This window comes from Podarcis vaucheri, assembly GCF_965113315.1.
Source record: "Podarcis vaucheri genome assembly, chromosome: 9".
Classification (NCBI taxonomy): Eukaryota; Metazoa; Chordata; class Lepidosauria; order Squamata; family Lacertidae; genus Podarcis; species Podarcis vaucheri.
The window spans coordinates 55,535,420-55,644,408 of NC_138767.1; the positions used below are offsets into that span (position 1 = coordinate 55,535,420).

General features: G+C 44.2%; 1 protein-coding gene and 1 pseudogene across 5 annotated transcripts; both read left to right on the forward strand.

Moving 5' to 3' along the window:
• Positions 1-5,258: 5,258 nt before the first annotated feature.
• Positions 5,259-64,945, forward strand: PDGFRA (platelet derived growth factor receptor alpha). 4 transcript variants are annotated; one of them, XM_082238084.1, is made up of 23 exons: positions 5,259-5,442; positions 22,384-22,444; positions 23,196-23,510; positions 30,985-31,251; positions 32,694-32,824; positions 34,821-34,992; positions 35,085-35,274; positions 36,672-36,787; positions 39,971-40,094; positions 41,821-42,014; positions 43,591-43,685; positions 43,781-43,913; positions 46,905-47,009; positions 49,431-49,541; positions 50,244-50,397; positions 51,461-51,627; positions 54,350-54,465; positions 54,740-54,862; positions 55,780-55,891; positions 56,620-56,719; positions 57,909-58,014; positions 58,594-58,829; positions 60,258-64,945. In XM_082238084.1, exons 2-23 carry the CDS (start codon positions 22,387-22,389, stop codon positions 60,403-60,405), a joined length of 3,273 nt encoding a protein of 1,090 aa, XP_082094210.1. In that variant the 5' UTR covers positions 5,259-5,442; positions 22,384-22,386; the 3' UTR covers positions 60,406-64,945. The 4 variants fall into 4 exon arrangements, with proteins under 4 accessions (XP_082094210.1, XP_082094211.1, XP_082094213.1 ...); XM_082238085.1 differs by lacking the exon at positions 5,259-5,442 and adding an exon at positions 6,314-6,491; XM_082238087.1 differs by lacking the exon at positions 5,259-5,442 and adding an exon at positions 7,979-8,000.
• Positions 64,946-105,556: 40,611 nt separating this feature from the next.
• On the forward strand, positions 105,557-106,084 carry LOC309540920 (ferritin heavy chain B pseudogene; annotated as a pseudogene). The gene has a single exon. The product of its transcript is annotated as a ferritin heavy chain B pseudogene (transcript).
• The last annotated feature ends 2,905 nt before the right edge of the window (positions 106,085-108,989 follow it).

Below are 108,989 nucleotides of genomic sequence, written 5' to 3' on the forward strand. Positions count from 1 at the left end.
GATTGATGTATTGATTAACCGATTGGAATCCAGAGGTGTAAAAAAAGGCAACAGACTGAGGCACTTCCTTTATCTGTGTTAAATACGACGCTTATGGGAAAGTATTTTTTATGGGAACATAAAAACATATGCATATCAGAAATATATATATATATATATATATATATATATATATATAGAGAGAGAGAGAGAGAGAGAGAGAGAGAGAGAGAGAGAGGCTGTTTAGACAATACTAGCATAAGTACACTACCTTCCATCAAGGAACAGGACTGATTGAGATATATTCAGCATTAGATTCTTTAATTAATTCATCAATCAATCATCACAAAGAATGTATCAATCCTAACTTAATGGCAGTCAGACAAAGAGGGATTAAAGAAGGGCAGTTTCAAATATAACGAAATACATTCCCTCAGGGAAAGGTGCAGGGATTTAATGCAGGATGTGCACATATGTTTTACACACTGATGCCCCATCACCTTGATGACTGCATCAATGCTTACACGTGTGAATCAGCCATCCTGTGAATGAGCCATTTGCAGACCCAACACACCACAGCAATGATTTTCTTCCAGACATCAGCCCGCCCCCATACACTAATAGTCTCCCTTGAAGTCAGGCCACCAATGTGACAAGCATGCACGTGTGAAACAGCCCTCAGGTGTAACGATCCTGCATTCCTGTAATCCACTATCTATACACTCTTCAGGAAGCTGTGGAAGGGACTCTTCCGCTGGATTTCACAAAGTGTGGCAATTAATCCCGACAACAACAGTGGTTCCCAATCAGTGGTCCATAGACCCCAGGGGGTCCGCATAACCCACAAAACGAGTCCGTGCACCATTCACACACAACAAAAACTACCATAAAGATAATTCAAATTTCATGGCTTGGCTTTTGAACAACGGTTCTTAGCTAATTGGGAACCACTGGACCATAACATTCATGAAAACTACACTGGTGCTGCATTCATAGACACATTTATCTGGGAGTAAGTCCCATTGATATTCACTTTTGCGCAGCTACCTATGGAATGCGCTGTAAGGCTAACTTTCTGGTAAGAGTCTAGTTCCCTGTTAGGATCTGATAGCTTCCCAAAAAAGGATAACTGAAGCAGGACAGACACTCTTCTTCACAGATTGATGCCTAACGGAGGAATACACATTCGCCCCTCCTCTGACACGCCGGCTCCAATTTGTTCTGCATATATATATGAAGAATGTGGTGCTTAAAGGAGACGTTGCAAATCGCACGAAGCTTAAAATGGACTAGCTCAGTGAAAAACAAATGTCCTTCAGACTACTTTGGGGGAAAGAGGGAGATGATGGTTCTGAAAACCCCCAACACGCACACACATGCGCACGAACAGATTCTGATCCGATGCGCGCGAAGCTCATTTCCGCCTCCCCCACTGCCCCCCTCAAGGCAATGGTCCCATCCCTCTTCCCTGGAGCATCCTGGCTTCCCAGTGGCCACACAGTGCCACACAGTCGACCCGCAGGATGGAAAGGGCGCCGGTGGCACTTTCCCTTTTGGGCCAAGATAGCCACAGTTCATCGATCACAGCACACCCCTGCCATTAACGAGAGCTGGCTGGCTCCTGAGCACAATAGGATAGAGAAGGAGGCGAAGGATGAGAGAGAAGTGGGGGGGCGGCGGTTGACTTCAGCCCAGCGGGGCTCCCTTCCCAGCAAATGGCGAGGAGACAGCCGAGGGCTGGTGGGAGGGGCCAGGGCAACAGTCTGCTTACCCAAGGGCACATATGGTGTGAATATTCTCTGCTTTCTATCAACCCCCAGCTACTTAGATAAGGGGAAAAAAATAAACACCCAGGCTTTAGAGGAAGGGGGTTGGAGGCGGGGAAAGCTAGGATTTCTCGCCCTGTTCCCAAGCGCAGGAGGACCACACAGGGATGGCACCTCTGCTCCTCTCCGTCCAACTATCTTGTAGGATCTTAGAATAACATCGCGGGATCAAAGGCCTCTCTTGGCCTCTCTTTAGCGCTCGCTCCCTGCAAAGTCGAAGAAAGGGTGCTGCTCCGTGTGTGTGTGTGTGTGTGTGTGTGTAATACCTCCCCCTCTCCTATTATTGATAGATGATCTGCCTTCATATTAAGCTGGCCAAAGTCAGTCCGTCATCCATCCATAGATCTGCCCATCTATGAACTGTCGCATCAGAAGAAGGGACGTGTGATGATGCCCTCTGTCCCGATCTCACTTGCAAACCCTCCGTTTCTCCGGGCTTACAATCCTAACAAAGGCATTATTCAAATCAGGCACCTAATTACAAACAGAATGTGCTTTCCTCTTCCCTTCTCCCCCGCTCGCTCTCCCCGGCTCCCGCCCCCCCCTTATCTTTCTTCCTTTCTTTTCTGTTTTCCAGAGCAGTAGCTCCGTCTTCACATCTGGCCCGGACTATACGTCCTGCAACAAAAGTACCCATTATCAGTTCTCCAGGCTTTTTATCTGCACGGAGAAACCCCAACCCCCGCTTTCCCGCCCTCTCCTCTCCTTCCCTGCGCGCTGGCGACGCACGGGCGGACTCGGTTAGACTGTAGCAACTTGGATAGAAGCAGACGCAAGCCCACCGACAACAATGAGACCTGATCGGCTTAAATCCAAAGGATTTTACACATCTGGTCGTGTGACCTTCCCACCCCATGCAGGAGGGATATTGCCATAGCTGTCAACTTTTCCCTTTTCTTGCGAGGAATCCTATTCGGAATAAGGGAATTTCCCTTTAAAAAAAAGGGAAACGTTGACAGCTATGGATATTGCCAGTGGAGCATCTTTGCCACTGATCATTGTTATTTACTGTGCACTGTGTTGCTTCACACTCCTTTTCTATTATTAAACTGCTGATTATTATTTCCCTCCCTTCTCTCCACAGAGCTTAGCCGAGGCCTGCAGTCCACAAACCAGGTACACCAAAGCGCTCTTTTTGGAGTCCAAACTGAACCCCCACCCCCGGGGGCCTCTGAAGCAATTGAGTTCTTGCAATCGGTCAGTTTCAAGAGATTTCTCTCCCCCACCCCCCATCTCCCCAATCCATAACATAAACCTGTATTTCCTGTATTAGCTTTTCAGCCATAATCAACTCCGAGAAGGTAAGTTACACACATAGGATTTTTCTTCCCTGGCGCTGAGCTGCAGATTGCAGAGTGCCGTTCCTCTCCAGGCAATACGGTATCCTGTTAGCATTCCGAACAAGGGGCTGTTCATAGGTTTGCCTCCAATGATTTCCTGAAGGAACATGTGGAAGCAATAGGCCAGGGCTGCGCATTCACCCCAGTTGACGATGCAGTGGTGGAAAGAGAGTCGTGCTAAGGGGGCTGCAGGCAATATGAGCCCAGAGAAACGCAAGCTGGAAACACAACCAGAGGGGATCCGTGACATGAGCAAGGCAGCCAGTTCCTCTGCCTCCACAAAGTCCCATTTCGCCCTTAGAATTGCCAGATCCCTTCAGCCAGCTGCTCCTGATTTCAGCCCCAGAAACAAACATACGGTGGATGGACACGTGTCATGGACGGAGAGCCCGGAGGGGAAATAGCCTTTCCCAGTCAACTTATAGCCCGAGCGATCATTTCTCTGGACGATAGCTCTTCTTCCAAGCAGCGTCTGGGATGGTCATGACCCACCACAGCTCTACAGGATAAGGGATGGCAGCAACCCGCTCCCTATAGAGATAGAGGCAGTGCGTTTTCAAGGATGGCCAGAGAGCAACAGGCAATATCTGGCAACCGAGTGATGAACTGAGCTGAAAAAACCCTGCAGGAATTTTCCATTGGGAGGAAGGGAGAAAGAGAGCAAAAGCAGTTTGCGGGGGAAAGGAAAAGAGTTTACGCCAGAGGACCCTCGGTTTTTTTGTTGTTGTTGCTGCTGCTGCTGCTTTTTTTCTTTCCAAATTTATTATTCTAACGCGCGCCTTGAAATGGAGATGATCAGCGCCTCCCCGCACCCTCCTCCTCCCCGCGCTCTTTCCTGGAGCTGCACTGCCCCCTAGGCCACCAAAGCGGAACAGCTCCGAAGTTGCAAGAAGCGGCGCGTTCTGATGCTTCATTTCCTACGAGCGAGACGGAAAATAAATATAGCAGCCTGTTCTAACTCCCACGATGATAGCGCCCAGATCTCCTGGTCCCACCAACATTTCTCCCCCCCCCTCTCTCTCTCTCACACACACACCCAACACGCCTGAGTAAGCTCACAGCATCTCTTCCTTATCCAGTCACCAATCTGACTGGGCTATTCTGGCACTCCAGTTCAAAACAGTCTTTCGAGTGACACTTGATACGCTTCGGATCGTTGTAAATTCACAGAATTGGAGGGTCATCTATGGCCCAACCTCCTGGATACCTTTTGCCCAGGTGAGGCTCGAACCAACGACCCTTAGCTTAAGAGTCTCATAGCTCTACCAACTGAGCTATTCACAGATCATTGTAGCCCTCCTGCAGTTTCACGCGGGATATCTTCCCGGATAAAAACTTAACTCCCTGGTTATCTACCTTGGGATGAAGAAGACCTTTGCCTGGTTCTTGTGACTGTACGCTCAGCAAAAAAATCACGAAGCAATAGAATGCCACCATTGTGGAAAAGGGATGGATGGGCATATTCCCTCCCCCCTTCCTCTCCAAACCTCCCATTCTCCTTTTTCCGTTTCATTCACAAATCCTCCGTAAGCAACAGAGGCTTCACTAGCGCTCCCGGAGCCGCGTTCTGATCAGTCCGCAACAACCCATCTCAGCTTTCCCTCCACACAGACTGGCTGCAGGGCTGGGGCCAGTCCGTGAAACGACAGTATCATAAATAAACTAGCAAGTCAGGACGACCACAATTGCGCCTCCATCAACTTACATGGCGAGCGTGAACCCAAGTCTACGCAGCTGGCCGACCTACCGTCCCTGGGACTGTGTGAGGAGGGGAAACTTCTGTTCGTTCATGAAATTGGGACCATTTGGGAAGAAGGGGAAATAAAGTCGTCCCCCCCCGTCGTGCAAATGTCCCCCTCCCGCCTCCAGCCTCTACCATATGGTCAAGCTCTCCCCATCGCCAACACACACACACACACACACACACACAGAGGCACGCACGCGCTTCTCCGCCCCCGTCCCAAATGAAGCCCGAAAGCCAGGGCTGACCCCCCTTCCCGCCCCCCTCCAGCGTAAGAGGCGGGCAGAGGAGCTCAGGCGCCCAACAAACCAGGGAGGCTCTTATTATGAAGCAGCGCGGGGGGGGGCTTCATTTCCTGACAGCTATTTACTTGAAGCAAATGATTAGTTTGGGCAGGATGGTCTCTAGCATTGAATCAATTACAGGACTCTGTTTCTGAGGCCATCAGAGAAAGGGAAATAGCAGCAGGGAGACTGGGACCTTACTTGGGGGCAAAAACAAAAACAAAGTTTTCGTTCTCCTCGTACTATTTTTTATGGATTATTAACACAAGAAGGTAAGGGAAGGGATTTCTTCCTTCTCCTTCTCTTTCTCTCTCTCTTTCTCTCTCGGGACGTTTTCGAGGTCGGATTCTAGCAAACGGAGAGCTCGGTGTGTCTGGGTGGGATAAGAAAGCGCCTTTGGGGACACAGGCGCGCGGTGGGGGGGGGAGACTTTGCCACGCGATTCTATGTGCGCAGAAGTAAAGTAACCGAGCCCCCCTCCCCGTCGATCAAGCAGGGAACTGAATCCCGAGGCAGTGTGTCCAAGAGCGCAGCTTTCTCCTGAAACAACGGGGAGCTGCAGGAAAGTTTTTGGATTTGCGGGGCAGCTTATCGCAAAGAGAGGGGGGGCGGTGGTGGAAACGGAGCTTTCGCCTCCTGCCAAGGTGAGACGCTCTCTTTCTTCCTGGCGCGCAGCGAGAAAGAGGCAGCGCTCTGGAGCAGAGGGGAAGATGGAGAGGTGGGGAATCTCCGAGGATCGGGTCTGGGGATGAGCTGGATGGGATGTTGGGGGAAGATACAGGAGTGGACAGAGAAACACCTCAATTCGGAGTCAAGCTCCAATTCGGATTCCTGCCCGTAAGGCAAGTGTCCCCAGCCAGTCGCCAAGGGATCTCCGCGATCGGGTGTTGCTCTCCAGGGAGCTGTGAACTCGGGTCTGAAGGGAGGCTGCGGCGCTGGCGGAAAGAAAAAACTCTGCCTGCTTCTTGGCAGCGTTAATGACAACCAGATTCGGCGGAGCGCGCAGGGGCCACCGCGCCGCATTCCTGCAGCTGGGCTGGGAGGAAGGACTGGGGAAGGGGGGCAGCAGCAGAAGGGGGGCTCCTGGAGGGGAGGGGAAAGAGGGGCGCGAGTGTGTGTGTGTGTGCGCGCGCGCCTGCCCCAAACTGGAGTGAAGCCCCTTTTGAGCGTATGCGTGTTTAAACAGCGGGGATAATCTGCAGATGAATCCCGGAGCAGGAAGAGGACTGGGGAGTTAGCCATGCAGCCTTGGCTTCTCCGCCCTGCCTGTGCTCAGCAGATGCAGGGAGGTCGGGGGACAGCTTAGAGCCTGTTGCGGAAGGTAAGAGGCAAGAAATCGTGGCAGTCCTAAAATCCAGGTCTCTCTCATTCTCTCTCTCTCTTCTCTCTTTCCAATAACTACTAGAACTCTTCCTTCCTTGTCCTTTCCTTTCCCCTCTAAACCGAAGCCACTCCGAATCTGGTGATCCCAGTGTATCAGACCCAGAGGGAGATCCACCCCCCGTCCCTGTTTATCTGCCCTCTTAATTCGAAGAGCGCCCACTCTAAACGTGGCTAGAATATCCTTTCAAAAGCAGATACTTTCGCCCTTTGGGGTGACTGGCTGCCACTAAACCCCCTCCCTGCCCTCCCCATCGCGTCCCTAAAGACGCGCATTTAATTCGACTCATCCTAGCCTTGCGCGCAAGCTGGACCCGAGGAACCAGGCGAGGAAGAGGAAACTTTTGGTTCGGGGATTGCAGACGCTGCTTATGGAAAACCCGACGGGGCTGTTTGTCTGGCGCTGCCAACGCTGCAAGGCGAGCCGAGTCGCCTTGGAAAAAAAGTTCTTGGGCGGGCGCACCAGGAAATGGCTCTCTCCTCGCTCGCTTGCTCAACGTTTTCTTTGGACCGGGATCGTCCATCCAGCAGCTCGTGGGCGATCCAAGGAACACGGCCGGCCGGGACAACCCGCTGGAGAGGACAGAAACGGATCTGGGACCGGGCGGAGGTGGGGAAGGACGAGCGCACAACCCCCAAAGCGGGAGTTTATTCTGGATTAGCCTCCACAAACACACTCCTGCGGAGAGGTTTTTTCTTCCTTGCTTGCTTTGAGGGAAAAAAGTCCCTGAAGACCTTTGCAACTCCGCTTCAGATCGCTTTGGCTCCGAAAGGGCCACAGAACTGGGATGTATCTCTCGTTGGAGCCTAAGAATTTGTCTTCTCCATTTGTCTCCTCCATTTCTATGGACATTTCATCCCCCCTCCCCCCAAAAGGTGAAGCGACTTGGAGCGCCTTGATTTTGTTATTGAAGCGGACGACCCTGACGCTCTCTTTTTGCCTCGTTTCTTGACCCAACGGGGCGGACCCGGAGTTCCACTTGCAGCACTTTGTTCCGAGGTGAGACACCATTTGTGAAATCTGGAGTTTCCCGGAGAAGGCAACCAAAGCTCAGCACCCGCGCGTCCTTCTGCCAGCTCCCCCTATTTTCCCCATCACAGCCCCGTCTAACTGGAATCGCTTCCATAGGCCACCGTTGATTCGAGGGGCTTTTATACTGATTTTTTTCCCCCTTCCTGACGCTTTGACCGAGGGGACTTTTGGCAGACGCGGGTCTATTCTTGCCTTCCGATCCTAAAGGGCTGCGTCACAAGGATTAACTTATTTTCATCTACTGAAAGGGTGCCATCCCAATACCCACATAAATCAACTCTGAAACACCGCTTGGCTGAAACACCCTGGAATCTACTTCACACAAAGAATCCGGAGCAGGAGCCGGGAGTCCCTTTCATCTTCGACAGTCACTACGGCCCGGATCTCCCTGAAACCTGGAGGGATCCTTTTCACTAGGTGATCTGATAGCAAATCCTCCCGGAAGACCATAACCCCTCTCGGCCAAGAACTCACGGGAGGCGGGCACAGAATAATAGGCTCCCCTTTCGCTCCCCCCCTCCCAAATTTTTGTTTCTTGAATTTGGTCCAGACAATCCTATTGTGTTCTCGCAAGGAAGGAGTAAAAGCGTAAGGAAGATCTTCTCTTAGTCTAAGCTTTTCTTTCTCCGCTCTCTTTCCTCATTCACTCTTCTTTTTTAAACGAGAGCCCCCATGTGAAGTACTGGTCTCTGCGAGGAAACGGATCCTCGCGCCAGTTAAGCCGCAGCGCTGCTTTCTTCTAAGGCGCCTTCCTTCAATGGACTTTCGAGGCCAGCGACTCCGGCTTAACAAGGTGTGTGGACAGAGAGCCACCAAGTCCTGGCGGGCATTAAACGGGCAGGCTGTGAAAAGCGTGTGAACGTAAGCGGTCTCCAAGCTAAACAATGAGATAACGTCGAGGCGTCTCTTTACAATGCGCAGTTGTTTTGGATTGGAAGCTAGCTCGCGCCGCTTATTCTGGAAAGGATCCCTTAAGTCGAGTCAGGCTGGCTGATGCCTGACTTTTTTCCTTTGCTCCATGGGTCTATCGAATAAGGGTGAAGTCCGAGGGCCCATTCACACGTGCACGGTCATAATCTGATCACAGCGTTGGTGACTCGCAGTTGAACGTGTGAACAGACCGGGGCTGCAAAGCATGGCTTTTGAAGCGGCATGTCTTTATGGTCTGTAATGTCTCATTCACACATGCAGGTCTGTCTTCTGTAAGTGGACGCAAGCCAGCTTCCAGATGTTGTTCTTCAGCGATCATCTCCAAATCTAGGCCTCATGCTAAGACACTGAAACGCGGGTCAGAGTGCATAACAAGGAGATGAGGGAGCAGGATTTGTTGAGGTGCATTGAGGTGGTTAGAATGTCGCTTCATAAGTTACGTTTTGCTCTAGAAATCTTATTGCTAACACGTGAAAAGCGCGCCTGGTAGCAAATCGAAGTTCTTGCGCGCTGCCAGATATTCGGGATTCGAACCCGCGTCTGAATTTCCTTCCCTCTTGCCCAGAAGGCCCACAATGGCTCTCGAATCTATGTCTCAATATTGCCACTTTTAAAAACACGGGGAAAGGAAAGAGGCATCTGTTATGTGCTGGCTTTAGGAAGGGGGGTGGTGACTTTTAAAATACATGGGACCCCCTCAGCAGTGGCGTAGCGTGGGTTGTCAGCACCCGGGGCAAGGCAAGTAATTTGCGCCCCCTAACCCGTGGATTTGCGCACCCTAACCCTAACCCCCAGATGTTGCGCCCGGTGCGGCCGGCCTCCCCTGCACCCCCCACGCTACGCCACTGCCCCTCAGGAGAAGAAGGGAGAGAGGGCGGAGGAATCTAGGAAGACTCCAGCTTGCAAACTTCGCTTTGTTTTGCTTTCCCAAGCAAGGCCTTGGTGATTCCTATACGGATGGAAAACAGCGGTCTCCAAATCGCTGACTGGGGCTGGGGCTGGCGAGAAGTCATGAATGCGGTTTGCTGCTCGGCTACAGAATCACATTCTCCCTCCCTCTAAAACTGTCGAGTCCGCAGGTCACACCTCCCCCCCCCCCGCAAAGACTTCTCGCGATAAAGTTGAGCAAGGGTGGGAGGGAAGACAACTAGCGAGGAGTCACGTACCCCTGATCTTGACGCGCGACGTGCACTGCGAGGGGTTGGTCTGGATGACCCTTGGGTCCCTTCCACCGTTACAATTCTACAATTCCGTGATCGGCCAAGAAGAGCACGGGGTGGTGAACTCATTAATTACCGAGAAATAGCAAAGTCCATGATCAGTACCACACCAGGAGTTGGGGGTGGGGGGAGGCGGGGGATATGAAAGAGAGAAGAAGAAAGTTTAGAATTTAAGACCAGGCACTAAAAACGCTGGACACGTGTGTGTGTGTGTGGAGAGAGAGAGAAGTAGTAGTGGAGGAATCGCGCAGAATTTCTTGAATGCTGCTGTGTTGACTGTGTGATGTGGCGGGGTGGGTCGGCTTGGACCGTGCCAGATCTTCTGATTTCCCAAGGGAAGAGGCAGCAGTAAATTATAGCCGCGAGGTCAGATTCGTCCTCTGCGCCGTTTTGCAACAACGCGCAGCAGCAGCAGCAGCGAGGCGTTGAGGTTGGCGGTGCTCTGCTGCCCTCCAGCGACTGTTTTGGCGAATTGCGAGCGCCTTGTGCCCGAGTGTGAGGGGGATGTGGACAGGAGACCCCATTCATCGCTAGTAGTGAATCTGCTTTTGAGCACTCTCCCTTCCTCACATTAGGGAACTTCCTGCGGGGACGCACGACGGACTGAATGGAAAGCCCTCTTGCTTACAAGATATGTGGCGACCCTCAGCTGCTGCTATTCTAACTCCCGGGCTTTTCTGGCCACGCTGCAAGTAGTACCCTACAATGAGTGAAGCCTTAAGATCCATTCATTCACCAAATAGTTGAGCATGATTTAAGTATGGAGGTTCCTGCGTTGGTTGCTGCCCTTGGTTTCAGAGAAACTTGATCTTGTAGCCAGGAGTTTGGAACAGATGGCTCTTCCAGTGCTCTAATTCAACATTTATACATTATTATAATTTGTTATCTCTCCCTCTAATTTTAACTCATTGTCCCTGAAATGAAGCTGAAGTCTCTGAGAAACAAGTGGGAGTTGTTTGTATGCTTGGGGGAGTTTGCGGAAGCACAAAAACCCCAACCTTAACAAATAAACACAAGACCACAAAGTGGACAAAGAATACCTCTGAACATGTGCAGAGTAGATTTCTTTCAACATTGGAGTGGTCACAGGTCCACAAACAGTCCCAGGTTTTCAGAGCAGGGAGTGTGGCGTCTCAATCCAGACACCTTTTGCTTTAAATATTAAGAACTAGGAGACTACCCTGTCCCTAAAAAGACACCTGATTTACTACCGGTACTTCTTATAGATTCCACATACTCTGGTTGAATCAAATTTTGACCCTAGAGACGTCAATGCGGGCACTGTTGTTTTTGCGTAAAGTGAGAATAACAAGAGCAAGAAATCCTACTTCACCAGTGGTGAGTTCATATGATGTATTTCTTTCAACGTAGTTGATATCTGCGGTCAATTTTGATAGTGTGTGGATATGTGATTCTGGTTTTGTGAGTGGACCATTCTAAAGACATGGTGGGTCAGACTGTATAAGAAGTTCTGAAAGATCTCAAATGTGGTTCTCCAATGAGCTGGACAGAATGGTTGGGGGGGGGAGAGTCTAAGTGAGTCATAAACATATTCTCATGACCATTTCTTCCATGTTGAGTATAAGCAGATGTTTTTGAATCGTTCTGCATGTTCTAATCACCCTGCCTGTGCCTGCTCCAAGTCATTTCCAGGGGAACAGCCCAAATCTTTCTGGTTAAACTTTTTTGTGGGGTGAGGATATTTTCCAGGTTGTGTTGTGTGGCCAGATTCCGAAGTCAAGTCATGTGGATTTAGCTAGTCAAAACAATTGCTGTGACAACCTGCCTGACATTTAGTGAGTGAACGAACTAGCCTGAATGAGGAAAACCTTTTAAAAAGTGGTTGTGCAAATTTATCATCAGACTCCGAACCCTGCGATTCTCAGTTTGCAGAATCTGACGGAAATCAATATTTTGCCCCTTAAAAAATACAATTCCACCATGAGTGAACTGACACACGCATGAAAATGGACTGAAGATAATGCAGGAAAAGTTTGAACCCAGTTTAGATAGCCTGGAGTTCACTTTTCAAGTATTCTGAACAGAACTTCATTTATAGATAATAAAAACCACTCCAATGAGAAGTTAATGTTGAAGTCCCACTTCTCCTGCTAGATCTGTTGTGGCTCCTTGAGAACAGACCTCATGGCATGACCTTGTGACTTTCCCTTGACCCTAATAAAGGCATCGTGTTACTGCTACTACCTCTGAGATCAGTAAGGCATGGTGAATATTAAGCTGGTGTCTAGAAATAATGATTTTTAAAGGCATTGAGACTCCAAGTGACTAGCTCAGTTGGTTAGAGTGTGGTGCTGATAGTGCTCCTTTTCTTACGGGGTTGCTGTTACATGGCTCTTAAGAAATGAGGTGGCTTGCCCCAAAGCACCAAGCAAAAATCCATTTGTGTGTGTGTGTTTGTGTGACATTGTGGGTTTTACTCAGCTTTGTGTTGAACTGAGAGAGACTGGTTCTCCCCAGTTCAGAGTGGATTGTGACTCCAGAATCGCTTTGCTTCACCATATAGCTAGCAAAATAGCAACGGTTTGCTTGCTTAAGCCACCTGGAACTGCTCACCAAACGTGTTCCGTTTCTGGCATGTTGTACCTGTGCTTCTGGCACTCTTTGACTGGAAGGTGTGTACGAAATGTGCAATGGATGATGGGAACTGATGCTCTTGCCTCAACACTGGATTAGTTTACAATACAGTGGTACCTCGGGTTACAGACGCTTCAGGTTACAGACTCCGCCAACGCAGAAATAGCACCTCAGGTTAAGAACTTTGCTTCAGGATGAGAACAGAAATTGCGCGGCAGCTGCGTGGTGGCAGCAGGAGGCCCCATTAGCTAAAGTGGTACCTCAGGTTAAGAACAGTTTCAGGTTAAGAACGGACCTCCAGAATGAATTAAGTTCTTAACCTGAGGTACCAGTGTACTGGAAAAGCTTTATACTGCACAATGAGCATAGAATTCATTTTATATTTTTGCAACCCATTCCTAGGCATGTTTACTACTCCTGAATTCATCGGGGCACATTTTATTTTATTTTATTTCATTTACATTAATACCTCACCTTTCCTCCAAGGAGATCAAGGTGGTGTTCATGGTTCACCCCCTACCTGTTTTATCCTCTCAACAACCCTGTGAAGTCAGCTGGACTGAGAGACAGCAACCGGCCCAAGGCCACCCAGTGAAGTTAATGGCTAAGTGGGGACTTTGAACCCCTGTCTCGCAGGTACATCTCTCTAACCTCTGTAGCAAAAGGGATGGATGGCAGCCTTAAGTGTTCTTCAGCTTCCTCCAGCTGCTTTAAGGGTCAAAAGGATTCCTTAATTCCTTAATATTCCTTAATATAATAATAATTTAATAATTAATTAAAATTAATAGTAAGGCTTACATATGCCCAGCTTCACATTCTCTTGCCTCACTGTGTAAGTATCAAGAAATCTTGGCTGCCCTGACATTAGCGGCCTACAGCTTGGAGTTTATGTTCAGAGAATCTGAAAACCTTTTGAGTTAACACTCCTGCGTTACACCAGTGAGGCACACATACCATCCTAGAATCTCAGTCAAGCAAAAGGCAACAGATGTTATCATGCTAGGATCCAGCAATCCTTTAGTGACATAACATATTAATGTGAAAAGGAAGTCTAGATGCCAAGATAGGAGAGTCGTAAGTGCACATATTAGGGCTTCTTTGGCAGAAAGGGTGGGATAGAATTAGAGTTAGTTTATAGTAGGAGTAGTAGTAGTAATTTATTTATATGCTGCTCATCTGACTGGGTTGCCCCAGCCACTCTGGGCGGCTTCCAGCAAATTAAAAACATTAAGCACAGTGAAACATCAAACATTAAAAACTTCCCTATACAGGGCTGCCTTCAGATGTCTTCTAAAAGTTGTATCATTACTTATCTCCTTGACATCTGATGGGAGGGCGTTCCACAGGGCGGGTGCCACTACCGAGAAGGCCCTCTGCCTGGTTCCCTGTAACTTGGCTTCTCGCAGTGAGGGAACCGCCAGAAGGGCCTTGGCGCTGGACCTCAGTGTCCGGGCTGAACGATGGGGGTGGAGACACTCCTTCAGCTATACTGGGCTGAGGCCATTTAGGGCTTTAAAGGTCAGCACCAACACTTGAATTGGGCTCGGAAATGTACATGGTACAGTGGTACCTTGGGTTAAGTACTTAATTCGTTCCGGAGGTCCGTTCTTAACCTGAAACTGTTCTTAACCCAAAGCACCACTTTAGCTAATGGGGCCTCCTGCTGCCGCCATGCCGCTGGAGCACGATTTCTGTTTTCATCCTGAAGCAAAATTCTTAACCTGAAGCACTATTTCTGGGTTAGTGGAGTCTGTAACCTGAAGCATATGGAACCTGAAGTGTATGTAACCTGAGGTACCACTGTAGTAGTATTTTTACATTGGTAGGGAAACAAAGGAGCAGCTCACACATGCATATTCATCACTCATGGACTGCTGCTCAAGCACGGGCATAGCTGCCCCCCCATCAAGTAAATAAATAAAAATACTAACTGAGCAATTGCATTGAAGATAACTCGGTTCTGCCTCACCCCAGCATAAAGCCTGTCCCCCTAAAATAAATCGTGGCTATGCCCATGGCTTCAGGTAGCAATTTGCATGTGCCAATTACCCGTCACAGATTAGGCACAGCAGACAGAATCTTTTTATCACAGGTTAGCTGAAACTTAAAACCCTTCCCTTTAGTAGGTGAACAAGACTTCTCACTACACAGGTTGATATTTCACTCCAGCCAGTGGCGCTTATCCAAAAATAAGAGACCACACTTAGAGCGAGCAGATTATATGTTAGCTTGTCGCTCCAGAATGCCAACCCTTTTGGGGTGCTGATCCAGCAGACTCCCCATATTCTCGCTTAATCAACAGTTTGCTGCTTTACTGTGTTGCAATGATAACAGCAACACAGGACTCCAAATGCATACATGTTTAGTTAGAGTTTTTTTTAAAGGTGGCGAAACCCTCCACCACATTAAGTTTCAATTTGGGCCAATACGAAGCCCACTGGTGTTTTCAAACTAGGCCAAGCATAGGTAAAGGGACCCCTGATCATTAGGTCCAGTCGCAGACAACTGTGGGGTTGCGGTGCTCATCTTGCTTTACTGGCCAAGGGATCTGGTGTACAGCTTCTGGGTCATGTGGCCAGCATGACTAAGCCACTTCTGGCAAACCAGAGCAGCGCACGGAAATGTCATTTACCTTCCCGCTGGAGTGGTACCTATTTATCTACTTGTACTAGGTGCTTTCGAACTGCTAGGTTGGCAGGAGCAGGGACCGAGCAAAGGGAGCTCACCCCGTCGCGGGGATTCGAACTGCCAACCTTCTGATCGGCAAGCCCTAGGTTCAGTGGTTTAACCAACAGCGCCACCCTATGCCAAGCATACTTTACCACAAATGGGAGGCTGGCACACAATAGTAGACCTGTAACCTAAATGGCCCCGGGTCACATGTGCATCACTCAATGTATTTGATGCAAGGTTGCGGCAAGGTGGTGTTCCTTCCATGGGAGCAGCAAACTAGGGAGGCATTAGGAAAAGACCCTTCTCTTCTTTCTTCTCCTCTGCTCTTTCAGTATTTCCTTGGCTGGGAAACAGTCCAGGAAATGAAATACTTGCAGCGGGTAATGGGCCAAAAGGGGGAAGTGATATCCATCAAACCAAGGAGGAATCGACATTTTTGGAAAGCAATCTTGGATACGGGCCTTGGATGGAGAATTTGATCCTGTAACTCATTCAGGTTTTACGCCTGTGAATTCATCATCTTTAAAATGGATCTAGGAAGCCAATTTTTTTATTGCCTGCTCCTCTCTCCCCTGGAGTCACTGAAAGCTGCAGAATCCCCTGCTATTCCTTGCACTGGGAATTTCTGCTTTCGGTAGAACTTTGCTAGGAAAAAAGCCAGCAACCGTGAAAAGTTGCAGGTGGCCCCATGAACATGTTTCAATGAAGCTTGCAAAATATAAAGCTTTCTTCAAAATGTGTTTCTTTTTATTAGGCTTCCTTGATGCTTTCTTGGAAATGTGCAACATCTCTTTGGGGAGACTATAGGCTGATTAGCATCTGATGACCCTCAAGGAGGTTTTCAATCCTTGCAAATGTTGGACAACCTTGCGATTATGTAACTGGTTCCTTACCTGGTTCTAATAATGCTTGGGCAGTTTCTAGGACTATGGGGTCATGGCATTTAGCAAAAGCAGAGCAGAAATACATATTTTTTTTTCCATTTGAAAATCAAGGTTTTCCAGCAGATGTTATTTAGGTAATCTGGATTCACTCCAAAATTGATCTGTTGCCTCTGAGGCTAAAGTTTGCATCAGTCAAAAGTAATAGAACGTTGCTGTATCAGCGTGAATCAACAGTGCCGCCAACTGGCCTGTTGGAGTAAATGCAGCCAAATCACACCGCAGGAGCTTCATAATGGTGTTTTAGGAGGAGGGTAAGATGGGGGACGCAGGTGGCGCTGTGGGTAAAAGCCTCAGCGCCTAGGGCTTGCCGATCGAAAGGTCGGCGGTTCGAATCCCCGCGGCGGGGTGCGCTCCCGCTGCTCGGTCCCAGCGCCTGCCAACCTAGCAGTTCGAAAGCACCCCCGGGTGCAAGTAGATAAATAGGTACCGCTTACCAGCGGGAAGGTAAACGGCGTTCCGTGTGCTGCGCTGGCTCGCCAGATGCAGCTTTGTCACGCTGGCCACGTGACCCGGAAGTGTCTCCGGACAGCGCTGGCCCCCGGCCTATAGATGTGAGATGGGCGCACAAGCCCCAGAGTCTGTCAAGACTGGCCCGTTCGGGCAGGGGTACCTTTACCTTTTAAGATGGGTGAATTTTCTTTCTCTTGCTCCAATCGCTCTTCTAAAGCTGGTCCCCTGACTTCTGTTTATCCATCACTCACACTTTAACATGGCATTGCTTGAGAGCGGCAGACAGAATTTTGTGAACTGGCTATTTTATGGCAATACAGTGAAAGGCTGTACTTTAGAAGCAAACATTGTGCAGCCCACTCTTATGCATGGTTACTTACAGATAAGCCCCATTCTGTTTAATGTGGCTTCCTCCCAAGCACGTTTGCGTAAGATTTTGCAGCAATAGGCAGCAATTTTATGCACATTTTTGCTGGGAATAAACCATCACGCAAACAGTTTACTTGTATTTTGTATTTTTTAATAAACATGAATACAATTGAGCTGTTACTTTGCTTCCCTTCTGAGGAACTGCAGAATGGCTGGCTTGGTGTTGTTTATTGTAATGCCCACTTACTAGTGTTTTGGAGGGACACGGGTGGTGCTGTGGGTTAAACTACTGAACCTAGGACTTGCCGATCGGAAGGTTGGCAGTTCGAATCCCCGTGATGGGGTGAGCTCCCGTTGCTCGGTCCCTGCTCCTGCCAACCGAGCAGTTTGAAAGCACGTCAAAAGTGCAAGTAGATAAATAGACACCGCTCTGGCGGGAAGGTAAACGGCGTTTCTGTGCGCTGCTCTGGTTCGCCAGAAGCAGCTTAGTCATGCTGGTCACATGACCTGGAAGCTGTACGCCGGCTCCCTCAGCCAATAAAGCGAGATGAGCGCCGCAACCCCAGAGTTGGCCATGACTGGACCTAATGGTCAGGGGGCCCTTTACCTTTACTAGTGTTTTTGGTCTTAACTTTTCTAACAAAGAAGGGAGTAGCTCAAATTTCCATTTGCTCTACAAACCAACATGTCATCTTTTCTCTCTCTGCCCCCCCCCCCCGTATTTTCCAATTTGATGATCACCAAAATCAGGAACTTGTGGAGCAGCTCTCTACCCTGCCCCAAGCTGACTCGAAGCAAACAACAACCTGTGGAAACCCAGAATTTGCTCCAATTGAGTGCTAGAGAGTGGATTTACACTAAGAAACCTCCAGGTCAAAAACAAAGCAAAACTTATTGGACACAGAGCTTTAAATGTGAACCAATGTCAGGAAAGAACAGGGCAAAAGTGTGGATAAGCCCCGAATCCTGATGTGGTTTATTTTAAACATGAAAACTTTATTGTAGAATGTTTCTAAGCACACTGATTTGGAGTATTTTTCACTGAACTCAGTACATTTTCTTTCTCTGTAAATAGATGGGAGTTGGTTGCAAGAATAGACAGCAGAGGCAGCTTGAAGCACGAGAAGTTAGCTAATCAGAGAAGATTATGGGATATATCTTTTTTTAAAAAGATGTATGTACTGTGGATTCTTTATCTAGGAAAAATACAGGCTAGAACTGTGATTAAAAAAAAAAAGATGAGGGGAGAAGAAGGCTGGAAAGGAAGACGACTTTGATGTCCAAGAGCCTCTTATCAGTGGGAGGCACTTTACATAAACACATGGCCATTATTGCTAATTGAAAAACCAAGGCAGATGACTTGTTTCTGCAGGAATGCCATCTGCTGAATTTCTGGAGTTGTTGTGCATGTTCTGGTCATCTGTCAGTCCTGGTGGGGGAATGCAGGCTGCTGCTCATCCCTCTACTTACAGAAGGGCAGCCAGATCGAGGTTGCAGTGGTCAGTAAATCACTCCTTTGGTTTTTCCTTGATATTGGTTTAATGTTCCTCCCTGATATGCTGTTGCAGTTCCAATGCATGTCACAAGTACAGTCTGTACACTGGTACCTCGGGTTACATACGCTTCAGGTTACATACGCTTCAGGTTACAGACTCCGCTAACCCAGAAATAGTACCTCGGGTTAAGAACTTTGCTTCAGGATGAGAACAGAAATCGTGCTCTGGTGGTGCGGCGGCAGCGGGAGGCCCCATTAGCTAAAGTGGTGCTTCAGGTTAAGAACAGTTTCAGGTTAAGAACGGACCTCCGGAATGAATTAAGTTCTTAACCAGAGGTACCACTGTATTTAGGAACAGAGTCAGACAATTGGCCCATCTAGCACAATATTGTCAACTCTGACTGACAGAGGTTCTCCAAGGTTTCAGACTGGAGCTTTTCCTGCCCCTATCTGGAAATGTCAGGGATTAAGCATGCAAGTCCAATGCTGTACGATGGAGCTCTGGTTCTGCCCCAAGGAAGGACCTTATTCATAGAATTATAGAATCTTAAAGTTAGAAGGGTTCCTGAGTATCATATAGTCTCTGCAATGCAGGAATATGCACCTGTCCCACGTGGGGATCAAGCCTGCAACCTTGGTGTTATCAGCACCATGCTCTAACCAGCTGAGCTACCCAGGCTCTAAGCCGATGGCACCCGGTATTCTCAGGTGGTCTCCCATCCAAGTACTAACCAGGCCTGACCCTGCTTAGCTTCCGAGATCAGATGGGATGAGGTGTGCAGTATGGCTGAAAGCTATTAATTTTCTATCATATATGGAAAAGGAGTTTTGGTTGAAGCTGCTTAAAGCTAATTCCCTTATTCTACAGATGGCGACAAATAATAGTTTAGTAGGGATGGATAAGAATGCGACTGGCAATCCTATAGATGGTGTTTTGGGAACACCTATGCTTGTATAGTACCTTTGTCCAGTAGAAGAGGTGGATGCTATAAACGGCAGAATCCTAAATATCTTTATTAAGTCTTTTGAGTAAACATGCTTAGGGTCATGCTGTAAATTTGCTGTTGATAGAACCTGCTTCTTCAGCTGGGCAAAGGGAAGACACAAGATAACATCTGGTATAAAATCAGCATGCGCTGTCACTTGTATTGAACTGTGCATGTTGCGTAAGGAAAGAGGTAGTGAGTTATTTCTTGGCCTGTTGAGGTCTTGCTACTATATTGTTTCAGGATCATCTGTTATGTGAGTTGATCTAGCACAGTGCATCATAGACTGTGGCCAGGATCCAAAAAGCTACTTTTGTACACTCAGGACCATGTGCAGTGGAGTGTTTTGCCACATGGGTGTGTGTGTGTCTGTGAAATTGCTGTTTAACCCCACCCTTAAACTGCTATTCAGAATAGCTGTGTGGGTTTCATGAGTACTGTGTTTGCAAGTTTATATCAACGCTGGTGCAGAATAACCAGTGTGCTACAGAATGCTTTTTTAAAAAGAGAGTTATTATGGTTTTTGCTGTATGTGTCTTTTGCAGTTGTTGTTTGAATTGAAAAAATGATTAAATAAATGAGAGAGAGAGAGAGAGGAGAGAGAGAGAGAGAGAGAAGGGAAGAAACTGTATCTTAGGACCTGGTCCAGAAGCAACACCACTTCCAACACACTACAGCAGGGGTCAGCAAACTTTTTTAGCAGGGGGCTGGTCCACTGTCTCTCAGACCTTGTGGGGGGCCAGACTATATTTTGGAAAAAATTAATGAACGAATTCCTATGCCCCACAAATAACCCAGAGACGCATTTTAAATAAAAGGACACATTCCACTCATGTAAAAACACACTGATTCCCAGACCGTCTGCAGGCTGGATTGAGAAGGCGATTGGGCCGGATCTGACCCCTGGGCCTTAGTTTGCCTACCCATGTACTACAGACACTGCCACTGCAACCATGACAGCATTTATACCTGTGCATTTGTTAAAAACTACCTCAGTTTAAAACAAAAAACATGTAATAGCCAGCCCTGTGTGCAATTTGTAGCAGCGCATGGGGGGGGGAAGGTTTAACCCCCTTATTCTCGCTGAAATTCTGACAAAAATAAAAATGGGATGATGTGAAGTGTTTTGAACACTCTAAATACAAAGGTGTGTGTGTGTGCACACTTTTTAAAAGAACCTCAGCATTTGCAATGCACATATTTTTAGACTTGGGAACATTTCTCAGTTACGCTGATTATGGCTGGTGTCAAATATGAAATCTCCCATGCTGTCAACTGTCAAACATGAAATGTCATTTCTTGTCATCTATTCAACGCTGTCAGTAAATATACTAAAATGAAATGTATTTGGATACCATTTGCAGAGGACTGTTTGGGGGAACAGATATACCAGCTCAGACGATTTGTCTACCTAGTCCATTATTGACTACTCTGATTTGCAGTAACTCTCCAAGGTCTTGGGCAGAGATCTTTGATGTTACCTGCTGCCTGACCCTTTTAGCCAGAGATTCCACACAGGACCTCCTGAATGCAAAACCACAAGAAATTATAATTTCCTCATAAAATGCAAAAATGTTTCTGATCAAGTTTGTTTCAGCCACAGACAATTGCACACCGACATGTATTTTGTGTATGTTACTTAGCACAGATTGAGACCAGCTTGCTAAGCCAAACAGTACCTTAATAGTCCTGCTGAATGTTCCTAATGACCTCACCCATGTTTTCTTTGTAGAGCCTTCACCAAATCACACTGTCAGACAGACAGACCTAATCCCAGAGTCAGTTCCAAGACTTCCATTGGGTTCAAAGGCAATTTCACTTGAAAAGAGAGTTCGGTGTTAGCCTTTTAGATATGAGCAGGTGGGCAGCTTGATTACCCAAGACTGTAAATTACACATGGCACATAGAGAAAAAGCTTGTTAGTTGTTGTCCTGGAGAGATTAGCCATTGATTTACAGCCATTTGCTCAGCCAAACTTAAAAGAGAATGCAATGGTAGTAATAATGTACTGCTTGTCTTGCTCTACAAGAAACAAAATACAACATGAACATGGACCCAGTCATATATCCCTTTTCATGTATAGCAAGAGAGTTTCGTCATACATTTAGAATCTAGGTTTTAAATGAGCAAGGATATTTATTTCACAAGAAAAATACATGTCATATATTTATATAAAATGGAAATCCTGACATACTAAAAGCCCAGCAAACTATGATAACCATTTCCCCCCTCACTGTCAGTGGAGTAATGTGTATCCTGATCTTCTGCATATTTACCTTTGGAGTATGTTCATTGTACTAACTCCCCAGATATGTGTGCAGAGGATTGCAGTCTTGCTTGTTGCGGATGGTGAAGATCTTTGAAATCTGTGTATTCGGCACTGAACAGAGATGGGTCAAAGCGGAGCCTTTGTTTCTCTGGGGCTGTTTTCATAAGAAATTCCTGCAGCTTGAGGATAATGTTTTCAATGAGCCAAAGGAATTTGGAGAAGAGCATAACTAAATGGATGCTGTCTTTGGAATCGGCTAATCAAGATCAGGCTTTCCATTCCTGCTCTCTTCCCCCCAATACTGATGCTTTTGAGAATTGCATATGGTGTTTACTACTCTATCCTCAAGATCTTGCTTCAAACATTGAATGTAAGAGACCAAAATTTTGCAAGATCCACTTGGCATATTTTTGAAGATATCGTGTCTGATTTCAGTAGTTGGAGAAAGAGATAGGGGGGCAAAATTTGCAGCAAGGTTCGAAAGCGTGCTCTTAAATACATCCGAGATTTAAGACTGCACCCTCATGCACACTGGCAAGTCCCACCGCCGTCTGCAGAACTTCTGAGAAAATATGAAATGGATTGTGCCGTGTGCATTTGTTGTGGGTATCTTTTTTCAGTTCGCAATAAACAGAAATGTATGTGCTAATCTGCCAAATGGTACCCCTGGTGAATTTAACATAGATTTGAATGTAGCCGACCAAAATTGGTGCTTCCAGGACTATTTGTCATTTTTGACAGTACAGAATGATTAATGCCATCATTCCACATTTCCAAGGTGCTAATGCACATTGCAGATGTAGCGTTGTCATTTCCTATACCCTCACTAACTAATCATGCCTTGCCTTTGTTTCCTGTTCTTGTTTCAGTTGATGATCGTCATGGGTCCTTCCCGGAGAACGATCCTGATTGTGGGCTGCTTCTTGACAGGTAACCACAGTTGAAATTGTTTGTCGAGCTCAATATTCTTCAGCAGAGAGCTGATAGTTAAATCAAAATTATCTAAGCCTAGACCCAAAGACACAACAGCTGAACAACTTGGAATCTTATATTTTTTTCTGGCCTGGGCTGGAGAGGTATCATCAGAAAGCTTGGAGAAAGGAGAGGCTAATAGCATGAGTTTGGTCTATACAGGTGACCAACAAAATTGCCTGATTTGTGCAATGGATCTTCTCCTTCTCCTTCTCCTTCTCCTTCTCCTTCTCCTTCGCCTTCGCCTTCGCCTTCGCCTTCGCCTTCGCTTCTCCTTCTCCTCCTTCTCCTCCTCCTTCCTCAGTGCACCCACAAATCTGTTCTGGGGCAGAGTTGTCTCTGGAGCAGAGTTGTCAGGGAGAGGGGAGGAAGGGGAAGTTCTGCTACACAAGCAGAAGTCCTTGCATGAATGTGATGACTTCACTGGATATGTGTGTGGCTTCATAAAAAAGGATGGTACAGAAACAATCACCTTAAAATGAATCAATTGTGCTTGAAATACGGTCTCTTCCTGGCCCCCAGCTGGGTTCCCCATCTCTGGTGTTCTGGTATTCTGAACTAAAGATGTAGCCTGCTGTACTAAAGTGAGTGTTCCATGTCCTGCAGAACTATGCCCCCCCCAATAGAAATGGCCATTGTTCAGAAATGAGCAGATTATCATTTCCTCCCCAAATTCCAATGTAAAAATATTATACTTTTATTTTCACAGGGCCATGGCTAACCTCTGGCCAGTCTTTGCTTCCGACTATTCTGCCAAACAACGATGAAATGGTTGTGCAGCTGAATTCCCCCTTCACCCTGAAATGTTCTGGAGACAGTGAAGTCAGCTGGCAACATCCAATACCCGATGGCAACCATACCATAGATCTCAAAAGCGAGGAGAACAACAGCGGCCTGTTTGTGACCGTGCTTGATGTGGCAAATGCTTCTGCTTCTCACACTGGATTGTACACTTGCTACTACAATCATTCTCAAGAGGAAGATGCTGAGGTGGAGGGGAAGGACATCTATGTCTTTGTGCCAGGTGAGCTGATTCCTTTCACTGTATCTATGATAAAGCCTCCATGATAGTGAAACCTCTTTGACAGAGAAGGTTGTGGAGCAACTGAACGTTACAATGCTGGTCATTTCTATTGATCAAAACACACCATTTTATTTTTTTATTTTTTAATATGATATTTATTGAAAATTTTTGAAATTACAAAGAAAAAATAAAGCAAGAAAAAAGAAAAGAAAAAACAAAGAAAAAACAAACCACATCAAACAATACAAATTTAAAAAAACAAAAATACATCGCAAACAAACAAAAATAAGTCCATCATTCTCAAATCCTCAACTCTCATTACCTTCTTTCTTTGACCTCCTCCTCCTCCCTTTTTTGTATCCTGGTTAATAATTATGCAGCAAATCCTTTCCATATTTCATAGTATTCTGTCATTACATTACCTTAATCTATTTTCATCTTAAAAGGGACGCGGGTGGCGCTGTGGGCTAAAGCCTCAGCGCCTAGGGCTTGCCGATCGAAAGGTCGGCGGTTCGAATCCCCGCGGCGGGGTGCGCTCCCGCTGCTCGGTCCCAGCGCCTGCCAACCTAGCAGTTCGAAAGCACCCCCGGGGGCAAGTAGATAAATAGGTACCGCTTACCAGCGGGAAGGTAAACGGCGTTCCGTGTGCGGCTCTGGCTCGCCAGAGCAGCGTTGTCACGCTGACCACGTGACCCGGAAGTGTCTCCGGACAGCGCTGGCCCCCGGCCAATAGATGTGAGATGGGCGCACAAACCCCAGAGTCTGGCAAGACTGGCCCGTTCGGGCAGGGGTACCTTTACCTTTACCTTATTTTCATCTTATCTTATAAAAAACCTTAAAAACCTTAAAACTTAAATCTTATTTTTACCGACTTCTCACAACCATAATATTCTTACCTAATTCTTTAAACATTTTTACTAGAGCCAAGTAATTTCGTTCCAACATTTTTCTAACATTCATCAATTTTATAAAACAATCCTGATAATAAAAAGAGAAATAAAAACAATCCAATCTTCATCCAGCATCCCTTCCTCCTGGTCCCGGGTTTTGTCAGTCCTTTTTATCCCATCGATCTAGCACATTTAACCTGGTAACCTTATATCCGAGGCCCTTAAATCTCTTCCATGTCCCTTCCGCAGCTCTTCTTCATATTCTGCTTTCACTCGTGGGAACTCTAGCTTGGTGATGTTTTTGACCCTTTTCAACAAATCAGCCCCTTTTCCATAGTCCAGACTCAACTCCATGTGGTATTTAAGAAGATGTTTCAGAGTCCCTCCAAAATTGAGAGCCCCCACAGCTCCAGACATCTCATGGCCCATTGCCAGACTCGGAAAGTCCAAACATCCCTGCATAGGGGATCCAGCCCCCCATTTCCAAACCAATCCAAACATTATCTTTCCAAATCTGGCTTTTTCCAAGTTCATTTGTCAAATCCAAAAGCTCTTGTTCCTGCAAGGCCGCAGCTCCCTCCATCTCTGGCGCCCAAGATTCAGCAACATCCTCTTCTCTCATCTGCTCTGTCAGGACACACTCCTGATCTAATTCCTGGGTGGGCTCCACATAGTTTCCCACTGCCTGTTCAAAAATTCTGGCCGCATTAGTCATCAAATCCATCTTCTCACTTAACTGTTCCAATAGGGCACTTGTTTTACAGAGAGCACACAACAAAGCCTCTGAATACATTGTCCTACAAGGTCACAAGTCCATTCCCACGATTGTAATCTGAGACAGCTGCAAGCTCCCTGGAATTAGTTATAGTTTCACAGTCTCCCTCTAGGGGGAGAACAACTATTTGTTCTTGCAACAAAGTATCCTTTTTGAGATATTTTGTCAATATTTGTTCCTTTAAAGTGTGAAAGGAAACAATGGAATCACTATGTTTCTCTTCCTTTAACTATCTGTCAAAAACGTTTGTCTCTGGTCAATGAGCTTCAAAACGTCAGTCGTGACACCCCGCTCCAGGATCAGGACGGTGGAAAGTTACTTTACTTTAAACTCACTTCTGCAGGTTTAAACAGTCCAAAAAAATATCCCCCTTCTTCTCCTGCTGCCGAAGGGGGGTTCAACAATTATAAATGATGAAAGCCAATCCTTTAGAAGCGATTTTCTGAGCTCTAGTTTACGTTGTCTTTGCTTTATTCTGTCTACAAAGAAACGGAAGGCTGACTTCCTGTTTAGACCTTTCCGTTTCAGTACCAAATTAGAGTAAATTTTTAAGTCCAATTCCTTTCTTCTCGCAAGTCCTTATTTAAAGTCCGATTGTTCAAAGTTTAAGTACTCACGGGTGCTTATTTTAGAAGCCAAATTGTCCCAGGAAAAAGGCAGCGCTCTCCGGCAACGGCTATGCGGCTTCGCTCCACAGAAATAGCAGTTGACTCACAGCACCGCGCCACTTCCCCCTCTTCACTTCGGAGCCCGTTAGTGGGTTCCTTTGAGGGTTGGGGGGGGCGCTAAGGATGCCCGCCGAGTCCCATGGTCACAGGCTTCATCCGCCTGTGATTTTTAGCAGGGTCCCTGCTTCGCCGTAGCGGAAAAGACCCGTTTCACGCAGAGCTAGTCCCTCCAGTTCAGAGGGAGTCCGCCATTGCCGATGGCGCCACCCCGGAAGTCCCAAACCACACCATTTTAGAAGCTGCATATAAATCCAATTCAGAGCCTTTCCTATGTTTAGATTTTCAAACCTGACCTGGCCACAGATCACAATCAAAGAACATACCACACTAACCAAATGGAGATGAATTTTGTAGAATTAGTCCAAACTTGACTTGTTCCAATGGAAAGTAGCTTCACACTGTTCTAACAACAGGGAACTCTTTCCATATCAACTTTTCTGCTGGTAATTCCTGCATGCAAATTCCTGTGTGCACTGCAAAAGGAACCGAACAATGCTCAGCTTGCAGTTCCCAGAATTTGCTGGACTTTATTTGTACCCAACAGAATATCCAACAGTCCTCTGTGGCTGTGCATGATGTGTGAAGGTGAATAATGGACAAATGATCTTTCAAGAAAGCTTGATGATATTAGAGTACTACTAACATTCTCATCCATTGAGGAACCTTTGACAAAGCTTCCTAGGAACCCCAGGATTTTCTGGACCACAGTGCAAAAAACATTCCCTTAGATAGATTTAGAATCAGAGAATGCATCTTGAATCTTTTCAAAACTATTTGGGGTATGCGCTTGAAAATATTTAATTTAGTTTCACTTTCTAAAGGCCACAGTTTAGTTTCACTTTCATTTCGCTCACACTCATCTCATTGCACGTTGGTTATTCTCAGTTTTAATTTCACCTTTGTTTTTGCATTGATTTCAGCCAAGATGCATCCTCTGTTCTGCGACCTATGACATTGGTGCATCCGATCTAAATGGCAGAACATTCACAGGCATTCTGCTATGCCACTGCCTACAGCACCATACCTGCTGGATTTGTTACAGATTGGCCAAAGGGGATCCCATTTTATAGGCAACAGAGAGATCCAACTGCTTTTCTCCTGTCTCCCCCCCCCCATGCAAATATCATGACACTTGTGGGCATTCTGTCCCCCAAGCCATCAGACAGAGGACAGTTTGGAAAGGGCATTCTGTTTGATCATTGGAGACTTCTTGTAAGATACGGAACTAATGTTTCTAAGCGTCAGGTTGGAAAGTTGGCATGTCTTTTCAGTTCCACAGTTTTCTCCCTCCTCTTGTTCCTTGTACCAGTTCAGGAATATTTTCATTTTCAATGCAATGCAATGCCTTCTAGGTAAAACTAACACGTGAAACTTTTTTTTTAAGGGTGCTCCTATTAGTTTCTCACATTTAAGTTTTTGCATTGAAAAGTTATTTGGGGTAATTAGTCTCACATTACTTTCTGAACTAAGGCACACCCCAACGATCTATATAAACAGGGGACTTAGTAATAGTTTGAGAACTACAAAGCATAAGCATTGCATTCCAAAGTTTGTCTTCCATGAGCGAAACAACCAATGAATGACTCACGATTGATTGGCCTGACAGACAGAGATAGATACCCAGGGCTTCATCCTGTCGAGTTTAGGGCAGCCTTCTTGCCCTTACAAAATCAACCAGCAATATATGCTGCAGTTTTGCCATTGTTTAATGGGGTAGTTACAGCAGGAATGATTGTGGCATTTCTCCTTGCCCAGAGAAGTGATTCCTGCTTGACTGAGATTTTCCCCATAGACTAAAAAACGAGCTGCCAGTGTTGCAGATCTTAAACTTCTTCTTTCTCTATTATTCAAATTAAAATGTCTCTTTCTATCACGAACAGTATATTTTCTAAGGAACCCATATATTACCCCCCCACACATAAGAATTTTGAAAGCACAGGTGGAAGCCATTTTCTTTATTAGAAGCAGAAAGCATTTAAAGTCTGCGCACTGGATCAATCCCAAGGCAACAAGGGGGGAGCTGTGAGAATCCCATTTGTGGGGAGAAAGCAAATGCACTGCTTTTGTGGAATGCAAGTTTATGTGCTGCTAGGTTTGAATGATTACTAGAAGGTCTCACAGCGCACATTACAAATTCCTTTGTCGGCTGGGTTTGGATTTTCTATATAGTCAACTGCCTGCCCCCTAAAAAACTTGATACAAGACATCCCAGGCTTGAAGTACCATTTTCTTTATTTTTACAAGATAGATTTCAATAAGAACTGGAGTTCTAAGCGTAATACCGTATTATGGTAAAATGTGAAACACTGGGAGGTGTGGTTTCTTTCTCTTTAGACCAAAGGGTGGTTTAAAAGTTAATGGCCTATAAACCGGGCTATACATACTCTGTCCTAAGGGCCAGTTCTGTCACTCCCATTTCTGTGGCAAGAGAAAACTTGATTCTGATTTGCGTAATTTCTCATACATTGCATTCTTCATTCTGAATTTTTTAACTATGTGTTATTTCTGAGAATAGTATGCAGCTATCCAGGGAGGTGTTGAGCTGAAAGTTCTGTGGGAACTTTCAGCTTGTAATTCAGGGCTTCGGGGTGTGTGTGTGTTTGATAAGGCAGCCGAACCCCCTCTTTCCAATTAGAGAGAAGAGAAAATTCGAAGGTGAAACTCATCACTGCCACCCAGAGTTCCTCTTTGCTCCTACCATTTTCTATCCCCCAAAGTCCCCAAGAGTGACCCTATTAAGGCCAAGTTTGCACCTCACACTAAACAATGGTTGGTGCAGCTTTCGTTTTGCACTCCAGACATTTCAGACTACATTTCCCATCATCCAGTGCCTTGGTTATGGTTGTAATGTGATTGGTTTTTGTTTTTTAAAAAATGTTATTAGCTACCTTCAACTCCTTTGGGAGAAAGGTTGGGATTGGAATTTAAATCCTCACCCTGAACAATGACAATGGCAGCTGGGGCTGAAGGAAGTTGAGGTCCAAAACATCTGGAAAGCACCAATTTGGAGAAGACTGGTTTAGCACTATGAGGACAAGCCTCAATGTGCCTGAGCAAAGCATCAGACTCTCACACTCCCCTCTCCATCTAAGATTACCTTCACTTCCAAAGAAAATTGGCTTAGTGTTACATACGGACTAGGGAACTAGCTTTGAAACAAACTCTGCGTAGTTTAACAAGCCAGCTTCATGACTCATGGTTTGAGTTCTTTGTGACCACTATTTTGCTCAGCCTTAATACAGGGCACTACAGCTCCACCCTCTGGCCACTGCAAATCTTATTCAGCAGTTCTCTGGCTTTTGAAGTATTTTCCAACTACTTTCAACCATGCCTCAAAAATAAAAAGAAACCTATTAAAAGCAATTGGCTGGCTGTTATGGAAAACAGGATGCTGGACTAGAAAGACTTTGATCTGATCTAGAAAAACAGTTCCTAATGGCTTCAAGTTCCTTCCTTACAGTTGCTTGCCTCTGTCCGTGACTGACAGAAACTGTATTATTCAAATAGGAAAATGTTTTGCAAAATAAACACTTTGCAAAAGAAAGAAAGAAAGAAAGAAAGAAAGAAAGAAAGAGGAAGGAAGGAAGGAAGGAAGGAAGGAAGGAAGGAAGGAAGGAAGGAAGGAAGGAAACTTTGCACATTAGCAATCAAAAGGGCTAGAAACCTGCTTGTGGAAAAGAAAAGAAATAAAGCTGTGATTCTTTGGAATCTAAATACAGTAACCTCTACCACATCTGCAGTGTTTTTCTGGAATTGCAGCACACACACACACACACACACACACACACACTTTACAATCTGGAACTGAAAACTTTGGCTGCTACTGTATTTGGACGTGTTTAGCAAATGAACACATCCTTTCCCCAATCCTTTCCCGACCTGAAGGGAGGGTTGCACTGCCATGTTATAACATCATAGGCGCCGACTCCATGGGGCCTGAGGGGGCTCGAGCCCCCTCAAAAATTTTTTTGGGGGGGCTCAGCCCCCCCAATAATCTCGGGCGCCCTTCCAGCAGAGCGTCGCCACCGTCCCCCGCCTCCTCCCCACCTGCTCCCTCGCCAGCCAGCCAGCCAGCCGCGCGCCCTAGTCGGAGAGCCCCGGCCGTCCCCCGCGAGATTAGGGAATCCCCGGGGGCGGGGGCTCCTGCCTCACTGCTTCGCAGCACCATCGCCACTGCCAAGGCACTGCCGGGGGGAATTTCCTTCCTCCTGGCGGTTTCAGCGGTTTAGGGCCGGAGCGGAGGGGGCTCGCCCTCTCTTCTCCGGCTAGCCCCACGTTTCCCGCATATCAGCTGTTCCGGAGCTGATTAATAGGCGCAGCACGCTCTCCCCTATTCGCTCACGAGGAGGCGGCGCCACTTTATTTGCATATTCATGAGCTTATTTATTATTCATGAGCTTTCCCGGGCCCCCCCAATATTTTTTATAAGTCCGCGTCCCTGTATAACATGAATGCTTTTGCCCTCTTAACAACTGTTCTGTATGGTAGCAGAGGTCCCATTCACGCTCATGTGCATCTCTGAGACTGCATCAGTTTGCATGAACATGATAATGACGATTTACGGGACCACCTAAGATTGTTGCTGGTGTTGTTGTTTAAGCTGGCATATTTATAGGAGCTATCGCTGGAATTTTAAACCAGCACTTCTCCATGCTATGCGTGCCGTTTCAACCACATTCTGAAGATGACTGAATGACCATAGCTCAGTAGCACAACATCTCCTTTGCATATAGGAGGGGGGCTGGGAGGGCTGCCTCTCTGAAATCCTGGAGAGCCACTGCCAGCCTGTGTATACAGTATGGAGCTAGATGGCCTGATTCCAGCAGAGCAGGAGACTCTTAATCTCAGGGTTGTGGGTTCAAGCCCCATGTTGGGCAAAAGATTCCTGAATTGTAGCTGGTTGGACTAGCTAACCCTTGTGGTCTCTTCCAGCTCTACAATTCTATGGTTCTAGCTTCCTATGTCCCTGTGTCAGCAGCTTGCCAGTGTAAGAGAGGGTTTTAACGGAGACCTGTGGGAGATATTAAAGTCACTTACTCCTCTAGCCTGGTTGATGGTTCAACATATCTCCCTCTTCACAGATCCAGCTGTTCCCTTTGTTCCGACATTCCCAGAAGATGAGTTCATTGTCATCACCGAAGAAGAAGAGTCCTCCACCATCCCTTGCCGGACAAGTGACCCCAACACCCAAGTAACTTTGATGACCAACGAAGGGAAAATCGTGTATGCCTTTTATGACAACAGGCAGGGCTTCATCGGAAACTTCTCCGCAGGTTCCTATCGGTGCAAGACCACGGTTAAGGGAGAGGAGTTCCGGTCCAGTGAATTTGTCATCTATATTTACAAAGGTATTTCTTTTCACCTTTTCTCTATGTAAGGGACAAATGAGTTTTTCACTCACACTCTTGAAGCATGAGTGAAAAACTCATTTGTTCTTTCCATAGATCGCTGCAATGCATTATATGTGGGGCTGCCTCTAAAGATGTGGGATGTAATCCACTGAGAGCAGTCAAACACAACATTCCTTGTTTTCCTAGAGAAGACATGCAGGGGAATGTTTGGTCCAGTCAGTCAAAAACTTCCTGTTTCCTCCTAGCTGGAACATCCTTCCTTTGCATGTGACTAGAGGTGGGCGTGACCTTACCTGTCCAGGTAACAAAAGGACAAGGCATGCTGCCACACTCTCTCTTTTTCACTTCCTCCTTCGTTGGACCAGCTTCTTAGCTAGAAATGGGGTATTGGGACCAAGTCTCCCATATGAGGTAGATCCACATGTATCTATTTGTAACTAAGTCTGGCTTCAGGGATCCAACTATGAACTGATGTGAGTAAACAAATTTTATTGACTTAAATAAGATTGTCATGTGTTTCTTCTTTTATAAAAGGGAACTTACCAGGAACATACAATTCAGTACTGAATTGTATGGTAGCGAGAGGCTTACATAAGCCTGCAGCCAGCTATCTGCTGTGCATTTACAAGGGGAATGTAAAACTCTGCCACGTTATAGAACCTGCTAACACTAGTTAGGAAGGATATTAAGAAACAATATATTCTCCTCCCTGAACATTCTCACAAAAGATAGTTCAGAAACTTCAGCTTTTGCAGAATTCAGCGGCCAGGTTGCTCACTGGGACAAGATGGTTTGGGCACACAAGGCTGATCCTACTGGAGTTGCCAATTAGTTTCTGGGCCCAATGCAAAGTGCTGTTTTTGACCTATAAAGCCTTCAACAGCTCAGGACCACAATACCTCAAGGACCGCCTCTCCCCATATGAACTGACCTGGACCCCACTGCACCTCCTGGTCTCTGAGCTGCTCCCCACCCCCTGCCCCAAGAGAGGTGTCTTCTCATGCTGCCCCACAGGGCAACCAGAACCCCCCCAGAGGCACCATTCGCCTGGGGAGCTTGTAGCCAGGGCTGCTGCAGCAAGCAGCCACACAAGTCTTTGGAAGGCAGAGATATGAGAAGGTATCATAGGAGGAAGGGAAGGAAAAAGGGACAGAGGGCAGTGTTGCCCACAGCACCCCTGAGTATCATTCAAGGCACCCCAGGGTGCCACGGCACACTGGTTGAAAGCCACTGCCTTACATTATGGAAGACCTGACACAAATCATGTCAATTGTTGAATGCTGGTTTCTGATAGCACCACGGTTTATTTTAATGGACTTATCCCTGTGCCTTAGTGCAAAGGTCTCCCTCAACAGTTACTCAGAGCAAATTGTTCAAAAGAACCTCTGTGATGTGCAAAACATTTCTTAAATGTGCAAATTCTCTTTTTCCTCTTCCAGCTACATCATATATTCATGTTGAGATCGAATCCCCCAAGACCGTGTATAAGACAGGAGAAACCATTGTTGTAACGTGTGTGGTCTTGGATAACGAAGTCGTGAACTTACAGTGGAATTATCCAGGGAAAGTGGTAAATATCTCTCTCCCCCCTCCCCAAATACTTGTTGTTGAATAAGTGACTGAAGAAGACTGTGGGTGGGGTTGTAGGGGGATTTTTTTTTTTGGTAAAAAATAAAAATAACAAATAGAATAAAGACAGATGAGAGAGCATTTTCTTGTTGTGTTAGCTGGGTATCATGAACCAAGACTTTATTGTTAGTAAATGTGCAGAACTTTACAAGATGTTAAGAGGAGATGAGTGACATATGAGGTTGACAGGAAGTGGGACAGTGGTTATAAAGTAATAACACTCCCCTCAAACCTGGAAAACATAATAGAACAAAAAATGGAGTGTTTCTGGAGCTGCCCACATGTTACACTTCTATAGATGTGAGAATATGACTCTCTACAAATGACTTCAAGTCATAATCAGATGGGCTGATTCTTCTCTGAAGCACAGCACACCAGAGTTAACTGGGAGCTAGTGCACCAGAGGAACTTAAAGTGCTGGATTGGGACTAATCCTGCTTCAGAAAGTTATTGCAGAGATAAAAAGGAAGAGTGGAAGAGTGGATAATTAATCATAATGGGCTGGTGCCAGACGACGGTAGTCACACTAAGGTCCCATTGATATCAATGTGAACAGTTAGTCATGACTACCTGAAGTCCCATTGATTTTGATGGGAAGCAAGTGGATCCAACCTAGTGTTTATCACAGCTACCTCAGTAGAAAGACAAGAGAAGAATAAATCTCATAAACTGTCATATTGGGCCAAAGTAAACTGAGAATAGATCCCATGCATAGATTTATGATAGTGTATTCCTAGTCCCATTCATTCTGATTCTGCTGCTAAGATTTTACTTTTCTCCATGTCCATAATGTGCCATGTGGTTAAGTAGATAAATGAGCAATACCATAAATAGGATTTCAGGTTTTTTAAAAAATGTTTTAATCTCATTCTTGGCATCTATCAAACCCACCAACTGTCCTGTTTTAACCTGGACATCACGGATCACAGAAGCCAATCCTGGCATCTGTTTTGATTCCCGGTTGTCCCTTTTTCGGTCTGGTACTCTCGCGATTTCAGAAAATAAAAAGTTGGGCAGTGTGCTTCTACTTAACATCAATTTTATTCTCAGAAAAAGTCTTTATTTTTGTGTAGGCCCCCATTTTGTTAGTTTCCATATTCATCAAGAGCTCTAGCTATTCCCACTGCTTTCAATTTTTTCACCACCTTTGAGGAAGGCTGTGCTGTGGTTTGATCTATTAGATCAAAGAATCCTTCTTTTGACAATTGCCTAAATCACAGAAACTGAGGTGTTTGGGATGGGTTTTTTGTGGTGGGGGAGGTATTATGAATTAATTTTGCTTTCTGAAAACCTGAAGAAGTAATCGGAACAAAAATCAGTAGCATTGCCACTCGAATGGAAATAAATTACCGTGATCCCAGTTTGCTGACTTCCTTTTCAACCTCATTAGCATTCAGCACTGTGGACATGTTGATTTTCAAATGTACTAATTCTAGGTTTGGGCCCAATTTTTTAATATTCACGGTATAAAAAATAATTTGTAATTGAATTCCTTTGGCTGTTAGAGACAGCATGTATGACTGCAGTCTTCAGCATTCTCAATAGGTTATGCTCAGGGTCACTTGATTGAATATTCACACAACCACTGTGCTCCAGCTAGGGCCCATGTGTGCATATAAGCTGTCATTAGTATATCTTTGGCTAGATGATGAATTTCACAGGCAAGCAAGGTACTGTGTGCATGATTATTCCCAATCTGCAAAGAAGAGGTGTGTATGCCTCCTGTGATACAGATATGGAGCCACCACCAAAAGTGCCCTGTCTACTAGTAAAAAAGTCTTTGTCCATTTGACCTTGAGATGAAGATGGGATCTACTATAGGGCTTTCTCTGAGGGTCTTTGTGAAACCTGGAAACTGATAATGGATCTTAAGGGTGCCAAGTTGTTTTCTGTAGCCATGTTGTTTGACCAAGTTTTCTGATACTTTAACTATGCAGAAGAACAAAGGTACAGTTTCACTTGATGACATCAAAATTCCAACCCAGAAGCTGGTTTACAACCTGACCATTCCAGATGCTTCAGTTAAGGACAGTGGAGATTATGAATGTGCTGCTCTTCATGTGACCAAAGATTTTAAGAAAACGAAAAGAGTCGTGATCACAGTTCATGGTACAATCTGTTTCTAGTTTCCTTTGTTGTTCTCAATTGAGCATGCCGACTATCATTGAGAGATACTCATGGAAACCTTTGTCCTCCTACAGATAAAGGGTTCATTCATCTGGAACCCCATTTTAACCCCATGGAAGCTGTCAATCTTCATGAAGTTAAAAAATTTGTAGTTGATGTGCATGCATACCCAGAGCCAAAAATGTTTTGGCTGAAGGACAATGTGACTCTGATGGAAAATCTCACGGAGATTGTCACTAAGTCCAAGCAGATCGAGGAGACGAGGTAAAGAAAATGCTTGCCAAGGAATTTGTAGGTTTTAGTTGTCCAGTTCTCCATTTGCAAACCAGAGTATCTCCTTGGAAACAGATCGATCTCTCCTCTAGAGAATCTGCAGCCTGCTCTGTATCTCTATGAAAATTCCACTTGGCAGATTCTTGGTTCTCCAGTTCTTCTACTATTCCTATCTTTGCACATTTTTCAAACCTTTGTTTGGCTTCGTACAGGTTTTAAGAATTATTACTTGCTTCTCCTTCTGATTTATTATAAGATGTGCAGGATGATTCTATGCATGTTTACTCAGACATATCTTCAGGTGACTTCAATAGGGTTTACTCCTAGGGTTGCCTGCTTACAGTTTGTTGTGTCCTTGTCTACTCAAAAGCCAAGTCTCCTTGGGTTGCGTCCAACAGTGTCACTCAGCTGACAGTATGGGTGAATGTATCTGCTCTGGAGACTCTCCCACCCCTCCAAGGGATTGCATGGGGAGGGGGAAATTGCTTACCTCCTTATTCTATTGTCAGAATCCTTACTGTCAGCTTTTGCAACTCTGTTGGATACAACCCACTAAGTGCACTGGGCTTACTCTCAGGTAGGTATAATAAAATAAGGCTACAATTCCATGCATAGAACTAGGCTGTTAGAGAAATAGGGTGTGATTCAGAGAAATTTGAAGATTACGATGTAAAGTGTAGCATACATTTCCCCCCCTCCCATAGTACATTCGCTTTATCTACTTAAGTTTTACTGAAGTAAAGTATATTCTTTAACATGGTAGATTGCCTTATATTAAACATTGGTTTAAAGCATTTATCTCATTCTGAAAGAGATAATATTTCATACATTTTTTCAGTCCTCCCTCCAAAAAGCCCGCAGAAGAAAATGGAATCCCCCCCCCCCGCTGTTAAATTTTACTATTCGCCTCGCAAGGCCTTCATTTCACTAATCAGATCACCTCATAAATGTAAATGTTCTGGTTTTTGTTTTGTTTATTTGTTGCTTCAGAGCATTACACACACACACACACACACAAACACACACACACACACACCATAGCTGTCAACGTTTCCCTTTTTAAAAGGGAAATTCCCTTATTCCGAATAGGATTCCTCGCAAGAAAAGGGAAAAGTTGACAGCTATCACACACACACACACACACACACACACACACACACACACACACACCTTCTCAGGCAAGCAAAAAGGGGACAGAACTATCCTTGCATTGATAATGTGTGAAATTAACACAGGCCAAATTTAGTCTGATCCATTTGTCCTTACCATATACTAAGCCTGTCTTTTACACAGAGAGAGATTGATTTCCAACAAAGCTATCAGTTTGCTTTGCTTATATTTGTACTCTTCCTCTTGTGGGAAATGATCACAATGTTCTCTTTCAATAGGTACCAGAGCCTATTAAAATTAATCCGTGCCAAGGAAGAAGACAGTGGATATTATACTTTTGTAGCACAGAATGAGGATGAAACTCAAAGATATATTTTCTCCCTGCTCATACAAGGTAAACCTGTAAAATGGGTAAGATCAGTATAAAACTAGAGGAGTTAGGTAGATGTGGAAGTGTCACTACAGAGACTGATCCATAGGCCAACAAGCAAATATGAACTACTGAGGGTTTAGTAGAAAGTTTAGAAAGCTAGAAAAACTAAACTTGGAAATGCGGGTGAGGGGAATCCAGGAATCAGCTGTGAAGCTTGCTGGGTAACTGTGGGCTAGTTGTTTCTCCGCCTAATCTTCCTCATGATGTTGTTGTGATGATAAAATGGCAGGAGGAACATGTGTGCTCTGCAGATGAGGAGGAATTTGAACTGTGCTCTCCCAGTTGTTTAACCACATTGACTTTCAGGGAGATTTAGGTAGCCTAAGGCCTGGTGTACACAGACAAAAACAGATGAGAGGATAAGATGGTTCCTAGCTTGAACCATTCAGACTGCAGGTGGTAGTGCAAGCTGACACACACACACATCTGGAAAATAATCACCGCACACAGAAATCAAGCATGGTGGGGGAAAGGCAAAACTGCAGTTATTCCCCCGGGGGTGAGGTGGGGTGAGATTCAGCCATGTGATTCCCACCCGTCTATCTGAATTGATGCGGCCCAAGAACAGTTTGGCCACCTCATTTGCTGTTTGTGTAGGTCACATTTGGGAACCTGTCGCTATCTACTATGGTCAATGGTCAAGGGTGGTGGGTGCTGTAGCAACTGGAGAGTCAGGGTTTCCTAAGCCCTGGTGTAGACCAAGCCTAAATGTTTAAGAATGCAGCCTAGATGGCTAGAACCAGGTTACTTCTTCCATGTGACCCCGGCCATATTATTAGTACATCGAGTTCTTGCTCCTAGAAGGAAAATTCTCTTGCCATTCGTGTATCCAGCATTTTCAAGAAACAACATATGGTACGAATAATACTTCTGAAAATAGGAGTCAATAATAAGGCAAATTATCTAGGAACAAACTCGCTTGCTTGCCGCTGTCCATGGAAGATACTTTGGAGATTAGTTCAGCCCCAGATGCCGACAAACTTAAACATCTGCTGTGCCTGGCTGAGAGTCAGAAATGGTCCCTTCCACATGGATTTGATTTGGAGAGAGGAAGGGGTACATAAAAGGGATGAGGAATCACAGCACAAAATGTGCATTTAGTGTAGAACTTATCATGGCGACCATTGCTCAGAGATGTTTTGAAAGAAGAGTTTTGGAAAGAGTTCATACAGATGTCTACTCCACCCACCCCCATCTATCAATCACTTATCCTAATTTATGCACCGTACTTGTGTGTAACTTTTCTCCTGAGCTGTTTACATATGATTCCCAAGCAGCCCCTTATCCAGATCTGCTTAGCTGCAGCAGCAGAATGGCTGTCATGTCGTCTGCCTTTAAAGCATTCTCTCATAGCTGGGACAGTAGCTCTGAGTTAGAGACAGTGGCATAGCGTGGGTTGTCAGCACCCGGGGCAAGGCAAGTAATTTGCACCCCCTAACCTGGGGCAAGGCAAGTAATTTGCGCCCCCTAACCCCTAACCTGCCGCCGCTGCCAGCTTCTTCTTGCTGCTGCCTGGTCTGGTCTGGTGTGGTTCTCTCCCGCGCTCAGCGCTGCGCTGGGCAGCCGCTGCACTATCCCTCCCCCAGATAGTCCCTCGCTCTCTCTCCGCACCGCACGCCTGGCACCCCCCCCTCCACAGTGGGCGGCGTCCCGGCGGCTCGGATCGGATTCGCACAGCCAGCACTGCAGTGAGAGAGAGTGAGTGAGCCAGGTAGGGGCAGAGAGCTGAGAGTACAAGCGCCCCCCCCCCGATGTTGCGCCTGGTGCCGCTGGCCCCCCTGCACCCCCCACGCTACGCCACTGGTTAGAGAACATGCTTTGCTGGCAAAAGGTCTCAAGGACAATCCCTGACACTTACGTATAAAAGGATCAGGTAGCAGGTGACGTCTAAGACCTCTGCCTGGAACCTTGGAGAGCCACTAAAAGTCAGCGTGGACAATACTGAGCCAGATAGAATCAGTCTTCATAGGAAGGCCATGTCTCCTACTTTGCAGAGGACAGTCCTCTGTTGGAAGGGCTTCCAAGAACCGTAAGAAGGGAGAGTAGGGACCTTGGTGTTGCTTGTCAGTAGCATGTGGACAGTAGACTGAGCAGGCACACCAATTCCTTGGTCACTGTCTTCCCCACTATGGTGAAGACACAGTGTATTTCTGTTTTAATTCTTTCTAAATTTGCATGCATCAATACATATAAATCAGCATATCCACATCGTATCCAAAACATGTGGTTGGCAAAAGATGAATGATCCAAGTAACAGTCAAAGCAGGGCTTAAATTAGTCAATCAATCGACTCAAGCTTCAATTGATTAATCAGTGAGAGTCAGCTTCCTAAGTGCAGGCCATTTTGGTCTGTGGGATGATGAACTAAGGGCATGCTGCTGTTGGGCTTTTAAAGGCTGTTTGGGTTGTGATATGCTGCTGTAACAGAATGAAAAATTATCTTGGAAAGAATCTAAAAATGCTTCAGCCCATTGACAGCCTTATCTCAAAGAGGAGTTCTGAAATGAGCAAATGAAGAGTTCATTCTTCTCTTGACCATGCACCCCCAGCTTGCTGTGTAGCTGCCTTGTTGTGCCTGGATTCCTTTATTCCACATCCCAAAAGTACTGCCATATGTTCTTCTCTTGAAGCCAGGACCCTGCTAAGGCCCTACAGGATATGAGTCCCAATTAAAGCCAGTGAACTAGTAATTCCCACTGAAGACTAACCTTCCGTCTGATCCTATGCATGTTTATTCACCTGACTTAATTGGGACTTTCCTCAAGAAAGTGTGCAAGGTTTAGCAGTAGAACGATCCAATACTACCCATCTTTACTCAGAAATAAGTCATACTGAATTCAGTGTTGTTCTTAGGATTGCAGCTAACAGCCTAATCTTACCTATGTTTAGTAAAAAGTAAGTCCCACGGAGTTGGATGGTGCTTGCTTCCAGTAAGTAAGTACAGGTACTCTAGATACAGGAGAGGATCATGTGTTAGTGAAAACATGCAAAGAACTCCAGAAAGTCTGATTTCCCCAAGGAATGACTGAGTTTGCCAGGCAGATGGGAGTTCAAAACTATGCTTCTGCTGCTTCTTTTCAATAAACAGAATTTCTTCAGCGCTGTAAGGATCTGACATGCTCTTCCCAAATTATCCCTTTTCAGTTCCAGCTTTAATTCGAGATCTGGTGGATAGTCATCATGACTCTGCGGGGCAAACAGTGACCTGCTTGGCAGAAGGGACACCACTCCCTGATGTGGAATGGCTGGTTTGCAAGGACATTAAAAAGTAAGGAAAGTTGATTCTGACCATCTTAGAATATCATCAGTGTAATTATAAACGGATCACATGATTATAGATCAATAAGCTTATAAATTATTTATAATACATAGAGACTTGCATTTTTGGAGATGGAGGGGATATTATTTCAGGTACAGTGGTGCCCCACAAGACGAATGCCTCGCAAGACGGAAAACTCGCTAGACGAAAGAGTTTTCCGTTTTGGAGGTGCTTCGCAAAACGAATTTCCTATGGGCTTGCTTCGCAAGACGACAATGTCTTGCGAGTTCCTGCTGGTTTTTCCCCCTCCCCCCCTTTTCTAAGCCGCTAAGCTGCTTATCAGCTGATCCGATCAGCAGATAAGCCGCTAAAAGCCGCTAATAGCGCTAACCCGCTAATCCGTCAATGGGCTTGCTTCGCAAGACGAAAAAACCGCTAAACGAAGAGAATCACAGAACGGATTCTTTTCGTCTTGCGAGGCACCACTGTAATAATAAACCGCTGCAAGTTACTGTATGTTGCCTTTGTAACATAGTCTTCTCAGTGGGTAGGTGTGATGTTAAATGACTTCAATGTGTCTTTTTATTATTATTTGGGGGAGAAACCACAACAATCATGTGACTACACAATGATGACTGGATCTCAACATATGGGCAGGGAGCGGTCCCAGCAAAATCACCCCCAGCTGCTGTTTCCTTTGGGAGGGAAGCTGCTAGCTTCTACTGCAGTATGATTTATAACTAGCACCCAGGTGTAAAGATTCCTAATAATCTGGTCGTATCCATTGTATGTCGTCAATATTTTCTAAGCTGCTTTGTAGTCACTGGTTATCATCACTGGTCACGACCTTTTCTTGAGCCTTCATCCTCATTTGTTTGCCGGGAGCATCCTGTTTGTTTAATGAGCGTTCATTCTCATGCGTTTGTGGGGAGTTTAAATGATGTTGCATAGTTCATCTTCCAGTGCATTTTTGCATGTTGGGGTCGTGGGAAGTGGGTTCGTTGCGCAAGACCATCCATCCAACTGAATTTGATGGTTTATGATTGAAGTCTGTCTGAACATGACAACAGCCTGGAATTGCCCAGTGAAGTTTCCAAGGCAGTACCTGTAATCAGCATGAAAAGCTTGCGAATTCTTCAAGGAAAGTCTTTTCTTTTTAAAAAAAGATTTTCTTGTGCTACAAGACAGACAAATAAATGGGGGAAAGTACATCTGTCACCTCCGCTTTTAATTCATAGAGTGTTTTTCACAGTTCGTTTACACGTAGTGAGAGACACTTTTGTCATAGGCATCTTGCAGTGGAAGGAAAAGAGGAGAGAGAGGGAGAGAGACGGGGTGTTGTTCTCCCGTTCTGTTTCAAAATGTTAGTGTAGGAGTTTGTGTTGGCATCACATGGGTATGTTGTGTGTGTGTGTGTGTGTGTGTGTGTTTGTGTGTGTGTAGAGAGAGAGAGAGAGATTGCAAGAGGTTAGGGGGTCGAAAGCTTGGTTGGTTGTGTCCAGTTGACATTTCTAAGGCAATGTGTCTTTATACAAGGGGTTGCCAATGTTTTGGACTTCATTTCACCACATCCCTGATAATTGGTCATGCTGGCTAGGGCTGATGTGAGATTGAGTCCAAAACAACACACTGGCTACCCACTGATGTATGTATACAAAGTTGTTTGCTCATTGAGCAATTCTCAATAAAAGGGAAGTGTTTGGTAATCCTCATTTATATCTATACTTCTCTTCAGGTGTAGTAATGACACCTCATGGACCTTCCTGACGAACAATATCTCAGATATCACCATGGAGACTCACCTTGATCAGAAAAACATGGTAAAAAGCCAGGTGACCTTTCAGAAGGTGGAAGAAACACTGGCTGTTCGCTGTATGGCGAGGAATGACCTTGGAACTGTGGCACGGGAACTGAAGCTTGTGGCTCCCAGTGAGTAAACATGGTATATGGTTGGCACAGCTGCTATTGGCTCTATCTCCTTAAAAAGGACCCAAGGAGTCATGAAAAAATTTATGCTGTGTGGATGTGATCTCAGCAGTGGCGTAGCGTGGGTTGTCAGCACCCGGGGCAAGGCAAGTAATTTGCGCCCCTAACCCGTGGATTTTAGAGAGCTGTGAGTGCGAGCGCGCCCCCCCAGATGTTGCGCCCGGTGCGGCCGGCCGCCCCTGCACCCCCACGCTACGCCACTGGATCTCAGACCTTTTAACATGGTGGTGCCCTCAGGGCAGCACTTTAGCTCAGAAGTCCAGGGCTTCACTCTGCAATGAGAAGGAAGCTCCTCAAATGCAGTGAGGCAGGCTTCACACATTTTAAAGTGAGTGAATGGATACAAATTGCCATCTAAAAGACCACATGATAGAACGATTAAGTCCAGAGTGTAAAATTACCTAGCTGGTTTTAACAACCAGATAATATTGAAAACCACAGTCTTGCATGATTTACTGCATCTTTTGCATTTACCATCCAGGTGCCTCCAATCTATATTCTGATGGGCAAGATATGCAATATGCAAGATATATTGGGCAAGATATGCAATATTGTTTGTCTGGTGTGAAGCTGTTTAGAAATATTTTCCATTCTGCCATACCCGAGATCACAGAAGCCACTCCAAATAATTCCCCTTAGTTATTTGCATTTTTGTGCTCAAGGGCCTCCAAGCGACTGTCACGGTAAAAATAAAATAAAAGGGCATTAAAATCAGGTAAAAGCAGCAATGAACAAAGAACTAAAATACTCATATGACAATATATTGAAAAGGAAGAAGTCCTACCCATTTAAAGAACATACCTATTCAATATATATATAAGTATAATGGTATGTATATTAATATCCTGAGTGGGACGAACCTGTACTTGCTTAAATAATTCTTAGAATATTGAAAACAGGAGTTGATGGAGAGTTGTGTGAAATATGGAGCCTTCTCTTCTCCGTCACACTTATGCCCCCCTCCAACTTAACTATAGCTGAACCCACAAAGAAAGGGTGTGTGAGAGGAATTTACAGAGGAAATAGTGGTATCATATGGATCTTTAATCTCAAGGAAGACAGGAAACAGCAACTGGTAATTAAAAGATGGATGCATACAAATCAAAAGGAGGGCATAATTCAGCTAGAGTTAAGGAGTTTTAATTTCCTTTGATTTCAGTGGGAAAGACTTAAGGCATGCACAAAACTGATTTATCAGAAGTCCATTGAGTTGAAAGGGATTTACTTTGAGATAACTGTGTATAAGGAAATCCCATTGAACACAGCTGGACTTACTTTTGAGTAAGCATGCGTAGGGTTGCACTTCACTGCTCATGCTTAATTCTGTGGGATTTTCTGCCTTTTATGCCAAAATAACCAGGACAGACTTGGGCACTACACACCTTGAATGAGGAAGAAGCACAATTTAGTGTACTGTCCCAAGCCTGCCTGGGATCATGGCCACCATGACTGCTTTTGAAAGTAAGCGCCTGCTGGCGAGAGAAATAAACCTCAACTGCACATTTCCTTTCTCCTGCAGCTTTACGATCAGAATTGACGGTGGCTGCTGCAGTCCTAGTGTTGCTCGTAATTGTAATAATTTCGCTGATTGTCCTGGTAATCATATGGAAGCAGGTAATGTAGAAACACACTTCTTTAAAACTGTCTCCATTCACGTGTTCAGTAGGGATGAGTTTAACATGCTCCGTTCCATTCCTTGTGCGCTGCAGAAACCAAGATATGAAATAAGATGGAGAGTCATCGAGTCCATCAGCCCGGATGGACATGAATACATTTATGTGGACCCTATGCAGCTGCCATATGACTCAAGATGGGAATTTCCACGAGATGGATTAGTACTAGGTAAGAGCCTCTTGATGCTACAGAGATAGCAGCATTCATTTCATGTAGAATGTTAGTATCATTGTTAGCAATGTTGCATAACCATTGAGAAAGGAAATGCTTTGACTGTGCGGCTAATAGCAAGCTCCTTCTCTGCATGCAAATTCTTAATGTAGCCAAAATGGCACCGTCCATGTGCAAGAGGGAGCTATCAGCAGGCTTGGGAGAGCCCCAAGTTTTGCAGAAGTGTGGGAAGAAAACCCAGATTTGTGGGGGAACCAAAAAAATAAAATAAAATTTAAATGGCCCAGTGCAAAACTAAGGATGTTCAGTGGCCACAGAATGCTGCTGACAGCTGAAGTGAGAATGGAATGGCATATTCTGCATAAGGGCACAGCTGGCTGGAACCCTGAAAGGAGCAGTCCACACTGCAGTGGACATTTTGGGTGCTGTGATCTTGCATGCTGTCGGGCTGTGTCTAGTCGCCAAAAGGTGCTTTGGGGGGGGGGGCTAGAGTGTGACACAGGCAATGCAACTTGTCCAGAAACGTGTCCCCGAAGACATGGGTCCCGGTTTCAGGTCCACAAAAGTTGGACAGTATGACATGATCATTTACTGAAAAGCCACAGCCAATTGATTTGTTTCAACCCTTTAACTTAGTTTCAACCTCTAATTTGCTTACAATGTGTTGTATATGCAGGCATTGTGGGCCGAAGCCAGGCTGTATGCATGCAGTGCAGGCCTAGGCGTTCAGGTCTCCTGGAGCTCAAGAGCTTCATCTGCATAACAAAAGACCAAGAGGGTTCTAAAACCCATCAATGACATTGTTAGTATCTGGCAGGCAGCCAACCCCTGCTGAGATAGGGCCAGTGTTGTGATTCGCCAATTGCAGCATTACGGCAATTTATCACAGGTGGTGTGTGTATTTTGCCTGGGCCGGCTTAAGGTATATACAGTGGTACCTTGGGTTAAGTTCTTAATTTGTTCCGGAGGTCTGTTCTTAACCTGAAACCATTCTTAACCTGAAGCACCACTTTAGCTAATGGGGCATCCTGCTGCTGCCGTGCCGCCGGAGCACGATTTCTGTTCTCATCCTGAAGCAAAGTTCTTCACCTGAGGTACTATTTATGTGTTAGCGGAGTCTGTAACCTGAAGCGTATGTAACCCGAGGTACCACTGTATACCAGGCCAAGAACCCTGTTTGTCATTCTTGCTCCTGATGTTCCAATAAATCCTTTCTGAGCTGAATCTTGGTCTTGGGTCATACCCAAACTATTGAGAGTGGAGGAACGCTCATAGTTAATTATGAGTTATGCATATGAAGAAGGTTGGTTTCATCCTAGCCAGGCCAGCCCTGGAACTGGCTTTCAGTGCTAGGAGTTCAGCCATGGGACATGCAAAACAGTGCCTGTCATTGTGCGCAGAGGGCCCTTCAAAAAGATAAACTGTGGCCTGCAGAGACAAGCTGTGGGTGGAATCATCTGATTCCAGACATTCATGTTGTAAAACCTGGTAAACAAGTCTTTTATCCAAATGAATGCGCACGAGTGCAAATAGGAGACCTACTAATAAATCCCTGACGTCCAGGAAGTTCTCCCACCTACCCTACACATACGGATCAGAGGTGTGGGCAGAGCAGGAGGTTTTTCTCATGTTGAATATATATACAGCCATGACACTGAGTCGAGTGGGCACTGGATGATGACTAGATTGAGCCACACCAGCAAATGTTTATGAGAGGCTGCATCCTGCCATGTGGTCCACAGACCTCAAGTCACAAAAGGCCTTTGGGGGTTTGGTGGAAGCTCAACATGTTGGCGTGGGTTTGACATGTTATAGGAAGCTTTCTTCATCCTGGATATATCACAAGAAGCCAGATCAAAGTTTTGTTGAACTGCAAGAATTTCCTTGTGGGATTTTCAGAAATGGACCTGACCATGCTTGCACTTTAATGGGGGAAATATTAGGTCAAGCTTCTCTCCGAATCATCTCTGAATTTTCAGACAGGTTCTAACAGTTGCATTAAAATCCCTGAATTGTGACACAGGTTTGAAGAGCCTTGAGTATACATGCACACTGGACAGTTTTAATAATCCCCATAATCTCATTTGGCCGTACAAGTGTGGAACTAGTGTTGAGACTGATTAAAGTTTTCATAGAACACAGAAAGCCAGAAGGGGAAATGGGTTGCAGGTGGTATAATAATTGAGAAGGATCACAATTTTTGCTAAGTGAGAAAGCCCCAATCTGTCAGCCTGAAAAAGCTGCGCACCTATTTTCAGAGGTTTCTCTGTAACCATGAGGTACAGAAACTTTCCCTTTTAAATGAAACTGGAGGCGTTGAGGACCCTGTAGAAACTACTAGGGCAGATCTTTCTTGCAAATATAAAGTCTTACAAAATCAGTTTAAACGTCTATGTTTTCAGCCAGACTGAATTGTCAGCTAACTCTGGATGTTGTAGCAGTTCAGGGTGCTACCATGTCTTTGATATAGACTGTTAGACTAATCTCCTCATTGAGGAATCCTTGATCTGCTTCATTTCTTGGGGCATATTTTGAAAAGCACTGCTCTGAAGACTCAAATGTAGCCCAGTTTAAGCAAAGCATTTAATGCAATATTGCTAGGATGAGATAAACCAAACTGCATTTGACTGACCAAAGCTGTTTGCTTACGAATGATTTACTCTAGAACAATGCTGTTAATGTCAATGGAGTCGTCTTGGAATCATGATGTTGTAAGGCTGTAGAAGAAATGGGTTCAGTCTAAGAAATGGGTGTCAGAACTCTGATACATGCTCAGATTTCTCATGTGAGTAGGTATCTCCCATTCATTCAGTTGGAGGAACTGGCTCATCATGTGTTAATGGGTTTTTAGAAATCAGATGGACAAAGGAACACAGGCCTCCCACTCTCAAATGCATGCCAGCAGCAGGATCTCAAGAATGCTAGAAGCTGTGAAATAAGATATGATAGGTTGCCTCTCAGTAATTAGCAACACTCTGTTGTTTACAGGACGAATCCTTGGCTCTGGAGCTTTTGGGAAAGTAGTTGAAGGAACTGCTTATGGATTAAGCCGGTCACAGCCTGTGATGAAGGTGGCTGTGAAAATGTTGAAGCGTAAGTCTTTCTCCAGGTTGCAAGTACTCCAATCCATCTCTCTGGCTCATCTCAAATCGTGAGAATGGCTGAATTAGAACTTAAAAGCAAAATTAACGGGCATGATATTTACCATGACAGTTTTCCTTCTGGATGCTTTTGATTCCATCAAGTTGTGTCTGCTTTTATGTCTTTATTGCCACTGTGCCCATTCCGCTGCTTCAATCTGTGGAGATGGCACTGTGAAATGTACCACATTCCGTAGCTGTGAGAAATTGATATTTTAGTGTGGTGGCACTTTGGTGCTCCCTTCCTAATGACATTTCATTGTACACTTTTTGGCACCTGCTTAAAACATTTTTGTTTAAGGAAACCTACCCAAAAATGTTCATGTTGATGTGCTTTAATATTTTAAACACTTGTAGTGGTTTTAAAACTGCTTTATTGATAATTTTAATATTTCTTGTAAATGACTTGGACGTTTTACTACAATCAAGTGTTGTGTAAACCTGGTTTAGGCCCGGTTCTGGCACAGAAACTGTTTTGGTCAGCCTGAAAGCATCATATGAGACCCTTCTTTGAGTGGTCCCCTCCATGAGATGTCTGGAGGACATGAGAACAGGCCTTTTCTGCAGTGGCTTCCCAGTTGCAGAATGCTCTCCTTAGGGAGTCTCACCTGGTGCCTTCATTACATATCTTTTGGCACCAGGTGATAACATTACTCAGTAACCAGGCCTTGGGCTGATTAAACATTCCATGACCAAAGAACCAGTTGCCCTCCATCTGTTGTTGGATTCCAACTCCCATCAGGAACTATGGGATGTGCAGCAGAATCTGAAGGACCGCTGGTTCCCTTGCCCTTGACATATTCTGCAGTACTTAGCATGATAATGTTATTCATTGTTTCAAAGCAATGCTTCAGTTCTGAGCACATTTGCTTGGAATGGAAGTAGATTCAATTGATTTCAACAGAACTAACCCCAAAGTGAATGGGTGGAATTCAAAGCACCCCCTGAGGCATTTGTAAGAAAGTCATGCATGCTACTGGAGTGGGTGTCGCTGTCTTGAAACTCCCGTAACAAGCGATCAGAAGCTTCCCTTCACTGTGGGAGGCAAACTCAGTTAAGACTACAAAGCACACTTCTGTCTTCATGCATGACTTACTTATACACACATGCGCGGCTCCTTCGGAACTTGTCCACGATGCTTAGAATCATCAGAAGCTGTGATCGTCAGAGACCTTAATGCTAGAAGTTGCCAGGGATAAAGCCAATGGGTCTACTTCAAAGGTATGCCTTTATAGGACCAGAATACAAGCTACTACTCATGGTGGCTATATGCTGCCTTGAAGATCCCAGCAGTAAGTCTCCAGATATCAGATTCTAGAGCTCAAGGGCAGGAGAGTGCAGAGGTTTCCCAAAGGCATGTGGTTGACCAGGGGCGAAACTAGGCTTTATTTCACCTTGGTCAAAGACCCAGTTTGGCTTCACCCTCACACACTTTTGCGTACACACATACACACAAGATGGGAGCCTCTGGAGGCTTCACCCGGGGCAAAAAACTTACCCTCCGTAGCTACAGTACTGTGAGAAACAGGATCGTGGTCTAGATAGGCCTTTAGTTTGATCCAACAGGGCTCTTCTCACGTTCTTAAGACTTTTACTTAGTTGACATTTCTTTAAGTTAATAGTAAATAGCAAGTTTCACCATCTGTGCCCACTTCTTGTGCAAGTGAATCCTATAAATAAGTGGAAGGGTTTGTTGTTGGCTGCTGCTGTGCACTCTGGCTAAGGAAAAGGCGAGAGCTTTGATAGAAACGAAAAAAATAAAATTAGCGTTCAGCGTGATTTTGAGTTTCTGTGCTGTTCCTCCCAACCCCATAACATTTTAATGAAACCCTGAGGTTGCAATGTTTGACACGGGTAGTAGCAGAACAGAGAACAATCTGTAACTAAAAAAATGTGAAGCTGGTATAAAATGGTGCCAATTAAACCAAACCAGACTGAACCCAAGCAAGTTCAAATTGGTTTATCTTGAAATTAGGCTCATGTTAACATAAGCTGATTCAGAAATTGACCCAGTTTGATGAATTAAAAATGAATCATCATCATACAAGTGCACCATTGTTTGTTTGTTATACAATACATGCCTTCTAGTTGAGAAACCAATCATTTTAGGCTGCAATGCTATACTCATTTACCTGAGAGTAAGTCTCATTGAACTGAGTACAAGATCCGTAGGTTCTACTGTCCATGTATAATTATTTTATTTCCCAGCAGCTTTTACCCCTGACAATACTTTTCCTTATAAAAACCCGATCACAATTCCATAATTAACAGCATGTTACTGTAATGATGTATAATCTTATCACTTTATTATCCTTTGTATGTTATCTGTTCAATATAGATTCTAATTAGCTGCTCTGTTCATTTTTTCCAACAGCCACTGCGAGATCCAGCGAAAAACAGGCTCTTATGTCTGAATTAAAGATAATGACCCATCTTGGACCCCACTTGAACATAGTGAACTTGTTAGGAGCTTGTACGAAGTCAGGTAGGTTTGGTTAAGAGTCTTCTCACACCGCTGAAATAAGGAACTGAGCGGCTCCTTGATGTTTGCTTGATCTCACTGACCTAGTATTCAGACAGGGAGGCAGACTCCATAATTTGCCAGGTCAAAAGGTAGCTACTAGACTAGATGGCTGCTGAGAGTCATTCCACCGTAATTGATCTATACTTATTTGCCCACATCATATAAACATCTGCCTGCTGTAGCCATCATAGCATCTAGGTTATCAGGCCTACACAATCTGTGACCCACCAAGAATGATTAGCCCTTGATGGAAGCCCACCTGGACCTTAAAAACAGCAGGGTTCTTGTACATCTGGCGTGTCACAATTCACAGCAGATGGGACACGAATTGCAAAGGCCTTATTCAGATTGTCAACCCTTCAGGACAGGGTTTTAAAGGTGTCAATGCAGGAAAGCTCAGACCATAGCTGGGAATTAATTAAAAGGCATTTCCTGGCTCCAGGATTTGGAAGGCCCTCAGGCAAGGACCCTCAACAGCCTGCTTTAATCTCAAAAGGTGGGGCGTGCATCCCAGGAATTCTCTCAGGCCATCTCTGAGACAGTGGGAGAGTGAGCTTCTTGCTGATATTAGACCTGACCTCACCATTCTGTGGAGATGACCCTGGCAAGAGGCTAAGCGTTTTGATTCATTCCCCCCCCCCCTTTTTATCCCACCTCCATCAGGTCCAATTTATATCATAACAGAATATTGCTTTTATGGAGACTTGGTGAACTACCTGCATAAAAATAGGGACAACTATCTGAATCGACATCCTGAAAAGCCCAAGAAGGACCTGGACATCTTTGGGATGAACTCAGCTGATGAAAGTACTAGGAGGTAGGGTTTATTTTTCAGGTTTGGAAATGGTTCTTTCTTTGGGTAAGTTGCATAGAATTGGGAAGTGGGGCGCAGTAGGTCATGTACCTTTTGTGATGGCAAGAAAGTTGAATCTGATGTGAAATTGGGGGGGGGGCATTTTGCCCAATATTAATGGGGGGCAGTGAAATTGTCCAGCAGTTTTTCACAGAATTCCCTCCCCCTGGAAAATGTTGGTTTGTTTAATGTTGAATGAAACACTATTGTGGGTTCATGTTGGAGGATGAAATGGGCTGAGGAGAACGGGAAGGTGTAGACATTGAACCCACTTAGTATTCAACTAAGTTTTACTCATAATAGACCTATTGAAATGAACTAATATGGCGAAATAAGGTCTATTAATTTCAGTAGGTCTGCTCTGAGTAAATACCAATTTCCTGACAACAGTATTAAAGTAGATCCACCTTTGCACCTAGAATAAATCTGCCTTTTCCACCAAATATGCTCCAGAAGAAAGACTGAAATTCTCCAACAATTCAGGTGAAGCTCAAAAAAACAAAGAGTGCTATTCAACTAAGAACAGAACTGTTGAAATTAAGGGACCTAACTTACTCATGAATTTCAGTGGGTCCACTCTGATCAAAACTTAGTCGAATACTACTGGGAAAGTTTTTTAATTTGATAGAAATTTCTTTTCTGAGAAATTTCAGGTCATTCTTAATTTTGAGGGAAAGGATCATATTATAACTACAGTCGTACCTTGGAAGTTGAACGGAATCTGTTCTGGAAGTCCATTCGACTTCCAAAACCAAAGTGTGGCTTCTGATTGGCTGTGGGAAGCTCCTGCGGCCAATTGGAAACCCTGTAAGCCCCGTCGGACATTTGGCTTCCAAAAGAACGTTCAAAAACCGGAACACTCACTTCCGGATTTCGATCGTTCGGGAGCCGATTTGTTCAGGAGCCAAGGCATTTGAGATCCAAGGTACGACTGTATATCTACTCTGTTTTGTGAGTAGAGATGAATGTGGCACAAATCCCCACCGTAAACTTATTTCTCTGTGTTGCTGTTGCGCTTTCATTCCAGCTATGTAATCCTATCCTTTGAAAACAATGGTGAATATATGGATATGAAACAAGCAGAGACGATGCAGTATGTGCCGATGCTAGAAAGGAAAGACAGATCGAAATATTCTGACATTCAAAGGTCATTGTATGATAGGCCTGCTTCGTATAAGAAAAAATATGTGTCAGGTAAGTTAAGGTGCATTTCTAATATAAGCCTAATATTCTGCCTTAATCCCAAGTAGTCATGGAAAGCTTCCCACATGATACACCACTTATTTTTATCTGCTTTTTAAGTGAGATGCTGAGCTGAGTTTGATTATTTAATGGTTTCCTGCTGCTAGTTTTTACATTGTTTCCCTCTTCGCTGATTTTTTTATGGGCGTGTGGAGCTAGTCCATGCCATTATTTAGGCAGCTGGTTTAGTTCTATTGTAATGAGGTGTTTCTGTTTTCATGCTTTTACTATGTATGCAAGTTCCCATGGGGAAGCTTTGCCCTGAAAGACAGCACAGAGGGGCAGGGGGAGGAAATAAATAAATATAAATACATCCTCTCAATGTAGAATGCCCTTGTAATGTTTCTGTGACAACTGCATTTAGCCAGTACTGCTATTTTATTGATTCCTCTTGCATAAAGTTGTAGCTCATGTTTAGCTTGTTGTGAAAGGCGTCTTTATTCAGATTTTGCTTTGGTTCCTTTGGTTCCTCAAAACTGAAAATTTTGACACAGAAAATAAATCATTAGATTATTATTTCCATTATTCTAAATAAGCAGAGTCCAAAAGTAAACTGAGTTGTTGTGGGTAGTGATGGAGGAGATATTTGATTTGGTTCACGTTGAAAGGTAGATTTTTGTACCCAGTATAAAATTACAAGTTCACAAGGTAAGATAAAACATGGGGGGAAATTGTTAAGATATACCCATGTAAAAAAATAAAAAATAAAAATATTATAAACATTACATGATTGTTATTGTATTTTAACAATATTTGGAAATCATTTTTTTATAAACACTGCATTAGGTTAAGTTTAGGGTAAGTACAATAACAAACACAGCCAACCTTCCAAATTCACACTGAATTTTGCAGTGCAATTCTCCCTCCAAGTAATGAACACGATAATGCATGTACTGGGGTAAATGTGCATATAAATGCACATATTACTGAAAATAACATAAACAATGCATATGTATATTGGGCAAAATTCCATTAAAAATGTGTATATTGGGAGAAATTTGCAATAAATGTTGATGGAATTTCAGGAGGCCCTTTTAAAAAAAGAATCACAAACTGATGTGGAATTGGAAAAATGAGAAATCAAAATTGATATATTCGCCTGGTCCTAGTTGCGGGCCCCTTGCAACTCGCCCTGCCAAATATACTTGAATACCTGAAAGAAGATAGGTTTTACAAGGAGAAGAAAACTTGAACTATGGGTTTCTGCAAGCGGAATCAATGAATGGGCCTATATCTAAGTTGCGGGAGTGGGTGACAGGGCAGCGCGGCAGGGCTTACTCAACCTCCAGTTGGTTAAGTTGCTATTGCTTCCTTAAGAGGTAGAGGGAGGCAGTAGGTTCGCTGTACCTGTGTGCAAAAACATTGGTGAAGATCCATAAATAAAAATGCTGCAGGAATTCAGAGATCCTCTGAAAGTAGACCGCTCCTTTCACCTTGCCACCACCACGCAGCACCATAATGACCATTCTTGCAGATGTGAAGGAAGTTGGTCGGCGGAATGGTACCAAATTATTATTATACCTAGTAAAAAGCCAGTGTCATACGTGGCACTTGTAGTAGCTTTGATACCATTCTGGATTCAGCAGAATTTTGAGCCATTTGGCTGGGCTATTTGTTAGGGATTCATTTCTAGCAGCCTCACTGCCCTCATATAGAACACTCCCAAATGATTTGTAGAGTATTAAATTGAGGGTTAGGAAAGGCCCATATGGCTAACTCATCCCTTTTACTGTCCTTTGACTAAGAAATCTGATCTGCGGCATTCAAAACAGGTTGGGTCACCCCTGGCTTGTGGTCTCAGAACCTGAATCTTTTCCAGACTTAAGTCAACTCTCGTATTTCACTGAGCCAACAGGGTAATTGAATAGCTAGGTTTTAGACAGTTTGCTGCCATCATTTTCCAGGACAAAAATAAGGATAACTGCCCCTAGAATCACTGGTCTTTGGATGGCACTGAATGGTCCCCATCAAATAGTTAACCAAGGAACATGAGAATTCTGCAGGGCTAGAAGAGACAAAAATGGATGTATATATAAAAAAAGTTGACAAGGCTATGCCATCTCTAAATCATTGCTTTGGGTATAAACCACAACTGGAATAAAGTACAAAAACAAGCTGTATAATATGTAGGTGGCACTTTTTTAATCCTACAATTTCTTGGAAAAAGTCTATAATCAGCGGAGAAAGGACAGCTATATTTGGTTTTTGTACCATTTTTTTATGGCAGTGTCTATCGCTGATTGATGCAAATGTACCAGTGAGCCGCTTGTTTTGAAGAAATGTTTTGGAAGGAGATGTTGGAGTGCTGGTACCAGGGAAAGCGGAGAAGAATGTCATTGGCTATGTGTAGGAAGACAGCAGCAATGCAAGAAAATACAGTATCTGTTTATTCTCTGATGTCAGGGGCGGTCAGTATGACGCCCTCCAGATGGTGTTGGACTTCAGCTCCTATCATCCTTGACCACTGGCTGATGGAAACTGTAGTTCAGCAACCACAATGGCTGCCCTTGCTCTGCGTAGTTTAAAAACAGACTTTTCCTCAGTTCAAGTGAGTTCCTTGCAAACAGATATGTTCTGGAAAGATGATGGACTGAAGCAGATTGCCTGTTTGATGCATGCTTTCAATGCACCTTCATGTTTCAGATGGTTTTTTCTTTTCATCTTCCCTACTCAGAACTAGATGTGAAGAACCTCCTTTCCGATGACAATTCAGAAGGCCTCACTTTATTGGACCTGCTCAGCTTCACTTACCAAGTTGCACGGGGAATGGAATTCTTAGCTTCTAAAAATGTGAGTGTCTAAAAGGAAACAGTGAAGGGATTGCCTAGCTTTAAACCATGATTGTTTTGTTTGGGGAACTTTGAAAATGTGTTTGATAAAAGAGCAGCCTACAAAGTTTTAGGGTTTAGAGTTTTAGGGTTGCAATACTGAATGAATCTATCCCAGGGTATCCCAATTAATCTTTTTTTCTTACACATGCTTTCTGAAGTTCCCTCCAACATTAAATATTACGTATTGGTATTCTATGCCTACATTCTACTCATGTAATTTATGCATCCCACAGTGTGTTCACCGTGATTTGGCAGCACGGAATGTCCTTCTGGCTCAAGGAAAAATTGTGAAGATCTGTGACTTTGGTCTGGCTAGAGACATCATGCATGATTCAAACTATGTATCTAAAGGCAGTGTATGTACCTTTACATTTATTACCTTAGACTACATCATTAGAAACCATAAACTAATGCAAACAGTGCTTTGGGATCGTGTGTGTGTGTGTGTGTGTGTGTGTGTGTGTGTGTGTGTGTGTCTGTGTAAAATGAAATTAACTGACATTCAGATAACAAACACCCATCCAGTGTCTCCAATCAACCTATTCATGCCAAACACAACCAGCATCAAAGCACTCTTTACACATTACAGAACAGTTGAATTTTGCTGCACAGAATTCTCTTTCTTCTCTGCAGGCAAATTATAGTAATGTATGGTGTGTCTTGTCAGAGCTGCAATTAGAATGGGCAAGATTTGCACAGGACTTCACATTTACTATAGCATAAGAAGCATATAGATTGATGATATATATCTCTCCCCGCCCCCACTTACTTGCCCATCGCATACAAGTTTTCTCAAAACAATTGGAGCATTTTTCAGTATTTGCAAAAAAAAAATTATCAAACCAGTTATTCCTGGATTAGTTTCTACTCAGAGTCAACAACAACATTTGACTCATTCAGTGGAAGTCAATAGGTTGCATTGGCACTGGTCTCCATAATGACAAAATGCCACGCAAGGCTCATAATCACACTATTTTAAATAATATTACTGGAAATAATTTGAATAAAACCAAAATATGGGAAATTGTATCACCTCTTCAGACAATACTACTGATATGTGGTACTGTAAACCATTTTAAAGTCTCAGTTGTGTTTGGGTGGCCAGGGACAATGTAGGATGCATTTTAATATCTCCATGGATTTTTTTAATGTTGTCACCCATCCCAAGCTTTTGAGATATGCTAAAAATCAAATTAAAATATATTTATTGGTGAACATCTCCTTTTATGATTGTTTTAGTAACTACTCTTATTGATTTTTTATATTCTTGCAGACCTTCCTTCCAGTGAAATGGATGGCACCTGAAAGCATTTTCGACAACCTGTATACAACATTAAGTGATGTCTGGTCTTATGGCATTCTGCTGTGGGAAATATTTTCTCTTGGTAGGCATCCTCATTACTTTGGATCATAAAAGAATGGAACTTCAATGAATAATTGGAGATCTGCCAATTGTGCTGTGTAGGCATGTGGCTAGAGGCTAGCCAAACACCTTCAAAATGTTTAAATCCAACGAGAAGACTGACTACAAAGATACATATAGAAAAGCAGAAGGTCATATCCCTAATGAGGCAGAAAGGAACACCATGTTCTCCTGACTAGATGATACCTTGCATATCCTGATTCTTATCCAAACTACAAATGATATAATCCCCCCGCTAGACGATGTTTCTTCTAAGAGATGTTTAAGGGCAGGTCTTGGCTTAAACCAAATTTCACCACAGGAGAATAATAGGTTTGGTGCCCCCATTTGTTCAGTATTGTTTTTTTAATTACATTTGTAGCCCCATTTTATAACTTGGATGCATGGTTTGCAAACATGATTTATCCCTGCTGTTTAAGGTGATCCTGGAACGTAACCCCCACGAAGGTTGCAGGCTTACTGTACTTAATTCTTACACCTCACTCACTAACTGACTGGTTGGCTGCCTCACTCTTATGTACATCTGAAAGCTTGACTGAGAATATTCTAGAAGGTTTGAGGAACATGCAGTTCTCAGAAAATCTTGAAAGGTTCTATATGGTCCTAAACATTCGAAAAACAAATCCATGCATAGAATTTATTTTACTCCAACAAACATTATAACGGCATCTATTTCCCCTTGACTTTCAGGTGGGACTCCATATCCTGGCATGATGGTTGATTCTATGTTCTATAATAAAATTAAAAGTGGCTACCGAATGGCAAAACCGGACCATGCTACCAGTGAGGTGTACGTATTCTTTTCATCTCATTCTTCTACAACACCTCAGGGAAATTATGTACAGAGCACTTGGACTGATCTAGAAGCGCCCTCACAGCATTCAATCCAAACATACCTAAACCTCTCCAGGTTTAACTTGGGAACCAAACAGGCACAGCCCTGCAAGTTTGCAGCAGAACCTGGCTGTCTATGATGCTGATTAACTTTCCTCCTACAATGCGTTCCTCTCCCAGGTGATGGGTCTCATCCAGATGGGGATCTAGCCTGAGCAGGGTAGTCAGATGCTAGGCTTCTATAAAAGGGAAGCAAGGCAAACTCAAGCACATCCAAATTCAGGTTCTGATAAGACAACAACTAGGAGGACAAGTTTTAGGTAATGTCAAACAGAGATCAGGTTCCATTAAGGCGGGAGTGGGGAACATGTAGCTCTGCAGAGGCTGCCCTGACCATTGACCATACTGGCTGGGTCTGATGGTGTCTAGCTACATCTGGAGGGTCCCAGAGATCTGGTTCTGGTGAAGCAATATCCAAACTCTTCTGGTGAGGGAAGACCAGGGACATAGGAGGAGGCTCAAACATGGCTTCAATGGCAAGCAAATAGAGACCGAGGTTTAAATATTTGAGTAACTAGCTCCAGTGGGTTTGGAGGGCTTAGCCAGCTTCAGAAGCTGTTGATTCTGGTGACACCGGGGAGGCAACGGGGTCTGCTAAGGCTTCTGGGCTGGAGTAATCAGAGCTCACAGATGGCAACACAGCCTCCTCAGGCTGGAGAGATGTTGAAGGCATGGGGTCCAGCTCAGATATTCCTTGGCAATGGGACATGAGGCAAGTCTATTTCCCACTACAAAACTTCTTCTGAATCTCCAGCATTGGATCCCAATATCATGCCACAACATCACTCAAAAGTTTCCTTTCTAAAACAAGGTGACAAATATGCAGATAAATGCATGGCTGGTCATGTGGCACTTTTAAGAGTAAAAAAGGATAGACAATCCACCCGAACATGGGGAACGGAGCAAGACTGATGGCTGAGCCAATCTCTAGTTCATCAGTTTGCGCATTTGTCACAGCACCTGCAAAGCTAGGCTTCCTCTGTGGCTCTCTTCCCCTGCATTATGTCTGTCTTTATACTGTCATCAATTTGCTTAAACATCACAAATCATTAAGATATTCCCTCCCGCCTCAATACTGTTCACAGGTATGACATCATGGTGAAATGCTGGAACAGTGAACCCGAGAAAAGACCTTCTTTTTACCACTTGAGCGAAATAGTTGAGAACATGTTGCCTGGAGAATACAAGAAGGTTTGTCCTTTTGGAAACTGGGTTGCTTCTAGGATTTCAGAAGAAGACATTGCTTGGTTGTGCCATTGACTCTTGGCTCTTAAGTGGGGTAAATAAAATGTTGTTTCATGATGACACTGCAGAGAATGGTGAAAATGTGGAGACAGAAAACCCCACCATAAGATCCTATTTGATGCTTGACCTATCTCAAGCAGCAGATTTTGAAGGTAGCCTAAGAGGGTGACAAATTGTCAGTCCTATTCCCTCTCTTTTCAGTTTGGCCCTGTAGCTTTCTCTGTCCTGCGCCTGATGTCATGTGATGTCAGGACAGGTGGGTGTGGTTTGGGCCTAACCATGCCAGAGGGCAAATGGAGAGGCCTAGTGGCCTTAATTAGGCTCACGAAGGTCAGAACTCCCACCTCACTGCCTTAAAAGATGCTTCTGACCCCATGTGACACAAAACACTACTCATGTGCAAAAAAATCATTGAAAGGAAATCTTACCAGGTTCTACAGAGATTTATAAAGATCCTGTTTTGGGGGAGTGTGGGATGGAGAGCCTTAAACAATTCCAACCAATTTTGTTATATATATATTTCAGAGCTATGAGAGAATTCACTTGGACTTCCTGAAGAGTGACCATCCCGCTGTCACACGCATGAGAGCGGACTGTGACAACACCTACATTGGAGTCACTTACAAGAATGAAGACAAACTGAAGGACAGGGAGAGTGGATTTGATGAACAAAGACTCAGCGCCGACAGTGGCTACATAATCCCCCTGCCGGATATTGACCCTGTTTCAGAAGACGAGCTCAGCAAAAGGAACAGGCACAGGTACACCTGATTAAAGTTCACTGTGACCTAAATCCCGACATCATTAACCACTAGGGATCAGTCTATTTCTGTGCCATTGTTAATTTTATGTCTGTCACTGTTTTCACATTGATCTGCAACTTAAAAGAATATCTACAACAAAGTACATATTTAAATAATGGTTTCCCACAAAGCATGACAGAGCAGTGTAGTCAGCATCACGTTTGTCACCCCAAATGCCAGTTGGGGCAGAAGATGGAGGGAAGCTATGCAATGCCAGTGACTGCAGTAGGGCTGGCTTGTGATCTGTCCCTCTCTGCTCCCTGAGTGCCCAATTTGGGTATTCCAGTCTTGTCAATGGTGGGAATCCTTCTGACTGTGTTTCCACCTGCTCACAAGTTTAACACAAGTGGAACAGAGAGCTCTGTTCCAGAGGATTCCTGCTGGCACCACTCTGCTGATGGAACTGTTTCAGTTGGTAAGATCTCTATCCCACCTACATAATCCCCCCCACACACACACACCCAGCACAGCAGACTAGGGGTCTGAATTGAAGCCTAGATGTATTTTTTCTTCAAAGTATGCATTTCTAAATGTACTTTTTTATAATAAAATGTCAACATTTTTGTTGACCATTTTGGCACCCTTGGTTGAGCCAAGAACTCTGCAAAATTCAGTGAAGTGTGAACTCTGAAGGATAACCACATTGACATTAGCCTGGGAAATGTAGATCAGGTCACTATTGCAAAGAAGAAGCCCCTCAAATATCCCTGTTACCCACTCGAGGCAGCGTATCCAGAATGTTGATTTAAAACATGTTAAGTAATCTGTCATTGATTAGTGATTTCAGTGCTGAATATAGGCAGCTTTTTACCATTATAATTTATCATTATGTGCACAGAACTAGTGGCTGATCTGATCTTCAGTATTGTCCAGCGAGTGGTGGAGTCCGCATAGTATTTTACTACTCTCATGCTTTCTCAGACTTATGATTTGGGGAGCTATGTGCTCCATTCATCCCTTGTTTCCTGAGATTTGTCATCAGGTGTAGACCTGTGCTAGAACTCCGTTTAGTCCCGCACATGGTAATGGTGAAGCTCAGCAAGGCTGACCTGCATGAATTTAATGTGCTACCTGGGATATGCTCCCAGAATCCTCTGCAATGAGCAGTGGTTCTGTGACAAAAGCAAAGGGATTCCTCAGCAAGCAAGCTGATGTGGAGAAGTTTCCCCAAAGACAGAGAGCTGGGAAAACTGCAGCATTAAAGCATTTCATGTAAGAATGAGTCTCTTTGGGGAACTTTTCTTTTGGACTCCAAAATTATGTGGCATGTGCCTTCTGATGAATTCCCAAGGAGGATTTCTGTTGCCCCAAGACAATTGAAGAATGTGTTCTTCACAGTGTGTTTTTAAGTTCCTAAATGTTTTCCCCTGTGGTCTTCTTACACAGTTCCCAGACTTCTGAAGAAAGTGCCATCGAAACTGGTTCCAGCAGCTCCACATTCGTAAAGCGAGAGGACGAGACCATTGAGGATATTGACATCATCGATGACATTGGAATGGATTCCTCAGAACTGGTTGAGGACAGTTTCCTGTAATTCCCGAAAGAAGTAGTGGACATCTTTTGAGGGGTGCGAGACAAGAAAGAAAGAAAGAAAGAAAGAAAGAAAGAAAGAAAGAAAGAAAGAAAGAGAGAGAGAGAATCTCAACATATAACTCATGGATTTTTGACTCTCTAAGGAAAACCACTTTAACATAGATGGTCGAGACTTGCAATCCTAAGTGTCCCCACAAGGGACGCAAAGATCTCACCCGGATTTGTGAAACAAGAAGACATTTAGAAACCAGCTTTTAAGCACTTCCATAGCATCTCAGTACCACCTGCTGTTCTGATAGGTGAGTAGATAAAGGAAAAGGCCATGGACAGTCCAATTTGTGTTTCAAGGGCATTCACAACTCAGATGAATAACATTTCCACTATGGTGAAACATCACCCATGTAATTATGTAAATACCTTACCAAGATGTTTTGTGGCATATGTGGAATAGGCATTTTTTTAGAAGACCACTCAAGACTTCTTTGTATTTTCTTCCTTCAGTCTCATCATAAGCTGCTGTTGAACTATCACATGAGATGAAGTACATGCAAAAAAAGAGAAAGAAAACCACTTTTGAAACTCAAACTAATTGGTACTAGGAAACCTTTTTACCTTTTTTGCAGCTAATACAAATAAAACAGAATTACAGTAATTTCTAACCTTATACGATAGCTTAGTAAATCAAGTGAGACTCTTCATAACCATAGAAGAATAATTGTTTACCTACTGCTGTTTTCAGTATCACTAAGTATAGTTTATAACTACTCCTTGCCCTTCCTTAAAAACACAGTACTGAAAAAAACTAATGAACTAAAGCATTTTAGCATTTATACATTTACAAGAAACAACTGTTCTATTTGATAGTTAATGGCTTTGGTAAATTAAAACTAGTTTAGGAAGTAGGGAAAGCTAATGTATTCTATGGCATCCACCCTTAGCAGAGTAGCTATCCTAATGCAATGAATTTTTTTGCTGGTGAATCCTTCTTTGATTCAGTGGAACTCTTCAGAAATTGAAGTTTATTTTTAAACCTTCGTTTGCAACCAGGTTCCTCAAGTTATTGCACAAAATATGTGTGGCTAATCAATCAACAGTAAGGCTGCTTGGAGCGGTTGAGAAAAAGAGCACATCGGGAAGTTTGTTTGGGGTTTGCATGTGACAAATGGATTGGATGCACCAAATGCTCTTTCTGAAAATGCTTCTTCCTGAGCCTGAGATTTCCAATTACGTATGTAGCTACTTTGGAAAGAAAGAAAGAAAGAAAGAAAGAAAAAGTTCTACTTTTGGTATAACAGAAATGGAACCGGATCCTTTTGCCCTTGTCAAGTTTTTAGCTATAACATTGGACGTTAACAAGGACAGCGGACGCTCAGGTTGCAAACGTGATCCGTGCGGGAGGCACGTTCACAACCCGCAGCGCTGCATCTGCGCACACGCGGTTTGCGATTTGGCGCTTCTGTGCATGCGCAAAGCGCAATTTAGTGCTTCTGCACATGCGCGACCGCCGAACCCGGAAGTAACCTGTTCCGGTACTTCAGGGTTCGGTGTGGTGCGCAACCTGAAAACGCACAACCTGAAGTGACTGTAACCCGAGGTATGACTGTAAAGAGTCTTTTTCCATCCACACCAATGGGCACTGAATTGGGAGTGAAGCAATTGTTTCTAAACAGTGTTCCATTTTTGAAGGAAATACATTTAAAATATAGGATTGGCTGTGACCTCTGTGGTGTGTATATTCAAGTGGCACATCTGTCTCTGTAATGTGTAAAATGGCCCCAAGCAGTTGCTGATCCTTCTTTTAGTCATTCTCACACAATAGTTTGAGATCAGTCCTTCCTTAATCTGAATATAATGTGTCTGACAGTGTTTCTGTGATGATTTACAATGCATTCCTGGATGAGCCTCATTCAGTTCTATGGGACTTATTCCCAGCTAAGTGGGCATAGAGTTGCATCCCTAGGGTGTGATTTTGTCACACTCTATGGAAATCATGAACTGGAATCAGTCTATGACATACAGGGAGCATGAAAGTATGGTGCACAAAAAGAAATTCCATGTTTTTCATAAATCCAGAGCTTGAGTTTCAGAGAAATGTCACAGGGTAAACTTGCAAAAGAGCTGTGCCATTAGCTCGAAAATTCCTGTTTCTTAATCCTAGACATGTATGTGGCAGGCAACAGTTGCTCACTGGTGGCGAAAAAGGAACTTGACATATTCCTGGCATATTCTGTGTAGTTATAATAAAACATACCGAGACTCAGACCTGGGTGGAATCTACACAAAAATAAAAAACGTACTGAAAATGCTTTTTAAAAAGCGTTTTTAAAAATACATTGAATTTTCCATAAGGCTCACCATCCCCATCTAGTGTCACATTGTATATTACACTTAAAACACGCTTAAAACATTTTATTTGCAGCTGTATAGCTGAGTCCCTGGTATTGAAACCAGATGGCAGAGCATTAATTGATCTGGCATTTCCTTCGTGCAAATGTGGCCCAATGTGGATGTTTGCTGGATTTCTTATGATATCACTAAGAGCAGCATAGGGTAGCAATTGGCCAGTGGTGAGCAACCATTTTTTGCAATACAACTTTCTCTGTGCCAAACTCGCAGGCTTATCTACCATTACAGCTATGGCTCCATACTTTACTGATGTGATAGTTAAAGGACAAACAAATGAAGGCAACGTGTGCTAGAGACAGTGCTGTGTTGGAACTAAGCTCCACAGCAGTTGATGAACACCTGGCAGGATTAAAAATGCAGCGTAAATCAATGCTTTGCACCGGGCTCAGAAGTACACAGCCATCTCTTTTGATGCTAAATAACTAACTACAACTTAAACATGAAGCATCAAGTGATGCTTCAGTGGAATGAGTGAAAAAGAGCTCAATTTGATCTCCCAAAAAAAAAAGCACAGAACCATATCCCATTAAAATTAATGGGACTTAAATGTGCTTCCTTGTGCACATAGGGATATCTGTGGTAAATAATTATTTGAGGTTCTGAATGCCAAAACGCAATGGGCCCAGTATAAATCTGTGCAAATACTTGGGCCAAATGAGTAAGTCCAAGCCTTCGAGATATTCTTCTCTGCTAGATCCAATTTATTACAAATGTGCCGGTGAAATGGATGGAAATTGCAGACATCTTACTTGCGTGTGTGTTTTGCATTACTGCGCATGGATCAGGTCTTCTCATGTTTCGCAGGCTTTCCTGTTTCACTGGCCACTAAAGAATAAGCTACAATAATTCGTACCTTGGTTTTTCTTTTTCTTATTGTACTTTTTGTTATGTATCTCACAAAACAAACTCATGCTAATCCCATATCTTGCTTCAGGTGAACACAGATCCCATTGCAATGCACATCTGCCCATATTGCATGTCATAGATGGGGCTCCATTTTAATTTCCTGTCTACGTTGCAACGTGGATGAGCACATTTATCGCCACCTACTCTCTCATGTTAGTCATGCCCAACATGTTTTTGGCAAGGAAACTATAGCTGGACTGGGACCAAGTTCTAGTTGTGGACCAAAATATGCAGTATATTTTTTTAGATTTATAATCCTATGAAAAGTTCCTGACACTGCAATGGACTGCACATCAGAAAACTTTACAAAGGCAACACATTAATGCAGGAGGTACCTGTTAGACTAAGGCTTGCAATCTTGTATTCACTTACCCAAGAGTAAGCCCTATTGAATTCAATGGGACTTACTTCTGAGTAGACCTATATAAGATTGCAATGTTAGTCTTTCAATATTAGCCTGGGGAAAAACCCTGGATTTTGTTACTGTCTTGATGTTTTGTTTTAGGATAGGCTTCTTCAAACTCGGCCCTCCAGATGTTTTGAGACTACAATTCCCATCTTCCCTGACCACTGGTCCTGCTAGCTAGGGATCATGGGAGTTGTAGGCCAAAAACATATGGAGGGCCGAGGTTGAGGAAGCCTGTTTTGGATCATAGTGACTATTTCTCTGTGGCTCAGTTTTGAGAAGCTTTCAGAAAAGAAATACCCAGCCTTTGTCTGTTCTGTATTTGTATCATGACAATCAAACCTTGCCTGTGAAACGCAACTTTCTCATTTTGAATGGCCCTGTTCCTTACAATGTGGTCTGCAAATGTACAAACAGTCCTATGATATAATGAGGGACATAAGATAAGGTGATGTTATACATCAATATGTATATATGTATTTTTATATCAACTTTGAGAGTACTGCCAAAACATTTATGACAAGCTGTATCACTGCCTTTGTTTATATTTTTTGTTTTTTGTTTTTACTGTGATATACTCCACAGGCACGCTAACTGTTGCACTTTTAAATGTCCAAAATTTATATTTTAGAATGATAAAGAAAAGCGAGAAAGAGTTTCCATAAAGGTGGTATTGTGAAGTGTTTGAGAAGAACCAGTTGGAATGAGTGACCATAGGTACAAAATGTAATACAGGTGCCCCTGTTCTTATTTTTGTCTTTTTAAAAAAACCATGTAAATTAAGATCTTTATATTTCAATAAATGATATATAATTTAAAGATACCTAGGAGGGTTTTCTACTCTTGGCTCAGAGCAGGGCCTTTCCTGTCAAGCAGGCCTCTCCCATGCATGTCTCAGTTCAGTTTGTCTCTTCTAAAACAAATGGTAACTGGCAGCATCACTGTGTGATCCTATACATGTCTACGCGGGAGTAACTCCTATATTTGAATTCAGTGAGATTTACTCCTAGTTAAGTGATTTTGACCAAACTGCAGGAGGCAGTGGAAGACAGGAGTGCCTGGTGTGCTCTGGTCCATGGGTCACGAAGAGTCGGACATGACTAAACGACTTAACAACAACAAAGTGTGTCCAAGATTGCAGCTTCAGAGTACAATCCTAAACCCTCATGCCTATTTCTGAGGGGGGAGTTGGGGATATTGCATAGATTTCTCTCTTGCTGATCTCTGCTGGTGGAAACCTGCTGGTCCAGTGTGACAGCGGCCCTGAACTGAGGTAGGAGGTAAGATGCTGAATATTTCTCCCACCGGACACTGAACAGGGAAAGCCTCAGAATGAGGAGTTGCAGGATACCAGATACTTTGGATCCACTGAATCTAAGGTCCTTTGGATCCGCTGAGGGTCGGAATCCTTGGGATATGGCAAAAGAGCTACAGTGAGGGGGGAAAGTATTTGATCTGTCGACAGGTGTCTTTTGTACAGGTACTGTAAGGAGCTGGGATTACAGGTAAAACCTCTCCCTTACAGCAGGTGCTTCTAATCTCAGCTCATTACATACAGTGAAGATACCAGGTAGCCTGACATCTGGCTGGCTGAGAGGGGATTAAATACTTATTTCACTCATTATAACTCACATCCATCTCTGACTTTTGTCTTCTGGGTTTCTGGGAGTTTTCCTGTTGTTATTCTGTCTCTCACAGCTACAATAAACCTACCATTAAAATTATGGACTGGTCATTTCTTCGTCAGAGGGCAAATGGGCAAATTTAGCAGGGGATCAAATACTTTCCCCCCTCACTGTAAAAGCAATAGAATTTTACACACACACACCCAAACAAACAAAAAACTTTAAAAACTGCAGAAGAGTAAGAACCCAAAATCCTGGCTTCAACAGAACCAAATTGGTTTGGGAGAGAAAATAAAAATATCTTTGTTGTTGTTGTTTAGTCGTTTAGTCGTGTCCGACTCTTCGTGACCCCATGGACCAGAGCACGCCAGGCACTCCTGTCTTTCACTGCCTCCCGCAGTTTGGTCAAACTCATTCTGGTAGCTTCGACAACACTGTCCAACCATCTCGTCCTCTGTCGTCCCCTTCTCCTTGTGCCCTCCATCTTTCCCAACATCAGGGTCTTTTCCAGGGAGTCTTCTCTTCTCATGAGGTGGCCAAAGTATTGGAGCCTCAGCTTCAGGATCTGTCCTTCCAGTGAGCACTCAGGGCTGATTTCCCGAAGAATGGATAGGTTTGATCTTCTTGCCATCCATGGGACTCTCAAGAGTCTCCTCCAGCACCATAATTCAAAAGCATCAATTCTTCAGCAATCAGCCTTCTTTATGGTCCAGCTCTCACTTCCATACATCACTACTGGGAAAACCATAGCTTTAACTATACGGACCTTTGTTGGCAAGGTGATGTCTCTGCTTTTTAAAAAACGTTGGTTAGTCGGATAATAATGCTATCTCCGCTGCTTGTAGTATGTGCCTCTGAATGCCTATTGATGGGAATCACAGATGGAGAGAAAGCTGCTGAGCTTAGGTCCTGCTTGAAAGCTTCCCATGAGCCTCTGCTTGGCCACTTTGAGAAAAACGTGCTGAACTAGACAACCCATTGGCCTGATCGGCAAGGCTCTTTTTATGATCTTAGCTTTTCTCAGAGTCGGCCACAAGGTGGAAGTATTGTTCAAGAATCAATTAAGCTTAAGGCACTAATTCAGTTTTTCACCGGCATCTTCTTCCCCACGGCAAAGAATTCTCTGGAAAACAACTGGTGGTCTCAGGACTGCAATTTATTTCCTATTACAAAGTATTTCCTGGCTTGCTCAGTGTTCTGAAACTATTTTTCATCCGGACTCACCATTTTGATGCAGTAAATAGAATGTGTGTGTGAGAGAGGTTGTTTTTGTTGTTTTGCTAAGAGGAATTCAAGGTATCATAAATGGGGAAAGAGCAGAAATGAGGGGGGGAGAGAATTAATTCAAAAGTTGCACATTTTCATGTGAAAAGATATGTTTAGCTTCTGAATGTGTACTTAAGGTCAAACCCACCTGATTTGGACTGAATAAAATCCCTCTCACAAACTCAGGCTTATGGGTTGGGGGTTCCTCCTGGGGCCAGCTTTGAGCATGAATTTTCGGGTGACAGCAGTGGTACAAATACAAGCCCGCACCCCAGTAAACCAGTGGAGATCTTCCCACCACATGGCATGTACATGCATGCTGTTCCCGCACAACTATGGTTCTACCTCACTGTTTGTACTCCTGACCTGAGGCATTGGCCTCAGAAGAGTCATGTTGTGTTGGACAGTCAGCTCCAGCAGCTGTTTCAGTTTTCTCCTCACTGTTCCCTTGTTTTTCTCCTGCCCCTTTCTGTCATCTCGTCAGCATTCTTGAATCTTCTCTCGCAACACCTTCCAGCAAGTTGGATCCTCCTAACAGAGGGTCCATGTTGTCCTTGGCCCTGAAACTTTTCCCTAACCGGCTTGTGGGTGGGGCTTGCCCCGCTCCAAGCCGGTGGTGCCACAGTTATGCCAATGGCCTTTAGCCAATCAGCAGCGTGGCAAGGTTGGGGTTGGGAGTATTTATTTGGCAGCACGACATAGGGACCTCCTTTTGCTTCGCATTGCCAAACACCCGCCCACCCACCCATCAATTAGGTTGTGTTTGGCCTTGCTTTGGACTTCACTTGGTCGCCTGTTTTGGAATGGGGGCCAGGTAGGAATTTTTTCCAATGTGGCCACTTGGTTTTTGCCTACCTCTTAGCAATCGTCACAACTTTGTAAGGTTTGGCGGTTAAGCATTGGTTTAGGGGAATGTGGGGAGGGGAGGTGCGGCCATCACCTGCCCCTCCAATGAATAGGGTATTCCGTTAAAGGAAGTTGTTTACCTTTCCAGGCTTCCTACAGAGTGGGGCAGGAGCCAGATATAGTTTAACGCCTAAACCAATACCAGTCACATTTGTGTATTTTAATAAAGTTGTGGCCAAAATTTGCCCATTAACATTTAAACTAAATTCTGTCTCCACTGTGTCTTTATTTCCATGGAGGATGGGTTTTGAGGCTCGAAGCACAACAGGCTTCAACTTTGTCATGCAGAGAGACACTTCTCTTTAGAAGCAATGGCTCTTGGCCTTCTGCCTTCTTTTTAGGTCTCCACCGCATCTACCATCATCTTCTTTCAATGAGTCACGCCCATTTTGAGAAATTCTCCCAACATGCAAAATCAGTTGGCTCTTCTCTCACTCCTGAGCCTTCTTCAGAAAGAGCATGCTCATTTCACCTCTCACTCAATCACACACCTTCGGACCTTTCAGATTCTCAGTTTAAGTTGTAATACGTTTGCCAGCCTGGTTCATTTGTTGGAGGGAAATCATGGCGCAGTTATACTACAACTCATTTAAAAGCTGTTTTCTCTCGTCAGGGAACCCCTGGGATGGCAATTTTCTGAAGTGTTGGGAAAACTGTAACTACTAGGATTCTTTCAGAGAAAACTGTAACTGTTAGAGAAAACTGTAACTACTAGGATTCTTTCAGAGAATCCATGGCAGTTAAACTGGCGTGAAACTGATAGGAGCTTGTAAGATAAGTATGTTGTCCTCAGATCCCGCCCCTCCCAAAGCAAAAGTGACAATAGAGTCTGTGGCACCTTTAAATTCTAAGGCATTTATCATACTATGAGCTTCCACAGGCAACAACCTATTTCATCGGATGCATTTGATTAATGAGTGTAGTTTTCCCCATGCTGCTCTCCTGCAGCTCCAATTTGCTTGCATTAGGTTCTGAAGCAAGACTGTTGATCGGTTTCATTTGGGTTTATCCTCAGAGCTGTCTCTAGTTTACCAAAATACTACTGCTAATTCTACTACTACCACCAATAATAATTCTTCCCTGAAATTCTACAAGTTTTGCAACGCAAACAAATTGACACGATCTCTGCTGTTTCTGCAATTAATGAAGAAGAACAATGAAGCAATGACACAAAAGCACCGCTGTTATGTACTGAAGTTCTCGCCCTGGGCCAGCAGGGGGATACTGTAGATAGTTATGCAAATAAGGGATCGAAAGTGACGTTCAGTGATTGGATAGTTTTAGAAAGTTGTTACAGTAACGTTGTATTGGTGCTCTATATAAGCAGGCTGACTGAACCCTTCAGTTCAGTTCTGTCCTGGCCTGTGAATAAACAAGAGCTGTTTGAAGAATTGCTGTGTCGTCTGATATGTTCACCCACAACTTAACAACCGCCCCCTTCCTACTAAATCCTGCACAAGCCGCCCACCTGACTTCTGAGATTTAGCTGGACAGTTGACCAAAGTTACCACAAGGGCTAGAAACTGGATTTAAAAATGAAAACCTGAGATTCTCATAATGCAGAATTCTAGATCCCACACTTATGGAATGCGCACATCCCTGATATGGCTGGGATTTCCACTCCCTTCCTCCAAAGCAAGTTACATTTCAGAACTGGGAAGGGACTGCGTGACGGAGCTTTAAAGACTGAGATGGACATCTCTTAATACCATATCCCTTAAAAAAAACCCACCCCACCCTATTGCATTTCAGTTCTATGGACATTAATCTCATATAGCATTCATTCATAAGTGTCCTTACTGGAAATGAACAGTTTGAAGAGCACAGACAATCTTCTTATATGTAACCTGACACAACTGCCAATAATTAATGGCCCTAATAGCAACATATTGTCCCTTGAGTGACAGAAAGAAGTGTGGTCACTCTGCTTGTGTCTTTCAATCAGAAAGAAAATTAATAATTAGAGATGCTGCAAAGCTGTTCTAGTGTCACAGGCCATTTGCCAGCTCTCAGTGCATATTTTAATATCCGTGTTCCTAAGCGTTTGAGGAAAAGAAAAACATTATAGTCCCAAGCATTTTCCTGGCATGAAATGTCCAAGGCAGAAGTGATCGTACCTTAACAGGCCAGTTCTAGGCATGTCTACTCAGAAGCAAGTCCCACTGAGTTCATTGGTGCTTACTCCAAGGTAAGTGAGTAATGAATGTCAGCCTAAGTAGCCTTGGACTAGAATGGAAGTTGTCTCCTTGTATTGGTTCAGCCAAGGAATGGGTACAGTCGTACCTTGGTATTCAGATGTTTTGGCTCCCGAATGCCGCAAACCCGGAAGTGAGTGTTCCAGTTTGCAAACGTTTTTTGAAACCTGAACGTCTGATAGGGCTTCCGTGGCTTCTGATTAGCTGCAGGAGCTTCCTGCTGCTAATCAGAACCCACAATTTAGTTTCTGAATGTTTTGGAAGTCAAACGGACTTCCGGAATGGATTCCGTTCTACTTTCAAGGTGCGACTGTATCAGTAGGAGGAATGGGTAAGGCTACAATTTGTATTCATACTTGGAAGGAAGTCTTATTGAGCTCATTGAGACACACTTCTGAGTAGACATGTTGAGGATTGCCACCATAAGACTGCGTTCCTAAGCATGCTTCTTAGGGAGTAAGTCCTAATGAACGCAGTAAAGTCAGGATTTATTATGTGCTGTTCTTCAGCTAGGCAATTTGCGTGAGGAATAGGGTCTACTCTCCAACAGATTGCCAGAAAAACACTTTCTAACACACAAAAATGTCGAGCAAGATGTGCTCTGTTTGCAAAGCTCCCTCTTATCCCCTCGACTACTTCCCAGCGTCTCAAAAGTCTCCCGGAAAGGCACTCTGTGGAAAGCCCCCTCCCCATCCTTTTTTGTCAGTCATCCTGTTCTCCCACTTATGTTCTTATATTTAATAACATAAGGGGCCTTTCCTTTTTGGAAGGATTTGAAACTGGGATGATGTGGCATTACTTGAAAAGATGCTCCATTTAATATTAATTCAGAGGGAGTTTTATAGCATTTTCCCTGATGATTTATTGGTTTTTATGACCCCACTGGGGCTATGCGTTTACAGAAAAATGAGGAAGAAATATACCAAATTTCTGCCTCCATCTCCCTCTTTCTCCTGAAAGATTCCTTGTACTCACAGAGGTAAGGATAGAAAGTTTTATTATTCTTAGCCCCTTTTACCTGCATAAGCAGCGGGAGAGCAGGATAAAAACTGTGGCATAGCATAGTGGGTCTTAATCCTTTGCCCATACCATCTTCTGAATAAGAATCACTCCGTGCCTCCTAATTTTTGTGGGAGTAAAGCTCCCATTGCACCAATGGGAGCTTTCCTCCCATTGACAGCAGTTGGCATTAGACGGGTCTGATTCCAGTCAGAACCACGTTTGCAGTGGAAGGAAAGCCTCTCAGGTGTTGAAATGAGGACAGTATATTTCCCTGATATTTTCGAAATGGCCAACAATTTGAGACAAGGGACCCCTGAAAAAAGAACAAAACACCTTAGCAAATTCTCTTATAAGAAACTTCAGTTCACTAAATACTGAATAAAACTACAGTGGTACCTCGGGTTAAGAACTTAATTCGTTCTGGAGGTCTGTTCTTAACCTGAAACTGTTCTTAACCTGAAGCACCACTTTAGCTAATGGGGCCTCCTGCGACCGCTGTGCCGTCGCGACACGATTTTGGTTCTCATCCTGAAGCAAAGTTCTTAACCTGAGGTAATATTTCTGGGTTAGCGGAATCTGTATCCTGAAGCGTATGTAACCCAAGGTACCACTGTATGTTGTTAGTTAAGACTAAGGGATGAAGGAAGCTAAGAAATAGCTAAAAGAGGAAGGTATGATTCCATTGATTGATTCCATCAACAATTATATCAAAATATGTTGTGCCGTATCCCCAGCGTGAGGCAGCCTCCTCAGGTGGCATTTACTGTGAGGCAGAGAGTAGACAGAGCTGTGTGTGTCATACGTCACTTGCCCTGCGTCCCCTAACATACTGCTGCCCTCAGGAGTAGTGGAGGGCGCCGCCCCATTGCCTATGTTGAAATAACTTGCTTTGGTGCGTGGAATTTTGTACATCTTGCCTGTCGCCTCAGGCAGCAAAATGTCTTGAGCCAGCCCCGCTGTGATTCTTTCTGTCTCTCTGGGTTTCAGAAGGAGATTGCTTCTGAACCTGGCTGTTAATTACATGCATTGATCATGGATAATAGTCGCTGGCAGATCACGATTCTCCTGTCTAATCCCCTTTTTTAAAGACATCGAAACCCATAACCATCTTGTGGCAGCGAATCTCATAATTAATTGCATGCTATCTGAAGTATTTTCTTTTGTCTGTCCTGAATATGCTGCCAATCAGTTCCATTGAGTGCTGCCAGATTATTAATCAGAATACTCATACCAGAATCTTCTTCTTTTTTAAGCACTCATATGGTGTTTGGGGTTTTTTTTGCGAAAAATCCCAACTGTTTTCTCCTGCACCATCTCCTCATTCTCCTTCATGGAGGATGGATGGCGGCTAACAGATTGAGGTTGAATCCTGACAAGACAGAAGTACTGTTTTGGGGGGACAGGGGGTGGGCTGGTGTGGGGGACTCCCTGGTCCTGAATGGGGTAACTGTGCCCCTGAAGGAACAGGTGCACAGCCTGGGAGTCATTTTGGACTCACAGCTGTCCATGGAGGAGCAGGTTAATTATGTGTCCAGGGCAGCTGTCTACCAGCTCCATCTGGTATGCTGGCTGAGACCCTACCTGCCCACGGACTGTCTCGCCAGAGTGGTGCATACTCTAGTTATCTCCCGCTTGGACTACTGCAACGCGCTCTATGTGGGGCTACCTTTGAAGGTGATCCGGAAACTGCAACTAATCCAGAATGCGGCAACTAGACTGGTGACTGGAAGTGGCCACCGGGACCACATAACACTGATTCTGAGAGATCTGCATTGGCTCCCTGTTATGTATTGAAGTTCTCACCCTGGGCCAGCAGGGGGATACTGTAGATAGTTATGCAAATGAAGGTTCAAAAAGTGACGTTCAGTGATTTCGCTCAGTGATTCAGCTCAGTGATTCAGCTCTGCTCAGAGGGTGGCTGCATCTGGCTGTGCTCTGATGTCCATCGATCCCATCCTCGTCGCCAGTGTTAAGTTGTGGGCGAACATGTCAGACGACGCAGTGATTCTTTAAACAGCTCTTCTTTATTCAGATGCCAGAACAGAACTAGGCTGAGGAGCTCAGTCAGCCTGCTTATATAGAGCTCCAGAACAATGCAACTGTTGCCATTTTCTAAAACTATCCAATCACTGAACGTCACTTTTCGATCCTTCATTTGCATAACTATCTACAGTATCCCCTTCATTTGGATAACTATCTACAGTATCCCCCTGCTGGCCCAGGGTGAGAACTTCAATACATAACACTCCCAGTATGTTTCCGAGCACAATTCAAAGTGTTGGTACTGACCTTTAAAGCCCTAAACGGCCTCGGTCCTGTATACCTGAAGGAGCGTCTCCACCCCCATCGTTCAGCCCGGACACTGAGATCCAGCGCCAAGGGCCTTCTGGCGGTTCTCTCATTGCGAGAAGTGAGGTTACAGGGAAACAGACAGAGGGCCTTCTCGGAGTGGTGCCCACCCTGTGGAACACCCTCCCTTCAGATGTGAAGGAAATAAGCAGCTATCCTATCTTTAAAAGACATCTGAAGGCAGCCCTGTTCAGGGAAGTTTTTAATATTTAATGCTGTACTGTTTTTAACACTTAATTGGGAGCCGCCCAGAGTGGCTGGGGAAACTCAGTCAGATGTGCGGGGGTATAAATAATAAAATAATAATAATAATAATAATAATAATAATAATAATAATAATAATAATAATAATAATAGATAGCAGCTCTAGACGACAATTCAGCTTTTGTAGAAGTATTTTGGACAAAAGCAGTTGCCACTCGCTGCAGAATGTCTCACCACAGGCCAAAGTGACCTCCTCAGGGACATCTTCTGTCCCTCAGACCAAATTTGATTCAACAGAGTGCAGCTTCTCCTCTTCCCTTGATGTTTGGTAGAGCCCTCAGCCTCTTCAAGACCACTTTGAACCCATGCTGCAAGAGGTCAGTGGCCCACTGCTTACCTAGGCAGAAAGAGGCAGGTGACCTCTCTCCTAGAGGAGGCTGATCCATTGGGACAAGTGGGGCACTGCCCCACGAAGCTCAGTCTATCTTCAGCTGGTCCCCACCTGCATCTTCTCTCATTACCTCCTTCCTTACAACTATGGACCGGGAGAAACTTGATTCAGTTCACATTTAAAAGCGAACCTACCTAAATGGCATTTTCCAAAACAGTACAAAAACCAAAATACAGCCACTCTTCACAATTTGCACTTCTCCAAATTTTTGCAACACAGTTCGCCAGCCAAGGGATGTGTACCAAAAATGCATTTACTAGGGCAAAGGGGGCATTAAGAACACATATGTAGGTGAAAATGCCGTACAAAAATGCATTGTATTAGGAGAAATTGCTTTGTTTTGAATATCAGCCAATAATCAAGCCTGGACACAAGGATCCAGTGGCAAGCATCAGAAAAGGGGTTGTGTGTGTTTTAAGGATAAAACCATTATGATCGAGAGGGGATGATAAAATTGTGTACCTCCTTCCCTCAACTCCGGAAGCAACCAAACTAAGCTGCTCTTAGCGGACTCCCAGTGTTAAGTTGTGGGTGAACATATTCAGACGACACAGCGATTCTTCAAGCAGCTCTTGTTTATTCACAGGCCAGAACAGAACTGAACTGAAGGGTTCAGCCAGCCTGCTTATATAGAGCTCCACTACAACGCAACAGTAACCATTTTCTGTAACTATCCAATCACTGAACGTCACTTTTGATCCCTTATTTGCATATGTGGACCTGAGTGAAAACTATCTACAGTATCCCCCTGCTGGCCCAGGGTGGGAACTTCTGTACATAACACGCAGCAAATATTTCCATCTGATGCTCCCCCTCACAAATCAAATCCCATAAAGAGCTTCTTGGTTTGGTTCCTGCCCCACCCCCCACCCCACCCCCCATTTTAGATGGCAACAACTTGTCCTGATCAGATTGCTCAAATTGGGGCAAAGTGTCCATGTGGCTGGTCCCCATTCTTCTTCTCTACAGAGCTTATTGCTGGTGATCTCTTGAAGCCTTGTTTACAGTCATCACATTATTTGTCTTGTGTTCCAGGCGAACTGGAAGATAAGCTGGATGAAACTAGTCAGACATGTTGTCAAAATCAAGGCAGCAGTCGGGCTTCATTCTGGCTATGCATTTGCAGCACAGATATGTAGGGATAGGGAAGGCTCACTCAGTTGCAGATCTACCGGCGCCACAACTATTGCAGACCTGTTCTGCAGTTCAGTGGCAGAGCTTGTGCTCTGCATGTGGAAAGATCCAGGTTCGATCCCCGTCGTCTCCTTTGTCCACCCCCATTTTTTATTGATTTTCATACAATTTAATAAATTCAATTCAGTTTCAATACAGTATTCCCTTAACATTTTGATTTACCATCCTTATCTCCATGATGTTTCTGTTCAAACCCTTTATCTACTGCCTTAAATGTAATACTTATTTCTATAACAGTACATTCCTTTAACATTCTCATTCCTTTGCTTATATTTCCAGTCCTGCCTGGAATTTCATTTGTCTATACTATTATCTCAGATTGTCTGAAAAGGATCTCCACTCTTCCACAAATATTTCGGCTTTTTGGTCTCTTATTATTTTGCCATCATTTTCACCATCTCCATATACAGTGGTGCCTCGCAAGACGAAATTAATTCGTTCCGCAATTCTCTTCGTCTTGCGGGTTTTTCGTCTTGCGGGTTTTTCGTCTTGCGATGCACGGTTTCCCATAGGAATGCATTGAAAATCAATTAATGCGTTCCTAGGGAAACCACCTTCAGGCCAGGTCCGGGGACAGTCTGTCCCCGGACCTCTTCTGAAGGCTGGGGGGGGGACAAGGGCTTTTCTTCCCACCCCCAGCATTTTAAAAAACCCCGGGACAGCGGAGGACTTCTCCGCTGTCCGGGCGATCTTAAAATGCTGGCAGGCGGCATTTTAAAATCGCCCCGGACAGCGGAGGACTTCTCCGCTGTCGGGGCGATTTAAAAGCCCCTGGGAAGGCAGGCAGGGGGGACAAAGACTTTCGCCCCCTGCCCGCCTTCAGAAGGTGTTCCCACCCCCCCCCCGCCCGGCTTCGCAGCAGCGCTACGAAGCCCGGCAGCTGGGGCAGCTGTTCCCGCCCCCCTCCCCCCTTCGGAACATCGTTCCGAAGTGGGGCGGCTGGGGCAGCTGTTCCCGCCCCCCTCCCCCCTTCGGAACATCGTTCCGAAGTGGGGCGGATGGGGCAGCTGTTCCCGCCCCCCTCCCCCCTTCGGAACATCGTTCCGAAGTGGGGCGGCTGGGGCAGCTGTTCCCGCCCCACCTCCTCCCTTCGGAACATCGTTCCGAAGTGGGGCGGCTGGGGCAGCTGTTCCCGCCCCACCTCCCCACTTCGGAACATCGTTCCGAAGTGGGGCGGATGGGGCAGCTGTTCCCGCCCCCTCCCCCCTTCGGAACATCGTTCCGAAGTGGGGCGGATGGGGCAGCTGTTCCCGCCCCCCCGCCCCCCTTCGGAACATCGTTCCGAAGTGGGGCGGCTGGGGCAGATGTTCCCGCCCCCCGCTTCGGAACAGCGTTTTAAAATGCTGGGGGTCGGCAGCGCTTCGCTCCCGACCCCCAGCATTTTAAAATCTCCCCGGGACAGAGACTTCTCTGCTGTCCCTTGGAGATTTTAAAATGCTGGGGGTCGGCAGCGAACGCTTCGCTCCCGCCCGCCAGCATTTTAAGATCGCCCGGGGCAGGCGGGGGGGGAGGCAGGCGGGGGGGAGCAAAGACTTTTGCTCCCCGCCGGCCTTCAGAAGAGGTCCTCTTCTGAAGGCCGGCTGTGGGCGAAAGTCTTTGCTCCCGACCGCCAGCATTTCCCTATGGGCTTTCGTCTTGCGATGCAAGCCCATAGGGAAATTCGTCTTGCGAAGCGCCTCCAAAACAGAAAACCCTTTCGTCTTGCGGGTTTTCCGTCTTGCGAGGCATTCGTCTTGCGGGGTACCACTGTACAGTGGTACCTCGGGTTACATACGTTTCAGGTTACATATGCTTCAGGTTACAGACTCCGCTAACCCAGAAATAGTACCTCATGTTAAGAATTTTGCTTCAGGATGAGAACAGAAATCGTGCTCCGGTGGCGCGGCGGCAGCGGGAGGCCCCATTAGCTAAAGTGGTACTTCAGGTTAAGAACAGTTTCAGGGTAAGAACAGACCTCCAGAACGAATTAAGTATTTAACCCGAGGTACCACTGTATAGTCCAATAGTTTTAAAGCCCAGTCCTCTTTCGTAGGAACTTTTCCTTTCCATTTATGCACATGCAAAATTCTGTGGTGGTAGCAGACAATTTATCCAACTTTTTAAAACAGGCTCATACACACACACACACACACACACACACACACTACCTTTGCTTTCCCCCAGAATGACCCTCACAAAGCTACTTAAAAGAATTGGCTGCACCATTGCATCTCTGGGCTGTAAAGAGGGGTAATTTTATTTAAATGGGTTAGGAGAGAGGCTTGATAAGAGGGTGCTGCCTGGCAGTTCAGCTGCTCAGAACGAATCTGGGTTGCCAACACAAATAACAGTAGTGAAATGGACATCCTTTACCATCTGTCAGCTGTTCAACCTATGGGGAGTGAATCATTGTCTACGTCCGATATTTTTAGAGCAGCCATCACTGTTGTTAATGTGCAGATGTCTCCGTCTCAAAGTTGTTTTCACTTCCAGGTAGGTAGCAGACCCCCATGTTCACCATCTCGGCATTTACAGTGATGGGATGAGTCCTTGTTTAGCGTTGAAGCATTCTGTTAATCCCAGTGCAGAGGCACAGCAGAAGTACCCCTCAGAGGAGCTTGCCCATTGCAACTCTGCATGAATATGTGCTAGTAAAGTTAAAGGGACCCCTGACCATTAGGTCCAGTCGTGACCGGCACTCATCTCGCTTTATTGGCCGAGGGAGCCGGCGTACAGCTTCCGGGTCATGTGGCCAGCATGACTAAGCCACTTCTGGCGAACCAGAGCAGCACACGGAAACGCCGTTTACCTTCCCGCCAGAGCGGTACCTATTTATCTACTTGCACTTTGACGTGCTTTCAAACTGCTAGGTTGGCAGGAGCAGGGACCAAGCAACGGGAGCTCACCCCGTTGCGGGGATTCGAACCGCCGACCTTCTGATCAGCAAGTCCTAGGCTCTATGGTTGTAGCCCACAGCACCACCTGTGTCCCTTCCGAATATGTGCTACCCTGCTTCTAATCAGGGTATGTGTCAAGTATGGTGATTCACGCAGAACCATAGGCAAAGGCAGTGGTGATATTAGGGCCACACTACAGAACTGAACTCCAGGACTCTGCTTAGCAGAATGAGGAGGGGGGGGCGCAGTGCAGCAAGGTTGGCTGATAACACTTTGAAGTGTAAGACTATTAAATCCAGAGTCTAAAATTACATAACTGCATCAGTGGGTGAATAAACAAACATAACTGCGAAGGCTGTGAACAGGAACAAGCAGATTTCCCCCTCCCAGCTGAGTACTGGGTTCTGTCCCTCTTCCACCACCTCTGATCCTATACACTGGTACCTTGGTTTACAAACTTAATCCGTTCCGGAAGTCCATTCTTAAACCAAGGAGTTCTTAAACCAAGGTGTGCTTTCTCATAGCAGCGGGGGACTCAGTTTACAAATGGAACACACTCAACAGGAAGCAGAACATGTTTTTATTCCAAGGCAAAGTTCACAAACCAGAACACCTACTTCCGGGTTTTCAGTGTTCTTAACCCAAGTTGTTAATAAACTAAGCTGTTCTTAAACCAAGGTACCACTGCACATGGAAAGGCTGTGGATCAAATCCTGATCGTCTTTTTATATACACACACAGTCATGTTCCTGTCAAGTGGTCTGCTTTGTTTGTTTGCTTGTTCTTTGAGTGCCTTGCATGTTGATGTGGTCAAATGTTTGCTCAGTGCTCAATTTCATTCTTTATGGATTGTTCAAAGGAAAGAAGGTTTGGCATTGTGGTTGACACAGGCCAATCCAAACTGTGCGCAGCCCAGCTCTAGGGCATCAATATGTCCTGCTTTACGGAGAGCAGTTCTCTGACTGAAGAGATGTCCAGTCTACATGCATTTCAAAGATCAAAATAAACTCCTAAGGAGGGAGAACAGGGGCCTTGAAGTTCGCACGTGGACAGCAGACTGAGGAGGCACACAAATCACCCGATCACAGTCTTCCCAGCGAGATGTTCTGCATTTTGATTTAGATTATAATAATTATTTCTATATTTGCATCCGTATGTACGAATTGGCATATTCAAATAACATGCAAATTGGTCCTCTTTCATCTTCTTTCTCATGGATGCCCTTCATCTTTTTTGGTGATGAAGAAGCGGCCACCCTCGTGAAACAAAAGACTTCAAGAGAAACGGAAAGACTTCAAGCCTCTTCTGTGCTTTCTTTTTTGTGAGCTCGGCTGCACGTCCATGCGGCATTCAGACTGGCTCCGGTTCAGCCCAACAGAGGGTGAGCGTCGTAAAGGCTTGCCTGGGGGCCAATATCATGCCATGTGTGTTCAGTAAACAATCAGCAGAAATGTGAGCAAGTGCTGGGTGGGTGGCGAGGCTGGCTTTGGAATTGTGCAAAAAAATAAACTAAAAAATGTCGCCACCTGCCCGCCATCTTGCCACTTGTTTAGTAAATTAGACAGGGCTTGACAAACTGCCCCAGGCAATTGCACCCATACAGAAAGGCAAGGAAAAAAGTCACTTTAAAAGAGCTATTAAAATTAAAATAAAATTGAATGCAGGCCTCTAATGGAGTTGTTGTGAAGACAAACTACAGTGGTACCCCTGGTTACGTACTTAATTTGTTCTGGAGGTCCGTTCTTAACCTGAAACTGTTCTTACCCTGAAGCACCACTTTAGCTAATGGGGCCTCCCACTGCTGCTGCACAATTTCTGTTCTCATCCTGAAGCAAAGTTCTTAACCCGAGGTACTATTTCTGGGTTAGCGGAGTCTGTAACCTGAAGTGAATGTAACCTGAAGCGTATGTAACCCGAGGTACCACTCTAAAAGGTTTCATTCTGTCATTACAGTTTGTGTGGGATTTCCACTGATCTCTTAAGCATTAAAAAGTGGTGCATTGGGAAAAGCTTTCTGTGTGAAGGTTTGTCTGGCACCTCCATTATACACCTTTAGGCGCCAGGCAAAAACGTTCCTCTTTAACCAGGCCTGTGGCTGATTGACATCCGATTCCTTTTCAAAATGTGTTGGGGTGGAGTTATTGGGTTGTCTTGTTTTTATTATGTATTTTGTATTTTGTATTGTGTTTTTGTCCTGTGAACCACCCCGAGACCTGCGGGTATAAGGCATTATACAAATTTCAATAATAATAACAATAATAACAAATGTTTTTGATGATCATTAAGTTATTTACAAGTAGTAACCTATCATCATCATCATAATACAGATGATGAAGAATATTACCTATAGCACAGCAGACTGTTCGGCACCTTATACAGCATTATCTCAGTGATCCTTGGAGCAGCTTTGCAGGATCCAACCCCCTGTTCTAGCACCCTCTCTCACACAGTGCCTCACTTGTACAGTGGTACCTCGGGTTACATACGCTTCAGGTTATATACGCTTCAGGTTACAGACTCCGCTAACCCAGAAATAGTGCTTCAGGTTAAGAACTTTGCTTTGGGATAAGAACAGAAATCGTGCTCTGGTGGTGCAGCAGCAGCAGGAGGCCCCATTAGCTAAAGTGGTGCTTTAGGTTAAGAACAGTTTCAGGTTAAGAACGGACCTCCAGAACGAATTAAGTACTTAACCTGAGGTACCACTGTACTGAAATACGTGTTAGCAATTATTCCCATATTACAGAAAAGGGGATGAGTAACAACACAATGCCACAGGCAACAGGCATGTTTATGGCAGAAACAAAATTTGAACTATGGGCTTTTCTGCTAGCACAGTCTCTTAGCAGCCACACCAGTTCTTTAAACGCCTTAAAACAAACTGATATGCTTGATCTCTCCTGGGGTCAGCAAAATAGCATGCCAGTGGCGGCAGCTGCACCTGAGGAGCTGAGGAAGCCCGGCTAAGGAGTTCTCAAGTGTAAAATACCAACCAGCAAAATGCTTGCAGCTTCAGGTTATTTAAAATAGCAGAAACATGAAACAGAAATATGGAGTTGCAGTCATCTTTATTAGCTAACTTCTTGATGTTTAACCTTTCAACCAGAGGTCCACGCAGTGGGCCAAATCAGTTTGAACCACTTCTGTGTCCCAGGCTGCAGGTGCAATGATTCGCTTGTCCTCAAAGCTGTTATTGCTCTCGAGGGCATAGCTGGAGTGGGTTCCTCCTGCGCTGTTTTCATGTTACAGCTCGTCTGCCTTTGAAGACACGCTTTCCTCTTGATTTCACTCTGAAACCATGTGACCAGAGCCGTCTTTCCTATTGGGCTTACTGGCACGTTGCGCCAGGGCGCTGGCCTCTCAGGGACACCCCAGTGAGTGGGGGAGCTGCGAGGCTTTGCCAGCGGTCTCCCTTTCCCTGCATGCCCGCCAGCTGTGCCCCGTGAACCTTATGGCTGGCAGGCATGCAGCTTGCCTCCCAAGTTCAGGTTGGTTTCTTAAATGGAAAAAAAGGAGAGTAGAACCTCCCAAACGTTTACATTTCTCTTAGATGCTCTCCAATATACAGTAGATTAGAACTGTCCACTGATGAAAGATTTTTGTGCTTGATTAACCTTCCCTTTAACCAATTAATTAGACAATGGGCCTTAAATAAATGTGGATCTTACAAAAGTCTCAATCCTCTGTGAGATATCGACAGATGTGCGAGAGAACGTACAAGTTAATGGGGAGAAACTGCCACTCCTCATTAGGAAGGAAAGCCAGCTTCAAAATATATATTTTAACAAGCATTACTTTAGAGTACAATAACCCAAACAACTTACAAATGTTGTCTGGATGTAGACTCCTAGGTAAACTTACTGGAGCTTATAGAGGTTGAGGTGTAAGGCTGGGGCCATAGAGGTGCGACCCTGATCCCTTTCACATGTTTTTACACATAATTAATATTTTGCAAATGCAAATGCCCTGTTCTCTTGTTCTTGAAATCAGTGGAACAAATTAGTTTTGATTAACCTAAGTCCAATTGATTTCAACACAGCCATGATTAACTATCTCTGGATTAGAGCTAAACCACATATTTCTTAAGATTTACATTCAGCTAGCATTTATAGACACACGACAATAACGTGTGTCTTCCTCTATTAAAAATAGCACACCTTAGTTTTGCCAATTGGAGTTCTGCCACGTTTTAACCATATCCCATCCACATGATTTATAGGTTGAGGTGTTTCTCACACGTGCATATAAAATAAAATAACAACTTCCCGATGGTCTTAAGTGAGTTACAAACAAGCTGAGGAAGTTTAGAATGTATTTTAAACACTATCCATCAAGTTTCCTTCTCACCCATTGCTGTAGCCTGAGCATGGATTTATTGTATACTGTCTTTCCATCCATCCCCAAAGCATTTTTTGGCAGACATTTTCTGGTTATTCAGGATTAGATGCCTTGCTGGCATTTTTTTTTTAAATGAAAGGTTCAGCTCTCTCTCACAGTGGCGTAGCGTGGGGGGTGCAAGGGGTGCCGGCCGCACCGGGCGCAACATCTGGGGGGGGCGCGCTCGCTGCCTCCGGAGTCGCCGAAGAGCCTTGGGCGCAGGCTGTAGCGGAGCCGCATGTCTCGCGGAACCGCCGAGCTGTGCGCGCGTCTGGGCTGAAGGCGCCCGGCAGGCAGCGGCTCTCAGCGCTCGCCGCGGAGGACGCACCAGGCAGCCCCTCTTCACAGCCCCGCCTCCGCCGGTGCTGCTGCAGCTGCTGGGCAGTTGCATTTTCCTCGCCTCTCTGCCCCCCTCCTCCTCCGGGCAAGCGGCGTCGTTTGGGCGGCAGCGCCAGCGGCAACTCGCGGGTTAGGGGGGGCGCAAATTACTTGCCTTGCCCCGGGTTAGGGGGCGCAAATTACTTGCGTTGCCCGGGGTGCTGAGAACTCACGCTACGCCACTGCTCTCTCAAAAAAAGAGCACCCCATTACTCTATTTTGGAAGTGAAACACGTATGTCCCAGTTCAAAGATATAGGCAGTAGCTGCAACAAGGGCCAGTAGCTAAAGTGGTGCTTCAGGTTAAGAACAGTTTCAGGTTAAGTATGGACCTCTGGAATGAATTAAGTTCTTAACCCGAGGGACCACTGTATATGAAAACTCCTATCTACATTGTAATGAAGAGCTAACGCAAAGTTCACTGGGCTTCCTCCAAATATCTATGTTGGACAAATTCTACCTGGACTTATGAAAAAGATGGCAGAAACATTATGAAGATTCAAATGAACAGAGTGGTTGCAAGTTTTAAGTTTTACTTTCAATGCCGACCCATGCTATTGACAAGGGAAATCAGGGTTCTTGGAATGAATGTTAAAAGAGCCCTTATTACAGGCAAAGCAAAGAAGCTCAAGAGAATGGCAAAGGGTTATTTCTACTGCATTTGTATCATGTATCCTGCTTTACATGAGCATCTGCCTCTTGTGTCCTTTAAGAGAAGAACTGCTCTCAGGAGAAATACCGGTCTTTTGATTTTTGTCACAAGCTCCAACGGAAACCATCCTCTATCTCTTTAGGAGACCCTTCCCCTGGGCATTCATATCAGTTGAGGTAATCATTTCCAAATACAGCAAAGAGCATAAATCAAACCATAGATTAAAGGGGGGCGGGAGAGAGAGTTGTGGATTCAGTATCTCCAATGCAGAAAATTCAGTTCAGACTTCCTGTGAGATTATGAACTATCTCAAAGGATCAAATGTTATAGTAATCAATACAGGCCGAGTCTCTTTCCAGGCTTCCTGTGCTGCTTATCTGCTTTTCAAGTAGCAGTAACAAGTAGAACTCAGTAGCTCAAGATCACAGGGCAATGAGCCACAGAAGGAAAACAGCACTATGGAGAAGTGGCAGAAGACGTTATTAGGAAGGGAAAGGCTCGATACTGCTAACTGTAAAGTCCTAGCCCTAGACCCTTGCTAAATGCAAGACACGGATGGGGAACCTAGATATTGTTGGACTACAACTCTCATCATCCCTGACCATTGGCCATGCAGGCTGGGGCTGATGGAGGTTGGAGACCAGCAACATCTGGAAGGCCACAGGTGGGAATGGATGAATCTGTCCATTTTGGTTTCTCTCTGTTTCTCATTTTTCCAGTTGTAAATTCCGTTCTCTACATTTTCACATCAATTTGTGATTCTGTTTGTTTACTTGAAAATCCACATGAAATATCACCAGGATTTTAGGGCAAACTTCTAATATACACATTTATGTGTACAATTTCCCCTAATATACACATCCCCCCCCAAAAAATCAGTTTTCTATACAGTGGTACCTTGGGTTAAGTACTTAATTCATTCCGGAGGTCCGTTCTTAACCTGAAACTGTTTTTAACCTGAAGCACCACTTTAGCTAATGGGGCCTCCTGCTGCCACCGTAGCACGATTTCTGTTCTCATCCTGAAGCAAAGTTCTTAACCTGAAGCACTGTTTCTGGGTTAGCGGAGTCTCTGTAACCTGAAGCGTATGTAACCTGAAGCGTATGTAACCCGAGGTACCACTGTAATTATTTTGGTATGTTATTTTGACTAAAGTGGGCATTCACCTGCACACTTTGCCATAGTATGTGCATTTTTGTACACGTCATTTGCCGGCAGTGGGGTGGGGAACTAAGCTAAACAAGCAGAAACAAAACAAACTGGCAGGAGCACTCAGCTGCCTCTGCTGGTGCATTTGCACCAACCAGTAGTGGATCGTATGCTACCACTTTCTGGGGAAGGTCACGGAGGAAGCCCGCTGCAGTCGCACCATCCCAGCCCTCACCTGCAACCCAGCGGAGGAGAGAGGAGGCAACGCTGCCGTTGTCTCTCCTCCTCTCCGCCCCCGGGTCAGGCCTGACCTGGGAGTGGAGCCATGCCTAGTTGGTGGAGTTGGGCCATAACAAAGGAAGCTGCCTCCATAGCTCCCTTCTGGGCCAGAGTCAGGCCCTGAAGGCACGGCCTTCCTTCCAGTGTGGTGTAGTGGTTAAGAGCGGTGGACTCGTTATCTGGTGAACCAGGTTCACTTCCCCGCTCCTCCACCTGCAGCTGCTGGGTGACCTTGGGCCAGTCACACTTCTCTGAAGTCTCTCAGCCCCACTCACCTCACAAAGTGTTTATTGTGGGGGAGGAAGGGAAAGGAGATTCTTAGCCGCTTTGAGACTCCTTAAGGGGAGTGAAAGGCAGGATATCAAGTCCAAACTCTCTCTCTCTCTCTTTCCTGTGGCTCCAGCCTTGATGAGGGAGCCTGTTGTGGGGGTGACTGGTTGCGTCCCCTCAAAAAATGTGCCCAGGGCCACGGCCCCCCAGCCCTCCCACACTATGCCCTATTTCTTCCCAGTTACCAACCGCAGCAACTCAACAGTCAGGAGATCAGGTGAGTGGGGCCACCCTATCATGCCATCCGCTACTGCACATAACCTCGTTTATCTTAGAGATTGCCTTGTATGTCTCTGGAACCCACAATGTTGCCAGGGCAAAGTAAAGGCCCAATCCATTAATTTATCTGCCACTGTTGGGGACCCTCCATCCATCCTGCACAGGAATGGAGATCACATGACAGCTGGGTGTTATGGCGAACCTGAGCAGTCTTATTGGGGATTATCTGTACAGTGCAAGGACCCATTCAGCCTGCGGAGATGGTGGAGTCTGAATGGGGGCCACTTCACTCCATTTCACAATGGTGGTTAAGTTTCAATAACTTGTTTGACTAAGAGCATCACAGGATTAGCATCTAAAAATACATTAGATATAAAGCAGACTCCGTTATCTTAAATATACATCCTTTCCTGTTCTTTCTGTAAACTCAATCTAGACACAAAACGGACTTCTTTCATTGCGGCTCTTCTGCTTAGCTTAAAGAAAAATACCCTCGATATTATATAGCTCCTCAAAGTATCACCAAATAAACTGAACAAATCCATAGATTCCTACATACACCCCGAGTCTAGTAATGTGTTTGATACAGTGCAGTTGTCATTTTCATATAAATATTTAAAGCTGGAAACTTTTCGCGTTGCTTCATTTTACATTAAAACATTGTTTCAGTGGATTGTTCCCAGGGCAAAACCAACCCTTTTTTCACCCGTAGAAAAGAAATATCAAAACATCCTCCATAAAGTCTTACATAATCAACTGTGTAATCGCTGCAGCTATTTCGTTTTTTCTCAAATAGCTAACAATTCCATAACGAAGCTTGATCTGGTTCAATGCCCACTGCCATATAGGACTTTGCCACTGTTGTTACGTTGACAGTTTATTGCTTGCTGGTGTCTGCATCACTAGCAGCATAGCTATACCACAAAGTTGTTTAATGGACATTATATGGGAAAGGGCAGTAGGGCAGTGGTAGAGCAGATTCAATCCCCCAAATCTCCAGGTTGGACTAGGAGAGACTGCTATCAAAAACCCCGGAGAGCCACTGTCATAAACAGTATTGATTGGAAAATGAACGAGGTCCCAACTAAAGAAGAATGCCAACTTAAACTGATAGAATATGCACAGCTTGCAGACTTAACATATACAGTGGTACCTCGGGTTAAGTACTTAATTCATTCCGGAGGTCCGTTCTTAACCTGAAACTGTTCTTAACCTAAGATACCACTTTAGCTAATGGGGCCTCCCGCTGCCACTGCGCGATTTCTGTTCTCATCCTGAAGCAAAGTTCTTAACCTGAGGTACTATTTCTGGGTTAGCGGTGTCTGTAACCTGAAGCGTCTGTAACCCGAGGTACCACTGTAGAATAAAAGAACAAGAAAAACATTTGTTTAAAGATGATTGGAAAATGTTTATTGAATATATGGGGGGACATTGTGTACACTTGAAAACGTTGGCAGCATTAAGATAAATTCAACAGTGATGTTTTACTGTGGTTTTATATTTTTTTGGAAACTGACCAGAGTGGCTGGGGCAACCTAGTCAGACTGGCAGCAAACAAACAAACAAACAAACAAACAAACAAACATTTATTTACTTACTTTGCTAGATGAGCCTCTAGTCTGATCCATTAGGTTAATTATATTCTATGATCTGGACTGGGATCCTGGTGGGAGTCCCAAAGATTAAAAACCCCAAACCTCTCTGCCAGAGTTTATTTATTTTTATTATTTATTTATTTTTCAAAAAAACACCAATTTTCGCAATTGCTAAATGATGCAGCAATCTTGCAGCAGCTAAACAAGGTCTGGTCATCTTCCTGGATTTGTGGCTACCTGAAACCTCTATGTGTGCCACTTTGCATCCCATGGAAGAAAGGCAAGATTCATTGTAATAATATGTCCTATATTTCTTTATTCTTTATTTCTTCACTATATTAGATTCAGGTGCAAACATCAAACATGCAATAAAACACAAAGGAAAGCTAAAGAAAATTAAGCTTCATTCACTGAAGCTGTAATGATGGTTATAAATATTTGTAGGTAATGTAAAAAGGAAGCGATTCCTGCTGATTAAAAACCATGGACATTGGTACAAACTCTTAAATGCATCTGAGAAACAGAGAGAGATATTTTTGAATGGAGTCCAAAATTTATAAACTGCACAAGCCTCTTAATTCTTGACACTTGGAATTAAAAATTAAATAGGAAAAGTTTAAGCAAGCAAGCTCTTCTTGTTTAACTAAGGCTTTGCATCTTTTTAAATTGGCTTTTCTCTCTAGCATAGTTGGAGACTCCATGTGTATTAGCTTATTTGTTTTACAGCTTGTGGCTTTAGTGGTTTAGGCCTGTATTTTAAGATCATTGCCCTTTACAGGAAAGGGAAAGGTATGGAATGCAAAAGATCAGTTTAATAGAAATAAATACCACCTAACAAAAGCCCAAATGATTTAGTGTTTGTGTGCAAAAAAGACAAGGGCCTCACAATTTCAAAATACACACCAAACAATCTCAATAGCATTTTTTTTCTTCCCCGGAGAAGGATAGATACATGCTATCAATATTGATTTGTTGTGCTTATCTATGCTGTGCCTTTATGTAGCTGTCAGCAAGCACTGAACTGCAGAAATTATACTCTTAATGTGAAGTTTCTGGTTTTAACTCGTCTCCAGCCCACAAACCACCCAATAAATTGACACAAGTCTATCCGGCAAACCAATCACAGCTGCAAGGAAGAACAGGGCAGAATTAGCAACACTTGTCAAATAAAATAAATATTTATGGTCTCCCTGCTTCAAGTCTCTTACCCACATGTTACTTGGCCCCGTGCGATGGAAATGTTTTTCTTGGAATGGATAATTTGCTAGAGGAACTGAGTGGGGTGACATATATACACACAACACATCCTTTCAACACAATTCCCACAGTCTATACTCACAGAGGGGTCCCGTTGTGGCAATGGTTATTCATGCAGCAGGTCCAACTCTGGTTATACACGGAGGTGTCCTTGCACATGGCTGCGCAGGGCTTTTTTTCAGCTGGAACTCAGTTCCGGCACCTCTCGGGTGGTCACCACTGCCATTGTTGTTTTTGTTGTTTAGTCATTCAGTCGTGCCCAACTCTTCGTGACCTCATGGACCAGAGCACGCCAGGCACTCCTGTCTTCCACTGCCTCAAACTTATGTTGGTCAAACTTATGTTGGTAGATTCGAGAACACTGTCCAACCATCTCGTCCTCTGTTGTCCCCTTCTTGTGCCCTCCATCTTTCCCAACATCAGGGTCTTTTCCAGGGAGTCTTCTCTTCTCATGAGGGGGCCAAAGTATTGGAGCCTCAGCTTCACGATCTGTCCTTCCAGTGAGCACTCAGGGCTGATTTCCTTCAGAATGGATAGGTTTGATCTTCTTGCAGTCAAGAGTCTCCTCCAGCACCATAATTCAAAAGCATCAATTCTTCAGTGATCAGCCTTCTTTATGGTCCAGTTCTCACTTCCATACATCACTACTGGGAAAACCATAGCTTTAACTATACGGACCTTTGTTGGCAAGGTGATGTCTCTGCTTTTTAAGATGCTGTCATTACTGCCACTGCCATTACCGTATAAGAGAACAAGGGAGATGTTTATGGTGAGTTCCAGCACCTCTTTGTCTAGAATAGCACTGGGATGGGGAACCTGACACACTTCAGATGTTGTTGGACTCCAACTCCCATCATCATCATCATCATTATTATTTATTGACTTTACATACCGCCCTATACCTGGGGGTCTCAGGGCGGTTCACAGAATAAAATCAAGATATAAAACCACAAAATACATTAAAAAATGAAAACAACAACCCAATAGCCCCCCCCCAAAAAAAACACATTTTAAAAGGGCAGAGGATGTAAATCGGCTCAAGCAAAGACCTGGTTAAAAAGGAACTTTTTTACCTAGTGCCTAAAGGTGTATAATGAAGGCTCCAGGCGAACTTCTCTGGGGAGAGCATTCCACAGATGAGGAGCTACTGCAGAGAAGGCCCATTCTTGTGTTGCCACCCTCCAGACCCATCAAGGAGGAGGCACATGAAAGAGGGCCTCAGAAGATGATCTCAGGGTCTGGGTAGGTTCATATGGAAAGAGGCGGCTTGGGCCGATGGGAAGTGGAGTCCATCATTACCACAGAGGAACAGGTTCCTCACACCAGCTTTAGGGCTTATTTATTTATTTATTTATTTATTTATTTTATTATGTATTTATTTATTAAATTTGTATAGCCCTGGTGGGAGCATATTGCAGATATTAATACAGAGTCTGTGGTAAATCTGGCAATGGAAAATTTCTGTGGTGCCCTTACTCCCTTGATGCCCTAAACATGTGCCCATTTTGCTCAGCAGTTAATCTAGCCCTGCCTATCAGCATGGTGATAGTTTCATCCCTATATGTGCCCATTCAGTCACCTCAGTCTATGAAACTGGTTTGGCTCTGTTACAGGCGCCAAAGAATACTTGTTCCCACTTGCAAAATATCAGAATTTTTGCATGCGGCACCTAAATGGAACTCCCTGCCTATGGACGTCAGGCAGGAGACTTTGCTGTCCTCTTTTTTGTGTGCCCCCATTAAACACCACCGTTCATTTTAACCATCTCTTGAATGCTTTTGTATACTTGTTTTTGACTGTTGCTCGCCTGAGAATTTTAATGTTTTATTTTATATTCTTTGGAAACTCCTTATGGGTGGAGTGTTTTTTTATATATATATACCCTCAATCAGTGTATGCATTATGTGAAACAAAATATATAAATAAAATCCTATGGTGAGTAGCAGGTTAGACAAGGTATCCTCTAAGGCCCTTTCCAACCCTATGATCCTATGTCCTTCCGCTGCTCCATACAAGAAGGCTTGCTCAGAAAAAAATGTCACCGGAGGATTGTGCCTGATATAAATCAAGGTTTCCCTTAAGAACAACATGCCAGCGCAATCCTACAAAAATCTGTAGCCAATGATACTGCTAATTCCAATAATAAGATTAAATGAACATTAGTTGGGCCATTTCCGGCAGAAATAACCTCACTTGACCTTGGCATTCACCTTGTGAATGATCATCCCATGTGATTATGCCCACCTGCAGAGCAATCTATATTTTCATATAAGTTCCTCTGGGATGCCAGTTTGAATAATTAGACTTGACATTTCACTGACCAGCAAAAGAGAGGTCTTTTATTTCCTAAAGGAAACCACAAGGATAGCAATATCTTTATACCAATCTGTGCACTGCCGTCAAAATCATCTAATTTGTTTTTTTTCATGCATTTGCAATGTCATTTGGCCATCAGGCATATCCTTTTTCACTAAAGGTGAAGTACAAGGGAAGCCTCAGAATTGGCGTTTGCCTTTTAATACTTCTTTTTTAAAAATGTAAATAATAACATGCTGATTACGTAGATTCCTCCCCCCTGTTTTTGGCCAGTATTTTATCACTTGAAACATCTATGTCTTAGATTCTAAGACGCTCTCACTTTCCTTTCTTTGTTCATGGTTCAAATGTCACTGTGGAGTTGGGGCACCCGTTTTGAAACTGAAGAAAGATAATTGCTGCTGTTCTGAAAGTTCATTTACAACGTCCTGCAACCAGACGTCGAGTTTTTAACACTAACAGTTGATGAGAACTGATAAATGTGCAGAATATGTGAGTGGAAAGAATAAGAGTTATGATAGCCTCATGTTATTAGAATTTAGCCTATCATGAATGTGCACACATTGTAAAAATGAAGGCGGTGTATTTTTCGTGAATAAACCACAAACCCTAAGTAGAAGCAGCCTGCTCTGGAGATATTTGGATCCCTTTGGATCCAACCAATGTGTGATGGCAATGTGTGATGTCTGTTCAGACTTCCAAATAAAGTCAAATCCACTATCCAAGCCAATGAGCTGGGTTCTGAAACATTTTATAGCACTCTAGGTATATATGCACTGAACAGTTCTAGAGGATAATGAATTGTGCCTTCTGATTCATCACTCCACATAGACAACATTTAATTCTGAAAGAGGCTACACATGTCCAAACCAGGGGCAGCCTGTGCAATAGGCGAATGAAGCCATTTGCTTCAGGCTATAGACTGCCACCATTGGGCTGCTGTCAGACCAATCAAGGCTTTGCCTGGACCACAAATACAGCCCCGCCATCCCTCACTGATGTGTTAGGCAGCAGTGCAGACATGACAGAGGGTGCAAGGTGGGGCCCCATATCTGTAGAGGGGTTGTGGGGGCAAAGGCAGCATTGGGGTGTTCTGCCTATAGTGGCAAAACTTCTTGGGCCAGCCCTGTTCCAAATTATATGCATGTAAAGAAGAAGAAGAAGAAGAAGAAGAAGAAGAAGAAGAAGAGGAGGAGGAGGAGGAGGAGGAGGAGGAGGAGGAGGAGTTTGGATTTGATATCCCACTTTATCACTACCCGAAGGAGTCTCAAAGCGGCTAACATTCTCCTTTCCCTTCCTCCCCCACAACAAACACTCTGTGAGGTGAGTGGGGCTGAGAGACTTCAAAGAAGTGTCACCCAGCAGCTGCATGTGGAGGAGTGGAGATGCGAACCCGGTTCACCAGATTGCGAATCTACCGCTCTTAACCATCACACCACACTGGCTCTATAACAACAGCAACAACAACAACAACAACAACAACAACTTATTACTTATACCCCGCCCATCTGGCCGGGCCTCCCCAGCCACTCTGGGCGGCTCCCAACAGAATATTAAAAACACGATAAAACATCAAACATTAAAAAACTTCCCTAAACAGAGCTGCCTTCAGATTTCTTCTAAAAGTCAGATAGTTGTTGATTTCCTTGGCATTTGATGAGAGGGCGTTCCACAGGGCCTGTGCCACTACCGAAGGGGCCCTCTGCCTGGTTCCCTGTAGCTTCACTTCTCACAGCGAGGGAACTGCCAGAAGGCCCTCGGAGCTGGACCTCAGTGTCTGGGCTGAACGATGTGGGTTGAGACGCTCCTTCAGGTATACTGGGCCAAGGCTGTTTAGGGCTTTAAAGGTCAGCACCAACACTTTGAACTGTGCTTGGAAACGAACTGGTAAAGAGATGATAAGGCCAATGAACATGAGCCAGCTTCCTTCCCATCTGGGTTCAGTGAACACAGTTAAAATGCATGTAGTTGTCTTCTCTGCTATGGATTAGGATGAGACATTAGGGTTCCTGGAACTTTCCTTCAACGCAGAGCACTGATCAAATAAGAAATGCTTTCTTTGAGCGATAATATTGAACAGCGTAAGATCATTTTGCAACTGATGAAAAAGATGTAGTATAAGTTCTCACACGGAGGCATCTTCATTAGTGTCTTATATTCTGAAGTAATGTTTTGAAGTGCTGGAGTATTGAGCCCTGTTAATGCATCATTACTCGTGTGTAGAGTTCAATACTCCTGCTGAAGGTGGAGTGGGGTTGTGCTTTCGGCTGCAACTCCTTCCTGCAACAACCACATGTGGCTTTTGTGTTCAAGATAACTGAGAGTTTGATTCCGTGGCTATTGCAAGAATTTGGAAAGGAACAGAGGAGGTAGCCTGTCTCCACCTCCAAGAGTGTTAGGTTGACCTTTATATAGCAAAAATCAATCACACTGACCAGGAAATTGGGAGAGAAGGATTGACACAGCATCCTCAAATGAATGAATAGTGGAGCATTGCTAAACCTGTTTGACCTTTGCCCTCATAGAACCCCTGCAATCCAGGAATATGCAGCTGTCTCTGATGAACACTAGAGTCTTTTGATTATTTACCTACTTGGAAATGTGTAAAAATGTCCAAGCAGTGGATAAAATATTTAATTACATAACATGTACATTTAAAATATCATTAAAAATACTAAACAATATGTATAATTCCTTCATATAACTGTATTAGCTGCAAACAAAACTATTAATAGTTCAGTTGACAAATCTCCTTTGTTTCAGCATGCAACATGTATTGGGCTGTTTCTAAGTAAATAGGTATTTTTAAAACATCTGCAGCTGCATTCACACCATACTACATTTAAAGCACATCATCTCAGTTCCAAAGAATCCTGAGAACTGTGGCTTGTTAAGGGTACTGGGAATTGTAGCTCTGTGAGTGTCAAACTACAGTTCCCAGGATTCTTTGCGTGGGGAGTTCTTTAAATGTATCGTGTGCGCACACATCCCAAAAAAGTGGGAAAGATGACAGTTGGAGCCGTACCATCTTAAGGCACCAAAACACAGCTGTCAGTAGACTCAGAAAGAACACTTCTATTTGTTCTCCAAAAGACAGCCAGCCATTATCAACAGAATTTGTAACAGTTGTAACATGTTGGTAATACCTAAAAAGGACATGAAAAATTAGTGCACCCAAACATCTGCTGTGGTCATCATGACCAAAACCCTTTTATACAAACGGAGAAGATTTGGACGTTCAACTGCCTATTCTACTTGCTGACACAGATAAGTAATCTTGGATAACTGTAATATTTTATACATGGGTTTAATCTGCCCCTCTAGAATAATTCCCACAATATACTGAAACAAACAAGCCAACCAGCCAATAAAGGCCAGCATCAATGCACTTGAATTCCTACAGCTTTCAGTTGTGTGATTCTAAGTTCCCACCGTGAAACCTGTGCATAAAAGCTTTGTCCCTCAACGGCAACCATGTTTGCTTCCTGAACTCATTGTTCTTCACATTTCTTTATTCTTGAAGCTGCTTATTTCCCCTGATCTTAGGGTATGGATGTGTGATTTACAGTTTCTTGAAACCGGATTCCACTAAAGACCCTTCTGCTGTGCAAGATGGCAGCTGTTTTCTTTTTTTAAGAAAGAAAATCTTTGAATGAGCGTCTCAGTCTCTTCCTGCACGCAGCTATCCAACGGAAAGTTCTTAGCCTGTCTATATGAAAGGGTGCTTGTATATTGAGTGTTGTTGCCTGCAATTCTGTCCTTCACAGATGGGCCACTGGGAAACTGGTGAAACCAAGAAAATAGGGGCATTTAGCCAGGAATTTTTGTTTTCTCTCAATACACACAGCTGTAACATCGCTAGGTTGTTATTTCCTTCGGAACCCATACATGTCTGTGTTGGCTTCTTAGATGCAAGGCCTCATTCAAAGTACAATCCACCCTTTCTTTCTGCAAAAGCAAACAAGAAACCTGCCATCAGTTTTTCATGGAAACTACGCGAAGATGCTTTCAGAGAAGCTTTTTAATTAAAAATATGAATTAAGCAGACATATGTTATTGTCTAATCTGACTGAATGCAAGGGCTCTTAACAATGTGTTGTTGTTTTTCAAGTTTGGATACCTGAGCTCTTTTGAATTGGAAAAGCAAGAGGCTGAAGGTGCTGTAAACTTGTTGGGAACTTTTGAGGGGTGTGGTAGAAGCTTCTACAGAATGACAAATCCCATTTGTTGTAATGTGACAATCAAACAGGCATACCTCTCAGAAGGGCATGGAGAATCTTCCACTCATCACTGAAATGTCAAATGATGACTTCCCAAAGATTACACTCAGAGGTGTCAACATGCCATTTCTTGTGGCTGTTATTCCACTGAAGCCAATGCGAATATCAGGAAGAGGAAGTTTGCAAACTCCTAACCAAGCTTGCCTTGCAGCTGGTTCTGAATGCGGAAAACAGTATATGCAGATCAGCTTTCCTCCAACTGGTACCTTCCAGATGTTTTGGATCACAACTCCGATCATCTTCAGCCAGGTTGGCCCAAGGTCAGGATGATGGGAATTGTAGTCCAAAATATCCAGAAGGCAGCATGTCGGGGAAGACTGATATAAATCGTATTTTCTTCAAATGTAAATTGGTGCATCACTGGCCTGAATTTTCCTATACCAGTGCTTCCCAAACATTTGAGACAGAAGGGTGGTTTCTTTGGGGGGTATTTGCTGCTTCATGTGACAGTATAATGTAGCCAGCCTGGATATTATTTACCTTATTCTACTCAGAGACATGTGGAAGGAACCTCAGTTGTGGTTCCTTCTCAGGCACCAGAATGTTTTCATCATCCAAGACATTGCTTTCCTTAAGTTGCTTTCAAGAGTTCTCCAAAGGTCAACACTCATGAAGACAATAAAACTGTCAATTAATTTGCAGCAAGCAGCCTGAATTATTTAAGGCAAGAGATTTTGTGCTGTTTGTCGAAGATAGCCACATGCTCAGACAGAACGATGTTGTATACAACCAACAATATTGTTCAAAAATGGAATATTGTGGAATAGTATGAAGGGAAGTATATAAGAGATTAACGACTATCTTGCAGTTTTATTATTATGGGGCATTTTGGATTCCACTATTGGATGCATGTAAACTTAACAGGAAGACACCTTGCAAGAATGCTGCAATCCTAATCCCAGTGATCTGGTAGTAAATCCCACTAAATTCAACAAGATTTCCGGCTGAGTAGACACGTTTAGGATTGTGCTGTTCTGATTTTCAGAGAAGGTGATGTGCTGCTGCTGGAATCAGCTTTGGGCCAGGAATTGCTGCGTCGGGATGTTGCCCAGACGTGGTCCAGATGGTTTGGTGCCTGCTAGGACAATTTCCCGGAGTGCAAAAGAGACTACAGTACAGAGAAATGGGAAATTCATACACAGATCTGCTTCAACTCAAAGCTTTCCACTGGCTCACAAGGCCAGGTTGCAGCAGCACCTAACTGTTTGGTATTGTTCCTTCATTCTTCCCTACCTAAAACACTACCAGTTCTAAACGGGAGACATACCATGGTGATGACAGGCCTTGCGGTGAACTGGACAATAAACAAGAAGTCCTTGTTTGACAGGGAACACTATTTCTATGCAGAGATATGCTGTGAATTGGAATTTGCCATACATTCTGTGCACAGGGGAAAACCAGAATGAAACGGTAACCAGAAATGTGAGGATCAAGCAGATTTTCAAGGGATTGATAATGACTTAAACCACAATGTGAACAAAGAGGGTCGCAGTTAAAAAAATAGTCCCTTTCCCACAAAATTACAAAAACCCACTGCATGGGGAAAACTAGCATTTCAGAGATCTAGATTAGAACTTGGGCAGCCCAAAAAGTTTTATCATGTGATGAGTTGTATGGTGAATTGGGCTGAAATCAGCTATATTAGCTGCCATTTGGTTATGCCATGTCATTAAATATTGCAAGAAAAGTGCCTGAATATTGAGACAGACATTTGTCGTGGAAATATTTATTCCACACCAACCTCACTTGATGCGAAAGTTGAATCTTTATCTTCTTTCATTTATTTGTGGGTTTAATATTTGATTTCATCATTTGATGTGCTTAAGACGTGAATAATAATAATAATGTGGGTTTTGCTGTTTTGTTTTTAATCATTTACTTGTTTTTATCCTGTATTTTATTCTGTGAACCAATCTGAGATCTTACGATGAAGGGCAGTATATAAATCTAATAATTTTATTCGATGATGTGTGTAGATCAGCAAGAATAAGCCAGTCATAAAGCAAAGCAAAGAGACAGCATTTGTTCTATTTATTCACAGTTAAAATTCAAATTAAAACCTTCACAATGTTGTATATATTTTATACATTAAGTTGCTGTGCATCTTTGCATGCAGGATTTGGGGGAAGCCAGTAAGCCTTGACAGACAGCACAATGAGCATTTAAAACAGATTGCTCTTCCCACATGAAGATTTGTGAAGGAGTCTTTTCAATGTGCTTAATCCTATTTACACCCCCTAATTGGAGTAATCTGTTTGTTAAAAACACCAAAGTCTCCAGTCTTCAGGCAGGCTCATCAGTTTCAGAGGAAATAAAAGTGCTATTTGTTTTTATCATCCATCAAACCCAATCCCAAAAGAACATCATAACGATGTCAATTTTAATGATGATCTATTTCATCTTAAATTAGAATAAAGTTAGCCTCTGCTTGGCAAAACGACAATGGCAGACTCTGTTAAGAGACCTTGTAAACACAACCTAGCAAAGTGATTTTGAATCCTTAGTCCCTTTCTTCAACTAGGAAAAGAGCAGATTACGCACACCTCCTGATTTTCCAATTCAGTTTCAGTGCATGTAAAGCACACATAAAAGGATGGAACAGTATAGTACACACAGCTCTAGGATAGCTCAGATGGTAGAGCATGAGACTCTTAATCTCAGGGTTGTGGGTTCAAGCCCCATGTTGGGCAAAAGATTCCTGCATTGCAGAAGGTTGGACTAGATGATTCTAGTGCTCCCTTCAAACTCTACAATTGTATTATTCTGTGACAGATCTATGACTGAGCACCACCAAGATTGAAATGGGACAGAATCAGCTGCTCAGTCCGTCCCTATCTACATTTGAAAGTAATTTTTGGCCACTTCTGTTTATTAGAGGAGGGACACGGGTGGCGCTGTGGGTTAAACCACACAGCCTAGGACTTGTTGATCAGAAGGTCGGTGGTTCAAATCCCCACGACAGGGTGAGCTCCCGTTGCTCGGTCCTTGCTCCTGCCAACCTAGCAGTTCAAAAGCACATCAAAGTGCAAGTAGATAAACAGGTACCGCTCCGGCGGGAAGGTAAACGGTGTTTCCATGCCCTGCTCTGGTTCGCCAGAAGCGGCTTACACAGAAGCTGTACACCGGCTCCCTCAGCCAATAAAGCGAGATGAGTGCCGCAACCCCAGAGTCAGCCGACTGGACCTAATGGTCAGGGATCCCTTTACCTTTATGACAGATCTATGACTGAGCACCATCAAGATTGAAATGGGACAGAATCAGCTGCTCAGTCCGTCCCTATCTACATTTGAACTGGGCCAAAGTATTTTTTGGCCACTTCTATCTATTAGAGTAGTTTCAATGTGCAGAGCATACTTAACAATCCTCCTTAGCAAGTCAATTTTCTGCAGCATTTCCAGAAATGATTGATTAGCATAATAGCATCTCCATCTGCATCATTCTGTATGATTAAAAAAGCACATTTTGAGTCTCTCTCTCTCTTTGAATAAGTATATACATGAATATGTGAGCCCTAGGGTTCCTGTGGCATCCCTGGGGCTTATTAAAAAAAAAGTCCATTGACTTGTAAGGAATTCGCCATTTCCTTCTGTTCCCTTAGGAACCACAATGCAACTCTAAGGATTCTAGGAATATCACCTATCCCCACTTCAGACAACAGAGGAGCTGAAGAGTTTTTCAATAAGGGATATGTCTTTAAAACTACATATGTATCCTGTTATCCCATGTTACCTTTGCAAAAATCCCGTGAAGTAAGGAAGGCTGAGAGATTTCCCAATACTATCCAGTGACTTTCAGGAGACCTTCAAAAATTTGAACCCTCAAGACCACCACATTGCCCAATCTTTCAAACAAAGAACAGCCCCTTATACCACAACAAGAAGAAAAGGGATATATATATATATATATATGCAGGTTTTGGTGTCTTCGGGTGTCTTCCCGTGTAAGAGTCGGGGTGTCTGTGCGACGTTTCGACGAGGTCTCACTCGTCATCTTCAGGCTGGTGCTTTCGGCTTCTTGTTACTGGAACAGAGCAGAGTCTGGTGTTTGAGTTCCTATAAATACTGTTGAGGGGTGTGGTGTATAGCCTCCAACGTTCTGGGCAGAGAGGAAGTTCCTAGATTAGTGTGCCTTTTCTTCTTTTGTTCCTTAATTACTTGAGGGATATCTTGGGTGATTTCATGAGTGATATTCTGAATACCACTGGGTGGGTCATTAAGTGTAGATTAGTTGCTAAAGCTTTCGTGTCTTGACCTCTTGAGCTTGTGAAGAGTTTTTCTGAGAAGATGGCTGTGCTGCATTTAGTTGTGCTCTGGCTTGGCTTCGTGTATAGGGGCGAGCTGTGGTTTTGTGCCTTGTGCCAGCCAGATCTGTGTAGGGATTGCAGGGGGGTGCAGCATCCGGAGGTGCCACTATAGTTTGGCTACTGGATGGAGTCTGTAATATGTCTGTGGAGAGGGTCTGGGTTTGGGTCTGGTGTGGTTGATTGGTGACGGCGTTCTGTGTGCCTCTGGTTCTGGTGTCGGTTTTTGTGGGGAGGGCTAATTTCCAGATGTCTGGCAGGCGGGACGTGTCGTCACGCTTGTTCATGTTGTGAGGGTGTTTCTCTATCTCGATGGCTTCCATGATTATTCTCTTGTGGTGATGTTCCATGTTAAAGAGCAATTTGGAATCTGCAAAATTAATTTCGTGTCCTGTTTCTTTCATGTGTTGGAAAAGAGAGGAAGTTTTTTCTTCTTTTTTGACGGCATTCTTGTGTTCTGCGATACGTGCATTTATTCGTCTGTTTGTTTGTCCAATGTACGTGGCTGGGCAGACTTTGCAGGGTATTTCATAGACCCCTTGGTTTTCCAGCTGGATTTTGTCTTTTGGGTTTCTGAGGATATTGGCTATTTTTTGGTTGGTGCAGAAGGCTGTTTTGATATTGTGTTTATGGAGGATTTTGCTGATTTTGTCTGTAGTGCCCTTGATATAAGGAAGGAGGGCCATGCCATTGTTTTCTTCTGTGTCTTGGTTTTTGGGGGGTGTTTCTTTTTGGATTAGCTTCGTAACCCTGTTTTTCTGGTATCCATTGGCGATTAACACATTTGAGAGATTCTGTAACTCAGTTGTCAAGTGGTCTTTGTCAGCCAGGCGTTTGGTTCTGGAGATGAGAGTCTTGGCTACGGAGTTTATTTGTGCAGGGTGGTGGTGTGATTGTGCATGTAAGTAGCGGTTGGTGTGTGTTTTTTTCCGGTAGATAGTGTGTCCTAGGGAGCCATCAGGTTTTTTGTAGATTAGGACGTCAAGAAAGGGGAGTTGGTTGTTGTCTTCTATTTCCATAGTGAATTGTATTTTGGGGTGTAGGCTGTTGAGATGTGTGAGGAAGCTATCTAGTTTTTCTTTCCCGTGTGGCCAAATTACAAAGGTGTCGTAATATATATATGCTTTCGTAGATTTTCACGGGTACAGGAATGCAGGTTTTGGTGTCTTCGGGTGTCTTCCCGTGTAAGAGTCGGGGTGTCTGTGCGACGTTTCGACGAGGTCTCACTCGTCATCTTCAGGCTGGTGCTTTCGGCTTCTTGTTACTGGAACAGAGCAGAATCTGGTGTTTGAGTTCCTATAAATACTGTTGAGGGTGTGGTGTATAGCCTCCAACGTTCTGGGCAGAGAGGAAGTTCCTAGATTAGTGTGCCTTTTCTTCTTTTGTTCCTTAATTACTTGAGGGATATCTTGAGTGATTTCATGAGTGATATTCTGAATACTACTGGGTGGGTCATTAAGTGTAGATTAGTTGCTAAAGCTTTCGTGTCTTGACCTCTTGAGCTTGTGAAGAGTTTTTCTGAGAAGATGGCTGTGCTGCATTTAGTTGTGCTCTGGCTTGGCTTCGTGTATAGGGGCGAGCTGTGGTTTTGTGCCTTGTGCCAGCCAGATCTGTGTAGGGATTGCAGGGGGGTGCAGCATCCGGAGGTGCCACTATAGTTTGGCTACTGGATGGAGTCTGTAATATGTCTGTGGAGAGGGTCTGGGTTTGGGTCTGGTGTGGTTGATTGGTGACGGCGTTCTGTGTGCCTCTGGTTCTGGTGTCGGTTTTTGTGGGGAGGGCTAATTTCCAGATGTCTGGCAGGCGGGACGTGTCGTCACGCTTGTTCATGTTGTGAGGGTGTTTCTCTATCTCGAGAAAATTAATTTTGCAGATTCCAAATTGCTCTTTAACATGGAACATCACCACAAGAGAATAATCATGGAAGCCATCGAGATAGAGAAACACCAAACCCAGACCCTCTCCACAGACATATTACAGACTCCATCCAGTAGCCAAACTATAGTGGCACCTCCGGATGCTGCACCCCCCTGCAATCCCTACACAGATCTGGCTGGCACAAGGCACAAAACCACAGCTCGCCCCTATACACGAAGCCAAGCCAGAGCACAACTAAATGCAGCACAGCCATCTTCTCAGAAAAACTCTTCACAAGCTCAAGAGGTCAAGACACGAAAGCTTTAGCAACTAATCTACACTTAATGACCCACCCAGTAGTATTCAGAATATCACTCATGAAATCACTCAAGATATCCCTCAAGTAATTAAGGAACAAAAGAAGAAAAGGCACACTAATCTAGGAACTTCCTCTCTGCCCAGAACGTTGGAGGCTATACACCACACCCTCAACAGTATTTATAGGAACTCAAACACCAGATTCTGCTCTGTTCCAGTAACAAGAAGCCGAAAGCACCAGCCTGAAGATGACGAGTGAGACCTCGTCGAAACGTCGCACAGACACCCCGACTCTTACACGGGAAGACACCCGAAGACACCAAAACCTGCATATATATATATATATATATATATATATATATATATTCATTAAATTTGTTTCCTGCTGGGTCAAGTATTATGCCACTTCTATTCTTGCTAAGATTTCTGAAACAAATGTGATATATATGAATAGAAATCACTCTCTGAAATGGTTTCATCATGGTGACAATACTAATGGTTGAGCTTCTAAAAGTGAAAACGCAAGACTGTCTATGAATCCCGGGGAAGAAATGGAACCACACATTGAAGTGCAAGTTGAACTTGAGGTTAAGCATGAGGTTTAAGTGCGTTGTTGGAAAATCTTTTGTTTAACTTAAGTGCCTTGAAACAGGCTCATTGTCTCTCAGTGTGTCTTGCCTGTTGCCTGGGAGCTCTGGGGTGCACAATACAGTTTCTCTAGCTAATTCTAGGATGAATGTGAGCTCCTAAAGTGGGGGGTTTATAATTAAAATTGCAACTGAACAGGCCAGAAGGGAATGAAGTGCTCCAATTAAACTCCTCCTAAAACGGGACTCAGCTGCTGTTACACTTCTTCCAGGCCAGAGGTGACTTCTTAGTAGCCTTGCTGGTAAATAAAGAATGAGGCTGTATTGTATGAGTCTGATGTGCTATGTAATTGGCTGTGCACAAGTCGGCTGTGATATGTAAATGTTCTCCTGACTCAGTGCTGTTTTGTATAACTAAAGGAGAAATCCTTGCGTGTCCTATTGCAGTGATTGGGACTTATTAGTCTGTGATGGGCGTCTTCTAGGTAGACTGACGCAGACCAGGGCAGGACAGGGGAGAATCGCATGTGGGGTTTTCTGCCACAGGACCATGTCTCCCCTTATGAGCCTGCCAGGGCTTTGAGATCTTCTGGGGAAGCTTTTCTCTCCATCCTGCCACCTTTGCAGGCATGTTTGGTAAGAACACAAGAAAGGGCCTTCTCAGCGGCTGCTCCCCACTTGTGGAACTCCCTTCCACAAGAAGGGAGAGGAAGTCCCCTCTCTGCTTTCCTTTCACCAGCAGGAAAATACGTATTTTGTTCCAACAGACCTTTGGTCACTAATATCCATGATTTCTGATCGTTTGATTTGCTTTTAGGATGAGATGATAGTAGGTCTAATTATAAGACGTTTAAAACAAGTTGGAAGAAAAATTAGGAACCTCTTGTTGGAATCTCATAGAGTTAATGGTTTTAGGAGAAAGAGAATTACAGCATATCACTGCAGTAGCTGGACAGTGCTATAACTGGCTATAGGATACCTCTTGCTTCTTGGGAAAGTGTGTTTTAAGGGAAATTAACCCATGTGGTTCCTTCTTCCTCTCCCCTCCTTCTCCCATGCTCATTACTTCATCTACTTCTTGTGGTTTTGAGTTGTTTTGCGAGGACATTTGAACCGACAAACTATGGTTTGGGATAATTTTTGATCCTGCTTCAAAGCATGGTTTCAATTTGCAGTTAGGAGGCAAAACACTTAACTTTTGCAGCTGAAGAATGAGATAAAAAGGCTTTAAATAAATAAATACCATAGTTTGCCAGTTCAAACGATACGGCAAATGGTGCTTAGTGGAAACCAGGAGGGGAAGAGGGGAACCATTTCATGTAAGGGTAGGTGACTGGGGACAGTGGGAGGGAGCTTCGTTTTGCCATTCCATCTGAATTAGCCTTCATTGCCAATATGAAGCCTGCATCTACTTTTGCTGGCAAATAAGAGGTGATATCCAATTTAAGTCATACAGTGGTACCTCGGGTTACAGATGCTTCAGGTTACAGACGCTTCAGGTTACAGACTCCGCTAACCCAGAAATAGTACCTCGGGTTAAGAACTTTGCTTCAGGATGAGAACAGAAATTGCGCTGCAGCGGTGCAGCAGAAGCGGGAGGCCCCATTAGCTAAAGTGGTGTCTCAGGTTAAGAACAGTTTCAGGTTAAGAACAGACCTCCGGAACGAATTAAGTTCTTAACCCCAGGTACCACTGTACTTAGAGTGGACCTATTGAAACCAATGGATTTACTTAATGATGAACACTGGATATCATTCATAGAATTTATATAATAAGCAGGAAGTTATTAGAATGTATAATACCAAAAGAGTAGGCAAAATTAGTGACGGGTGAAAAGTTCAGTTTCAATTGGCTCAGAATCAGCTTTGTTATCCCTCTGGCAAAAACCTTGTTTATTCTGATCCAATCGGAATCAAAATTTGCTCTGTTGCCGGGTTGGCAGACTGTTCAGGATATGAACAGTTGTAAGTTTAGGGGGTTAGACTAGATGGTGCCCCTTGCCCCATCCCGTTCTTGGGGTCCTTAACCCAGCAAGGTTTGAAGCTGACAAGAGGAGTTCCCAGAACACCAATACAGTAATTGTGGGTGCCATGAGGCCTGATCCCTTCTCTGTTTCCCTGTGAGTCACCAATCCCCTTCCACTTAAGCACCTCCAAATCCCTACCCACCTACCTGCAAATCTCTAAGCCTCTTCCACCCATATGTTTACCTGGCTGTGAGGAAAGTTGGAGGTCTATCTCTCTTCTCTGGCTTCTGGTCCCCGAAGCAATGTAACAGAGCGCATCAAACACAACCCTCCCAGGGATACAAATGTCTGCAGCGGTTGTGGAAAAATTAAATTTCCCAGTATTAATTTGTGCTGGAAAGAGAAAGACCAAAACAGAAGTAGCCAGTTGTCAGAGAGAGGCTAGTGGATTTCGAGAAGGAAGGAGTTGTGTTCTTATTTTGTTCCGATTAAAATCTAAGCTGAAGAAGAACTGGGTGTGCTTCATGCTTTTCATAATTATGGCTAGAAGCAGATGAGCATAAAACAAATGTACTGGTGGCAAGTAATAAAACTCCCTTTATCACAGATAGGAAACAAAGTGAGCAAGTATGGGAAGCATAATAAATGAAGACAGAAGATTCAGAAAAGATAAATAATTTCATAAGAAGAAGCACATGCTAGCCTGAGGAATATTTTTCAGCGCTGAAAAACAAATATACCCACACACATACGCATAGATATGGAGCAGAGGCTCATACAGATGTTTAGCAAAATGGAAGAAAGGAGACTTGAGGCTTTTGAGATGAGGGTCTGCAGAAAAACACATAAACTTTATTAGATGTAAAGGAAAACTAATAAAGAAATATTGGACAGGACTGGAGAGGGACGGAGGCTGCTGCAAAATGTGAAGAGGTGAGGTGATCAAATAGGATCAAGGCCTCCCACCAAGACACAGGCTGAGGGAAGGTTGCCATCTCTCAGGGAAGTGGGCAAATCCAGCTGTAATCCACACTTGGACAGCCCCCACCTTCATGCCATGGTCACCCTGCCTTCATATGGTCACCCTGCCTTCATATGCTAGACCCTGGCAATTTTCTGGGCTACATGGCACCCATGCTGGACAGAGTCAGCTGTCAATAAGAACTGACCTGGGTGACAGTAACAGTAGCATAGGGCTTGTGGTGTTGTTTGGTTTCAGTTTAGTTTGCTAGGACACAGATGTTATATACTGAAGTTCTCACCCTGGGCCAGCAGGGGGATACCGTAGATAGTTTTCACTCAGGTCCACATATGCAAATATGGAATTGAAAGTGACGTTCAGTGATTGGATAGTTACAGAAAGTTGTTACTGTTGCGTTCTAGTAGAGCTCTATATAAGCAGGCTGGCTGAACCCTTCAGTTCAGTTCTGTTCAGACCTGTGAATAAACAAGAGCTGCTTGAAGAATCGCTGTGTCGTCTGATATGTTCACCCACAACTTAACAACAGAGATGGCTTCTCAGGTGTGCCAGAACTTTTACGCTGACTGTGAAGCTACCTTGAACCAGCTAGTGAATTTGCAGCTGTATGCTAGCTATTTGTATCTGTCCACGTCCTACCACTTTGACCGTGATTATGTTGCCTTGTGTCACGTGGCCAAGTTCCTGAAGGAGCAGTCCCAAGAAAAGAGGGAGCAGGCAGATAAGTTCCTGAAATATCAGAACAAGATAGGAGAACGCATCTTGCTGAAGGACCTCAAGAAGTAGAGAAGGATGAGTGGGGCAACAGCCTGGATGCCCTACAGAGTGCCCTGCAGGTGAAAATAAATGTGAGCCACGCCTTGCTGGATCTGCACAAGGTCGCAACAGAGAAGGGAGACCCTCCTCTGAGTGACTTCCTGGAGTCTGAGTACCTGGGGGAAGAGGAAGGTCATCAAGCAGCTGAGAGACCACCTCACAAACCTGAGATGCCTGGGACTGCTGCAGAACGGCATTGGGGAGTACCTGTTTGACAACCTCACTTTGAAGAAGAGCAGCTGAATGCTCTCATCACTTTAGAAAAACAGTGAAATTTGTAGTCATCTTTGTGTAGTGTATGTTCAAGAATAAGAAAGAAAGAAAGAAAGAAAGAAAGAAAGAAAGAAAGAAAGAAAGAAAGAAAGAGCCCACCTGGGTAAAGAGGCCATTAAATTGTTTGATTTGATATTTGCTTCTCGCCTTTCCAACAATAATGTCGACCGTAAAGCGGCTCACAATAGCACCCTTAAAAATTAACAAATATTACAGTCACTATAATCATATCAAAAACACAGCAGCATAGAAATAAGGCAGAAAACAAACAAATTCAGCCAGCGATATACAATTCAATGCAGACTCGTAGTGATTCAGAATACAGTGGTGCCCCGCAAGACGAATGCCTCGCAAGACGGAAAACCCGCTAGACGAAAGGGTTTTCCGTTTTTGAGCTGCTTCGCAAGACGATTTTCCCTATGGGCTTGCTTCGCAAGACGAAAACGTCTTGCGAGTGTTCCGATTTTTTCCCCTGCTCCCCCCTTTTTCTAAGCCGCTAAGCCGCTAATAGCCTTTTAGCCGCTAATCCGCTAAGCCTTTAATAGCCGCTAAGCCTTTAATAGCTGCTAAACTGCTAATAGCGCTAAGCCGCTAAGCCGCTAATAGGGTTGCTTCGCAAGACGAAAAAGCCGCTAGACGAAGAGACTCGCGGAACAGATTAATTTCGTCTTGCGAGGCACCACTGTATCAGAAATGGCTGCAAGTCGTCTCCAGTCTCCATCCAGGCAAGCAAAAGTCATTATTAAAAGAGTCTAAGACATATCCCAGGCAGGCCAAAGCACTCAAGACAGGTACAAAACATGGCTGGTGAGCAGTGTGGCCTGGAAAAAATGGTGCAATTAGGGTTGCCACCTGTCCTGTATAATACAGGATTGTCCTGTATTTCAATGTAAATTGCTATGCCCTGTACTGAAACAGTTTTGTCCTGTATTTCAGGTCTTCTCTATCTCCCCCACCCTGCCAAGTTGGGGGTCCTCTCCAAATGAATGTGTTTGAAAGGGTGTGCGGAAGGTAATGTATTTAAGTTCTGGACAGCCAAGCACAGAGAGATCCACAAATTAATGCAAATCAGTCAGATGGGTGGGGTACAAATAATAAAACTATTATTAGTTGTAGTATTGTGTGTATGTGTGTGTGTGTGTTTGTGTCTGTGGAAAATTCCAGAGGGGCCATCCTATTAGGCTGCCATGGACTGTAATGGTTTGCTTTGAAGTCACTTTGGCACCGGGGGGGGGGAGATCTCCCACCAACTGCCCCGCCCCGCCCTGTCCAGTATTTTGCCAGAACAAATGTGGCAACTGTTAAGTTGTGGGTGAACATATCAGATGACACAGCGATTCTTCAAACAGCTCTTGTTTATTCACAGGCCAGAACAGAACTGAACTGAAGGGTTCAGCCAGCCTGCTTATATAGAGCTCCACTACAACACAACAGTAACCATTTTCTGTAACTATCCAATCACTGAACGTCACTTTCGATCCCTTATTTGCATATGCGGACCTGAGTGAAAAACTATCTACAGTATCCCCTGTTGGCCCGGGGTGAGAACTTCAGTACATAACAGCAACGCTAGGTCCAGCAGGGGAGGGGGCGCCTTGGGAGAAGCCTAAGAGAGGCTCTGAGGGATACATTTGGCCTCTGGGTCTATGGTTCGCCACCCCTCCTCCAGATGCTTTCAGTCCAGGCGCTGCAAGCTAACAGCAGATTGACACAGCTTCAGTTCACTATCAACTCATAATAAAGTTTCCAGTTGTATTTAAACTGATTTTACAAAGGCAACGGCAAAAAACCCCTTTAGCTAAATAATTATGTGTCATACTTCTTGATTACATTTTTTTATAAAAAAATATATATGTCATGGGGTTGGTTTTTGTTGGGTGTTTTTAAACCACAGGCAGATCAGAACCTTTCAGTGTAAGTTACCATGGCAAACCCACTTGCTGTTATACTACTGAACTAGATAATGAATTAACCACAGCACCATCCGTATCTCTTCAACTAAGAACAGACATTGTCTGCATTATATCGTTTACTGGCTGGCCACGTAATACAACTGTGATCGGCAAGAAAATACGTTATCTTGCACTGATAGGACATGAATATCTATTTTTATGCCGTTTCTTCGACAGAGGCCCCCTTTCTTAACGATAAGAAATAATTATCTCCCTTGAAAGTAAGTCTTTGTGTTCATGTGGAGCACATACATGTGGTTTTCCAAACAGAGTTGTCCCATATTGGATGGTGCTTGGTGCCCCAGTGAGGCCAGGGAGAGGGATCTATGGTTCGGTCACAAGGGGGCACTCGACGTTAGTTGTCTCTGGGAGCAGTCTGGAGTTTCATATTTTTCGCCCTATAGGACGCATTTTTTCCCCTCTAAGAATGAAGGGGAAATGTGTGTGCGTCCTATGGGGCGAATGCAGGCTTTCGCTGAAGCCTGGAGAGCGAGAGGGGTCCGTGCGCACCGACCCCTCTCGCTCTCCAGGCTTCAGGAAGCTATCCGCAAGCCTTGCGAGCAGCAGCCTGCAGCCCGAAGCATGGGGTGCCCTCCGGAGGACGCCCCGTGCTTCGGGAAGGTGTCCGCAAGCCTATATATATATAATTTCCAACATATCATTTCCAACAATCATTTAGCATACATTCTTATCTTATACAATATTTTAGACTTCCGTCAACCACCTCTGAAGATTTTCCATTCTTTATCACTTAATCTGCATTTCTTAATTTCTCTATTACTTTTAATTGTCCTTAACTAATAATTCTCTTCATAGTCTTCCTTGCAATATTTTGCATAGTCCTCCCTCCTTACAAAACTTCTTGCAGTAATCTGTTTATTACGATTGCTTTTCACATAGTTCAAATACCGTATTTTTCGCTC

Coding starts and splice junctions, on each gene's coding strand:
- PDGFRA (XM_082238084.1), top strand. CDS start 22,387: ATGATCGTCATGGGTCCTTCCCGGAGAACGATCCTGATTGTGGGCTGC. Junction 31,252..32,693: donor TGTCATCTATATTTACAAAG/GTATTTCTTTTC, acceptor TTCCTCTTCCAG/CTACATCATATATTCATGTT. Junction 58,015..58,593: donor TGCCTGGAGAATACAAGAAG/GTTTGTCCTTTT, acceptor TATATATTTCAG/AGCTATGAGAGAATTCACTT.